Source organism: Amblyomma americanum, chromosome 6 (genome assembly GCF_052857255.1).
Source record: "Amblyomma americanum isolate KBUSLIRL-KWMA chromosome 6, ASM5285725v1, whole genome shotgun sequence".
Taxonomy (NCBI): domain Eukaryota; kingdom Metazoa; phylum Arthropoda; class Arachnida; order Ixodida; family Ixodidae; genus Amblyomma; species Amblyomma americanum.
This window is the reverse complement of record NC_135502.1, coordinates 121,812,748-121,956,926: the sequence shown is the minus strand read 5'-3', so window position 1 is coordinate 121,956,926 and position 144,179 is coordinate 121,812,748. Positions and strand designations below refer to the sequence as shown.

Below are 144,179 nucleotides of genomic sequence, written 5' to 3'. Positions count from 1 at the left end.
AATAAATCAAAACTTTAAGGCCCACACTGTGTCAGATGCAATGCTTCTAAGTAAAGCCACACAGACGTACGAGAAAGAAAAGCATCAGCAACGTGCCCCTAAAGGCGTAGCTGGGCTGACAGTTCTTTACTTGTCCCGCAGGACATCACTCCAGTGATGAGGCATGCTCATATCAGTATAAGTTAATACAAGGGTAAGAAGTGAACAAATATATGTGTTCCAAAGAACATAAAAATGAGTACCCAGGTTGTTTTTAGGCAATTACATCCCCTAATTGCAGCAATAAATGCCTCGTGAAAGGGAATTAAATAATTTGCACAGCTTATTGCGAAAATTGAAGGCACTGGAGGTGGGCAAAGTCAGATGCGTCGGTTCAAGTAAACCAATGGGTCTGGTTAAGGTCATGGCAATAATTGTTGACGTAAGATCAGCTAGTGCAATGCAGCCAGTAATTCAGTGTCGGTATGAATTAAAAACAAAAATGAATAAATTGTGAAGAAGATGATGACCCAGACAAAGCAGATGACTCGTGAAAACGAAGATGGCCGGCGCGTTAGCCGTATTGTTATCACCACGTGTGTCTGCGCCCGACATGGTTGCCCTCAGATTGTTCTCGCCGCTGCTCTCTCCTCCCAGCTCTTTTAAATAAATCCCCGCCTTACATTTGGTGGAGGTGCTGGGTGAAAGCCCTGCAAATTGCGCAACCGTACTCTCCCGCCACCTGCGATGCCTCACGACGTTCAACATCAAGCCGTGCAAGTGGGCCCAGCTGTTACCTGCGCCGGCTCCCTTCGCAAACGGGACCCGGCCATTTTCAGTGGGACCGATGAGCAGGATGTCGAAGATTGGCTCACGTCTTACGAGAGGGTGAGCCTTTTTAGAACAAATGGGACGATGCCACCAAACTAAATAACGTAATTGTTTATCTCACCGGCGTGGCTAACCTGTGGTATCGGAACCACGAGCTGGACATCCGCACCTGGTCTGCTTTCAAGACAACCTTCTCCGAGGTGTTTGGTCGTCCTGCTGTTCGGAAACTGCGCGCCAAAACAACGCTTGCGTGAACGGTCTCAGCAGGTCGGCGAAAGCTTTACCCTTTACATAGAAGACGTCATTTACCTATAAAAGCGTGTCAGCCTCAACATGTCAGAAGCTGACAAGATTAAACACATTTTGAAGGGTGTTGACGACGACGCCTTTCAGATGCTGGTAGCGCGCGACTTGCGCACCGTTGCTGAAGTCGTCACCCTCTGCCAAAAGCTTCGAGGAGCTGCGGAAGCAGAGGCTCCTGACTCGACAGCACCCTCGACAGGTTGAGTCGCTTGCTGGACTGACACCAGCACCTGACACCTCATCGCTGCTGCAACAAATCGGACTTTCTTCGGGAAGAAGTGGCGCGTCAGCTTTCTCTTCTGCCAAACCCTATAGGGCAAGCTCCAGATTTGGCTCCGGCCCTTCGACACGCCATCCAAGAGCAGGTTGCCGAGGCTCTTCCACCCGTCCATCCGCCACCACCTGTCGCCGCTCCACTGACATATGCCGACGTTGTCGCCCAGACGCCGCCCCCTATGGCCGCTCCGCTGACATACGCGGACGTCGTCGCCAGGCCTCGACCGCCTACCTATGCATTGCCTCCAACACCTCCGCGAGCGGTGGTTCCTTCTCTTCGGCCAGCTCCTCGAGTCAGCAATCCCTGGCGCACCATCGACAACCGGCATATCTGCTACAATTGCGGCTTGCCTTGTCATGTGGCCCGGCTTTGCCGCCGCCGTCTCCCAGTCTACGCGCCACCTCCTCCAGCTCCCGCGTACTGGCCTTTCACGAGTCATCTGCTTTCTCTGGGTCATCATCTTCTTCACAATCTTCACATCTTCTTCACAATCATCTTCTTCACAATAGATGATGCTCTGGACTGTTTGCAAGGGGCGGAGCTCTTTTCCTCCCTCGATTTACATTCTGGGTACTAGCAGGTCCCCATGGAAGCGGCCGATGGTCCCAAAACTGCTTTTGTGACCCCCGACGGATTGTATGAATTTACTGTGATGCCATTCGGCCTTTCTAATGCCCCTGCAACCTTCGAACGGATGATGGACACCATTTTTCGTAGACACAAGTGGAAAATGTGTCTATGCTACCTCGACGACAAAGTCGTCTTTTCCCCCAACTTTGAAACCCATCTATCCCACCTGAAGCACGTTTAGACCTGCCTCTATGAGGCTGGCCTGCAGCTCAACTTGAAGAAATGCCGTTTTGCTGCGCGTCAGCTGACAATTTTAGGACACGTTGTCTCTAAGCAAGGCGTTCTTCCCGGTCCATTTATACTTCGCGCTGTAGCAGACTTTCCCAAACCCACTTCTATCAAAGACTTGCGCAGCTTCTTAAGTCTGTGCTCTTACTTTAGGAGGTTTATTCGCAACTTTGCTTCGATTGCTGTGCATTTAACACAACTGTCCGGTAGTTCCGACTTATCGATGTGGTCTCCGGCGTGCGACGATTCGTATAACACCTTGCGCCGCCTCCTAACAGTGCCGCCCATACTGCGCCATTTCGACTCAACCGCTCCTACCGAGGTCCACACGGACGCCAGTGGTGTCGGCCTCGGTGCCGTACTCGCCCAGCGCATCTGTGGTTTTGATGAATACGTCGTTGCCTACGCAAGCCGCACACTTACGAAGGCTGAAACTAATTACTCCGTCAGTGAAAAAGAGTGTTTGGCCATCGTATGGGCCCTTGCCAAATTCCGCCCGTACCTTTATAGTCGCTTGTTTGACGTTGTGACGGACCATCATGAGCTTTGTTGGCTTTCTTCCTTGAAAGACCCATCCGGCCGCCTTGCCAGATGGGCTCTTCGTCTGCAATGATATGACATCCGCGTGGTCTATCGTTCCGGCCGCAAGCGTCGTCGAACCCCTCACGCCATCTCCCGATCTCCGCCGCCGCGGCCGCGAGAGAGTCCACATCCAGCGTCTCAAGCCTTACTACAACCCCTCCACATTGTAGTCGCCGTAAGTCGCCAGGATGGCTCTTCTTCGCCGCGGGGATGATTGTGGAGAAGACGATGACCCAGACAAAGCGGATGACTCGTGAAAACGAAGAAGATGGCCCTACGCGTCAGCCGTATTGCTATCGCCACGTGTGTCGGTGCCCAACCTGGTTGCCCTCGGATTGTTCTCGTCGCTGCTCCCTTCCTCCCAGCTCTTTTAAATAAACCCCCGCCTTACAAAATATTCAATAGATTCCAAATGCATTTCAACTGCACAGTGCACTCGGCTTTGACAAAGGGAGTGTGAAAGAACTATAATCTCAGCAACACTCATGACATATTGAACAAATGCATTTCTTATGTACAGCTTCAATATAAGCTTCAGAGGTTTTTATGTAATGGAAGGATAATTTCATATGGTACGAATTATTTATGCTAGCCACACCTGTGCTTATAAGGTACAGTGTTCCACTTGAACGCTAATATTCGATAATGTATTGGCCATTCTGCTATGTCTGTCATTTATCACAGCCCTGGCACACTTCAAACTTGCCGTGCCTTGTAACAAATAGGTACTGGTGAAGTAAAGCTATGAAATTTAATTGCTGCTTTTCGACCACTGCAGATAGGTTATGAAGCACACATTTTTTGTTATTTCGTCTATAATGTGGTCAAGATTCCCAACCAGAAGCATGAGCATAACAAATTTAAAAAAGAATTACACGCTATAACACAATGCCCTTGGTTAGAGCGGTGCTCTTGACGCCCGCTATACCTTTTTCCTTTCCTGTTGGCGCTCTTTCAAAAAATAAAACAAATGCAAGATATATATATATATATATATATATATATATATATATATATATATATATATTTATATATATATATATATATATCCTGGACCAGAAGATTTTTGTCAGGCTACTAGTAAAGACCAGGAAAAATCAAACGCCTCTGATACCCACACATACCTATTCTTTTACAGGTGACATGTTTGATATCCGGTGTCAATGGCTGATAGACTGCACCAGCATGTCGATGATGCCATTAACCTCAGGTTGGGGTGGCGTTGGCTGAACGACAGATGAAAACAGGTGCAATGCCAGCGTGATTATGCCGGTGTGCTTGCTGCACTGTCCTTCACTGCGGACGTATATGAAAAAAGGCTGAATTAGATGCTTTCGTAAACATAAAGAAGCAACATCGCATTACAGCCTTTAGCGGTTCAGTACAATGTATTCAGGAGTGCTGGCTAATGATCAATTACCTTTGCATCCATTAGTTTGCATAAAAAGGTTCACAAATTCACAAAGCAAGTCATAGTTTCCTTAGAGTTATGATTCGCGAATCACGTTATACTTTTATCGCTTCAGACTGAAAATGGGTGAATGACATTCAGCATATTGCACGTAAATCAAATAAAACTACAACAAACCTTCCAGTGTGGCATTACCTCAGCTGCAGTGCAATATAATCTTTCGGCTGTTTTAAAACCTGGTTTCGTTGACCAAATTTGTTAAGGAACGTATCAATTGATGCAACTTCGACGTAGAACGGGCAATGTTTCATGTCGAGTAAACGCTTAGGCAGCAGAATCAAATGACGCATGTTGCTACAAGCACTTTTCGTTATAATGGTGTACTTTTTACGTGCTGCTCCTGTTCAGTCCGAACAACACATAAAGCGGCACCTCATAGTTATCGGCGTGCAACCAAATTCTATAACATACCTTTTTCGCAACCGCGTTGGTGCAAAGAGCGCAAGAGAGCAATCTAAAAGCCGCATAGCTGGCACGCAAGCGCGTCAGAACACCTCCTCTCTGCAAGCGATTCTGTCGTGCTCGCATTTTGCACCTCACCGCGAACAAGACGTAAAGAGCAAGCCTCAATGCATTCGCAGCCCTTATGCGTCCCCACGACCCAACACAGAAGTAATTTTACAGTTCTGTACTTACATTCGTCAGCAATGGCGGTAAGCCGTTTCTTCTGTCGGGCGTAGGGCGCTGGGGGCTCAGGCGTAGTGTTGAAAGCTGTACGTCAGAGCCGTTTTTGAGAACTCCATGCGTGTAAGAACGTCTTACGCCGCGCAGGGGCCATCTGTGAGCTTTCGAGTTCAGTCACATTACCACAGCACTAACGAGGCCGCACATTCAACAAAAACAAGGTGAAGAAAGCCACCACAGCTACTACCGCCGGGACTCGACACAAAGACTGCGTTTCAGCGTACTAAAAGAGATATTTTAGCTCACCGCCGATAGTAAGCATGGGGCGCTCAACCCCGCAACCGGCGAATGAAAGGGCGGTGCTAAAGTCGAGTAATGCTAAACGCTTTAAAACAAAACTGGTAACGTTATATTTCCCACATACTTGCTGCAATAAACGACAAAGTATTTTGGTTGAATTACGAAAGCAGTTGATCGATAGTGATTTAGGCAAACAAATATGACTACTCGCAATCAGCTGTTCCTGGCGGTACGGCGAACGAAAGCTTTGGAAAGCGGGGCGCGAGGTAGCTCCAGGTGACGGAGCTGGGCTCAAGCGGAGAGCCGCGGTCACTGAACGGCGGCACTATCTATCTGATTCTAAGGCTCCAGCTATTCCGCCGTAACTGCGTCGCAGAATCAGGAATGATGATGTTGGCCAGCTTCACTGGTTTCGGTTGTTGATTTTCGCACATTGTGCGGCTTGCTGTGCTCTGCACAGCTTGAAAATGAAAATTCGCTTTGAGGAAAGCAAATGGCGCAGTGGCAGTGTTACATATCCCGTTGTTCACACAAACCGCGCCGTAAGGAAGGGAAAAAAGAGGGAGCCAAAAAAGAAAGGAAGGAAGAAGTGTAGTAGCGGAGGGCCCGGAATAATTTCGACCATCTGGGGATCTTTAATGTGCACTGCGATCTCACAGCACACGGGCGCATTTTGTGTTTCGCCTCCTTCGAAAGGCGACCGCCACGATCGTGCCTCTTGCCATTTTGTGTACGTGAGTGTACCCTGAGAACGCAAGCGTCCGCGCGACGCCGTAGAGCGACATGCGAAACTTCGTGCAAGCCCGCGCTGCCGCATCACCTGTTTTGTGCGTGTGTCCATCGCGCCATTGAGCACCTTGCACGCTCTTTGCTCGAGCGAGGCCCGCTGGCAGTTTCACTACCGTAGTATTTTATGCGGTACCTTGAATAAATTTTTGCCTCTGCCTTTCGTGGTCCTCGACTCTGCATCACGTCCGCCCCACAATATGCAGTATTTCTTGCTATTCGACAGATTGTAATCTTGAATCAAGGGAAAGGAAGGCATTATTTTTGTAACACTGCTTACCACGTTGGAAGTGCGGGCAAACAAAACGCGCGCGCGCGCGCACGCGCACACACACACACACACACACACACACACACACACACACACACACACACACACACACACACACACACACACACACACACACACACACACACACACACACACACACACACACACACACACACGCACACACACACGCACACACACACACACACGCACGCACGCACGCACACGCACGCACACGCACGCACACACACACACACACACACACACACACACGCACGCACGCACGCACACACACACACACACACACACACACACACACACACACACACACACACACACACACACACACACACACACACACACACACACACACACACACAAAAGCAATGTCAACAAGCATACAGGATTGCAAGAAAAAATGTGAATAGAATAATTTCATGAATGAAACACTGCATATTCTGCTATTCCCGTTGCTTCGCATCCTAGCCTTGAATCCCTTACGCGCGGTAGTTTGTGCTCGACCTTATCTAATTTCTCATAAACATGTTCTTTTTTTCTTTCGTAACTGAATTTTTTCTGAACGATGTCAAGATATAGTTATTTTCCCCAGGGAGAGAAAAAAATGATTGCGCATAAATTTTTGTTCATAATTTAGAACCAATTCGCCAGTGTAACGGTTTTTTTAAGAATGTATTGGCTTCTTTCCTAAGCATTACAGAAACAATGCTTCCCGTTACGACTCGTTCTATGGGAACTGGGGTTTTCCAGGGAAACATATTATTACGTTTAAAAAATCTTCTCACCATTGTTATTTACAAGAGCCCACTGAGGAATTTTTTTATCGTCGTGATTTTTATTTCAGGTGATGTCTCATTTTCTAGGAGGAGGGATAGACATTTTATTGAAATAGCAAAACCGAGGTTCTTGCAGGTGAAGCCCCTATTCCAGGGCGCCACGGGTTCTAGCGGCTCGCTCGGCTTGGTCCAAGGTTTCTTGCTGGCTTCCCAGGTCCTGCCGGGCGAGTCGCGCCTCCCACGACCTTTCAAGTTCGTTGCTTGTGACGAGGGGTGATTTTCCCTCTACTGGATTTGTTCACGACGCCAAGTGATATGTTTGAGGGTTGGTGTGTCGCAGCATCAAGGACAGCAGTCATCGTATTGGGACGGGTGTATCTTGCAGAGTGTGTGTATGTTTGGATACGTGTTGGTTTGTAGGCGCCTCCAGTCCCTGGATTGCCAGCGTGTGAGTTAAGCGCCCGGAACACCGGTCATGTTCGCTCCTACTGCCACTTCACTGCACGTGCCTGACTGAAATAAACATTCAAACGTCCACGCAGTCTGTCCTTTACTCGAACCTCCAGTTGCTCTTGCTCCCTTTGCGAATGCACAGTCGGCGGCAGCGCTTCTCACGAGTTATATGTGATCGTGTGTTCATACGACCTGAGGTGTGTGCGCACGGCATCAAGCATAATTGGTAGTCGGGTGCTGCCAGCCCCCACCGCCTCAAGTTACGAGTCTCTCACCATCGCTGAATCGTGCATTCGGCTGTGCGCAGCCCGATAGCGTCTGCGCAGCTGACATTCTTAGTGGGAAGGCACTACTTAACGAGGTGAAAGCCTACCAATAATCTTGTGTGAAGCCTCGGAGTAACTCGGGTGTGCTCGATCAGGTTAGTTCGTAGGAGCGTCGAGCCAGGTATAGCCAATGGAAAGAGGACGTCGCGCCAGCTGCTGCCGAGCGAAGAGGGTGTGATAATGAAGAGCGATCGATAACCGCGTTTGTGTGTATATGCATATGCCAGTGAGGAGAGGTGAATAATTAGCAGATGCTTTCACACGTCTACTTGGTTTTAAACTTTGCAACTCAACATTTTTTTCTCGAGTTAATCTGATTCATTGCATTACGGGAAAATAAAAATACAGCTAACACTGCATTTTTCCTGGCCACATCTTCGTACCGTGTTTGCGTTAAAGGAGATGCTACTAGAAATGCAGAAGACGCACTGCGCCGGTGCTTTAGCTGTGCTCAAAACGGGTCCTCCTCACATTCTAGATTATGAGACCGGAGCTCTTACAGCTTTTTCGATAATCGAGGCTCCTCAGTCGCTTTGAAACGCAAAAGGCGCCCGTGTGCTGTGTGATTTCAGTGCACGTTAAAGAGCCCCAGGTGGTCGAAATTACTCCGGAGGCCTCCACTACGGCATCTCTTTCTTCTTTCACTCCCTCCCTTATCACTTCCCTTTCAGCGGGTTCGGGTGTCCACCGAGATATATGGGCCAGTTACTGCTTCATACCCTTCTCTCAAAAGCAAATTTTTTTAGTATATTTCTATGTACAGAATTGAGAAAGCAGTAAGAAAATTGCACCAACTTCCTATCGACTAATATTAATAGAATACGCTCGGCTAAGAGATTGTGACTGCTGAAAATTTGTTTCATTTCCAAGGTTGCTTTAGTTGCTTTGACCTGTTAGGCTGCAGTACTTAATTTAGGCATTTCTTCGCATCATAAAAACTTTCTCTCGGTCTCTAGTAAATTTCTACTGACAACAGCACATAGAAAGCAGTAAGAAAATTGTACCAACTTTCTATCAACAAACGCTATAGAATATGCTCGTCTAAAAGATTATGATTGCTAACTTTTATTTTGTGTTTGAGGTTGCTTTAATAGCCTTTTATTGTTCGGCTATAGTACTTGATTATTTTAGGCTTTTATTCACATGACCAAACGTGTTTTTCTGATTTCCAGTATATTTTTACTCATAACAGTGCATAGAAAGCAGTAAGAAAAATCTATTAAAATAGAATGTCCTCTGTTTTGAAAACACGTTTCTATACCCTGATTTCATTCCGAACTAATTTGCTCGAATAACACTGGACGCTTTTCGATATAGGAAAATTGTTAACTAGCTCCAACAGATTTCACTATGCACTCAAGTAAGATGTCACGGTTATGCGAACAATAGTTTTAATGACCTGAAGCCCCATGCCGTTCATTTATTTCTCTCGATGTGTCGAACTGCACTAATATTTTCTAGTAACTTTCTGTTGACAGGAGTATATGCAGAGAAGTAACCTTCAACTACTATTTTTATTAACAAAGGTGCATAGAGTGTAAAAATTATTTTCTATTGCTATTTACTCACAAGGGTACATACAAAGAAGTAAATTTCTACCAACTATCTATCAACAATTGTTCATAGAATGTAAAAATAACTACAAGGTTACACATTCTAAAGAAAGTGGATAGCGAATCTTGTAAGGGTTGTGATCGCAAGTGAGCGAGTTCATGAGTTTGAGTGAGCCTCTATAGGTTGACCGAACTTCAGTGAGTAATCCTGAGTGCAGTACTCAAGATTTTGCTGAGGCGCACCGGTCAGTCCTGCTAGACCGAGAGCGACACCAACACGACCAACGCGTATCATATCAGAGCGACAGCTACGTTTTTCAACCTAACGAAAGCGAAAACCTGACCATCAGTTCCTACGCCAATCCTCGGAAGGTCGCCGCGCTCAGAGAAACCATTCCTATAAGGTGCTGCGTGACTTCGGTAATTATAGGGAGCGAATTCTCAAGTTTTGTTTTGACAGCAGTGATTTGAGGTTGACCATTTATTAGAGATGCGCATACGAGTGGGAAGAGCCGGTGTGACCCATACTGCCGAGCGCTAAATACTTTCTGTGGCCGACAGCAGTCGTCGGTGTCGCTTGTAGATAACAAATTTGGCCGCCTAAATTAATGCGAACGGTCACTGAACATATCTCTATATAAGTTTATTCAAAATCAAGTATTGTTCCTACACGATGCCAAAAACCCGGCAATCAGTTGTTCCCAAGAGGGGGATCGCATCGGCGCTCCCTACTGCGCTCGCACTACGGAAACAAGCTAGAGTACAATCTGTGAATTTAAAATTTATTTCACGTATATAGAGAGCAGATTGTGTTTTATGTCCTGTAAACGTTCTGTTTGTGCACGTTTGTATACAGCACAGAGTGCATCTTCATCGTCGGCATATTCTTAAAGAAATTTCTCGTCCATTAAATACTGAATGGCCTGCTGTTATGGCACCAATTTAGCGAGTATTAGCGAGTATACGAGTTATTTGCTGAAAAGAATCAGAGCAAAGCAAGCAGAAGGTATCGAAATCAACAGAAACATAGCCGTAGCAGATGCGCAGCTCGCTGTGAGTGGGGCAAAGCGATGGCGACGGCTGTAGCTCCGTGCGGACTCTTGCTTAGAAGGCGCAGCGAAGTATCAAATGTCACATCCTACCTGAACGGAATGTCACTGACGCACATTGTGTGGCAGCGCAAGTTCAGCAGCCGAGTCGAATGACATTCGGTTCGACAGCATTTGAAACGCCCGCGTAGGATGGGAATGAAGTGCATAGTTAGCGCCCCAAACATTGTTTTGTTAATTCTGGTGCGATTACGGACAGAACAGATCGAAAAACATAAACAATTTCATTAATATACCAGGTTCCTTTTCTGTAGCAAATGACACACTCTTCGAACTGCGCTGGCCCCTGCAATGCTAATTCAGCTAAAAATGATACGCCAATTTAAATCTATGCTAGCTTTTTGCACCTACGTGCAGATAACTAAATAAAACTAAAAAGATACGATATATACTTGCGACCACTTCCTGGATGAGAAACGAGTTTGAAAATGCCGCGCTTTTTGACGATCCATGGAAACCAATCGCGTGTTTGCACCTAAAATTTTCCCGCCTTTATTCACTAATTTTGTGGTGCGGATACCTGCCACGCAAAGAAAAACCTGCGGGCGTTTCATTTTTCCGCAAACAATATCTTCCGTGGGCCTCACTTGTGTCCTTGCCTTCTGCGCGCTTGTTTGGCAGGCAGGCGAGACGAAGAGGCGCCCGTGTTCTCGCCGAGCACGCGTAGTGACCTTCAGTGAATGTTCCAGTTTTTCTCGGGCAATTTCGCTGTCAGTCGCTGCCTGGCTCTCGCCGTGTACTCTGTGTATTCGCCTGCGGACGCTTCTGAGGAAAATATAATTTCGGTTTTGTAGATGGGAATTCAGTTGTGTTTCCAATCACATCACGCAGACGTGATGTCCGCTACATCTACACAGCATGGAAGAACCGATGCTGAAGCGGCTTTGGTACGCACTCGACATTTCAAAAGAAAAGCATTCGCTCCTAATGCCACGTAGGATTTCTTTGCAAGCGCATTAAGACGCTCCAAACTAATTCGGAGAATCCTAGCCTTGGGGTCTCCAGCCTTTAATGGCAGTAAAAGCAGTCCGTTCACTCGAGATTTTGCAGGGTCCGTGGCGAATAATTTTTGCTGACCTTTTCAATAGCAGTACAAGCCCGCAACAAGACTCCCAAAAGCGTTTCATTCATGCTGGTAAAAAAGTGCATCACTCATGTTGTGTGCCAAAAACCACAGACGAAGCACGCTGGTGTCCCCGCTGATGACCGGATTGCCGCCCTTCCGGACGAATATAGATTTTTATGGCGCAAGGGCATCTATGGCCAAAGAGCGCCAAGGCACAATGTGATTTCGTCTTCTCAAGGTGGGATCAAAGACCCATTTTATAAGCATTTCATCACGGATAAGCCGAGCACCAGGCCAGGAGAAAGCTTGACTCATTGTTTCACCGGTCGGTACCCGGCGGTACTGGGAATCGAATCCCGCACCTCCTGCATGCCAGGCGGATGCTCAACCAGCCGCCCTTGCTGCTTTTGGCGCCATTGCATGAATGCAGGGCCGCAGCAAAAGTACGGACTTCAGAATGTATATTCTTCTCATCTCATGAGCTAATATTGCGCTGAATAACTATTCTGACGCTTGAAATATGCGGCGTGGTTAGCAAATGGATGCAGGCGTTTTGAAAATAACTTTTTTTTTGTAACAGAGAAGTTTATGTGACCAGTTCTGTCATTTGGCGGGTATTGGATCCTAAAATGGCACATTTCTGTTTCTCTCTTGAACGCGTTTCTGTCAAGGTCTCATAACAGACAATTTCTATAGAAGAACAAAAAATGTTCTGCAAAATGCCTGTAATTGCACACACATTTCTTACAGTGTAATTTCAATCTCATTCATGAAGCGCGGGAGCTATAGGGTGCCGTTCATGCCCAGTTATCAGACGGAAAATGTGGCTACAGGTCTCCGTTGTTCGTAACACTACATACGGAGGCTGCCGTGCCTCATCAATTACTAGAGCTCTGGAAGTTGCTTGGGGAACTCCCAAGCGCATACGGAGGCCCCTAGCTAACAGTCTTTGCAGGCGTTATGCCATGTCTATGAGTGTGGCCTCAGACACTCTCAAGCCGCTACTTCCACCTTTTCGTCGGGGGTCCCTTTTCATTGTATACAATGGCAATAAAGTCTTTCATCTTAATATTATTTTATACCTTGAAGAATCGGCAGAGGAGATGCAATTTTAAAGAGATTTAACTCTTACTCATCACGTTTCGAGATTTCGTGGAGTCTGCTACCACTCTGAGGTCACAGAGCCATCTGTGGCAGCAACTACTCATCACGTTTCGAGATTGCGTGCGGTCTGCTATCACCCTCAGATCACAGCGCCATGTGTGGCAGCTACTAGAAAACAGCACATCTCGCATTGATACTTCTAGCTCCATCTACAATAGCATTGTAGAAACCACCACCTGCCGCGTGCTAATGATGACGTCACGGTCAGGTGGGGTGGATACAGGTGAAACTATGTGAGCTTGACGTCAGTGGAGGAAATGGTGACATAGTTTCGGTTCCTTGAATTCAATATGGCGGCCAATGCAATTGATTTTCTAGTATATTTCTATTGACAGCAGTGAGAAAGCAGTAAGAAAATTGCGCCAACTTCCTATCGACTAATAATAATAGAATACGCTTGGCTAAGAGACTGCGACTGCTGAAAATTTGTTTCGTTTCCAAGGTTGCCTTAGTTGCTTTGACGTAGGGGAGAAAATGGCGACACAGTTTCGGTTTCTTGAATTCAATAGGGCGGCCATTAAAATTGATTATCGGCATTATGACAATGGCTATTCATAAAAAGTTTGCCCAATAGAGGACCTAGGAAGTTGCAACAGTAGAGGTTCCACCAACAGCAAAGCCTTCACTTCCCGGAGGTTCTTTGCTTGTGGTATGACTGTGCCCTTAGCGAAAACTAATATGTTTTGAATACACGGAAGGATATTTATATCGTATATTAAACATATTTTGCATTCATAAATGCACTAAAAGTATGCATCGAATTGATTCCTGAAGTTTTATGCTTGGTATTCGAAATATGTTCCTAAAATTTGAAAAAAAAAAATACGTGACTTAAAGTATGCATTGAGCACGTTTCAAATACGTGAAAAAAATATGTACGCAATTTAGCATCTTGCAGTGTATTAAAAGAGTGCTTTCGTAAACATGAAATAAATTTCTCTGAAGTATACTTGAAGTTTAACAAACGGGCAGTCACTCCAAACATATTTGAAGAACACTTTTAACTGTCCTTGAACAATATAGCACTCAAAATCGTGTTTCCGGAAATGGCATTTCCATATTGGCAATGTATTTAAGGTGTACTTTCATAAATATGACATTAATTCGTCCAAAACGTACACTTCAATTCTAACAAATGAGCTGTCCGCGTAAACGTACTTTCAGCACATTTCAAGCTGCCGTTGAACAATCCAGTGCTAGAAATTGCGTTTCGGGATATCGCCTTTGATCGTTGGCAATGTATTTAAAGTGTACTTTCGTAAATGCGAAATTAATTCGTCTAAAGTACACTTCGATTTTAATAAGTGAGCAGATCGCTTAAGTATATTTTCAGCACACTTCAAGCTGCCGTAGAACAACCTAGGGCTTAAAATCGCGTTTCGGGGAACAGTGAAAACGCGCGCTTTTCTGCCGTCCTTTCATTTATGATAACTTCTAGCAGGAAGGCAATCACCACTTATATAAATTACGTGTGGACAGTGTGACAGCATTATACCGGCAAGGGCGGGCCCGTAAAAGCCAGCGAAAAGGGCCCCTTGTGGCAAGTCCGACAGGCTCCCCTAGACGCCCTTGTATTTGTTGGTTGACAGCTCTACTCCTCTTCGATGCGGGACGCAAGTTACGACTAGCAATTCGGTTGAAGATAGGCCCCAGATTCGAACGCAACCTCTTCGATACTTTTGCGACAATTTGGGGCCCACTGCCTTCGCAATAGAAACGCCTCACCGGGCAAGATAATGTGTTGTCTCTCGAGATCAGAGTAGCTGGTTCTGCAGTAAGTATCTAGGCAGGATGAGCTGCACCACTGAGACTGAAGATTTGACTCCAACAACTGGTGCTGGTTTAGGTACCACTTGCGCTGGCCGAGGAGAAGAACGCTGAAGTGAGGCAATTGAAAGATCCGAAATAGGACCTTACATTTGACCGTTAGAACGCTCCCTAGTAAGCTTCTTCAATGTGAAAGCGGGTGGCACAGTTCAAGAAGTGGAACTAGAATGCTGCACTTGAGTGCTTGAATTTTATCCTGCACCCTTCTGCAGCGCAGGCGCATACGACGCAGGTTTTGAAGCTTGGAGTTTGTCATGCTGCATTTGATTCTGGCGCCTTGAATTTAATCCTTCCAGAATTGGTTGAGGTGTTTTTTTTTGCGAAGCGAGCTGTCATGAAATATTTCTTGACGCCAGAGGTTTGAAGCAGCTTTCTTTTGCCGACAACCCGAGAAAGAAGCGGCATTATTACCACTAGAGTTCGCGAACTTTGGTTGCAGGAGCGATTTGCACTAGGTGTTCCCATGGCTCTCCGAACAAATCTTGCATCGGCACGAAGTGTGCCAGTTCTTTGCCATGTGGACAAATCGCTGACCGTTGTAGTAGCAAAGTGCTGGTCTAGAGTGCCTTAGCACAGGACGACTAGTAAAGCCCAAGAACGCCCTCTGGCATTCAGCGGTTTGCTCTGGCCGTGAGAATGACTGAGTATAGGGTACAGGATTCCACCGCTCCATCCTCTTGACGCCGGTGCCCATATGGTCTCTCGGTTTGTTGATCAATCCGGCATCCCTCAAAAATTCTAAAATTGCCTATTGCTGTACTGGAGAGGAATGCGGCGGATCTTACCGACGTTTCTTGTGAAGGACTGGGCAATTGAAAGATTCACACCTACTCGAGCCACTGCAGATAGCAATAACAGACGCTTAGCTGATGCTTGCGGAGGAAACATACTGAGAAGCTGCCATCTCTATTTATCCTAAATAAATTAAGTTCCTCCTTTGAGGCAGAAATAATTTCTGACGAAAATCTGGGCACATTTGCCAAACGTTTCGGCCCTCTTGTGTCGGACGGAACATTACAGGAAACCCTTCCGATCGCTTTTTCATGTAGGAGACAATTATAAACGGGGCTTCATTACATTCAACATAATGCAGCTCGCTTTGCACGGCCTGTATGGTGCCCTCACTTTAATTGGCACTTTCCTAGAGGCGAGGTTTTTTGTTTGCCACTTCCTATTCAAACTCTGCTAGAGGACGCGTTGTCATAGTTCCAGCCTCTCAAGCACCACCAGTAATAGTGGCTTGAGGATTTTGTTCAACACGTTCTGGCCAGCCGCAATTGACTGCATTCAGAAGTGGTATTCATTATGCCTAGGATACCTCTGGAAACATGAGGCCGGAGAGAATGGGAGGTTGGAAGGCTGGGGGTTGGTCCCCAACCACCACGGTGTCTGCGGAGGCGCGAAATCAAAAAGAACGCACTCCGTACCTTGCACTCTACCTACCCGAATCCTGCTGGAACTCTTGCTGGTCATATGAGGACCAGTGGGCTCTCAAAACAGCGATCGCAAACAAAATGCAAAAAAAAACATGATTAAGTGAAACGGGGCAGCGACCCAACAGGAACACCTCTTCTTCTCCGCATGATTATGGTATTATTAAGGTATTTACTACGGTAATCGCAAATAGAACCCGGACAACCGTGAAATTCATTCAAACAAAACATAAGGCAGGCTTTCGTAAACGATACTCAACAATTTAGCACATTCACACTATCAATCTGGTGATAGAAAGTTGTGCAGAACACACCCAACCCCTATATATAGCTTCACTGATTGCGAGAAAGCACTCTACTTATTGAAAATCTCAGCAGTAACACAGGCATTGCGAAATCAAGGCGTAAAAAAGTCTCATGTGAAACTACTTGAAGATATCTACAACGACTGCGCAGCTACAACAGTCCACCATAAAGCAAAACAATTGCTGATGGCCTAGCTTTGTTAGGTCAGGATATACGTAGCGAAAGCGCGGAGACTTCTGCATCGGAAGAGTGCATTCACTAGATGCGCCTTTGTTCATAGTGAAAGCTTGAGCCGTTGTAGCGGAGTGGTAGCGTCTCCACCTGAAACGCGAAAGGCCTGGTTCGGTTCTGAGCCTCGGCACAGGTATTTTTATACTCCGACGTAACGCGCGTTTATACTCTGAAGTAAAGCGCGCGCTGCACAACGACGTCATGTCAGCCAAAGCAAGACCCTCTATACTCCATCAGCGCTTGACCGTCGACGCGTTCGGCGGCTTCAGTGCACTCTGACCGCACTGGTGGGGACTTGGAGCATGTCTCTGTTTCGCGCCGAGAGCGCCAGCCGCCGCCGGCCCGGCCAGACCGGTTCGGCTCCGCGGCGAGGCACGCGGTGTGACGTCATGTGCCTCCTCGGAGCAGAGCCGCGGCTAAATCGCAAGTTCGCGGCAAGTAAAGCTTTAGATTTAAAATTTAGAGGTCACTGCGTCTAACCACATTGTAGGAATGCGAGAGAGTTGAATAATTTCTTCTTTCATATTAATTCAACCTTAATTCATTTTTTTGTGATTTTACTATCATTCACATATTAATTCTTATTTACAGTAAATTATTTACTCAGTACCAATTTCGGGTGTTTCAATTTGGTGCCACGCGTTGGCTCCACCCACAATTCCGATTTTTCAAATTTTGCGCCAAGTGCTGCCCTAGCTACGCCCACTTTTTGGACATTTTTGCTGTAATTCACTAACCACACTATCGGCATAATTTTTGATCATCATTCTCAAATCATCATCTTTCTATTGTAACCACTCGTTTGACGCAAGCTTTTCATAGTACCCACAACGCATTCTGATGCCACTTTTTGGTGACATCACCCCGCCAATCATAGCGTATTAATGGTTTGCATTAATAAAATTACAATAAGGAACAGTGCATGAAGGGAGATGAGATCTCGCCAACGCTATTCATCGCCTGTTTACAGGATATGGCTGTATTCCGAGGCCTATTGGAAACAGTTGGATATATGAGAACACCTAAGTAATTTACATTTGGCTAATGACAATGCTTTGCAAATCACTCGGGAGATGAGCTGCAAAGCTTGATCATTGAGTTAGACAGGTAGAGCAAAGCAGTGGGCGTAAACATTAGCGTGCAGAAAACCCAAGTAATGCTCAACAGTCTAGCAAAGGAACAACAGTTCAGATTAATAGCAAGGTCTGAAATTGGTAATGGAATAAGTGTACTTTGGGCAGGTAGTGACCGCTGATGAGGTTCATAGCGTGAAATAACTAGAACAATAAGATCGGGGTGGACAGCATATGAGTGGTTCTCTCAGATCATGAATATGATCATGGATATATGATCATGAATATCCCTTAATAGAAAAGTGATACATCTCTATCTTGCCGGTACTCACCAAAAGGCCAGAAACATGGAGGAAAACGGAAAGGGCTCAGGTTACGTTAGGGACAACGCAGCGAGCTAGGGACAGAAAAATGGTACAACGTTAACACGACTGAAAGCAGAGAGAGTGGGTGAGGGAACAAAAGTGGTTTAATGACATCCTAGTGAAAATCAAGGGGAATAAACGGTGTCGGCAGGGCGCCTATTCTGAAGGCAAGATAACCGCTCGTCCTTCTTTAGGGTAATGGAATGAATTCCAAGAGAAGGCAAGTATAGTAGGGGGCGGCAGAAAGTTAGATGTGCAGCTGAGATTCGAGAAGTTTGTGGAAATACGGTGGCCGCAACAGGAAAAGGACGGGTTAATGGGAGATACATCGGAGAGGTCTTTGCATTGCAGTGGGTGTATTTAGGCTGATGGTTATGATGGTGATTAGTGGACCAGTGCGATGGCATAAGGCCACAGAAGAGAGCGGAAGTGAGTGCTCTGTAGTGTCACTTCCTTCTCTTTCCATCCGCTCTTTTGTCTTTGTGTCAACACGCTCTTTCGTTACTAGCACCCTTACCGCTTGACAGCGAGGCAGACACGCCATCGCTAGGCCATGCAGTCATGTTTCTACGGCTTGGTTAAACCGGGGCTTCATATGCTTGTCTGTGGTCTTTCACATTGTGATTGTTAATCAGGAAACAATGTTCCTGTCAGCTTGGGCAAGAGCAACCGCTTACGAAGCCCATAAACACTCTCGGGTTAATAAACATTCATCAGTTGATGAGTTGAGCCTGATGTAGCATTCGGTGTTGAAGTATTGTACGCATATGACGCCTGACAATTTTATTCTAGCTTCTCCTCCCCTAGATGATATGCGTTTATCAAGGTTAAACTAGTCGTTCCTGCCGTCTTCGTCTTGTGGAACCGCTGTGTTCTTTCGCCAGACTTACGGATGACAAGCCGAATGACTCTCAGCTCGCACTCCGCTTGCAGCGTCTCGTTTTTCCAATTTTGAGCTAGACTCTTTTAGTCCGTTACTCTTTTCTTCCATATTTTTAGCCCCGTAAACGTAGCTGGGCTATTTTGGTTCTGGTCATATCTGCAAAGTATTTTCTCATGCTGTGTTTGAATGTTCTCTCTCCAATCGTGCATCAGTAGACCATATATTGAATTTTTGTCGATTATCAACAACTGTACATACATGTGCTATTTCCCCTCATTTCTACGTTAGTGGTTTGCAACTTATATAAATATTAGACGGGTAGAACAATGTCTTGCGATAATTCTCTATTTGAGGTGTAATTATTGGTTCTTCGTTTCACTGTGATTCAAGCCGCGGGTTCCTGCACCTGAGGCACTTTCTGTCCATGTGCCCAATCGTTGGATGTATACGTCAAGCGTACGCTATTTCACTCTAGCAGCTTGTGTTGAAGGCGGTCTTGAAACTTTCCTTTGACGTCTTGCTGTGAACATTGCAGTTCGAGCTGTAACTAATAAGTGGAAAACGTTTCATTTCCTCGGCAGAGGAAACAAAAGGAATACTGCAGGCCACGCTCGTTATTGGGCTCAGTCAAGTTAGAAGCTGCGTCTTTTTAGTGCCCTTAGTGTCGTTTTGCTCTTACACCATTTTTGTGCCATTTGTATACGTATTGTGCTAGGTAATGTCGATATATATTTTTTTCTTGAATATGCTCTTTCGATTTATTTGTGTTGCCATGTTGCGGTGTATACCTAAAACTGCTTAACTATGTATCCCTTGCAGTTTTTGAAATTAAAAACAGCCGTTGCCAATGCACTAACTGCCGAATGGCTGCTGAGTGGGAGAAGTTTTATATTTTTATGCTCAAATTGAGCGTTCCGTCCGCGTGTCATTGCAGAGCAAATCTCATCGGCTCTACTCAGAGCGTTTTAAGAGCGCTTTTTCAATACTTACGAGATGTCTTTGGGAGCATATTTGCATTCAACTAGGTACACCGTATTACGTCCTTTCTTTAGCCTTTCATCTATTAGTATGCTTCTGAAGGTCACTTCGCCTGATTCAAAGGAGCTCTAGAGACAAAGTGATGTCACATAAGGCAGAGTAAGCAAACATATTTATGGAGACTGGTAATCTGGCGCAGAAAAACTTCTGATTACAGAACTTTCTCACCCTTTTGAATTGAAACTGTGCTTTTCCATGCACTATAATACGCTGCCTAGTTAGCGACAGGGATATACATTGCGATGGCTTAGCAGTGTGTTCAAAACGTTTGCGATACTCGAAAACAAAAGTTGACAAAATTCCAAACGGCACATGACACAAGCGCATGCTACAATTCTTTATTTATAATCCAAGAGCAGTATATATACACCTAAACACAGATATTCACGAAACCACAAACGCTATCGTCATTCGTACTTGGGACGTTGATATCGACCCCGCATCTGGACCTCTATCATATCAATTTCGTTGTTTTGCCAGCGCAGCTGAGTTTACGCACGTTCTTCTGTGCACTGTTTCACAAAATTTTCCTTTCAGTTTCTTTTATTCTGTTTGCCTGCAGTTTCCTTCCAATGGAAAAATGGCTTGCGACTGTTTTCGCAAAGCCTGCAATACTGCTCTGGATTTCCAGGATGAGTACGTTTTAATATATAGACCATGAACCTGCGCTTCAAATTTCAGATACGATTGACCGACTCGTGGTTATGCATTAGGAAGACCATGGAAGGAAAGCCATTGCAGTCATTCGAAATACTTTCGATGAACTGGGTGCGAATAAAAAAGATATGAAAGAAATGAGGCAGGAAGCAACCAAATCCTGTGCCCGGCTGTTTCTGGATAAGGTTTCGGAAAATTTTAGAAAGAAGCATGCAACTCACATTGTGGCCATATTTTTCCGTTAAGGCGTACAAAGAAGGCGACCCTTTCAGGATTATCGTGGAGAACAAGATTATGTGAACACGTCATGTAGCCAGATACCTGCAAGTGCAACTGCCCATGCTGACTTGTGATGATCCATACATAGCGCAATGATTAGAGGAAGACATCAGCTTATTAAAGAAAAGACCACCGGCGACGTGTTTCTCTGTGGATGTTGAAGACACGCTCTACTTAAATCCTCAAGACTGCGCGATTTCTGCAGTGTAAGAGTGTATTGACAGCTACAGATCTACGAAGTTGGAGAATGAATGTAGGACGACCGTCAGCGGGTTCCTTGAGCTATTTCCGATGTATTTGAGATCCCTCTATGTGCCGTATGAAGGGAAAGTGTACGCGCAGCCAGGAGGCATACGCATTGACTCATGTCTATCTCCTGCCCTTTCGAACCTGTACATGAAAAATAGAGACCACATCATCAATCCAAAGCTCAATAGCAGAAATATCTTGCCATGCTTACGGTATGAATGAAATTTTTTTATTCTGCTTCAGTGCGAAAAAAGCTGGCGTGGTTGACTCTGAAGTGATCGTCACGGTTTTTAAACAAATGGCTAATGGCCACCTTTTTACCTATAAATTGCCAAAAAAAGCGATAATAAGACTCTTTCAACTAGAAATACAAGAAACCCTCGTGCGACCATGCTGTTGGTGTCATATCAAAGGCTATAAAACAATATTCACAAATGATTCCAGCCTGTCCAACCTTCTCAAAAGAAACGTTGCCCACTCGTGGATGTTGGATAGTTTTATGAACCCCTGCGATAACAAAACGAATGAGAGTATGAGGCTACAGATCAGTCAGTTGGTCGATAGTGATATCATGATCGCGTGAGTGCAAGAGAAACTGCTAAAAACGGAGGTGCTGACAGAAACGGCCAAAAGGGAACAGCTAGTTATACCATATTCACAAAAGTTGCTTTGGTGTTGGGGGGTTTAACGTCCCAAAACAGCTATGATGGACGCCTTAGTGAAGGGTTCCGGAACTGTCGACCAAATTGGGTTCTATAATGGGCACTGATATCGCACAGTACACGGGATTCTAATATTTCGTCTCCATCGATATTCGACCGCCGCAGCCAGGATCGAACCCTCGTCATAAGGGGAACAGCCGAGCACAATACTCACTCAGCCATCTTGGCAGCATATTCAAAAATGTCGCGTAGATTGACGAAAATGGCAAAGAAACACTAAGTGAAGGTTTTAATTAGGGTACCAAAAAGCTGAGAAGCCACTGCGCCAAATTAAATTAGAACGCAACAGTGAAAAGCGCAAGGAATGTGAGATCGCCGATAAGGAAGGATTCATACCGTGCCAGAAAGACATTATAAGTGAGATTACAATATCGGAAACAATATTTAGGGCAATCGGCGAGATATGCTAGCACGAGGCTGCTTGAAGATAACAATGATTGCGGAAAAATTGCTCATTCTGAAAATCTAGCCCAGTATTGCAGCCGATTCGAACAGTTGCAAACCATTGCCTTGGTCGCGAATACAAGTTCTAACGCGCATCGCCGGAAAACGTGTGCAGGAAGGACAGCGTATATTTTTTTTTTGAGAAAAGAGGTGATTATTCAAGTATGCCCAAAAGTACCATGACCACTCCCATGTGTTTCAGTTTTGTCGGTTGAAGGCGATGTTCATGGGTTGCGGTCTGTTCTAGAAGATATTGCTGGAGCTAACGCATGTTTTTTACCGAACATAAAATGATCAAGGTTAAGGAAAAAAACAGGCAACAACGTAACAACACGAATTGTGATGCTTACTCGAAAGAGGAGGCGTGCAGTTCAATTATTAAAAAAATCCGTTTTTTACCACAAAAGAATTTCCGAGACTACCAGGGAATACAAACTCACCATATAAGTTGCAAGCGTTGAATACTTCTCTAGGCTAAACGTAACGTGAAAGAAATCCCGAAATTTATTTCGATGCGTTTTTAAAGGGTGCGGATACGAGTCGATAAGTATCAATGAATTAGTTCGTAATGACCAGGTCGACACTGACGACGAAAGTAAAGCAACGTGCCTTCACAGCTACTTTCGTTCTGTTTGTTTAGCTAAATAGTGCTTACACTCTGTACCGCCTGTCAACAATGAGCCGAGGATGCTATCAGTAGAAATTAGCATAGGTGGTATTCAGCGACTTCTCGAAAACGTGGACGAGGGTAAAGCTATTGGACCTGATTGTATTTCGCCACATATTCTTAAAAGATTCTCCCTACCTTTTTTCCTTTATCTTTATTTTTTTCATAGCAAATCTTTAGAAAAATTGTTCTTTACTCGATGATTGTGAGAGTTCTCATGTTCCTCGTCAAAAAGGTCGTCCCAAAAATGATGCCTGAAATTATAGACATATATCATTAACGGCTTTAGCACGCAAAATCTTATCCTACATACGCCAGTAATGAGGCATATAACAGAGAGTAAATTGTTAATTTAAGAACAGCTCGGGTTTCTCAAGGGTCTGTCTTGCACCACCAAGCTGAGTGAAATTGATCACGACTTGACATCTGGTGTCGATGAAGGGGGCTTAGCTATTGAGTTTGCTGATTTTCATAAAGCTTTTGATACAGTCTCACACTCGCTTCTCGTTCACAAGCTTCTATTCATTTGCATCCGCTGTTCTGTACTACAATGAAAACAAAGCTGCATCCTTAATTAGCGGCAGTGCGTAAGTGTTGCAAAGCTCAGTGTTGGGACCTCTTTTGGTATATTTTTTTATTTGTTATTGCTACCTTCGGGGCCATACATATTTTAGAGGGCAGTTATTATAAATCATAGAAAAGGTAAAAACACTAAGACTTTACATACAAGCATTATTTTCCCGGTTATACAATTCAGGAAAAGAAGGAACGATAAGAATTCTGAGCGCTAGATAGGAAAACAAACAAAGGTAAAAAGCGTAGGCAAAGCTAATGGAGAACAATAAGTACATTTGTTGTGAGCATTAGTATACAATGTTAGCTAAGCTGTTATGGAGGCGCAGGTTGTCTCGATTGCTGGCTGTCGATCCGGAAATGTGGTTCTGCTCATGTACGGGGAACGAACGGCAGTGAACAAGCTTTTGTTTCGTGTGAAATTATCCCGGCTTTGTGAGGGTGATCTAGCCGTGGAGAGACGAGAGACGGAGGAGATATGATTTCATCCTGTAGATTCGGACAGCTGTAAAAAATTTTACAAATAAACACAACCGTGAAAAGTGTTGACGGGAGGCTAAAGATTGAAGTTTAAGCGTGTTTTTCATAGAGATGACTTTTTTAGTAGGAATAAAGTTAAAGATGAAATCGGCAGCGTTATTTTGCACGAGATTAAGCGCAATAATTAAATTTGTGTACTTGGGGTTCCAAATTATAGATGCGTATTCTTGTTTGTAGTTTGCTATGGACAAGGGTTTTATATAACATGATTTTTATGGAGATGATGCGTTTCTCAGAAGGAAATGCATCATCTGCGCGGTTGTATTCCCCGCGACTAAGCTGTGTACCAAAAAATTGCCTCTGACCACGAGGTTTTATGTTTTCAAGCAGATTTAATACGAATTCAGACCTGGTACACTATTCGAAAGATGAATTTAAGAGACAAGAAGTGCTTTCTTGTCTGTTTTACCAGAAGTAAAAAAAACATATTGAATCCCTGTACAACGTTACTTACGCTATGTTTCGTAAAGAAGCTACATATAAGTATTTACACGTAACACTGTCATCTTATTGCTCATGAATGTACATATTGACGACTTGGTGCGCAGAACTAGTATGCCACCGAATTTCATGCAAACAAATTTCCATGTCAGCCTAAAAACTTCTGCCTATATGAGCTGCGTAAGATCTATTTTGGAGTAAGCCTTTGTGGTTTGACACTATTCGAAAAAATTCAAAACTATGCAGGTAGGTTTGTCTTGCGACGATTCAGAAGGAAGTAGAGTTTAAAAACCATGAAAGAGCAACTAGAATGGCAAATACTTCTCGCCCGCAGAACAAAAATTAATGCTTAGACTGTGACATACAATAAAGCGGAATTAACAAATACCACTCAAAGGCCCACACTATGTTTACAGGCGCATTGACCACTGTCTTAAAATTCGCGAATATCACGTGAATACTGGCACCTATGAAAATTTCTTCGTTGTTGAAACAATGCATGAGTGGAATCGGTTAACATACACATAAGTGTGTTGTGTGAATGAAGCTGTATTTTCTTCTATCTTGTAACCGTCCTGCTCTAAAGCCTTCGGGCGCTGCAGGGTAAAGTCTGAATTATTCTTGAATTATTATTATTATGAATTATTATTGAAGTCTGAAGTATTAAGAATGATTTCACTGGCCTGAAACTGTACGCAAGCAGAAGGAACAAATTGAAAGGGAAATTGTGGAAGCTTTCGTGATCTAAACAGTGGACACAGGAACGTGTGTAAGTATGCCATCTGTCGCGCTGACGAAAAGGAATTGATGTAATAGAAGTGCAGATGCGGGGTCATCGCCAAGGTCACGTGCAGGAATGCAGGAAGCGTTTGTGGTTACTTGGTTGTCTAGTCTAGGTGTATACAGTCGCCTCTCTTATGATAAATCAACAATTGTAAATTGGCGCTGGTTACCTGTGTCGTTTGTAATTGTGTATGCTTTTGTTTCTATGTAGCGCATGTTTCGAATATGATCAAACAACTGGACCACGTGTGAGCATTGCTTGCAGTGTAAACCTGACATACACAAGATGCCACACGTAGCTTGATAAATTCCAATTGGTTGTTTTTTCGTCTCCATTCTAACAATTAATCAGCATAAAACATATTACACTAATAATTTCTTATTAGTGAACTTCATAAATGAAGGAAATCATTAAGTAGAAACACTGCTCTGTGCGTTCCTCGGTGTTATTCTTACGTTTGCCATAGCAAACCGCTTAATTCCAAACTATTTTCTTCTGGATAGCTTAACGAGCTAAAATAATGCAGGATTGCACTTAAGTATGCTTAAGAGCGGAAATGTGCAGGCCCTTCCCTGTCCTCTCTTTCTTTCTTCATTTTTTTTGTTTCCCACCTTTTTATGCTTGTTTTTGTTTTTTAAAGTATTTTATTTCCTTATTTTTTTATCTTTCTGAATATTTATGTCACTTTTCTTCCTTCTTTTTTATTTCAATACATTTATGTTGCTTAAAAATTGTTGCTTAATGAACTTTGGCCATTTTATGTTATTTACCATGCAACTTATGGTTGATAGTTTCTGCGGACAACTTCCCTCCACAAACTTTCGTCTACAACTTCCGTCCACGCCACTTATGAGCCAAGGTAGGCTTACGCCTTAATAAGTTCAGGCAGTCTTGAAGCGACGGTACCATATGTTTCTCGCGCACCTTCTGCCGTCGCCATTAAGAACCGTTCCACGCGACGCTCTTTAATTCAAAGCGTATTAGTCCACTGCTATTGACCAGGGCGGTATTCGTGAGCACTTTCTAAGTTAGCGTGCGCGTTACACGAATTCAACGAAAGCAGAATAATCAGCCGCTGTTAACGTAGTTTAGTTGGTAGAGCACCGTGCGCGAAATTCGAGGTGATGAATTGGGATCGCATCGGCGACGTGATTGTTTTTGTTTTAATTTTTATTCAATTTTCGCCCGACCTAAAAGAATTGCACTATGTAGTTATCATTAAGACCAGAACTTAAAGAATAGTAAGTAGAGAGATACTCCTTTTGCTTTTTGTTTTCTATTGGTTTTTTACGACTTGTTTACAAACTTACAAAACTTTTACGCTGTGACTTCTTGGTGGACTACGAAACTGATGGCTAGAACGAGCAGTAAAGACAACCAAGGAATCCAATAATCACAATGCTTGTGTTTCTTAGTGTCCCGAAAAACGTTTGATCTCACTCCTGTGCCCTGTCACCCGAAATGATCCGCGGTCCTTCAAACCCAAAATATTTAGTGCTTTATTTATAATTATTCAACGATCTACTCTGAAGAGCGTGGACAATTTTCCATCTTCTTTATTGCTGGTGCTTTAAGATTAGGCAACCAAGAAAATGACTAGCATGATATTATTATTCCACTTGCCACACAATGTAATCTCTTGCATTGATCTTTTTGGTCGGGAGTGCAGAAATTACCTCATTTAGTTCGTTGTCAATGACAGTAGATTGTTGTGTTGTGTTGCGTTTTATGATACCCAGGCAAGTAAGGCGGTCATGTGCCAAGCCCGAAAGTATAGGAGAAATTTGCTGGGTAATTTTAAAGAAATTAGGAAAATTGCCGGTGCTTTAGATTGCCTAAATTGCAAGAATTACCTCCTGATGACGAAGGAAAGATTTTAGAAACTGGTGCTAATAAAATTATTAAACGGGGTCGGGTAACATCAGTGGCCATCCTTGCCCGGCACGTATCTCGAGGCTCCAAACCAATCAAATAAAGACCTCAGACATTTTCTCAGGAATGAGAAATGGCTTAGGCATATCAGGCGAAGCACTGGGTGATTATTTACATTTCTTGAAGCAAACCTCAAGTTAAAGAACTAAAACCAGAAGTCATCTCAGTAATTGCAATATCACCCAAGAGCAGAGCAGGGTCAAAAGGAATGCATTCATTATAAAATGTAGACCGCTTTGACCTTAGCTTTTCCAGTTCAGAGCACGAAATTAAAATGTGTTTTGCTGTATCTTCATCTCCACGTGTGGAAACTGGTTTGTCTTTTTTCGTTAGCAGAAAGTTGTGAGTAATGTGCGTGTGGTCGATATGGAGACCGCAGATAGTTTTTTGAAACGTTTCTGGTGGGAATGGTTATAACTGGCTTTACGAAGTGCAGTTTGTTATTTAATGCATTGTTGTAAGCAGATTTTCATTTTTCATTGCGTTAAGGCATATTAAGAGTAGCAAACAATAAAGGGTAGATTTACTTCCATAATTTGCTTGTCACGATAGATAGCATCACACAAATCTGATTTTTCGTCACCTTTTACGCCGGCATAACTTGTTTCAAAGCAGTTTTATGTTTTATCCTTGAGTTATGGCGGTTATTATGCTGTGTGTGATGCCGCCAAGCAGCGGAGTCATTGCATTTCTAGAGTTAACGGCTGTGAGCGCATTAAGAAAATCTGTGTAAATAACACAAGTTGCGAGGCTCTCATTTACTATTTTTTCTACGGCTACATGGATGGCGTAACAATCGGCCGCGACGACGGATGCGCACATTGGAAGTATCACTATTTTATTCAAATTCCCCTGTTCCACTGCGCTTCCGATGTAAGCATCTGCTTTTGAACCCTCGAAATTAACAGCTGTGAAAGTACTGTATTTTTCCTCGACTATAAGAAACTCCTGTATTACGCCTTGCGAAATTTGTTTATTGTGGAACTGTGTAAGAGACAAATCGCATATTGCAGAAAAATGGTACCTTGGAGGGAGTGGATCTCGCCATCGAGAAATGTTTGGCAATGTGATAGTACGCCGGCGTTTTGGCACAACTTCTTAAACCGCAAGAGCATTGGCCGGGTAGCTTGCAGTTTGTTGTTAAAGTGTGTTCTAGACGGGCACTTTGCAGCGACAGGGTAACAGGTGACTCTGCACTGAACAGATTTTTAGAATGTTCGAGCATGTTAGCGCGGCTCTTCTGTCTGTAAGTGAGGTTTCGTTGGTTTCTACGTACAGAATGTTTATGGGTGACATCCTGTGTGCAGCAGTAGGAAGACGTAACCTTAAATTATGTATTGGATCCAGTTGGTTCAGCTACGATAAATAAGTGATAAATTTGTAAAAGACATGTCCTATCAGAACCCCAGTGTTTTCTTGAGAGTGCTTTAATATATTCAGTGCTCGAGAACCTTTCTTTTCGAGGGAGTTTATGTGTGGCGGGAAAGTGTGCCTTTGTCAAGCGTTATTTCTAAAAAATTTAGGCTCATATTTTACTGGTAGTGTCAATTCATTCAGATATAGAGTATAATCAGTGTGCAGCCCTTTTCAAAGCGAGAACAGAACTGCTACCAACTTTTGTGTGGTAAACATGAAACTATTTTTATCTGTCCTTGTCGTTGTCTTGTTTACTGTAAGCTGTAATTGTCTCTCGCATGTTGTGACGCCTGAGGATGTGCAGGCTATTTGAAGATCATCAGCGTAGACTGAATATATGATGAACTGTGGGATTATTTTCGTTACAGAATTCATTTTTGTAAAACAGGTGTCGAGCCTAATATACATCCCAGAGGTACTTTATTTTCCGGAGTGTGTTCCTCGAGAAGATGGAGCCTTCTCGTTCCTCGAGAGGGTAGAAAAGATGTAATTGAGGCAGTTCAACATCTTACCACGGGTACCTAGGCACCCTAGGTCGAGGAAGATCCCAAACCACCAGGTTGTATCCCATGCTTTCTTCATATTCACGAAGACTGCAACACAGTGCTGTTTGTGTCGTTTCTTGAACATGCCTTTTTAAAACCGCATTGATGGATATCAAGAAGTTCGCAGCATTCAAGGACAAATGTTAGTCTTTAATTCAGGTCACTTTCAAATGATTTGGCGAGACAGCTTGTAAAGGCCATTGGTCTAGAGCTACTAGGCGAAGGCGGTGGTTTTCCAGGTTTTACGTAAGACACTATCACGTCTGTTTTCCATGCCTTACGTATTTTTCTTTCTAGTAATGTTTTGTTAACGAAATTCCACAGTGCTCTAGAGGCACTGTTAAATGATGAGAAAGCATTTCATTGTGTAACTAATCGGCTCATGGAGCAGTTTTTTCCTACCTAAGAATAATATTTATTTCCTAGAGAGCAATTAAATTGTTGTATTGTCCTTCCCACCTCCACTTATGGAAAGTCTTTGACTTCGGCTATATTTTTGTTTTAAAAATGACTGCGTAAACTGCGATACACAGGAAAATGCAGCGAAATGTTCCCCCAAACCGTTTTCCTGTTCCCATATGCTTGCTTGTATGTCAAGTGTTGTCAGAAGAGGAATTGTGAACGATGAGAAGTTTACGTTCAATTTTCGAACGTACCTCCACAATTTTTTAGATGTGGCTTGACCGTTTATAGATAAAAGATCTCTGCCAAGAGGCTTTCTCGTCACTGCGACGGACGCACCGAGCTTTAGCTCTCGCATTTTTAAAATTCACGAAACTCTAGTGTTGATCGCTTGTAATAATTACTCCAAGCTCTCTTTTGTTTCCTTTTTACTTCCGTTCGTTCTGTTGTGGACCACACTTACTGCTTTTGCAGAACCACTCCTGAAGCCTGTGGAATAGCTAAGTGTGCAGCAGTTGCGACACAATTTGTGGACTTTCGTTTATCTGATCAACGCAGAGATTTTATAAATCTATTTTTTGTATCATAGCTCTCGCTGTAAAAAGATGCCAATCTACAAAATGAAGCTTTACACGTCTCGCTTATGTTCGGCTGATTCCCGGTGGAGAGGTTAAAGTTATTAATATACAGGGAGGTGATAACTGCCTTATGGGATGATGGGAACTATTCTCGTAATAATGCTCAAAGTGCTAGAAGCAGTAGTCGCTCTCAAGCATCATCGTGTCAGTCCTAGCAGTCAGCGGTGAGAGCCCCAACGGCGGTGCGGTAAGTCACAACCACGGCGGATTCGGGATAAAGGGGACAAATACGAGTATTCTAATCGGATGCGCGTTTATTGCTCCCGACAAATACAAGCAGCAGCAACTAAAACAGCCGCCGCAACGACGGAGTGTTCCGCTCACATACAGGGGTGAAAACCTTAAAAAGGCGCGAACACACACAAAATAGCGGAGGAGGAAGGTACCGCTCTCCTCGCGTGGCTCCTCGTTCACGGCCCGCGGCGGTTAAGTCACACGCAGTGGTCGGACGATAACGGCAGCGTTCTCCTTGTCCGTGGCGGATCTGCATCCGTGCGTGTGCACAGCTCCCGCCAGCAGACGACCCAGCCCCGGGAAAAACGCCCTTCTCCCGGGCTGCGCAGAGGAGGCGGAGGCCAGCGTCAGTGCCCTCACTCGCAAACCTCCCGAACGGCTCCAGAATATTGCGTGAGAATTACGCGCTGCCATTACTATGGGACAGGGGATTCGCGTGTATCCCCACATCCCCCCGTACTTAATCCTACCATTCGGTCGAGAAGCGACTTCGTTCTACGAGGGGTGTACCGAGTCAGGCGGCCGAAACGGTGTTTAATTTTAAACCATTTAGGTAAAGTTTCAGGTCGAGGCCACCGGTGCCACTGTCGAAAGCCGTAGACGCCAGTACAGGGAGCAAGTGCAGACGACCTTTATGGACGACCATGGAGTCAATCAAGTATTGAATGGGATCGATGACCGCAGGCCCCGCTTCGATGTCCAAATCGGCCAGGGCAGCTTTCAAGGGGCGCGCGGGCGGCAGGCAGGCTCGGGCAATTAAGCACCGTGTTGTCCCTTTGCATAGCGTACAGCAGGCCTCCACTCAGCTGGTTGCTGCGCTCGCTCTTGGCTCGGCCTCTTTTCCTTTTGGCAGGGGTGGCAAAGTCGCGTCGATTCATTTTTCCGCGGCCACCAAGAGCTTGCGAGGCGGGCCCAGCGGGGTACCAAGCTGCTCTCGTGGGCGAAGCCGCTGCCACGGGGACCGGGAGAAGCCAAGGCGGCTCCTCTGCTGCAGTTTTCGCCGGCGCTGGTTTCCCCGAATTCTCGCTCGCTCGTCCCGCTGCCAACCGGAAGCAGATTTTCGGCATGGTTGTTCGGCAATCAAAGCGGACTCTTGGTTATGAAGCGCAGCCGGTTTCCGAAACGGCCTCGTTCTGGATGTCCGAAGCAGCAACGTTCGTCCGAGCGTCCGCAAGCTCTAACACGGGCTCCCTGCGAAGGCTCCCCTGCGGCTCCAAGGCCGTCTTTTCTTTCTAGTCACTTTCCCATTTTACATTTTTTTGTTTACGTTAATCCAACCCCGCTCAGTCATTTCGTAAGAGAAAGCGCGTGCTCGCTCTGGAAGCCACACTGCGAAATATGAAAGTGGTCTTCAGTCCATATTAAGCCTGAGAAATTAGTCCCCGTGCGTTGGCCAGAGTTCTGCCATGGGCGCAAGTCGTAACGAGCCGCTGGGATCTGTTGTCGAGCCTTGCCTCTCGGTGTGGCTGCCTGCTGTCGCCTGAGAGCATTCTCCACAGGCCACTCATTCCCCATGTGAAAGTAAGGTTTGAGGTCACGAACAGGCACTGGTCCGCCGGTCGGTCTTAGCGTCAAGTCCGCCATCCTGTAGACGAATAAGGAAAGTTTCTCCCTAACTGCATACGGACCCGTTTATTTCGGCGCCAGAGAAGCAGCGAATTTCTTACTGGCGTCACTGAGCACGTGATTGCGCCTCAACACCAAGGCACCCAGGTTGTAGTGACTTCCCGGTGAGAGCGACCATACTACGCTTTCTGCTGGGCCCGAGCAGTGCTCAGACTCCGGCGGGCTTTGGGTAAAAGCCCCGTCATCCTCGCGCGCAGCCCGGTCGCGTGGTTGGCGCATGCCGTCGAAGCAATTGGGGTGGTGCTGCGAACCTGGAGAGTAAGTTCTGTTGGGTTCGTCAGCGCCCTGTCAAGGTTGAGAGCAGCAGGTGTACGCAGTCGAGCGGTTCACGGTCGACCAGAGAGCAAACCAAATCTCGGGGAGACAGTTGTACCAGTCGCTTTGCGTCTCCCCAAATGCAATAAGCATTTGCTTAGTGTTGCGTTTCACGCGTTCCATTGGATTCGCCTGTGCGTGGTACGTGGTTGTTTGCCCGTGCTTAATGCCAAGGGCAACAACGAGTCCACGACGAGTTTTGCAGTTTTGTACGATGCATTGTCCGTTATAAACTGCCCGGAGTAGCCCAAAGGTGTGAACACCTCGAACAGCTTAACCATGATTACGCGTGCCGTCAGATTTCGAAGTGTGAATAGTTCCACCCATTTGCTGAACTGGCATGTAAGAACGCGCAGAACTGATTACAACAGGTTGCCAAGGACCCTGGCTATTGATCGGCTGCATGAGGCACGGTAGGCGTCCACCACCCGGCTTGACCCTTTCACACACGTCGCATGCGTCGGCGTAGCGAATCGCATCCCACTTATTGCCAGGACAGGTAGCAACGCGGCACAGCTTGAGGTAAGTCTTAGGGCTTCTTGCATGCCCATCAATGCGTGTGTTATGAAAGCAGCGTAAACGTGCTCCTCTCTACGTGCGTGGAATCACCACCTTGAAGGACTAGTGTGTAACCTTCCCGGAGGGGATATATCCATCGCGCTCACAGCATTACCAGCTGTGTTAGACCGCCCCGCACAGACACCAATACCAGTGGCCGCCAGCTCCAAGATCCGTCAAACAATTTTCGACAAAATGTTTACTACCGATTTGCCTTCAATAGCTCCTTTCTGTTGAAAACGCTCGCCACTGAAATGACGAAGTCCAAGTGGTTCACGCTTTCGCTCTGGGAAGGTGAGTTGTCCCTTCCTTCGGGGCGATGGGTGAGCTTCGCGGCAGTCGCGCTGCTCCGCCTGTCGGGCACGGTGGAGTGGGTACTGGTATTACTTCCCAGGCCGTCAACGGGCGCGCGCTAAAGTGCGTCCGCCACCACGTCGTTCTTACCCCTCCTTGTAGCGCACGGTAAACTCATAACGCTGAAGGAGTAGCGCCGATCGCGCAAGGCGTCCGCTCCGCTCGCCTAGGCGCCTCAGCCATTCGTAAGTGCCATGGGATCAGTCTCAGTCACAAAGGCGACTTCGTCGACGTAATAGTCGAACTCCCGCAGAGCGAAGATAATTACAAGACATTCTTTTTCTGTCAAGGAATCGTTTCTCTCTGCGGGCGTTAATGAGCGGCTGGCGAACGCCACCGACCTCTGGCGACCTTCGTGCTCTTGAAGCAGGACTACTCCCAAGCCCAGGTCACAAGCAACCGTGTAGATCACAAATTCCCTTTTCAGGTCAGGCACCCTCAGCTCTGTGGTTTCCGCGAGCGCGCAAGTGAGATGACGTAGAGCCGCCTCTTGCTTGGGTCCCCGATGCCACTTCACACCTTTCCTCAACAACGTCCTTAAAGGGGCTGCGAAACACTGCTTGAACTCATGCCGGTTACACTTCAGATACAATCTTTATGTCACACAGGAGCTGAATAAAAAATAATTACGAGAATCGATGCATAGGAGCCGGAGGTAATGGATGAAGAAATTTCAAAATAGAAGCAAAGAAAATGCTGCCCTCAACTCGATTATCGCGCAGCTTCCCGTTCCCATTTCCCTCTCCCAATGACGACACTTGGGGGGACCAATCAAAACAGCCCATCTGAGCACGTCGCGGAAGTTTGCACTTCATGGTTGCCTGTTCTCAGTAACTCGTTCATGATAAGGTTGGATGCGTCGTTTCCATGGTTAGAGTGTCGTTTATATGTTTCCAACAATCACCTGAACGCACAGCTGGCCCAGGGCTGCTTCGACGTCACGTCAACCATGCAGAAAGGAACATTGAACAATGGCCTTTCCTGATTTATCCGACATCGTTCGCAAGATATTGCGACAGAGTAACGACCTGCGCGTTGTTCCCTATGGGGATACGCCGAGAAACGAAGACGTGATCCAAGCTAGCCCGCCAATAACCACTCTGCGCGGCGTTGACGCCGCCGTTCATCCAGCTACTCCGCCACCGCACGGTGACCCTCCACAAGCTGACAATGTGCACTGCTAAACGTGGAACGATTGGCTTTTTTTCTATGCGTCCTTCCTGGGTACCAAAACGAACGCTTGTGCAAAGCAGTGGCTTGATCAGATCGATTCTGCGAAGCCGTTCTCAATATGTATGCGTGCCCAGCGAACTTCGGACGATGTACGATGTACGCGGATGGACAGAGATAGCGCTTGGAAAATTATTGCGTCGTGGCCATTGTCACACTCCGAAACGTACCGGCGGAGCCACTGTTATGAGATTACGTTCATTTCTAACCTATAAAGAGAAAATGTGTGGAGAAAAACACAACACTCTGAACATAAACAAAATGCTAATGCATCCAGGTGTACATGCGGCCAGTGTCAAGCTATCCTAATGGCAGCGGAGCGGCTGTACTGCCGAGATCTCGCGCAGTGCGTATCCCGGTTGGACGGCTGCCTCTTCGAGGATGAGTATTTTTTCATCCTCTGTTTGGACACACAGATGCTGAAAGTCGCATACGGCGATCTTATTGAGAGGGGCCATGAGCCCGACATAGATATCAACAAGTAGGTATTTCCCGAGCTGCATTATCTTTGAAAGGCGCCAGCGCTAGTTTGCGGGTCTAATGTATTCCACATTTTTTTCGTAATGAGGCCTCGTAACAGAGAAAGTATGGCACTACCGCATTTGCTTCAAAAGTGAGTGCTGTGCATCAGAAGCAGCCTGAACAGGTTTTCACATTATATGGGGCTTGATCACAGGCCCAGGGACTCTGGAATAGAGGGGGGGGGGTTGCCTTTCCCCTCCAACATTTTTCCACAAAAGGCACGCATCTAGATCTCTGACATAACCTTCAAATGTAAGCAGCTATGAATGTAAAGCAGAGTGCGCTGAGCTTGTTGCCTTCTTAGCAAGCCTTAAAAAGTCTAATTTCAGTAATGTAAATTTCTTTGCCCCAAAAAATTGTTGACTGAGCGCTGTTCATGAGCATGATTACTAGCATTGAAAAAGTATGGAAAAACTTTTAATACAGTGAATCACTACTCATGTGTACCTCTCTGTAAATATAAAGTTATAATTTCAAATTTTATATGGATAAGAAATACTCTTTTGAACAGTGAGGTAGATATATATCAACAAAAAATAAAAATTGAATAAACATTTAAATTAAGCATGGAATTAATAAAAACAACTTAAAAACTTGGAACACTTGCCCCACTCGAAAAAGTTCCAGAGTACCTGCACTACCTTTATAACATTTATAGCATTATTATGCGTCTTCAGTTACCCGCCGCTGACTGCTCAGCGCGAGCAGCAAGCTGAACAGTTCACATGGAAATATTGGCAGCTTCTGCAACTTCCTCAGTCTTCTATTTGTGCATGCCAAAGCAGACAGTATGCTATTGCTTTCACTGATGCAGTTTGTTCATTTAAAATTATTGCATAAGTTCAGGTGCAAAGCATCATCAATAGTGTATATTGAATGTTTAGCCGCATCAGTAACGAATTGCATTCTGGTAGGAATAAAACTGAAAATTTCAGTTTTTTTAGGGAACATCTTTGATAGAGCTGAAGGAAATTTAACCCTCCCTAGGGATTCACTGCATAATTTTTGTCTGGTGCTAAATTTCTACTTCATGACTGTAGTGTGTTTTAAGAATGCCACTTGTACTTTTGACCCAATTTTTAAAAAGATCATGATGTAAAAAATCGTCCATTTTAGGGCTCTTTAAAACGGTCATCCGTGCAAAGAAGTGAATGAATACAAGAACGTTCCGGAGCCGCACCAGAAATTATGCGTAATGTAATGGTGACCATCTTAAAAACTCTCTTCTGCATTCGTATCGCATGCCTGGCTTCAAGTGGTTGTGCTTGACGTATTGCAACAGGTTCTAAGTATAGCCTCTAGCCGTTTTCGGCACATTATAACCCAGCAGCGACTAACGCAGTCGCCAAACAGGTTGCGTACTCTTTTGTGCACACTGTAACTGTAACGTCCAGAAAGAAATTCCACCCATAGGCAGCTATGGAGACAATTTACAGTGATACATTTCGGTCAATACAGTGTATGCTAGACATTATAGTCAAACGAATATGCACTAGATTTGAGTAAGTCCAGATATCACAGTATGACAGAGGTCTTTACTCTTTTCTTTCCAGATGATATCGTTACGTGGCGTACCGCCAGTTCACGCGATGGATATGGGGGCGGCTTGGTATTGGGCATCGCGAAGTCATCCCTTCGTGTTCTGTGTCGATGATAAGAAAAATGTTCCCATCAGGATCGTACACAGACTTCAAACCCCCAAAACTATAAAGGGCCAAAATAAAAATATGTCAATTTCCATAAAATTTGTGCGATCAACGATCAAGCTTCGTTTAGTTATATTGTGAATAACCTGCACCCCAACATTGCTACATGTGGTACTCTAAGCCACGAAGCAAACAGTATTCCAGACACTGACATAACTTAAAAGAAAACATAGATGTGTAACTTTGCTTTCGTTCAAGGCCCATCGTTATAGGGTTTGCACTTTTCAAAATTTTGAGGCCAAATATGAGTCCCCTGCTTTTCAGCGGAGTGAGAAGCCAGTCTCTCTTGCACCAGCAATGTACTTTGGGAAGCCTCTTTTTGTGCCCCTCCCACTTCGGGAACCCATTTCTGTGTGTGCTTCATGGCCCTGCCAAAAATAATATAGTTCTGACAGCAAGGTAAAAGTTCCTTTGGCATTGCACTACTTTTTTCTTTAGCATGAGCAACTGTTCAATGTCAATAGCATACCAAGAAATACAAAAGGTCTGTCTTCCTGATGTGTTTCATGCACAACCCCTAATCCTTGCTGCAGAGCCTACTGAAGCTAAAAATACCCTGTTCAAGGTAGCAAGGCAACGCAACTCTTAGTTGCAATGGCGATGCCTAAGAATGACTCCAGCATGTTAAGGCTACACAGCGCATGCCTGAAGCGCACCCGATTTATACTGCTGTGGGAGCACAGGTAAAGCACACAATAAGGTATTGCTGTGAAGCCACTACTCGACAACCTGCCAGCATCCCAAATCCCAGTGCAACACATGCAGCAACATCAGGCATCTAGCAGAAGTAGTTCACTGAACCAAGGCCACTGAGATAGATGAACATTGCAAGCAAGCAGAATAAGCAAAAACAGACGAAGCAACCTGTAAACAGTGTTAGGAACAGTGTCACTTTGTGGTTACGGCTGTAACAAAGAGCGCGGAAAGGGCTTCTAAAAAGAAACTGTTTACTGGCAGACCTGCGCTGTCGTGGCGCAGGGGTTCACTCGAACACGGGCTCCGTCGGGTAGCGTGTTCGAGCCTTCGAGCTGAGGAAAAATGGAACTTGGAAGTTGGGAAAACAGAAACAAACGGGTTTACTGGCGCATTTAGGAAACTTAGTTACATAATTTAGAAAAAGAGCAAACAGTCACAAATTAAAAGCTCACAGCGTAGAGCGACTAAAGGAGCCTTGTCGTCAAGGCCCAGAGCAATCGTTCCAGCTTAGGGTGCTTGCTAAATACACTAAGGCTCTGCCCCTTTCACCACACGAGGCACAGATCGGAAGAGTCACAGCACATATCACGCGGAGCTCCGTGGGAATGATCGAGGAGGATACCGAGGCTACTTAGCTCAAAGCTAACCAGGCACTTCTCAGTCACGGTTAATTTCGGGAAGGCGCCTTTGCCCGTTTCCTTTCGCCTTCTCCATTGTGGGTCACGTCTCGCGGCGAACCCGACGTAGTGGACGCCATCTCCTTCCCCCCGCCTCTCCTGAAGAGCGTGGGAAAGAATCCGCAGGTAGTTTCGCAGAGACATCTTTCTTTCTTTTTCATGGGGTCAACGAGGGGTCAAACGACGTGTCCCCAGCAAGGTTGTAACAGCTTCATCTCCCTCCAGACGAGGCTCGACGGGTAGCAGTCGCCTCTGCTTTCCGAAGAGAAGACTTAATTGCTAGCAGATGAACCAACACTTCTCCATCGCTCGCAACAATGACTTCTTAGACGTTGAACAGATTCTTTTGAGGCTGCTCTAAAACTTCAACCACATGCCCAAGCAAGCACTCAACTCTGCTCCAAGGAAACTAGTTCAAAAGAAGGGTTACTACAATCTGGTTACTATAGCTGTTGGAGAAAAGCCCACACTAAAAAAACTCTCAGGACCCACATATGCCGAGAAAACAAAACATACTACTACACACATTCAGGCACATAAACGGACGAAAATAAAAGCTTAAGTAGCAATTTTGGATACCTGAAGAGCATGCGGGACCGCTTAGGAAGAACGGCTAAGTGCGTCCGCGTTTCAATTCAATTTGCTCTTCTTGTACTTATGTCGAACTCATACTGCTGCACAATCAAGCTCCACCTCAGAATGCGATTGCTCTTTGATGTCAAGGTTTGCAGAAAGGAAAGGGGACAATGGTCCATTTTTACAATGAATTTTGCGCCTCCGAGATAGCATTGTAGTTTCCAGATAGCCCAAACAATGCAAGCGCACTCTTTTTCGACGCGTAGTATGCCATCTCTCAATAGCTGAGTTTTCGGCTCAGGTAGAGAACGGGATGTTCGTTGCCGTAATCATCCTTCTGGCAGAGAACGGCACCTAGCCGTCACACTGGACCGTGAATTCTCGGTCGCAATACGAAGCTCGCAAACCCGGGCGGATAGTCAGTACCGCCTTCAGGTTTAATAAGGACGCTTGCCTCTTTTCGTCCTAAACTACATTTGTCGGCTCTCTCCTGTGGAGAGCACCGGTCAGGGGCTAGTGATTGTAATATCCCGCAAGCTCTAAGAGTGCCCTAATGTCAGTCTTTCTTCTTGGCCGCGGGAAGTCTGCTACCGCCGATATTTTAACCTCACTGGGTTTCCTGAAACCTTGGCCTACGTTGTGGCCCAAATAGTCGACGGTTGCCCTCGTAAGGCAACACTTCTCGGACTTTACAGTGAGCCCAGCGTGACGCAAACTGCTCAGTACTGCTCTCAAATGCAATAAATGGTCCGCCCATCAATCTGAAAGACAGCATTGTCGTCCAAGTAGGGCACCGCAAATGCTTCAAAGCTCATTAAGGGCTTGTCCATTAGACCGGAAAAACAACCGCAGACCTAAATGTGCCACAGATAGGTATGCATCCCAGTAGCGCTTGTTTTCATAGCAAAATCCCCTAAGTACGCGCTTAAGAACAGAATGCCACGTTTCTACGCTGTTGCTCGGCGGACGATGGACTGAGCTGTGCACTATCTTAATGCCGTACCGCTCTAGAAATGAGATCGTGAGGGCACTCGTGAATACACTACCTTGATCACTTTGGACCTCGCAAGGAAAACCAACTCGGGCAAAGACTGATAACAGGAGATTCACCACACTCTCTGACGTCCCCTCGCGCAGCGCGACCGCCTCTGAAAATTTCGTGGCAGGGCATACCATGGTGAAGATATAACGACACCCTGACACTGTTATGGGCAGTGGCCCAACTACATCTATCACCAACCGGTGAAACGACTGAGTAATGATCGGTACTAAACCCATCGGCACGTTTCACTTATCACGAGCCCCTTCTGACCTGCTGACATGCGCCGCACGGCCTTACAAAACGCTCCATGTCCTTAATACATCCAGGCCAGTAGTAATCTTGTAAAAGCCTCTGCTTTGTTTTCCTGATTCGCATGTGGCATGACCGCGAATTGCCATGGGAAAGACGCAGTAAGTCTTGTCGACACTTCTGGGGAACGACAAATTGGTCTCGCTCCACTCCACGCTTATCCTTGCATTAGAGATAAAGCACACCGCCTCTCAACTGGAAAGCAATATTCTCTTTTTTTCCCTTACTCTTTCTGTGGAGCTTTCTGATCTTCTGTATCGTCGGTTCATTTGCTTGTTCCATACAATAGCTCTTCTAGGTTCTCAGTAGTGTCGTGAAACTGCATGACACTGGCGGCAAAAAAAAAACACTCATTAGGATTCACTCGTTCCGTGGTTGGTCATGCTTATTGGTAGGCTGACCGGTCTCGGGTGCCTCGTTGGTGCGATTTTCTAAACCCTGTTCATCCATTTCTGCCCCAAGTTTAACGGCTATTTCCTCCGCAGTGGAATTCTCCCGAGTGAGCTGTGTTGTAAGTTCTCGCGCCTTCGAACGTGTTAAAGCGTGCACAACTCGGTCTCCAAAATACATCCTTTTCTCCTGTAATTACATATCTGATTTGTTGGCAAAAAAATACGGATAGCATTTAGATAGCTTTCCTGAAAATGCAACTTCGGTTGTAATCGTAACGAAAGGGTCCCCAATTATCACTGCCGCTATAGGCAAGCACACGCTTTGTTCGTCCACCAGCTGTCGGATCCATGCACATCGGCCTGTGTAATCGGGCGGCGACACATACGACGTATGGACAACATCCATCTTTGCGGCTGAGTCGTGCAGCACCCTGCATTGCCTCCCGTTCACTACCAGGTCATGCATGTAAGGTTCAGACAGCTTCATGTTTTTATCGCAGTTACTGAGATACGAGAACGCAAGCTTTTCTTTTTGGCAGTTTACTGCTATGTGACCCGGCTCATTGAATCTGTAGCAAGTGAGCGGCCTCCTAGCCTCAAACACGACTTTTTCTTTCCTCGCTTTGCACCCTTCTCCTTGTCTTCCTTTCGCTGAGGCTTATCGGACGAAACCCTTCTTTCGTCTTTCTCGACTGTAGAGCGCCCAAAGTGCCTCTCGTGATGGTAATTCGCACTCCTTCCGAAATTACGGGGCCCATGAACTCTAGTGTTGTTAAACTGCCGGCATGAAGCATACTCCTCAATGAGTCCGGCAGCTTTTGTCGCAGACGTTACGTTGTCCCGGACCTGTAGCCAATTTCTTTCCTCTTCAGGGAGGCAGTCGTAAAAATGCCCAAACAAAATTCTCTCAACTGCAGCGTCCCGGTAACTGTAGACCTCAGTGCTCTTTAACCATTCGACCAAGCTCACTTGCAACTTTTACAAAAAATCAGGATAGCTCTCGTCCCTCAAACTCATAGCTCCCTGAAATCTTTGCCTGAACGCCTCGGCACTTAGTCTGTGTTTTTTAGAAGGCAAGCCTTGACCATCTCGTAATTTATGGGGGTTATTCTTGTAATAACGCTCAAACGGCTAGAAGCATCGCTCTCTAGCACCGGCGTGCCAGCCCTAGCAGTAAGAGCTGTGACCCCCAACCCGCGGTGCGGTAAGTCGCAACCACGGCGGATTCGTGCCAGAGGGGACAAAGACGTGTATTCTAATCGCATGAGCGTTAATTGCTCCCGAGCATTGCAATTAGCAGCAGCAACAAAGCAACCGCCGCAACGAGGGAGCGTTCCGCTAGCGTACGGGGGTAAAAAGCGCAAAGTAGGGTGGAACGCACACAAAACGGTTGGGGAGGAAGGTTCCTCGCTCACGGCCCGCGACGGTCATTTCACACGCAATGGCCGGGAGATAACGGCAGCGGTCTCCGTGGCAGATCTGCGTCCGTACACAGCTCCCGCCATAAGACAAGAAGATCCCGGGAGAACCGCGCGTTCGCTCCTTCTCCCGGGCTCTGGAGAGGAGGTCTCCGTTCTAAGAGGGGAAAGACGGAAAGTCTAAGCGGCGGCATCGCTGCGGGGCGCGAAAGGAAGCCGGGGCGGCGTGAGTGCCCTCCCTCGCAGCCCTCTCGAACGGCACCTGCATAACATCGCGTGATAATTACGCGCGACAGTTACTATGGGACAGGGGAGTCACCTGTATCCCCACATCCCCCCTCTTTAAATTGCCGTACGGCAGCGAAGCGACCGCATTGACCGAGGGGTGTACAGAGTGGGGCCAGCCAAACGCCGTTTAACTTTAAAATCAATTAAGAAAAGTTTCAGCTCAAAGCCACCGGTGTTGTCGTCGAAGGCCGTGGACGCCAGGACAGGAATGCCGTGCAGACGACCGCCATGGACGACCGTGGAGCCAAGTACTGAAGGGGGTCGATGAACGCAGGTCCCGCTTCAGATGGTCAGTCGGCCAGGACAGCTTTCCGCGGACGCGCCGGTGGCAGGCAGGGTCGGGGCAATTAAGCACCGTGTTGTCCCGTTGCATAGTGTACAGCATGCCTCCGCTCAGCCGGTTGCACCGCTCGCTCTAGGGCCGCCTTCTTTTCCTCTCGGCGCGGCGACAAAGGCGCTTCGACCAATTTTCCTGCGGCCGTACAGGGCTTTGCGAGGCGGGCCCAGCGGGGTACTATGCTGCTCTCGAGGGCGAAGTCTCTGCCGCGGGGGACTCCAAAGCGGTTTCTCTGCGGCAGTTGTTAGCGGTGGTAGATACAAGCGCCGGTTTCCCCGAATTCTCGCTCGCTCGTCCCGCGGCCGACCGGAAGCTGTTTTTCAACATGGCTGCTTGGAGGTGCAGCAGGCTCTTGATTCTGGAATGCGGCCGCCTTCCCAACGGCCTGGCTTTCGAAGTTCGAAGCAGCAACGGTCGTCTCAGCGCCCGCCAGCTCTTCTCCGGGCTCGCCGCGAAGGCTACTTTGCGGCTGCAAGGCTGCCTTTGTCTCCCAGTTACTTTCCCATTTTACACATTTTTTTTAAAACCTAAATTAACCCCGCTCGCTCTGTTCTGAAGAGAAAGCGTGTGCTTGCTCTGGAAGCTACAGTGCAAAACATGGAAGGTGTGTTACGTCCATATTAAGCAAGAGAAATTACTCCTTGCGCAATGGCGAGAGTTCTGCCGTGGGCATAAGTGGTAACAAGGCACAGGGCTCTGTTGTCGAGCCTTGTATATCGGTGCGGCTGCCTGCTGGCGGGGGAGGGTGTTCTCCACCGGCAGCTCGTTCCCTCAGTCAAGTAGGATTTGAGATCAGTGATATTCACCTGCCCGCCGGTCGGTCTTGGCGTCAAGTCCGCCACCCTGTAGATGAATAAGGGAAGTTTCTCCCTACCTACATAAGAACCCGTTTATTTAGACGCCAGAGAAGAAGAAAATTTCTTACTGGCGTCGCTCAGGACAGGCTTGCGCCTCAACACCAGGGCACCCGGTTTGTAGTGAATTTCCCTGTGAGACCGATCTTACTGCGCTTTCTGCTGGGCCCGAGAAGTGCTCAAATTCCGGCGGGCTTTGTGTAAAGCCTCCGTCATCCTCGCGCGCAGCCCGGTCGCGTGGTTCGCGCGTGCCGACGAAGAAATCGGGGTGTTGCAGCGAACCTGGAGAGTAAGTTCTACCGGATTCGTCAGCTCCCTGCCAAGGTTCAGAGCGGCAAGTTTTTACCCGGTCGAAGTGTTCACGGTCGACCTGAGACCAAACCCAATCTCAGGGAGATAGGTCTCCAAGTCGCTGTGAGTATCCGCAAATGGAACGAGTATGTGCTTGGAGTTGTGGTTCAGGCGATCCGTGGGATTTGCCTGGATGTGGTACGTGGTTGTTCTTTTGTGCTTGATGCCAATTGCCACACAGGAGTCCACAAAGAATTGCAGTGGAGTACGATGCATTGTCCGTTATCAAAGGCCCGATGTAGCCGAAACATGTGAGCACCTCGATCAGCTTCCCCATGATTACGCGTGCCGTCAGGTTTCGAAGTGGGAACAGTTCCACCCATTTGCTGAAATGGTCTGTTACAAGGAGCAGAAGATGGTTTCTAGTCGTAGTCCTGGGGTAATGTCCCATGACGTCACAAGCCGCAATTTGCCAAAGAACCTGGCTATTGATCAGCTGCATAAGTCCTGTTGAGCGTCCACCGCGCGGCTTGACGCTTTGGCACACGTCGCACGAGCGGGCGTAGCGAATCGCATCCCGCTGCATGCCAGCGCAGGTGGCGATTGGGCGCAACTTATACGTCATAGGGCCATTTGCATGCCCAACAATGCGTGTGTCATGAAAGTAGCGTAAAAGTGATCCTCTCAACGTGCGTGGAATCGTCACCTTGAAGGACTTGTGTGTATATTTCTCGGAGGGATACATCTCTGCAGGATGCGATCGTAGTCGAGCAGACAGGAATCCATCGGGCTCACATCATTACCAGCTCTGTTCGAGCGCCCCGTACGGGCAACAATACCAGTTGCCTCCATGTGCGCCGCGGCAGCGCTGCCCGTCTCCCTGCGTAGAACACTTTTCGACAAAATGGATCCTCCCGCTGTGCCTCAAATTGCTCCTATCTGCTGATAACGCTCCCCACTGAACTGACGAATTCCAAGTCGCTCACGCTTTCGCCCCTGGAAGGTGGGTAGTCCCTTCCCTCGGGATGTTTGGTGAGCTTCGCCGCAGTCGCTCTTCTCCGGCTATCATGCGCGGCGGATTAAGTAGTGTTGTTACTTCCCACGCCATCAATTGGCGCGCGCATAAGTGCGTCCGCTACCATGTTGCTTTTACCCCTCCTGTAGCGCACGGTAAAGTCGTAACGCTGGAGGAGTAGCGCCCATTGCGCTAGGCGTCCGCTCGGCTCGGCTAGGCGCCCTAGTCACTTGAGTGTTATGTGATCAGTCTCAATCACGAAGGCGACTACGTCGACGTAGTAGTCGAACTTCCGCAGGGCGAAAATAATCGCGAGGCGTTATTTTTTTGTCACGGAATGGTTTCTCTCTGCGGGCGTTAATGAGCGGCTGGCGAACGCCACCGACCTCAGGCTACCTTCATGTTTTTGAAGCAGGTGTAATCAAGCCCAGGTCACAAGCGTCCGTGTGGACCTCAAATTCTCTGTTCAGGTCAGGCAGCCTCAGGCTCAGCCTCAGGCAGGCTCTGTGGTTTCCGCGAGCGCGCAAGTGAAATGGCGTAGTGCCGCCTCTTGCTCGGGTCCTCAATGTCACTTCACACCTTTCCTCAACAATGCCGTTGAGGGGCTTGCAGAGCTGCGCAATCTGGGATAAACTGGCGGTAAAAGTTCACCTGCCCCAGAAAGCGTCTCAGTCCGCCCATGTCTGCTGGCGACTGGAACTGCAAAATTTCCCGCAGCTTGTCCTCGCATGAGGTAAGGCGTCTTTTGTCTAGCGTGAATCCCAACAGTGTAACTCGGGTTGCTGCTATCTGGGTCTTGTTCGGGTTCAAAGCGATTCCCGCTTACCTCAGCCTTTCTAATACGTCCCTGAGGTAGCTTAAGTGCTCATCAAATGTTGACGAACACACCACAATGTCTTCAAGTTAAGGAAGAGCGTGGTGCCATCTTGCATCGCCTAGGACACGGTCCATCAGACGCTTGTACATCGCGGGCGATTCGACCAGGCCGAACGGCAATTGAGTAAACTGGAAAGTCCCCTGTGACAAGTGAAAGCTGTTTTCTTTCGGTCGCTGGGAGTCATATCAACCTGGAAGTATCCTCTCCCAAGCAGCAGAAGTAATTGGCCCAACATTGGAGCCGTATTGGCAAGGGCCAGCCCAACAAAGGACCATGATGGGACCATCCTGCTGCAATATTGGGCCGATGACCTGTGCTGCTTGGGCTGCTGGCATAGAGCGTAGTCAAGTTCTCCGCCCCACCAACATTAGACACGATCGAGAGAATGCTCGGAAGTGGTTATGCGTCCTTCCGTGTCACCTCGTTCAGGCATCGATAGTGCACACAAAGGCGGGCAGTTCCATCCTTTTTGGGCAACAGCACAACCAGAAACCCCCAGGGGCTGTTTGAACGTTCCGCAAAGCCTGTGTCGAGAAGTTCGTCCAGAGCTTTATCGAGCGCTTTCCTCTTACCAAGCTGATTGGCCGAGGATTGCACTTCCACGGAACGGCGTCGCCTGTCTCATTTTTGTGCCTAACCGGGGTAGTGCAGGCAGGCTGCTCCGTGAATACAGCGTCGTATTCGTTCAGGAGCACAGACAAGCGCACATTTTCGTTTCCCGACAAACCGACTGAGTTGTTCAGCAGAAGGTGGGAGCTCTGCGCTGCCGCCACTGCGCAGAGTTCCACCGCAGGGGGACAGGGGGTCGCACGGGAGGGGTGGAGTTCCCTTCCGCGCTTTTCTTCTCGGTGCCGTCGACCGGCTGGTATGGCAGGTCGGCCGAAGGCGTTTCGAGCTGCTTTCTCGGGCCATCGTTGCGTATGTCTGCTCGCGTAGGATCTGAAAGCGAATGTGTTTTGACGCTTTTAGGGGCTTAACCAAACGTTTCTTTTTGCCACATGCTCGCTTTCTATATCCTTCGTTGCAGGTTACAATAGCAATGCACGTCTTGGTGTGTAAGTCTCTACCAAGATTAACTGGAACCGATAGGCCGAGAAGGTGAGCGAAGCACTGGCGCCTCACTCGTTTCTCCTACCGCACACACAAGGCGCGCGGCACCGCTCGCGCGCGGTGTGCCGCTGGCTAATCAGAAAGTGAGGTTGCTCGCACGTGGTCGGAGTCCGTTTCGATAGAGATTCTCGCATACCTAGTCGCCAAACAGGGATGTGCTTGCTCCTGTGTTTAGCAAAGCCATGAACTTACCTTGAGCAGCCGTAAGCTCATTAAGAGAGACTTGCGCGTTGCTGGGGGGCTCCAAACGTGAATACAGCTGGGCTAGGAGTTCGTGTGACTCACTGAGCAACGCTGTTCACGCCACTAGCTGTGCACTGTTGCTCACCGGCGGCTCCGTTCGTTTCCCGAAAGCGCGTGCTCTTCGTCCACGGGGCGTCTGCACTCCAGGGCGTAGTGACCTCGTTGGTAGCACCGGTAACAGAGGATGTTCCGCCGTTGCAGGGCGGGACAGTTTCCGCCTCGCGCCGGTTCACCGTTCCCCCCTGCCGGGCGTATCATCGCAGTTTCCCTTTGCTCAAGCGTCCTCGGATCAGCATGTCATTCCCTATTCTGCGTACCATGGCCAGGTGCAGCGTGTGCTGCCCGAATAGCATACGTGTACGTGTCGAGAACTCAGACAGACAATTCCTAACCGTTTGTCAGTTGCCCTTCAGTGAATGCAACCGTTTCGGCACCCCAGGAACGAATGCGAAATGTGTCCCCGTTCCAGGCGCATCGCTGCTTCAGTGCCTGCGAGGCTGTCGGTAGTGGCCGAAACGCGCGGGAGGCGAGTATGTCCACCTGTATGCGCTTGGCTGCGAAGGCGAGTTCATCCAAATCCCTAAACTGCTTGCCTCGTAGGTAGGCTGCGAAGGTATGCGGTGAGCTTGTCGCGTGACGCGCTCTACCTTCTCGCCGTTCTGAGCTGAGGGGCCCATGATACGATAAAGTTCATCCATCGCCGTCACGTACTCAAGCAAGGATTAGTCCGGATGCTGGGTACGCAGCTCCAACTCGCGCCACAGACGACGCTCGTAATGTGCTCGCAAGAACTCCTCGCGAAACCTAGCTCGTAACTCCTCCATTGTGCGTGACCGATGACAAGTAAGGCGGACCCAGCGGGCAGCCTGATCTGTCAGTGAGACTGGCACGACACGCTGGGAAAGTCCACCCGTAGCCTCGGTCTCGTCTCTGAAAAGGGTGTTTGCAGGCTGTTCTGCACGATACCCGTGAGGCTCTCTATGAGGCGCAAGGCGTTGCGCAACACAACCTCTCGGGGTTTGGCCTGCCCAGGAAGTTCTGGCTGAGGGGCCTCGAAGGGTGAGCGAGGCTGCGCAGGTTGCGCCACGCTGCCGCACCTGGCGGCATAGCGCTTGGCGAGAACTGCCTAGCGTTTCCGCTCATCTGAACCAATGTGTCGAGTGGATCACCCCGGCTCAAACGACATTAGATCGCAAGAGCTAGTGTCAGCCTGTGCGAATACACCGGCAGTAGTTGTTACTGCCGTGTCAACGTTTTGCTCCTGAGATGCCAGATCGGACAGCTACAGCAGGGGCTGGAAGTCAATCCCGCTGGCCGCCATGCCGCCATGTCTAGCCTGTGTGTCGGCAGTCGGTCACATAGACACTTGGTTTGTCACACCTCCAGCCCCACGTTAGGCGCCAAGAATATGGGGATTAATCTTGTAATAACGCTCAAAGGGCTAGAAGCAGTACTCGCTCTCTAGCACCGGCGTGCCAGCCCAAGCAGTCACACCTGTGACCCCCAACCCTTGGCGCGGTAAGTCGCAACCACGGCGGGTTCGGGCCATAGAGGACAAACACGAGTATTCTACTCGGATGAGCGTTTATTGCTCCCGAGTAATATAATTAGCAGCAAGCAACAAAGCAACCACTGCAACGAGGGAGTGTTCCGCTCGGCTACGGGAGTAAAAAGCACAAAGTAGGGTGGAACGCACACAAAATGGTTGGGAAGGAAGGTTCCATTGACCTCGCGTGGTTCCTCGCTCATGGCCCGCGGCGGTCAGTTTACACGCGGTGGCCAGGCGATAACGGCAGCGGTCTCCGTGGCAAATCTGTGTCCGTGCGTGTGCACAGCCCCAGCCAGAAGACGAGCGGGCCCCGGGAGGACCGCGCGTCGGCGCCTTCTCCCGGGCCGGGGAAACGAGGTCTCTCCGTTCTAAGAGCGGAAAGAGGGAGTCTCCTCGGCGCGTCGCTGCGGGGCGCGAAAGGAAACGAGAGCGGCGTGAGCGCCCGCTCTCGCAAACCTCCCGAACGGCACGTGCATAATATCAAGCGATAATTACGCGCGACAGTTACTATGGGACTTGGGTTCGCGTGTATCCCCACAAGTTGTCCGCGTCCTCCTTGCTGAGCCGCGCGACAACCTGCGCTGCCTCGTAGGGTAGAACCGTCAGTAGCCTCTGAGACAATGTGTCTCAACTGCGGGGCAGTTTCTTGCACGTTCGTTCAAAATTTGCTAGATGCAGACCAATATTGCTGATACCACATATGGCTACATATGCCTAGACATCATGAATTTGGCTTCCTTGTTGAAAAGAGGTACCACTCGCAAGGAACAATTGCCCGATCTCTTGCTCAGCTCCACTTCAAACTTAAGGAGTTCTTATTCCCGCTCCTGTTTTTTTTTGTCAGCCTGTCTTTCACGTTCACGCCTCTGTTCCTCTTTTTCCTGCTCTTTCTGCTGTCTGAGCTGCTCTTAGTTTTTTGTTCTTTGAGGCTCCACGCCTCACTGAGCTCCTCATGATTTGCCCCATGGGTTTTCGCGACTTCATGTGTTTTCGCGCCAAACCCTTTGTATCGATCCGCAGTTCTTAAAACAACAGCAACAGGTCCGGCTTGTGCAACTTCTTTAGGTTCATGATAGTTCTGTCTAGGCTGTTTCCAAAACATCTATGCAAAAATACCAAACCTCTACGATTTCAGCACTGGTCTCTACTAGTTCTAAATTTTAACCATCTTTTAGAATCCGGTCCACATCCGAGTAAAACCAAGCACTCACCCAGGCATGTGGCCATGTCACGAGACAGCTGCTCTCCCGCTGGTTGAGCGTTGTTCCCGCTGGTAGGTTCCGATCTCACCGCTGGTCACCAGTTGCCGCGGCGCAGGGGTTCACTCGAACCCGGGCTCCGTCGCGTAGCGTGTTCGAGCCTTCGGGCTGAGAAAAAATGGAATTTGAAGGTAGGAAAACGAACAACAAACGAGTTTACTTGCACGTTGAAGAAACGTGATTGCATAATTTAGAAAAAGAGCAAACAGTCACCAATTAAAAGTTCATAACCTCCAGCGACTGGATGAGCCTTGTCGTCAGGGCCCAGAGCGATCGTACCGGCTCAGGATGCTTGTTAAATACACTAAGGCTCCCTCCCCCCTTTCACATCACGAGGCACAGATCGGAAGAGTCACCGCACATAGCACGCGCAGCCCCGTGGGAATGGGCGAGGAGGATAACGATGTCCGCTGCTACTTCGGCCAATGATGTACGTCACATATAGATGCGGTCACATATATATCAGGTTGCTGCGAAAGGGATTAGGGCGGTAGGCCTTCTGAGAAGGATGAGTAGCCCTCGCTGCGGTATGCGCAGACATGCTTTGCTGCTGATTTATAAAATGTATATCCGGCCAATCTTGGAATTCGGTTGCGTTTTGTTTTCTGGAGCAGCTGCATACAAACTGCGCCCACTTCTGCTCTTAGAGCGAGAAGCTCTGCGCCTGTGTTTGGGTCTCCCTAAATACGTGGCAAACAATGTTTTGTATCTGGAAGCGCGGGTGCCGTCTCTTACTGCAAGGTTTCGCCTTTTGACAGTACAAACGTTTTTAAAGTTTTGCGACTCGGAGCAGCATGCATCCGAGTTGATCTTCCTAGGGCAGCGAGCGGAGTTTCTGTTTCGTTGAATCTTTGCTGGGCCCACTCAACGTGCGAATACCTGAAATTGTTCCGGTGTGGTCCATCCCTGCAAATGTGTCTATCATCTACGATGACATTTATCCACGTAATGCAAAATTACTGCCTTTCTCATGGTTAAATGGTATGTTGCAGGATTATTTGTCGACCTTCAGATCACATGTTGCAATTGCGACTGATGGGTCGGTGTGTGCAGAAAAGGCAGGTGTAGGTATTTACTCCCAGTCCCTTGACTGGTCTTTTTCTCTCCGTCTCCAAGATTTCACTCCTATCTATCTGGCTGAGTTTCTAGCAGTGGTTCTCGCTCTGCGCAAGGTACCAATTTCTTTATCAGCAGTAATAATAATTACGGACTCGTTATCTTTATGCACTTCCCTCTCGGCGTCCACTGAATCGCAGCTCTTTCGGATTCTAAAATTCCTGATCCCTCCACACATCACATCAATTCGATTTCTTTGGGTTCCTGGGCACAGGGGTCTTCTATTAAATGAATCAGCTGATGCTTTAGCGAAGGCAGCCCTGAGTGGACCGATTGTTGACCCGCTTCCAAAAACTGCTTACATCACGGCGGCACGCTTTCGACGGTACACTGTAATGAACGAATTGGGCGCATCAGCGCTTACTTCCTTGGACGACTTCCAGCACCTACTGTTTCCATGGAGAAGCTCAGTCTGGCGATCGCGCAATCTTGAAGTTTCCTTCACGAGGCTTCGTTGCCGAGTGCCGCAACTAAATTTTTACCTATACAGGCCTGGTCTGGCGATCTCTCCATTGTGTCCGTATTGTGCGGAGCCGGAAACAATAGAGCACTTTCTTCTTTTTTGCCGTCGCTACTCATCGATTAGGAGGCGACTATTAGAAATTCCAATACAGAATCTCAGTTTGCGCCTGTCTTCTGAGGTTGTTCTGTCTCTTGGCACTTCTATGCTTGGCCATACCAATTGGAATGTTTTCTCTGCCGTTCAAAATTACTTACTAGAATCAAAACGTCTACCTTCATGAGCTTTCGTCCTGCCCATCCAATTATCAGCTTCTGTATTTCGGTTTTTACAACCTCTTATAGTAATCCCTACCCCTTCTTTGCCTAAATTTTAGTTTGTATGACCCCCTAACCTCCTGCAACCACCTTGGCTACGAAAACTGTGCGATCCAAATTTTGGTAGGTCATCCCATGCTTGCCACATGCAACTGGTCATTTAAATAGTCACCGCCTGGTTATGGCCAATCCCCCTTGTGGGCATGCGCCATTGTGTGAGGATAACAACAACAACAACAATGTACGTCCATCCAAACCAGGCATTTGTCAGTCACGGTTAATTTCGGGCAGGAGCCTTTACCGGCTTCCATGCGTCGTCTTGTCCATCGTGGGTCGCGTCTCGTGGCGAACCCGGCATAGGGGAGGCCATCTGCTCCCTCCCCCTCCTCTTGAAGAGCGTGGGAAATATTCCGCAGGTAGTTTCCCAGAGACATCCTATTTTATTTTTCGTGGTGTCAACGAAGGGTAAAACGAGTTGTTCCCAGCAGGGTTGTAACAGCACCCACAAAGAACTACATGACTAGGCGACGGCATACCAACAAGTGTAATCGACGGTCGTCTAACAGGATACCCGTGCTCTCGGCTGTGATTAGTTTAAAGCTGACAACGAACTTTCGAGATACAGCTTGCAAAGTAATTACAGCAGTCGGAAACAACTTAGAATCGTCTCCATCTGGTACGATCAATATGCTCAAGTCTTGTATAACAAAGAGCACGACAAATTCGCGTGCTGGCAGCTTTGAAGAATGCACAGATAACGAATAGAAAGCGTTGCAGCGTTATCTCCCTCTTAAAAAAGTATCGATCTGATGCTTTACAGAAAGAGAATTGTGGGCAAAAATAAACACCAAGTGCCAAAATAATCACTGAAATTGCTAGCACAGTGTCCATTAGCATCCATAATAAAGCTTTAGCGCACAACGTGTAAAATTTCTAGGCATGCATGGCGTTGCTGAGTCGATGTTGCTCTGTAGGGGCCTATTTCGTAGTCAATCTGTCATACACGATGAACGATCTTCAACAAAAGATTTTAACTCAGTCTGCGACGGCGAATGGACATGCACACCTATACATGGTCACCCCAATTATATTACGCATAGCGTGAACGTAGACTGTCGCGTAGGGTGTCGGTGCACTGTTTGTCTACGCAGGATCGGCAGTCGTCGTGCTTCTTTCACGCGCTGTACGCAGGCGGCGCCGTCGATATTGTCTTTTTTGACAACGTGTGGCAGCATGACATTGAGCGTGGTCGTGGCCTCCATGCCATGGACGAGCTTGAAAGGCGTCCTCTGTAAAAGGCGAGCTTAAAAGGCGTCCGTGTTGTAAGTGAATAAGATGTAAGGCAGGATGACGTGCCAAGTCTTGTGCTCGGCATCTAAATCCAGCCCGAGCATGTCAGTGATGGTTTTGTTCAGACGTTGAGCAAGTCCTTTGGTTTGCGGATAGTACGCAGATGTCCTCTGGTGGCTTGTTTGGCTGTAAAGCAGGATGGATTGCGTTAGCTTCCCATGAATGCTCTTCCTCTGTCCATAATGGGCCCTTCTTGGGCGCTACGTCGCAGAAGAATGCACTGCACGAAAAATTTGGCGACTTCTCATGCTGTTCCGTTCAGTAGGGCTTTTGCCTCGGCGTAGTGGGTCAGGTAGTTTGTCGCTACGTTACTCCACTTTGTTGACTTTCGGAAAATCCAAGCAGGTCCATGCCACTCTGTTGGAAGGGTCTTGACGGAGGAGGTTCAATAAGGTTCTTATTCAATCAGGTTCAATAAGAAGCTTATTTCCACAACACGGCGTTTTCATTTACCTTGAGATTAAAAGAGAATGGAGAGGAAAAATTTGTGAAATGCACTCACTCGATGCACTATGCATGCTCAGTGCCGTGCTGAACCATGAAGGTGCCGTGACGACTACATCACTGAACGTAAGTTGCTTGTGTGATAGGACAGTTGTGCGGACGCACTTTACATAGTTCATCTCTTTTATGAAGACACTGCAAGAACCACGAGATACAGCTGTTAGGTTTTTGTTTTTTCTGCAGCAAATAAGTCAAAAGGTTAGCCGAAAAAATATTTCTGTGATTCGCTTCATATATGCGTTGGGACACTTCGCAGGTGAAGTTTTCATAGGTTCGCCATGGTACGAAGCGCACGCATGCCCACGCCGATGCCTGAAAACTAACTTTCCAGCTAACTCGCGAGCTCAATATAGAGCCAGACCACAGCTGTCGAGAGTCGTAAGGGGCGCCGAAAAACCTTCCGTGGAAAGTAAAACGCGTCGGTGTAGTAGCGCGTCACTGACAACTGACCATACTTGCACAACAACCACTTAACACTGTTTAACACTATAAGACGTTACACCCGATCCTGATGCAGGATGCTCCAACAGCTGACAGAGAGTTCTAGAATAAAAAATGCACGTTCTCACGCAGTAAACGCAAGCATATTCGGGACATTTTGGTTTATGTTAAATCATTCAATGTATGCAGACGGGAAAACTCCGCTGATAGTGGCGCCATCCGGTTTGAATGAAAAGATCAATTTCTACAACAAAGCAGTGCTCGTTATGCCTAGGAGCTGCCGAATCATCCAATGAAATAAAAAACAGTCCAAATTTATTATCCGTGTCATTTGTTATAGGCAAGATAAGACAAAGAGAAAGCCCTGCACTCAGTTATTAGCCAGTTCACGGGCCGAAAAACGCAGTAACACAGATGAGTTCACATCGAAGCGAGAGGCTCCGCTTTATAGTGCCCCGCCACGTTGGCTATCCTTTGTACGCTATGCGTTTTGCCCTGATTCTTCGACCCTTTTAGCTGCGTCCAAACCACCCCATCTGCTTCCGGCATTGTGACGAATCATGTGCGCCCGCTGCAGCAAATTATGACGCTTTTTATTACGACACAAGCTTGGAATACGGATCCTGGTCAACCTCATCAAATTGAACATGACACATACGAGTTGGCCAGCTCAGCTCATCTTACAGAAAAGGATTACCGACGGCTGGCCACAGAGTGAGGCATATGACAACAGCCGAAGCGTGAAACATTCCATCGCCAGCACCTGCATCCCTAATTCTTGTCATAGCATCAGGAAGAAAAATGCCGACACAGCTCCAAGACTACTTAGTAGAACGACGCAGAAAAAAATGAGTGGCCACCAACCTCCTTTAAAAGCAGGAAGGAAATGCAATTTATGACGTCATTGAGAGAGTGCACTACACACCATGTGATTCATGATTTCGCCAGCCACACTACCAGCAACCCAAAGAAAGGGAATTGGAAGCCCGCAGCCAGGTGGCCGGAGAGAGAGAAAGCAAGCGGTTGTGCACCGCGATCAAGTTTGTGCGAATGCGGGTGCGATAGCATAAACGAGTTGAATATAACAGCGTCTTCATTTGGGACTTATCACAAAGACACAAAAAGAATGATGTTGGCAAATATTGCAGGTTAGGGCACACTCCATGGTAGTTAGCTTGCACGTCACGTATGAGGCATGGGATAGTCATCTCAGCCACCAAATCTGGCTGTGATCTGGTCAGTCAGGAACAAGAACATATTTTGCTGAGGCAGGTCGAAAAAACGTCTTGCTCACAGGAGAATATGTGTCTGGCTTAGATCCTTCGTGCAAAATTTGGCCACATTTTTCAGCCATTAGCGCCTAAAACATTGGCGAGTAGTTTCGGTGAACTCTGTAATCGCATCCTCTGTGTACTAAAGGTCAATATTTCCTGAGTGCTTAGTGTTGCAGGGTGAATGTCAGCACAACAGAGTTAGCAAGTTTCACAACTGATTCCATTTCTCGAGACTCTACGTGACGCACTACTCGGCGCACATAGAACACCTTAAGGTTTTAAGTGAGCGAGAAGGTCATTCTCTAAGTACCATGACGAGATGCCCTTGATAATAAAAGTGTTCACACAGCACTGCGCACTGCGTCAACAGGGCTTTCAATAATGTTTCGCCGATTGGACAGGACTGCAAAAGGATGTCGGCCTGGCCTTCTGTGGAAATATCCAGGCGAAAAATCGGTAGTGTTCAGAATCAGCTGCAAATCAGTGCTAATCTCTGAAGTACTAAAGGGCCGTGAAGAGCATTGTCAGAATCCTCACCATTTGTTACTTCTGATGACCATTCATTTTGAAACACTCGCTGTCCACGTCGACCATGTCATGGGGACAGCCACCTCGGGACAGTCGGTACCTCGTCACAATCCACGATCGTTGAGTCATCCTGATTGATGAGACTGCACTGGTTTGGTGTTCATCCCAAGCTCTGGATGCTGCGTGCAAAGTGAGGCCATGGCCATCTTCTCTGCACTGGCGTCCGATTGCTGCCATCTCCTTACAACTGCTGGCGCCGGAACAACCGTCCCCTTTTCGTAGAGACAAGTACTGCGTTGAAGACGTGGCCGTCTTCCCATACTCGAAATAGTACCAGTTAAAATATGACAGCTGAGGTGACAGTGTACCGAACAGTCTTCATCCTCGTCCTCCCTCGTAACAAACCTCCTGTGCCAAGAGTCAAGGACCTCTGGTCAAAGCTTTCAAGGGGCGCCTAGTTCACAAGGCTTGAATTGAAAAACCCCGGTGGGTAGAGCTTGACACCGACGCACAGAGGCTTGTCACAATCAACATGCCCCAAAACGCCTGTGCAAACATTGGTCATTAGTGTGGGTGTTTAACAGTGGCGCCATAGACCAAGGTGTCAGCACGAAAACTGCAGTTTTTAGGTGGCTGATCAGCTGACGTTGCTAGTTGCCTGACGACAAATGCGGCCAAGTCCAGGACTGGGGATGAGTCAGGAGATAGATGGCGCACAAAAAATCTGTAGGGTTTTAACTTAGTTACACCCAGTAGACATGCGAAAACCTGTGTTTAGCAGGGCTGGCTCATGATTTTGCTTTGCTGTGTGGTCGGCACGTCTGGCGACGATAACAGTTTCACAGTAGTATTAGTTGATGACGAAGACGATGTGCAAAGCACAACGTGAAAATTGCGTTGCAGTTCTGGCGTGATCGGCTGCGGTGATAGCATAGTGCTCTTGTGCAGTGGCAAGCGAAGTTGATCTGCACGCACTGTCGCGGGTTCAAGTCTCAGTCGCAGCAATGTTTCTTTAATTCAACATGGCGTAGCCTTGGCGTTGGCATAAACTAAACTGGCAAGATTCTTGGCCGATGTTCGTGAGCGTATGAGTGCTTTCGCACTAAAATGCTCTATCTCCTCAACAACTCCTCAGCAGGCGATGAGTACAGAATTTGATGCAGCCACACCAGCCTTCTATGTGCAGGGCTTACATTTGGGTGAGAGGGATAGCCAACGCTGCCCAGGAACAGCAGCAGTGCCGAAGTTGTGAGGGCCAAAGCTGTCAGTGTGGATTTACAACAGTGCCGCCGTGACAACAAAAGTCACTTCTCAAAAGCTACTTGAGCACGCCCAGCTCGTTGAGAGAGCGGCATCCAGTCAATAAATAGTTGCACTCGCTGCGAAGCGTGACTGGCGTGCGCCAATGAGCTCCTGCTTTGTGTGCCGTGGCGTGCAAAGTTCAGTCATTCAAGGGTTGTGGCTGCTGCTCCTGCTGCTCTCATTCCGTGCCTGTCTGAAAGGAGTGCAGTAAATACAACGGTCGATAACCTCTTGCATGAGTCCTGGAACATACCCTGCAAAAGAAAACAGTGTTATGTAATGTGTATCTAAACTTGATTTTCACAATACAAGTTGTTGCAGTCTTGACTGGGCACACAACTTCTCCTTTTCTGGCCCACAGTTGCTTCCTTTTCGATTGTCGCTCCCCATCCTTGGTGACTGCTTGAGCAAGGCTAGTGCATTCATTGTGATGGACGATGGCTAGCGTAGTTCTAATCATAAAACAAGATATTAAGATGAAATGTACAAAAGAACAGTTAGGCTTATTGTTCAATATATAAAGCAGGACAGCCACCTGTGAAGGGTGTGCCTTGTACACATAATGTCAGTTGAAAATGACGCTGACTTTGGGTCGAACTTGATCAACACGCTGTGGCAAGACTCGAGGTTGTATGTCTGTCCGAATGCCGAAGGTTTCTCAAACTCTTTCAGAAACAGCCTTTCGGATGCAAGTGTAACCAGTCGAGCATAAGCTGGTGTGCGTGAAAATTTTCAGTTTTGAGTGGATACAACTGCAGGCACAGAACATGACTGTACCTGTTGAGAGGCATTTTCCATTCGTTATGCTGTTGTGCAGGCACCTTGGGTATATGTCACCATGCCCAGAATGTATGTTGGCAACATGGTTCAGCATGCCTAGAAAAAACAGTCACGAACACACAGTTATGCAATTTAGTGCTAGCAACATTTTTATCTCGTAATGACACCAATGCACAAGATCAGATAGCAGTTGTCATCAAAAGTGTATTTGAGAAAATGCTAGCTTTCACAGCAAGTCACCTTGGAATAAGGTCACAAGTGGCCTAGGTGTGAAGCGAGGTATTTCCTTGCGACACATGCGACCCAATTTCAAAAAACCTTAGTTGCGCAGACCTCTACATATAAATTCAGATATAGGTCGGGGGACAAGTCAACCTTAATCACAGAAGACACTCTGACTATGGCAGAACACTCCCTTTTGAGCTTCAGGATCATTTTTTTCAGTTTGCACATCTAATTAGCATACCAATCCAGCATGGCTCATGAGGGCTTTACTGCTAATCTCGTTAATTAACAAGTGCAGAAATATTAGTGGTTGTGCTTCACGAATGAAAACTTCAAGGCTCTTAAATTGCCTAATGGTTAAGGAATGATTTTGCAAGCTCTTTTCCATATGGGCACCAGAAGTTTTCCATCCCCTGCACTCACTGGAACGCACCAATATAGGTGGTTGACCACAGGATGGACTCAGTGACGAAGGTTACTGCAACCAGCCTTTTCTTTCTCGATGCAATTGAGATGCTGGTTAGGGCGCAATTTATTTATTTTTTCACGCACAAATATGCGCTTCCAAAATGTGTCGCATACAGACAAAGCATGCAGAAGATGAAATACACAGTAAAAAGGTACAAGGACGCAAAGAAAGCACACAGACACAGCATTCTTTCTGTCTTTGTCTGTGCTACATATTTCAAGTTCCAATTCCACCGACACAAACCAGTATCTACTGGTGAAAAACCGTGTGTTCACCTATAGTATGACCACCTCGTGAGCAGCAAAAAAGTGACAAGTTTAAATACATTGATTGGAGGGAAATGTTTCATCACAGTGCAGTGTATGCCTATATAAATTTTAATAAGATGAGGCACTTTGTGCATAGCCCTGAACTGTTTTCTACCCATCACACGATCATAATGTAGACTCCCAAACCTATTGTCTATACACTAAAAGGCCAACAGAGCGTTGAAACACGGGCGGCTCCGATGGCCGTCGCATGATTAATCTGTCTGCTCAACGAAACGGCAAGAAACTTTACTGATATTTTGACGGCCTTCAAGCAGTGGTTGCGGGCAATCTCAGACACAGGGCTCGCAGCACAACGCTTGGGAATAAAATAAAAGCAACGTCATAGTCAAATTCAAAATATACAAGTTCGGTGGCAGATCAAGAAACATGTCAGATGACAAAGCGCAGCAGCATAGCACCATTGCTGCAAGCAGTACAAAAACAACAAACACCAGTTTCCTCACAGGTGCATCATGAATGCTACTGAAGCAGAGTTGACATCTGAGCTAGTTGGTTTTTCATTTTCAAAAATTATATAAAGCGCACTTAGGACAACCGAAAAGGAAGACCTACAAAGGTCAAGGAAAATGCTCTGAAACTCTTGTCGCGTTTAAACCTAGAGAATTTGCGCTCTAGCGTTAAAAAGGCTGAAGGCCTAAGGCTCGAAGTCTTCTTTTCGGCAAAACACATAAGGACGACATACCCTTCCGTGCTATTGTCACTGAGCGGTCGACTTGGCAACATGCCGTTTCATGCTTCCTGCAAAAGCACCTAAAAGGTCTTTCCTTAGCGGACCCATATCAGACGCCAAATTCTTTGGCTATTCTTTGGCTGTTGTCGACTACCTTAAGAATCATAATCCTAAAGGAGTGTCTGCATTTAGTATTGATGTTAAGGAGCTCTTCTACTTGCTGCCACATGACACACTGATGAAATTTGTTAGTGATTGCATTACCGAGGATAATGATGAACATTGCTTTGTCAATGTCTGTGATATTTCCGTTCCTTCGTTTTTAGAAGTGCTGTCGTTTTATCTGGCTTCTACTTTTCTGACTGGAATGGGCATTTGTTTATTCAAAAGACAGGTGTTTGTATCGGATCCAAAGTAGCGCCCGTCCTCAGTGGTATTTTTCTGTCTCGAATTGACTCTTATATTGAAAAGAATTAGAGTGGCCTTGCAAAAATGATTTTCAGGTATGTCGATGAATATCTGGTGTTTGTTGACCGACATGAATTTACAAGGAGGGCGGTGGACATTAATAATATTTTTAAAGAATATGGGTGCGGATTAGTTCACCTTTGAAACTCCTACAAACGATTTCCCGCAGTTCCTTGACACAAAACTTCATTTCATGCAGGATCATGTGTGCTGGAGGTATTCTCAGGGGTCTGATAAATCACTCTTAAATTATAAATCAAGTCACTCAAAAATTATGAAGTGCGGCATTGCTGTCTCCTGCTTAGGATCGTCTTTGCTCAAGTCGTGCCCTCACGAAATGAAGGAAAGTTTCTGCGAGCAAGTGAACAGAGTAAGATTGGCTCGATTTCCAGAGGACGTGTTGTTTCTAGCTTCTAACAATGTGCTAAAAAAAGTAAAAGAGTTCAATAGGTCACTTCTTAAGGGTTCTGAGGAGAAAAAGAAAAATATTGCAGTCATACCTTATGTTCATCGGTTTTCTCAACTAAAAAACGCGGGTAACGGATATGGCGTTAATTTTCTCTTCTCTGCCCCTCAGAAAGTGAGTAGTGTTTGTGCGAAGGTTGCTGTGCGCTCTAGCCGCGGTTTATGTGATAAAAGAAAGCGGTGCACTGCGAATCACGGGAACCGGTATGTCAGATGTTCAGAAGGAGTGGTGTATCACATTCCTTTTTCTTGTGGCCGGACCTATATCGGTCAAACGGGCCGCTGCCTTAATGCGCGCTTGCAAGAGCATTTTTTGTCATTGAATAAGTCGCCTTCATCTAATCTCGCTAAGCACTGTTCGAAATGAAGCGGCTGCATGCCCTTGCTTGACCAAGCTAAAAATCTTGTTCCGACACCCTAATCAGCTAACGAGTTAGATTTCAGAGGCCTATCACATCCGTAAGAATCAGCACACGTGTGTTGCCGACCCTATGGCGGTTTTGCATGAATGAGAGTTTTCTTATCTTGACGCACCTGCATGAGCACTTTTCCTGTTACGCCTGCGCGATGGCATTTGTTTTGTTTGTGAATGTTTTGCCTTTTGCATGTTTCTCAAATAAACGCCCAGTTGCGAGTAAGCGCTTCTGTTGTTTGGTCTCACTTGTCTGTTGTCCTAAGTGCGCTTTATATATTTTTTTAAAATGTATGCTACTACAGCTTGTCCAAGACAATAGGCTTCATTTCAAAAGTGATATGTAGCTCTACCAAATAAGCGTTTTGTTTTATGCCTTTCACGTTATACTTGTTGGTTTATTGCCAGAATTCCTGCAGAATTGGCAGCAATGGCGGTGGCACAAAACGGTAGTGCGTGATGATGTAACCTCTCGAACTTGAGTTTGCTGTATAACGGCATAACAACTCCTTCTGTTTCAATGCCTATTGAGAGTCTCAAGGTTCTCCACTGAATAGCTTTTAAAAATGCCTACATGACAGGGGTGTTAGCTGCTGTAACAAGTGGTTTTGGCCACAACTAAATGCAAAACAACATAAAAAGAGAGACAGCTGGCATTCTTGTGGTCCCTGTTCATGTTGCCAGAAAAAGTTGTACATTTTTACATGTTTAGATATTAACGATTTCTCACAGGAAGGTTCATTCTCATTCTCGAAATGCAATTCTCATAGGCACAAAAGGCTGCCAATGCATTACACTGATGCATTACAATGCATTACACGCTTACTCTTTGCAACATGCACGCATAAAACTTGTGGTTAACACATGGATCATGCACTTGCATGTGCTTCTTGATGCCCGGGTGACGGCTTGTTGTTAGTGATATAACAGTCACACCCTTGCATCTCAGCTCTTTCAAGTCTTTCACAAGTCCGTACTTCTTCATGGCATTGCTTGTTAATAATTTCCTACTCTGAAAATGTGATGTGATGCATCCCAGAATTATACGAGTACAAAAGTGGCAGCCGGCTCCTACATTCAAAGAGGCCAGACAGAAATATCACGCTCACCTCTCCCATCTGCACTTGGACAAAATGAATCACTTTGCCGGAATCTGTGTCCATGATGCTGTAAGTCAAGTATTTGGCCGAGAAACCTCGCGAGTCACATCGCCCATACCAGCAAAGTGAAGCGGACCATCTAGTGCCTCCAGCACATTTTGCTGTTGAGCTTCGCACATCTGGCAAATCAAATCGTGTAGCATCAGCTTACAAGCAATGCAGAGAGAAATGCTTCACGTGCAGCCTCTTGGATACCATGTCGAACTATGGATTGCATTCTTGTCACTTTCAGTATTTTTCTCAGTCTACTGCAACATGTTCTGTACTGAACGCTGGTGAAAGGGAAAATATATGTCAAGAAAATGTCCCCACTACATACATTATGCACAGAAGTATCACGCATTAGACAGCAACTTTCAGATGCAGTAGCACTTGTTACATACATGTCTGATAGCTGGCTGAAAGATGAATGCTTGATACATAAATGCAATGCAGAGAGAAATGCTTCACATGCAGCCTCTTGGATACCATGTCGAACTATGGATTGCATTGTTGTCACTTTCATTATTTTTCTCAGTCTACTGCAACATGTTCTGTACTGAACGCTGGTGAAAGCGAAAATATAGGCCAAGAAAATTTCCCCACAACATACATTATGCACAGAAGTATCACGCATTAGACAGCAACTTTCAGATGCAGTAGCACTTGTTACATACATGTCTGATAGCTGGCTGCAAGATGAATGCTTGATACATAAATGCAAACAGCTTGACAGCACACCGATGCCCTTTTGTTGAAGTATCCGCCGCCACGACCGGGCTCGAGTAGCGGCGGCGGCGAGCGCTTTGTACGGCCTGCGCACTGGGGGGGGGGGGGTTCTGTCTGCCTCCGCTGCGTGATCGTGGCGCTGCGACCCTACCGCTCCTCAGCCGGCTCACGGGCCTCTCGCCTGTGAAAGCTTTACTACGCCAGCCAGCGAGCCATTTCGGCTCGTCGCGAACTTAGCTGTATGCCATATGCCGTGGCCGACGAACGACCTTGAGTCGCCGTTGCCTAGCGATACCGCAGCCGCGCGCCAACAGATGGCGCCGCCGTCGACGCCGCTGCCGTCGCCGCTCGCTACACCAGATGTTTTCCGCTGGGGTAGAGGGAGTACAGCTGTCGCCTCGCGGGGTATATATATATATATATATATGCGCTTCGCCTCAGTGTATTGTAGTCGTTATGGAGAGCGCGAAAGAGGCGCAACAACGACAGAACGAAGCGAGGAAGAGACAACGCGCTCAAGAGACTCCAGAAGAACGCGCCGCACAAGACGAGAAGCATCGTAACGAAGATGCGGCTAGAAGTCGTGCCATTACCCGCAGTGACTCTTCAACTGCGGAAAAGGTCTGTTTGAGTTTTCGAGAGCATCGGAATGAGACGTTGCGTAGAGAGCGTGCCGAGGAAATGAACTTTTTACAAGTAAACTGGGGTTAACACGAGCTAAACCACCGCCAAATTTTTTGAAGAGCTGCAAACTATTCGGAATCTTTTCAAAAAGTATATACTCAATCCGCATGCCTACACATGCCTTGCGTATTGATGTATTCGAGTTGATTAGTATTTGGGACCAAAGGTGATGAAAATTTGTACCATATAGTAACGTTATGCCGCATATCTCAACTATACTGCCTTTTATGGTCGCAAAAGATCATGGTCACTATTCACAAAGGGCGTACACTACCGTTCGACTGCGAATTGAAGCTAGCTGGCAGAGTGAGATGCAACACTGAAGACGACTCAAACGAGCAGAAAACTATCTCTGGCATACAGGTGTATTGTCTAAGAGACTTCTAGATGAAAGATACTCCATCCCAAGTGTTATAACTTCGCCTGCATTTCAGCAAGCTTAGTTCAAAACTAATCGTTTATTTCTCTCCTAATGAAACTGAACTCCTAGGAATTCACTCATACTTAATTCCAACTTCAATGACTAATTAAACTACTGCCACCTGATTTTGGGAAGGTCAAAAATAACCTCAAAAAATTTTTGTTTTACAGAAAAAGCAATAACGCACGTAATTGGAATCAGTTTCATAGCCTGCATCCGTCCTTTTCTCCTTGAATATATAATTATCTTAACATTATGCACGAATATCTATGTCCACCATTCTCGAACAAAAATTTTGAATACTTGAAAACGTCAAGGTACTAATTTACAGAAATCTTGAAGGTAAGGAAATATTTGAAGGCGCTGTTTAACAAATTTCGAGAAAGTACGAAAATATAGACTGCTGTAGTATAGTCTAATAAGGATTTAGAAAAGAAAACTGTAAACAATCAGAACCGCGTTTAGGTAATCGCCGATTTATCCGAACACACTTAATATGGAAGGAAAAGTGAATATACGAGGAAGAGAAAGAAAACTCAAGTTTGGTTTAATCCTTGGTTGTTTATAGCATACACCTACATACATTTTACATGCCAGACTCACGTGCGCTCCATAAGCAACTTGAATTCATTGCTTCCTACCGCATTCATTGTATTTAGCTTCCGACGCCGCATACACTGAGAGAGATCGTATATGTGATTCAGTTGGAGAAGAACCTCAAATTTAGCCATGATGAGTGTCCATCCACCAATTATCACGTGCTTAAATCCATTACACCATGAACCACCATCTGCAGTACGCTTTCATTGAGAATGCACGACAAGTGATAACTATGCAAATCGTGGGTTTAACAAATTTATCCCTGCAATATCTACACTGTACCTGTTTTCTTTTCTGAAACTTGAATGTGACATCACTGACCTCAGCCTATGGAACTCGCCCGCTTTAAAAAAATTATTTACGGGCCGATCTGCTGCAGTAAATACGTTATGTAGCGAAATTAGTGTTTTGCTTAGGCATCTGTCGGTAATAAAAATTCGAAGGCATCGACGCTACATGCTATCTTAGAAAGGTGATATACGCATATGATTCAATAAGATTCCAAGGTTTCTACCGATTAGAGTGAACAACCACCTATATTCTTGCGTGCCTACTTCTTGAGCTTGTTTACTTTGGCTGGAACCATCACCTGCGGTTAGCCACTAATCTGTAGGCGCGACAAGTGATTACCGCGAGAACAAAATTGATCACAGTATAAAACGTGGATCGATCCCGAAGTACCAGTCCTGTAGTCGCTTTGATTCCTGTAATGGGAGGGTGACTTGTCGGTAATATTTAACAGCCTGCGCTATTTGAACAATTAACCTCTGTAGTTCTATATCCATAACGTACATGTCTGTGTTTGTCCTCTGGTTTTTGTTCTTTTCGCAGCGCCGATGGTCGTTAACCAGCGCTCGGAAGTGCGAAACGGTGCGCGCACCACCAGCCGCCACAGATGCGAGCGGCCCGCGAACGGTGGGGTCACCGCGTTCTTAGCCGCGGCGGAGAGCGCGACTTGCATAGAGGAGCACCAATTTTCCGCGCGCTCAGTGCGGAGGCCGTACAAAAGAACGCGCGCTACCCTCGAGACCGGCCGTGCCGCAGCAACTTTTCTGGACTGGCTCCAGAAAAACAAATGGTAGCAGACAGCAATGCTTTTCCGGATTCCTTTTTGTTAAACATGGGCTGTATCATCCAAGTCAATCTGTGCTGCTCCATGTATACTGCTGTCACATGAAGTGCAGAACCAGTGACTCTAGTTGACACTTTACAAGGTGCCTATTACTGTCTACACAGTGGAAACAATTCCAAAAACTTTCCTCCAAAATGATGATGTTTCTCTGAGAGTGTGCTGGTGCGCATGGAGTCTCAGAAGCTCTGTAAAAAAATAAATCTTGTATGGTATAATAAATTTACAAGAACAGTCACAATTACTATTACAGCAGAAAGTCGGAATACACTTCAGAGATACAACCTTTATGCGTAATGTTTGTAGACTGATTTATTGTCTTCTCTAGTAATAATTCCCCAATAGACGTGTTGGTGCTTATGTGTAGCGCCATCTTTTTGGGCTAACCTGAGCTATTTACAACTTGTATCCTAATTGCTGTGAGAGCTGCTATATAGCACTACATGCAGAAAATTACTTGGTCACTAGTCGTAAGCGCAATCTATGGTGAGTGAATGTGGAGAGATGGACGTCCACTTCCAACAGCGTGTAAACATACAATTTTTTTAGAAGCTTGCCAAGACAGCCACACAGACGTATCAGTTCCTTCGTGACGCTTACGGCAACGAGATATCATCGCGGGAGCATGTTTTCGAGTGACACAAGAGGTTTTTTTCAGGGAGAACGTCGATGAAAGACGACACAAGGCTGGGTTCAACCTCACGGAATGAAAACAACGTGGCTCGGATAAGAAAATTGCACATAAAGACCGTACCAATACCGTCCGCATGCTATCGGATGCTCTCCACTTTGATAACACAACATGCCACCAAATTATGCGTCAGAACTTGGGGAAACGAAAGCTGAATGCCAGACATGGGCCGCACTCCCTCACACAGGACTAGCGGGATGCGCGGGCATCAGTGAGCGCTGATTTGATCTCCGAGGCACATGAAAGTTGCTGCATTCGACGACAGTATCATTGCTAGAGACGAAACATGGTGGTTTCAATACGATCCGCAGACAAAGAGACAGAGTGCCCAATGGTGGTCCATGAGCTCTCCGGCGTCGAGGAAGGTGCGGCGACAAAAGACCAAAACAAAGACGATGCTGATAGTTTTTTTTTTGATGGCAGACGTGTCATACACCCTGAGTTCGTCCCACAACGGCAGACGGTGAATCAGGAGTTTTATAACCACGTACTTCAACACAATACTGATGCACTGCGATGCCGTCGCCCTGACCTATGCGCATCTGGACAATGGAGCCTTCTCCACGATAACGTAAGGCCGCACACTGCTCTCAGCGTGACACAATTTCTCGCCATGCACAGCATTACTGCACTTCCCCATCCGCCATACTGGACTGACCTCTCCCCATGCGATTTGTTTGTTTCCTCGTGTGAAGACATCTCTAAAAAATCGCTGCATGGGGAGCGTCGACGCCATTTAATACGCCACAACAATGTAGCTGGGCGCCCTGCCAAAAAAAGCGTTTTTCAACGTTTCCAAGACCTCAAGAAGCGTTGGAAGCTGCGTATAAACTGCAAGAGAGACTATTTTGAAGAGATTCTGCGCAAATGATTTCAATTTTAAACCCATTTTTAATGAACTCAGTTTCAGAACTTTAGAGACAAATGTAATCACTGCAGGAGTGAAAGGTTCAGGCTAAAGTAAAATTAAAAACACACAAAATTGACTCATCACGTGACGGCTCATAGGTGCCATCACCAGGGAACTTAAAAGGGGGTGGCTCTACTGCTGAGAGTGACAATGCATGCTGATGAGTCAGTGGTGTCGAACACTTTACGACGAAACCTGCAACAAACTCCAATGATGTGTTCAAGGAATCCTCAGATGTGCCATTTGCTTGGCATTTTGTGGTCTCTGCTGGAGGGAGCAACACAGGTTCTGTCTGCGTCCATTCATCTTTCATGGCTTTTATCTGGAAGCTAGCCTGTACACCTGAGAGAAAAGTGAGGCATTTGCAATTACACTAGGCATGATGGCGCTTAAATTAGTAATGCAAATCTAAGCTAGTTGTAAAGGGCTTGAAAAATATACAACAAACAAATAATCTACGCACACGCGCTGCGTCAGTCTATTCATAAATATCCGAGGTCTCAACCAGAATTAAATTCCTATAAAACGCGATGATGTCATTCTTGTAACAAAAAGTTAATTATACACTTCAGTTGTATCATGCGTCTGTGTGAAAGCAGTGACCAGCCTGCAGTAGTCGTGGTGTGTTCTGGCACTTGTTGGCAGCTGCAAGGAAATGTTTGGGTGAAAATGAAACACTCCTGCATCAACATACAACCTGGACACTCAGAAAATGTTTTCACGTACTTTCTCTGCAATGTTCAGAGTAGGGCCTGATAAGCCAAGCTTAACTGGTGAAGGAACACCAATTTCCACATTTGCACCAAATCCAAGGAAAAATGAAGTCTGGCCTGTAGGCATCTAGGTAAAGAGTATATGTTTCAGCATAATTGCTTTTCACACCAGACCGAACACATAACGTTTAAAATCTCGCGCTTAAGCTTGAAGTAGATGATATCTGTGGTGCAGAAACCTCAGTAGAATCAGGTTCGTCACGTTCGGTCAGGTGGCCCTGAAATATGCAGAGATGAACTCCTTCAACTCATATATTACCTGTATATTGTCGCGTAGTGGTGAGAGCAGTCGAAGGAGCGATGAAAATGGACAAAAGGTCTTCTATAAGCAAACTGTTTATTGGACTTGTGCCCAAAATGGACTGAATCACACGGCGGCGGCGAAGCGACAAGCGTCCCCGGCGCTCGTCGAGCAGAATGCGTGCCGCTGTCGGCCGTGCTCAATTTAAAGCTGATAGCGAACTTTCGAGATAAAGCGTGCAAGGTTACTAGAACATTCGGGAACAACGTAGAATCAGCTCTGCCTGGCTGCGATCAATCGAGATAATTCTAGTCGCGTCTTGCGTCGCAAACAAAGCGATAAAGTGGTGTGGCGGTAGATTTGAAGAACGAACAAACACCGCAAATATTCACGGCAATATCATCATTTCACCGGCAGCTTTCATAACCTGTTATCAGGAAAGCAAAGCTTGAGATCAGTGGCAGCCTCTGCAAATAGGCAAAGGTCACACCCTGCCACACTACCTGTTGCAAAAAACCACTGTTAACATATGAAGAAAGATGCCTTAGAGAAATGAATTTCTTTTTTATAGCTCTATATCGACTCAAGTGGACTGCAGACAGGTTTATGCTTTTATATCTATGTTCACACTTTGCAGCCACAACAAGAAACCAAAAGGTTCACATTCTATTCAGTGCTTCGCACATTGATAAAATTTCTTTCGTCTTTTTTGTTTTATTTCTGCCCGTTTCGGTCGCGCGGGTAAGTCGCAGAAAAGAAAAAGGGAGAGCTTGAAAGCGCATTTCATTTGATTTCTCTTGTTAACAGACGGTGCGGGAAGAAAAACGGGAAGGCGCGCGTCACAGTGGTGTACCGTTTACGTGGTTAACTGCCCTACGTTTTTTTTTTTGCTACCAGATAATGTGGCAGGGCACGGAGCAGGCTACTCTCCCACTAAAGAAAACTTTGTGTGCTTGTGCGAACCTTCACCGACCTCCCCGCTTATTTTTATTTTTTTACTTATTTATTTATGCATTTCATACTGGCGGCGAGCTTTTCGGCCGCCAAGGCTTCAAAATTGGTTACAATGCGCTACAAGACATATCGTAGTAAGGCGACGAAAGAACAATCAAATATAGAAACACCAAAAAGACTAATACAGTGGACAATCAAAACTTTCCTGGGTTTTCCTTTCCACCCAGCTCATTTCCTATTATCTTCGACACGCCGCGCGGCCGATGGCAGCGTGATAATATTAAAACGGGGGAAGGCTGTAGGCAGCGCAAGAGTGAAAATAATTGCAAATAATAACGCCAGCTTGAGAATTTGGTTTGTTTTACTCCGCACAGCCCCGCTCGAGCCGTCGACGTGCGCACATAATCCCAACAGGCTGATCCCCGTTGGCCGACAGGCGAGAGCGCTGCGAGCGACTGATGGGCGATTACTCGTGACGATAGCTCCTTGAGAAAGAACAGCGGTAAAAGCATCATAACCTCATTCATGTATTAACTTTGATAGGCTCATGAAACTATAACGTGGTGTCATGGATCTCCCCGGAAAACACTCGTACCGAAAGAATGGACTAGGCGAACGGTGTGCCCACACATACGCACATTTAAAACACCCTACGTTACACTCACACTAGCACACGAAATTAACAAACTAACACAAAACACAAAGAGTATAAATACACACGACCCGGGAACTCTGCTACTAGCGTCCACTACTAACGTTCTACTGTTAGCGGTCGGCATTCGTGCTCAGGGTTGGTTCGGTGCGCATGCGGCGTGGTATGGATCCAGTAGCCGTCGTCGAGGCGGCGTTCGACGGGCTTGGGCTGGCGTCGATGGTGGAGTCGCTGGCTGCGTCGCACAAACTCTCGGTCCAAGCGCCCGTGGAGTTGATGCCGGTGTTGTTGGCGTTGGGGGCACCACCCGGATGGGTGGCAACAGCGCTGAAGACACCCCTGGCCGTAGCAGGTGGTAGCGTTTTCCATTGACTCCCCGGAACGGGCTCAGGAACGGCAGGAAGTCCAAGACGGGAAGCCGTAGAACGCGAGCTCACCGGAGCAGTAGCTGGCGTCGCTCTCCTCCAGCCGAAGCGTCCCTGACCCGCAGGAGCCTCCGCTTTTCTGTTCTTCCCCCCCCCCCCCCGTGCCTCGCCCTCCCGCGCCCTTTTATAGCCTTGGCGTTATTCCACATAAGCCTTAGCGTCGTCCTCTTCTTCTCCTCTCCAGTAAAAATCTTTCCACCGCACCGAATGCTTCTTCTTCATCTTCTTTAGTCTTTGGTTAATCCACGTCTTCCTTACCGCCAACCTCCTCGCCTTCTTCAAGCCTCTTTCGTTCATAATTTTATTTTAGACTCCCTATGATATGTGACCTTGCGCTTATTTATTAACTTTGATAGCTCCGTTTGTTCTAATCTATCGGTAGGGTTAGATGCCCTCATGTTTTGGCGCTTCTTAATCAGATCTTTCCTCACCTGAGATAGCTTCCCGGTATCTTTTCGAACTATCCTACCGCCTACTTCTGCTGCGCACTCCGTAATTATTGATGTCAGATTATCGTGCATTGAATGAACATCAAGATCATCTTCCTCAGTTAAACACGAATATCTGTTTTGCAGCGCTATCCTAAACTCCTGTGCTTTCCCTCTTACGGCTAACTCGTTAATGGTCTTCTTCTTCACTAGCTTTTTCTGTTCCCTCTTCAAGTCTAAGCTAATTCTAGACCTTACCATTCTGTGGTCGCTACAACGCACCTTTCCCAGGACGGCCACATCCTGAATGATGCCAGGTTTAGCGCATAGTATGAAGTCGATTTCATTTTTAATCTCACCAATGGGGCTCTTCCAGATCCACTTCCTGTTTTCTCGTTTGCGGAAGAAGGTATTCATGATCCGTAAATTATTTTTATCCGCGAATTTGACTAATAACTCTCCCCTGCTATTTCTAGAGCCTATCCCATAGTCACCTACCGTGTGGTCGTCAGCCTGCTTCTTGCCCACCTTCGCATTGAAGTCGCCCATCAGTACAGTGAACTGCGATTTTACTTTATTCATTGCCGATTCTACGTCCTCATAGAAACTTTCAACGGTCTGGTCATCATGGCTGGATGTGGGTGCGTAGGCCTGCATCACTTTCAGCTTGTACCTCCAATTCAGCCTAATTGCTATAGCTGCTACCCTCTCGTTAATACTAAAAAATTCGGCGACGTTGCCAGCTATATCCTTATTAATGAGGAATCCCACATCTAGTTCTGGTCTATCCTCTAACCCGCAATAGCACAGTATGTGTCCGTCCTTTAGTACTGTATACGCCTCACCTGTCCTCCTAACTTCGCTAAGCCCTATCACATCCCAATTAATTCCGGCTAGCTCCTCAAACCGCACTGCTTGGCTAGCCTCACTAGCTAAAGTTCTAGCGTTAAACGTTGCCAGGTTCAGATTCCAATGGCTGCCTGTCCGGAGCCAGAGATTCTTAGCACCCTCCGCTGCATCACAAGTCTGACCACCGCCGTGGTCAGTTGCTCTGCAGCCGCTGGGGACTGAGGGACGAGGGTTATTTGGTTTGATCATTGAAGGTTGTGGCCAAGTACTACACCAGAGTGGCCAAATGCTGCTCTGGTGAGAGAGTGCGTTGTCGGTTCTGGTCACCGAGATCAGGCCGCACTCCAGGCCCGGTTATGCAATTCCATCGACACGCGGATTTTTTTTTTTAGCCCGGTGGAGAATTGCGCGGCACCAGGATTTGAGCCCCGGTCCTCTTGCACGCGAGGAGGATGTTCTACCTCTACGCCATCGCTGCTCGATAATAAATAAATAATAAATAAGCTAATAAATAAGTTAATAAATAAGCGCAAAGTAGCCGACATAAGGAAGTTTAATATGGAGAGAATCGAGCATGCGATAAAGAACGGAGGTAGCCTAAAAACAGTGAAGGGGAAACTAGGCATAGGTAAAAACCAGATGTATGCATTAAGAGACAAGCAGGGCAATGTCATTAGCAATATGGATAAGATAGTTAACGTAGCCGAAGATTTCTACACACACCTGTACAGTAGCCAATGTTATCATAGCGTTAATGAGAAATACAGCAGTGCACAGGAATGCGTCATCCTGCCAGTAACGAAAGATGAAGTAAAAAAAGCCTTAGATGCCATGAAAAGGGGAAAAGCAGCTGGGGAGGATCAGGTAACAGCAGATCTGTTGAAGGATGGAGGAGACATCGTGCTAGAAAAACAAGCCACCTTGTATACGCAATCCCTTATGACCTCGACTGTACCAGAAGCTTGGAAGAATGCAAACATTATCTTAATTCATTAGAAGGGAGACGCCAAGGACTTGAAAAATTACAGGCCGATCAGCTTACTATCCGTTGCCTACAAAGTATTTACTAAGGTAATTGCTAATAGAGTCAGGGCAACGTTAGACTTTAATCAACCAAATGATCAGGCAGGCTTTCGTAAAGGATATTCCACAATAGATCATTTTCACACTATCAATCAGGTGATAGAGAAATGCGCAGAATATAAACAACCTCTATATGTAGCTTTCATTGATTACGAGAAAGCATTCGACTCAGTGGAAACCTCAGCAGTCATACAGGCGTTGCGTAATCAGGGGGTAGAAGAGCCTTGTGTCAAAATACTGGAAGATATATATAGCAACTGCACAGCTACTATAGTCCTCCATAAAGTCAGCAATAAAGTTCCAATAAGAAAGGGCGTCAGGCAAGGAGACGCGATATCGCCAATGCTGTTCACCGCATGTTTACAGGAGGTATTTCGAGGCCTGAATTGGGAACAGTCTAGAATAAGAATAAATGAAGAACACCTAAATAATCTGCGATTTGCTGATGACATTGCCTTGCGGAGTCACTCAGGAGGTGAACTGCAAATCATGATCAATGAGTTAGACAGGCAGAGCAGATCGATGGGTCTAAAAATTAACATGCAGAAAACCAAGGTAATGTTCAACACCTAGCAAGGGAACAACAGTTCACAAATGGCAGGAGAGCCTAGAAATTGTGACGGAATACGTCTACTTAGGGCAGGTAGTGACAGCTGATCCGGATCATGAGAGGGAGATAACTAGAAAGATAAGAATGGGATGGAGCGCATAAGGCAAATTCTCGCAGATCATGAGTGGCAGTTTACCAATTTCCCACAAGAGGAAAGTGTACAACAGCATAATCTTACCGGTACTCACCTACGGGGCAGAAACGTGGAGGCTAACGAAAAGAGTTCAGCGTTAAGGACAACGCAGCGAGCCACGGAAAGAAAAATGATAGGTGTAACGTTAAGAGATCGGAAGCGGGCTGAGTAGGTGAGGGAACAAAAAGGGGTAATGACATCCTAGTCGAAATCAAGAGAAAGAAATTGGCTTGGGCAGGGCATGTATTCCGAAGGCACGATAACCGCTGGTCCTTAAGGGTAACGGAGTGGATTCAAAGAGAAAGTAAGCGTAGTAGGGGGCGGCAGAAGGTTAGGTGGGCGGATGAGATTAAGAAGTTTGCAGACAAAGGGTGGATGTAGCTGGCAAAGGATAGGGTTAATTGGAGAGACATGGGAGAAGCCTTTACCCTGCAGTGGGTTTAGTAAGGCTGATGATGATGATGATGATGATGATGATGATGATGATGATGTTGGTGATGATATGTGACACGTGGGTTTCGCAACAAGCTTTCATTGCTCGTCCAATGCGTAGGTAATCAAGGAAGGTACTTATTACTTCTGCCAATGTTTTTCCTTGGGCGCTTGCACCGTCGGCACGGCGTCGCATCCTAGCCTTCACTGCTTGTGACAGCCAGCGGTAGAAGGCGTCTTTTGTCTAGCGTGTACTCCAAATGTGTTAGGCCTCATTCTCACAGCCGGACTCCTCTATGGGCACCGTGCGGGAACCCAGGGAGCAGCACTCGCGGCGAACAGGCAGCGCCGCCGGTGCGCGCCGGAGCAAATGCGTTGGGAAAGTCGCGGCCGCCTGGGACGGGCGCGCGTGCAGGTGGGGCGGCCATGGTAAAGTTTTCGGCACCGTTGAAGCGAAATGGTGGTGATTTGGCTTAATTGGAGTGATATAGAGCTTTTGAAAATCCCTCCTCTGCGCGGCGGCATGTTGGCGTTCTGGCGCCGCCTAACGCCAGAAAGAAGAATGAGCGCCATTTTGAGCTGTGACAACAAATTTACTTCTGCTGGCGTGCCTTGATTCGCTTGTGCAACCAATGATTCTGTGACCGCTCAGTATCTCTGGTTTTTTCCGTTTGTTTTTGTTGCTGTGTTGTCCACTTTCTTTTCTCTGCGCGGGGCACAATTAACAACTAGGTGGTATCTAATAAAGCGATCGTGATGGGCACCGAGAACGAAGTCCGCGGTGCCTGTGCTTCGTCGACTGCGTCGAGTTCATTGCGGCATGTGCTGATCAGTAGTGAGTGTTTTTACTGCTCACTCATTCCTTTATGGGCAACAGTGTTTGTGTGCAGCCATGCTTCATCAAGTTGTGAAGCTGCGCATGTTCCGGAGCAACTTTATCTATTGTGCGCATTCTGTACCGTTCGAAACTATTCCTGAGTCGTCTCCTGCCTGATAGCCCAGGTGCAGGTCCATCATGTATTAATAATTCGCATAATGGCGATACACTGATAGGTGTTGTTTAGTGTAGCCATTCCCCGGTTTGAGGAAGTGAACGTGCTAGCAAATGAATTCTGCGGGCACAACAAGCTAAGTACTTAGCAAATAGTTGCGCTTCTCCATGATGTGTCCCAAAAGTAACCTAGTATTAGTCACCTAGGAAGGAACTCGCTAAAAATCTTTGGGAGACGAAGCGTTTGGGGTGAGACAGATTTTTTAACGGTGTTTAACGTTCCAATGCGGCATCGGCTATAAGGGACGCCATAGTGGAGGGCTTGAGATAATTTCGATCACCTGGGGCTCTTTAAAATGCACTGACATCACACAGTACACGAGCATCTTGCGTTTCGCCCCTATGAAAACGTGGCCGCCGCGTCCGATATAGAAACCTCACCCTCGTGATCAGCAGTCAAGCTTAATAACCAGTGAGCCCCCGCGCACGGCAGCGCCGATTCAAGAAAGTGAGAAGAATTGTTAAAATTGTCTCCTTGAGAGCGCTGATTTGCATTGCTTAATAATAATAATAATAATAATTGGTTTTGGGGGGAAAGGAAATGGCGCAGTGTCTGTCTCATATATCGTTGGACACCTGAACCGCGCCGCAAGGGAAGGGATAAAGGAGGGAATGAAAGAAGGAAGGAAGCAAGAGGTGCCGTAGTGTAAGGCTCCGTAATAATTTCGACCACCTGGGGATCTTTAACATGCACTGACATCGCACAGCACACGGGCATTGCTTAGTGAAAAGCAGTTTTCGGAATTCAACACATAGAAAATATATTATGGAGGAGTAACGCAGCAATAATTATGTGCTCTTTTCATTTGCACAAACCATTACGTACACCCACCCACAGGACATGAAAGACTGGTCACAAGACATGCAAGAAAGACTGGCCACAGATAAGGGGGCCGGACATTGTGTTCAACTTAGTGCAGACAAAAGCATGTGACCTGCTTGAATTAAGAGCATACAGATCATTAGAGTCATATAGTTTCTTGAAGTCTGGGTGGGTGGGGAAAGTACTTAACAAAGGGTGAGTGATGACACTTTGATGCTAAAATCTGAAGTGACGCCCTCATAGGCTGCAAGTAGCAGGCCACATCAAGTGTGGCTCCCGGCAAAGTGCACAGGCGAAGTTTTGCGTGCTAGTTGCTCCTGCATGGCCGGACAGGCAAGAGTGTGCAGCAATATGGGAGCGGTTCTGTGGAAAGTTGACTGAGGCGTTTCGCGTGGCTTCACTGGAAGGGCCTACACAGACGCTGCCGCAAAGTGGAATAGAGGTACAAAACGCAACGTTGAGCCGAGCAGACTTGACCACATAAACTTCAAGTTCAAGCAAAAAACAGTCGACCCTGAAGCTCAAAGACTGTGCCTGTTAAAGCGCCACTGTCAGAAGATGAATTGAAGAAAATGCATAAAGATTCAGGATATCTCGAGATCTCCAATGGTCCAGGTATCATCCATTTTTTTTGTCCTCAGCTGTTTTCAACTTCTGTGTTTACTTGGCTGCGTGCTGAGTAAATGGCAGATGCTAAATATTCCCATTAATGGTTTTGCGCGAAGACAAATGCATGTTTGGTTCGAGATTCCTCTCACGTGTTGGTAGTAAAATTTTCCCTGTTTCTTTAAAATGGTTTTAAGTCTTGGCAGGCTGAAAATCCTAACTTGCTATCGCTAGCACGTCAGCCTTATTGCATATTTAGAGTATATAAAACTTTAACCTCTTGTTGTAGACTATCTCGATAGACGTTACAGAGGCATTTTCATTCCCATGTGCTGTTCTCTTACATTCCATTTCCGGGCTTACAGCTTCATGCAACGTTCAATGCAGTACCACGGCAGCCCAGCAGACTTCGGCAAGAGGCTGCACCACATGGCAGCCATGAAGCCATAAGTGGCATGCTGCCTTCGATGCTGTGCCTTCTATAACGAGTTTTTTAACGTATCGGCAAAGGCTGAAGAAGTTCTGGAGAAAAAAATACGAGGAGCCAAAATTCGTCACTTTGGCTAGCGGCATGGTGCCTTAGATTAACAGCATCTTGAATACGAAAAGTGCCTAAGAAAAGGAGCACACCAGGCCACAAAGCAGCGAGTGCTATATTTTGTCCCACGTTTTCCGACAATGCAGCTACGAAATATGGCCATAAATATGAAACAGTGGCTCGTGCCCAATTAGCAAGAAAAAACAGGGCATAGTGTGACACGATACGGCACAATATTATGTCCACATATGGCCTGGCTCTCTGCGTCTCCCGATGGCCTTCTTGAGAGAGCTCCAGCTGTTCTAGAATAAAGTTTCCGCATGTGATGAACTGTCTGGACCTTGGGCATTCTGGAAGGCACGAAGTTGAGGAGTTTGATGGAAGGTACATGATGTCCGAAAATGGGCTGAACGGTCATAATGCCCAAGTTCAGCTGCAGATGCTGTGCACAGGCCGTGAACTCTGTTATTTTTACACGTGAAGAATAGAAGCGGAAATTGTTGTTGAAGTGCCTTTTGCACCTATGTTCGTGAAATAAAACTTGTCATGACTACAACAGTTTTACTTCCGTGACCTCCTGCCAGAATTGAATAGCCGCCATGTATCTGGACGACTCATTATATTTCTGCAGACTACCAAGGTTCTGTGAACTCAGTGTTGAAAAAGGGAGTTCTCCTGGAATAAATATTCTTCAGCTGCGTATTATCTAGTAGTTCAATGAAAGTGCGAGATACTGTGTATCTGAGGTGTGCTTGCGCAGTAGGCAACCCTGTAACTCATGACTTTATTCCAGGTTCAAGACAGGTATTCAACAAGTTGAGGCCTAATTGTGGCTCTGCGTGATCTATAGAGCATCAGATCTGCTCAGTGCAAAACCATTGTTATAATTCATATCGCCATGACTAATGCACTATTACGTGTATTAATGACTACAGTTGCCACTTGTTTCGTGTGCACATTGCTTACTGGTCACTGTGTTCACTATTTGGGAATAGTTGCAAATAAGTGCATATTGCATTGCTTGCGCAAATGGCACAATGTTATTACAAAGTGAACAAACTCATTTTAATCAGTGTAGCACCATAAGAACGCATTTTAATTTAAAATGCATCCACTTAGTTCCACAGTTATTTTCCATTCATAGACTGGAAAACTGTGTTTGTGAAGCACCTCAGGTGCAAATATCTTGAAGTCCAGTCAGCTTGGAGAAGTGTTAAAATTGGCTGCAAACAGTATCGATCTAGGAAATTCTGATGCGATTAAGGCCACGTGCATGGGTGCAGTGTCCCCACATTATCCTTGCCGGTTCTTTGCTTCATATACACATTGGGGATTAGAATGACCTCTTCTTTAAGATATTAGTGATAAATTTTGAGCACGTGTAAGGACCAATTTTTTAAACGTCAGCGACGTCATTCCTTTGAAATGGGGTCCTTTCGAAGTTTCACCACGGAAAGTTATTGCAACATGGCTCCAGCCATATGGTACGGCTAATTTTTTTGTCCACTTTCCATATTAAGAAGGCTTACCAAGCGTACTCTTGTACTCGGCACAAATTTACTCAGTTGTGGGCTCTCTCCTGGTAGCGACTAAAGGCATTTGACATTGCGAAACCCTGCACAAATAAAAATCATTTTGCGTATCCTCTTCTTGGACTTGATGGGCAGGGCCTGCTGAAATATTCTTATGTTCTAATCCTGTTTATGGCGCCCTCAACGTGAATATGCACTAAAGCTATCCGTCTCGTTCTGGTGACTTCCTCTTCACTGAGTTGAGGTTTCCCTGCAAATTGACATAACCATGAGGCAATCCCGCCTTTCTTTATAGCATATTTACACGATACCCTTACTGTTTGTGAAGGCAGGGGCGTTAAGCTTCACTCCTTGAATTATCGTGCTTGTTGTCAGGGTGAAGAGTCTGTCAACCATGACTTCACCTCCTGGGCCAAGATGGTCCTCCCTCATGTAGTCTTTTGTGATATATTTGTCCGATGCACGTCCTCCATAAGTTAGAGACACATACATTATGCAACCATCTGGTGCTATGACTATAAGAAACTTCACAGTGCTGCTCGCCTTGTAGCTGCTATAGATTTCAACCCTTCGCATCAGTTTTTTTGGCCGCTACAGGTTTATCTCGAAGCAGTCAACAGTACATGTGGTTGTGTCGTATCCGTTTTCAATGAATGACTTGGGAATACTTTTTCGGATCATTGATCGTAGTAGCCAAGTTACGGCTTTTTTCATATAGGTGCACAGCACCGACAGGACATGCCTGAAAATGCTGAGGACACTCCGCACAGATACTTGAAATATTCTAGCGAAGTGCTCACAGAGAAGGCTAAGGCGCAGTCGCATGAGAGTGAGCAGCAGCTGATCTTCAAATGGGAGCACAGCGAAGCCCTTACACTACCCTACTTTCACTGCTGTGACCGAGTTCCGGAAGTCTGTTTTAGCCAGCTTTGTTCAAAAGACGCAGTCGTCTTCTACTAACGTTGCTGCAGATAGCTGCTGCTTATTTGATTATGTGCCAAGTCCAGGATGGCAATAACTATGCTCGTTGTTCTGGTCCTCCTACTTCGTTGAAATAGTTTTCACATCAGCAGATTGTTCCTGCATACAAAGAAAGTTGCAAGAGTTACTAGCGCACCAAATAACAAAACAATGCAACAATACAGTGTTTAGTCTCGTTATTATCCAAAAATACACCTGACATTTGCGAGAAATAGTCCTGAAAGATGTTCCATCTCCATATTACAAGGCCAGCTAGGCATAAGTTCAAGCACAAAAGTCATCAGCATGCCACAACTGCAGGAACCGTTTTACCTTCTTCCTGACTTGTAATATGAAACTCGTTGGCCATAAACAAATTTCTTCTTATTGCAAAGAAAAAGCAGCAGCAAGTTGCCAGGTCTGTATGTCGGTGTGGATGGTAAAACTAAGCATAGCTGCATTACCTGACTGCAGCTTGTGAGCTGCAGATAGTTTTGAAGCGGTGACACACCTTCCAACTTTTGAGTTTTTTCTGAGCCCTAATTAACACCTCAGAGGCTGAACCATAGGAGTAAACATTTTAAATGCATTCCAGTAATAAAATGGCTTCTGCATGTCAAGAAACTAGCGCGTTGAATTCTTCAGCAGCACAGCAGGTAATTGTGGCCGCTTGGACTTTTAGCAGCATGAACATTTGTATGCTTTCGTGGTGGACCTAACCCGCAGCAACCATAAAACCATAAAAATTCGACAATAGAAGACTCCTTAAGTTTCCCTACGCGTTCCAAAAGTTCTGTTCACACAATTGGTGGCAAACAACTTACCTCCCCAGGAGCGCCCAGAAAGGATGGGATGTCCTAGTCCCAGTAAAACATTTATCGACATTTCCAGGCCGTAGAGGTAGGACACAGAAACACAAGCAAAAGGGAAGTGCACCCATTAATGCCCTAGAAATGTTTTTTTCGAGGGTGTTAAGCAGAAACAAAAACTAATCATAGCATTTTGGTCCCATAAAGGTAACAGGGAGCACGTTTTTGGGACCAATGCTTCTAAAAAAAATACAAATTGACTCCGCGCTCCCTTTTCTCTCTCCCTCGCGCCAAAAGCTAGGGGTAGAGAAGGTTTTGCTCTTGCACTCGCCGTTTTGAGAGATCCAACAGTTCTGTTCGAACAGCCGAAGGAAGCCCATTTCACCCCGCATCTATCCCGTGGGCCGTCGGCTCCATGCTGGAGGCAGGCAGGCGCGGCGGTCTGCCTTTTCATCACACCGCCGGGGGTGGAGGTCACCAACATGCCAGTCTTCTATAATGTTTCCATATTCAGCACGGTGCGGAGGTCCCTGCACGCATCTCAAACTACCAGCAGTCCTTCTTGCGCCGATGTCTAGCAGAGGCGCAGTAATGACCTCTCATCGCTCGCCCGGTTTCCTCGCTGGGCGGAAGCTATCTTGCACACACGTATTCGCGCAGCCCCTAGCCACTCGCATGCAAGCCCCAGCGCGCGGCAGCTCTTGCTCTCATCACTGGGCTGTAGTGAACTTCGTAGCTACGAAATCATGGCCGCTTTCCCGCGCACGTCGGCGTGCCCACATAATTCCTTTTGGAATTGATGCAGCGGCGCGCGGCGCATCGCAAGTCTTTTGCGCAACTTCACGGCCCTACACCATAATGGCGCTCATAAAGGCGTCGTTCGTGGCAGCGGATTCCAAGGCAATGGGCGACTCCGAGCGCGCACTCTGCATCCTTCAGCGCCTCCGACGACTGTGGCGTGTTGGTGGCAGCCTGGCGGTCCACTGCGGTCATAGGCGGGAGAGATCTTCGGAAACCCACCAGACTCTTGCTGCGAGTGTCCATGGATTAACCTGCTCTACCTACGTTGCCGTCTTGTCGCAGCGGTATAGTTTGTGTTGTGTTCGCGTCGCTGACTCTGAACCCACCCCCACCGGATTACTTTTGCCTTGATCCCCTTGATCTCGCCCCCCGCGCCGTGTTGTGCCGCACGCGCGGTCTGCTGTACCATGGGTGCGGTCCGCTAAGGCTCCTACCTCAAGACGTCCCCCCTTTCCATCCGGCTCCAAGCGTTCTTATCTCCACACTTAGTCACAACGAAATAAAACAGGGGTGTAAGGCGGATGCAACGCGTATGTTTGAGCGTTTGCTGTGCCGTGAGTAGGCGCAGGACAGAAGGCTGCGTTGAATTCATGTATATAGTTGCAGCATTTTATTCCATCCCCAGGTTTCCGTTGGCAACGTCGTCAAGGTTTGTTGGTTTATGCTCGTTTTTTATTTCCGCCTCGTATATATAATTTTTTACCTGTCTTGATAACACGCTCAAGCTTACTCCGAGGCTTGTGCGAGAGGCAAAGCCAGAGGAAGGTTTCACCCTGCAGGATATCCGTGACCTGAAACCGCGTATCTGTATCGTACGCCCATATCGTCTTTTCTTTTGGCACCCAGGTTCCTCTTTACATGCGTTTGCTTTTGCGCGTGCATATATGTTTTTGTACCCTTTAGAATGTTTGCTTAAGGTCAACAACTTTCAGCCTGTATTATTTTTTATTGCTTTATTTTTTCAGATTTCTCAGAGGTAGAGAAAAATGTGGCTATTATTATATGCTGGTGCCGTTGTGCTCCGTACATTGTGTGTTAAATGGTGCATACATATACGTCTCCTGTTTGTATTCATTTAAATGCAAAGGGCACATCTAATGAACTGAAATTACATCTGCATTGTGCTGCTATTTCCTGTTATATGGGCGAGATCGGGCGATTTTTTGAATTCATATTTCCTTTGTGTGTAAAATTTTGGCACATTTCGTGTTCTTGTGGCGGGATCAGCGCAGCACGAAACAAAGAATATAGAGGCGGGAATCAACGCTGACTAACAACAAGATTTTTATTCCGCGTTTCATCGAATAAATACATCTTGTCGTGCAATAAGGAGAGAACAGAAACTTGACAAACGCATAAGATGTACACATGGTAAAAGATTAGGACAATGCACGCAGATAATCAATTTCGCTGTCACGAAACGCTATCGAAAGTATGCTGACACATATACGTCGTTCTTTTGTCGGATGCTGAAGGCTTTTTCAATATCCCTGGTCCGTTGATCGAAATATGACGTTATGGCCATTGTGTTGCTAAGCTGAAGGTCACATTCAAGCTCTCTGCAATGTTTTGCTAATTCACTGCTGTTGGCGCTCTTTAGGGATCTTTTGTGCTCTCAAAGCCGTTCATTCAAACCGCGCCCTGTTTGACTAATGTAGGTGCGTCCGCATGACAGAGGTATATTAAAAACCCTCTGTTCACACAATTCACATGTTTTTTCCGGTGCTTTTTCTTTCATTGATTTTTCTTTGCTCGCTGTTTAATTTGGCGCACAGGCCTCTTAATTGGTTGGGTGCTGACATCAGCACTTTTACACCAGCTCTTGCGCCTGCCTTTTCGAGACTGTGGGAAATGCCATTAATGTAAGGGATGACCGCGTACGGCTTCCTTTCTTTTGATGTGCTTGTGACATATTTTCTGCATCTAAGTGCTTGCAGAATCCCTTCTGCAGCACCGGGAAGCAGTCTCGTCGGGTAACCTGCTGCTTTCAGCCGACTGTTCTGGGCGTCAAAACTGCCTTGAACTTCATGATGAGAGGATCTCGTCAATGCGGCTCTCATTGCTACTTTTGCTAAGGACTAGAAGAACTAGAACTAGAAATAACAAGTGAACTCCCAGAAAACAACGTTATGCAATTTCATGACTTGACGCTAGCCTCTCTAGGCGCTCACATATGCTAGCGGTACGGACCACGAAGTTAGAGGGGACTGCTCCCATACACATCTGCGCACTCCAAGATCATAAAGGGGGCTAGAAAAAAACAGCAATGAGAGCCGCATTGACGAGATCCCGTCATCATAAAGTTCAAGGCAGTTTTGACACTCCGAACCGTCGGCTGAAAGCAGCAGGTTGCCTGACGAGAGTGCTATTCAGTGTTGCAGAAGGGATTCTGCAAACACTTAGAGGCAGAAAATATGTTGCAGCCACATCAGAATAAAGGAAGCCGTACGCAGTTATTCCTTGCGTTATAGCATTTCCAACAGTCTCAAAAGGGTAGGAGAAAGAGCTGGTGTAAAAGTGCTCATGTCAGCACCCAACAAGTTAAGAAGCCTGTGCGCCAGTCAACAGCGAGCAAAGGAAAATCAATGCAAGAAATAAAACCAGAAAAACATGTGAAATGTGTGAAAAGCGGGGTTTGTGAAATACCTCTGTCATGCGGATGCACCTACATTGGTCAAACAGGGCGCTGTTTGAATAAACGGCTTCGTGAGCACAAAAGATCTGTAAAGGGCGCCATTAGTAGTGAATTAACAAAACATTGCAGAGAGCATGAATTCGCTCCGCAGCTTAACAACACAGTGGTCCTCCCGTCATATTTTGCTCAATGAATGAGACTGAAGAAGCCTTCAACATCCGACCAAAGAGCGACGTATGTGTCTGCATACCTTCAATAGCGCTTCGTGACAGAGAAATTGATTATCTGCGTGCGATGTCTTAATATTTCACCACGTGTGCATCTTGTGCGTTTTTCATGCTTTTTTTCTTTTCCTTTTTATACGACGAGATGTATATATTCGACGAACATGCATTAAAATTCTGGTTGTTATTCAGCGTCGTGTCCCGCCTCTCTCTTTGTCTCGTGCTGCGCTGCTCCCATCACAAAATCATGCACCAACCAGCCCAAATTTTCACCTTGTTAAAGCACATTTCATGTAAATAGGTAAGTCTGAATGGCCCAGCCAGCAAGCATTCACGCAAGTGGACAGGTGTATTACACCACCTGTAGTGCAGGAATGTACCTGAAATTTGGCACATACGTGCTCTTAGATGCCTGAAGTCTGCATAAAAAAGAAGGAATAATTTTATTGAGCCAGAACTGAGAAATCTAGCATTAACCTTTGGGGCTCTCCCTGGGACGCACAACATTTTGGACACGGCTATTTGCGGGGAAGTTTTTTGGATGTCTTCGGAAAAAATGAGCGTATCCTAGGGACATTCCAAATGTGCTGATGTAATATTTCTGGGAGATTTTGAGGTTTTATGTTTGTTGAATTGTGAAAAATGTGCTGACTAAAAAGACTACCATATGATCTCCAGCAATACATTTAGTCATAGGAGTTTCAAATATCATTGCCTTCACATCACGCCAGACTTAGCGCACTAAAAGGTCAACAATTTGTCCAACATCCTAACATACTGGGGTTCTGATAGGATATGCCTCTTACAAATTTATCGGTCTGTTGTTCGCTCTGCCTTAGATTACGGATGTATAGTTTATGGGTCAGCAATACCATCGCATCTTAAAAGAATGGATCCAGTAGATAAATTAGGTTTGCGTCTTTCCACTCGTGCGTATAGGACGTCACCCATAAACAGTCTGTATGTATAAACTAACGAAGCATCACCCACAGACAGAAGAACGATGCTAACATGCTCATACATCCTAAAAATTCATTCACTGCCTAATCATATCTGTCATCAAATAGCAACAAAGTGCCCATCTAGAACACTCTTTAACAACAAACCACACACTAATAGGACACTGTGCTTGTGTTTTGTAGAATGTGCCAAAACCTCGGCCGACTGGACACATTAGCTGACTTTGCTCGAAGACGCGATCCGCTGCATACAGTATCATTTTCCTACAATCTGCGATTTTGCTTTTACATAGTTCTGTAAAAAACAAACCCCACAGAAACATATTCTCCAATAATTTCTTGCAATTGAGAAAAATACAGTACGTTCAGAGGTTTTTACACAGATGGCTTAAAAACAGATGTATACGTTTGGAGTGCAGTGGTACAAGGGAATTGCTATCAGATAGGCTTCCACAGTGCGCATCAATCTTCACTGCCGAATGTTACGCTGTCTATGCAGCCATTAAACAAATTGTAAAGGAGAACCTCAAAACAGTGTTATTTACACCGACTCGCTATGATTACTTACAGCTCTCCACTCAAGAAATGCAGTCTCTCCTATACTCTTTGATATCATACACAACATAGTAATAGCCACAGCTAAAGGACAAAACCTAAAACTCTGCTGGGTACGAAGCCATATCGGAATTAAAGGCAAAGAGAGAGCAGACTTTTGCGCTGCTAAAGCGCGTGACAAGCAAATAATGAAAGTAAATATTCCGTTAAAAGATTGTATTAACTTAATACATCGTAAAATAAGGCAGAAATGGTAGTCCGCGTGAAACTACGAAGTAAAAAACAAACTACACAATGTCAAAACAGTTATAAGTGAATGGAAATCCGGCACCCACCGAGAACGTTTTAAGAAAGTGATTATCTGCCGTCTTCGTATAGGACACACGCACCTCACACACAATTTTCTACTGACAAAACAAAATCAACCTGAATGCGAAGAATGCGGAGACGAAGTTACGATTAACCACATTTTATTTTCTTGCGGGAGACTAGAAAAACTAAAAATAAGTACTTTACTAAATTATATACCGAATACATTCCTTTTCATCCTGCACTGCTTCTAGGAGCTGATGGAATTATTGATATATCATGTGTTTTTAGCTTTCTTGAAGAAACCGGACTACTCAAGAGGCTCTAAAATTTTTTACCCACTGGTCTGTTTGTATTTTAGTACACCTCAACCACTTTCTCATTCCAGAGAAAAGGGCTGAGGTTGCTTTTGTTTTGATTGGTTTGGGGCCTCCAGTCCTTGCCCAGCCAATTACGGCTGATGAGGTTACCCGACCTCCTTTGCAACTTTTAATATGACCCATTTTTAAATCTTGTTTTTGCTCCTAATACAAGGTAGAAGGAAATACCTTTTCAAGCTTTCTACACCTCCATAACTTCTTATTTTTGTGAAAATCTGCAGACAAAAATTCCTTATACCTTCAGCTTGGCGCATTATAGCCTTAGATTCTTATGCGCCATTAAACTCAACACAACAGAACACATCAAGGCTTCCCGACACTGCTGGTCCACTTGTACATGAAGCATTTTCTTCTCTGTTAATGTACTTCACTAAAGCAGCAGCGTGCTTCCATTGTCCACCTGGTCCTGCCTTAAAAGAGCACTTGTCACTCTGCAGTGCAAATTCGGTAACTGACGCCTGCCAACAAAATAATAATGAACTGCAGTTAAAAATGTGTATTACTCTTTTTGTCATCACAAGCTGCCAGTATGCAAGAATCATCAGGTAAAACTGATCAAAAAAATTCCTTGTGCAATCAGCTAAAGTGTGATATTTTAAAATAATTAAGGCCCTGTTATTTCAGATAGCAAGTCTGCCTGAAGCAGTACCTAATTTTGTGGAACACGTGCAATTCCCAACAGCTTGCAGGCAAGCAGATAGTGCATGCTGCAATTAAATGTTCCTTGCATAACCGCAATGACCCAATAATTTTTTTGATGAGCGAATCTAGCATCAACAGAAAATAACCCTTTGTACACACATTAGGTCTAGTGTGGCATTAAGGTCTTTACTATGCATAATATGACGGATTTAGTGAATGCTATAATTGCAGAAAAAAATGTTCATTAACGACCACCCTCAATCCGCGTATCTTCATCGGAAAAAGGTAAAAGAGGCAAGGAGAGCTTCGACTTGGGTGCTAGACTCGACTTGGAGCAGAAATGAAAATTTTCGTAAAGGCGCGGAGACCAGTAAACTGAGCACGTTGTGCTTTTCTGCATATCTCGATGCAGAAAGAATGAGCAGTCGCGGTAATGCATGCACGGCAGCGCAGCCGACATAACTGCACCAGCGTATGCACAGCGCCTTCCGTTCTTGCCTCCCAAAGGAATGGCGGGAGTTATAATAATTGTGATAGCCCGATAAGCTGCTTCTGCGCCTCATGTATTCCGGTCGCCAACGCAAATCAGTGCGTCAGTGAAGCGATGGTTTGAGGACCATATACAATGCTCGATGATGGTGCGCTCGGTCGATTTGAGACGCGCGTATGTATGTGCTCATGAGACTCGTGCAGTGCGGGAACTGTGTTTTAAAAAATGGGGCCTTGTTGATGCGATTACTTTATGTACAAGGAGGCTACTCATCACAAGCTCCAGTTCGTAGATGGCCTTCGTTACGCTTGTCTGCGCCACGCACTTGGCGCGTATGGAGACTGGATTGTCCCAAACGGCTACGACGTCGTGGGTATGCCCGCTCTCATACAAAGCCCGGCCCTTTATCTTGCTGTCTCCACAAAAAATATTGGTCGGTGTCCCGAACAACAGAAAAATCACATCTGCGAACTTCAGCCATTCTCGCCGTAGCGACGGCAGGTGCCCAACCGGACTCCCAGAAGATGGGCCGAAAATGGCCATTTGGCGGCTTTCAGTGGCGCCTCTATGGGCGGTGCACGGGGCGTATAGGTGGGGTCCAGTCTGTCAAGGCCGATGCGGCGCCGATCGACAGTCGCCGGATTGTTTGGTATACAGATGCCGTGCGATGGACTGTCATGCTGCACTGACGCCGATACCAGCACGACCAATGACCGCATATCGTTGTAGTGTAAAGTATGAGCTTAGCGGGAACCGGAAGAGAGCGGATCCTAGTTGGCGTGACATTCCTTGAACTTAGAAATATGAAACCTTATTGAACCCCATTCTAGCCACGGTGACTCAAACGACGTCTGTACGCCAGAAGATGTGCTTTCAATCGGTGTCTGTACACAAAACCCAGCGGCGAGGGAAGTGACATAGCCGAGCGAAAGTTTCATTCCCGGTGAGGCAACGGTCTGAAAAACTTCGCTTGTGTCTACCTTATGGGCATTGAAAAAGCAAAACGAGCGGCTGCGTTTCATATCCTCACCCTTTGGTTGTAATCAGCAGTGAACGTTTGCCAGATTCTTAAATTTCTGTCGGCGGCGGTCAGCCGGCCCCTTTTATTACAAGGTCTAGCGAGTCCGCAGGATCCGTGTTTGCAATTTCAGTGATTGCGGAGAGCGAGCTGACAAGTTTTAGTACACGCAAAAAGCCATCGAGTGTAGCTTTGTCCACATCTGTTTTTATTTATGCATTCTGTAAAAATGTTTGCTCTAATAAACCTTCATTTTCAAACAAGCCACAACTGCTTACATCTCAGGACGTGCGTACAATAAGGGAGAAGTGCCGATGTGAACTGGTCTGCAGAGCATATGCTGAGGACAGTCGACCTCAACTGTGGACCATAAATTTGTCTGTTTTAATTAATGTGAATTGCCTCTAAATTTATTTTTAGATAAATGTATTAAAAAACAAATATTGGTGACATTGAAGGAAGCAGATACAATTAGCAGGAAGCGCCGGTCCTACACGAACCATATCACAAGCAGGTGATAGCATCCTTATCTCTTATTGCAATGTTATCGTAGTGTGTAAACAAGTAAAACTACAATTCATGGGCAAGAGCAGATATAGCCCACCTTGTGTGTTATGCCAAGCAAACGAGCAGTACTGTTTGTGCGCAGAAATGTAAAGAACCTGAGCGTAGGACTGCATCTGTCGCAATCGTCGCATTCCTAAGAGAGTTTGCATGCACGCAGTCAATGCTAAATGATGTACTATTTACCTTGAAGCACTCATTTAGACGGTGGCGACTCGGTGCAGGCAGCGGAACATTCGAGACGCTTTGGTTTTCCAGCAGGTTGGTTCTGCAAAAAGGGTTCTACGTGTCGAAGGAAATATATGCTTGACTGACACATGCGTGCAGCTTAGAAGCTGTCGCATTCGGCAGTTTTGTGTGGTCCTTTCATGCTGCAAGCTTACTTTAGTACTGCCTTGTTGTAATTTGAGTATAATTACCAAGCCAACAAATAGTGGTCAAGAACTTGGTAGCCAGCGATAGAATTGCACCACCACGCCCTTCCGCCGTAAATTAGCGAAGGCATGCACGGCACGTGCCGCTTACCACATAGGGAGCACTTGAATGCTCAAAAGAGACCACACTCTTAACTTACGAATGACAGGCTTCTGAGGGCAAAAAATAAAGCAGGGCCCATATTTCTGTTTTTTTAACAATCAGAAAACTTTCGCCACGAGCAAGTCCGCTTTCTCAAAGACCACTAAGCTCGCATACTAAGCCTTCATGAAAGAAAACACGGGAAATGCAGTTTAAGTCGTTAAGGTAAAAAAAATCAACTTTTCGAGCGACTCCCATACACAGTGTGCATGCAAGCATGCTGCCAACAACACACAGCAGACGACACAGGACAGGTATGCTCTCGTGGTCAGCAACCAATGGTTGCTAGATCATTAATCATTTTGCTATAGAGTTAAAGCTCGATATAAAGAAAACGCGATTTATGAACTTCAACTTTTACGAACAGAGAAAATTTTATTCCCGGCAAGTACTCAGAGGGTTTAATTGTCTCGTGAATCCGAAGTAAGAAAACAATCAGTCAGCCCAATTTAACAATATTTTTCCAGAAGAAATGACTAAAAGAAGGAGTGTTTTCGTCTTTTTTTCGCCCACAATGTTTCACAGCTTGTTAGCAGCGCGCCAGCAGTAACGTCCAGGTGTCCAAGTAATGTCCATGGTTATGTTTTGACAGGGCAGTAAGCTGCCTCCTGCTTGTAGCAATGAATTCTGTAATCGGCGGCACTTTTCGCCTTGGATTCGATTCCATTTTACGAGATGTCACTTGCATGCACAAGCCATTCTGCCGCCATGCAGACTCCATATGCGCAGGGGTGGATTATCCGGAAAAGTGATGCCACGGTAGCTTTCGGGTACCGCTGCGTTACTATTTTAGATTTCTATGAGCGCAAAGGTGCTTTCCTCTATTTTGCACATTTCTCAATTTAATGAAAAAATGCGTTTTAAAATATCGAGCACACAAAATCAACTGATATTTTTGTGAAGTGTAATATAACGTGTTGAGAATTAAATACAATCAGCAGGGTGCACAGGAAAATATGCTGTCATGGCTCCTTTAGGGAATGAACTTTAAGATAAGAAAAAAAAAACACTTTGTACAGCAGACGTAGTGGAACGAATAAATAAAATTTGAACAAAACAGCTGAGACATAGTGCCTTAAATTATGGTCTTCGTGCCTTAAATGTAAGCCACCTATACTATTATAAAGACTCTCTTAATATTTTCATTTTGCTGCTAATGTCGTAGTTGCTTTGTTTGCATTTAATTTCTTGATAATAGCACACAATACCGCAATGAGCCAAAAATATGTGTTCAACTGGAAAGCAACAACATAATTGCAGAATATCTGGAATCTAGATCTAAGCGTCGGCACCACATGACAGAGGTTTCAATCACTTAGCTAACCCTCTCAGCTTTATTTTGTTGCCAAAATCAGGGTTTACTCTACATTGTGGTAAATATGCCACCCTGCCTAATACCACTAGTCAAATATAATGACTCTTGAATTAAAAGCTCCATGAAGGTTCCGCTATGTGCAAGTCATTCATTTGTCGTTGTTTAGTATGCTGAGTTCTAATTGCAAAGTGTGGAATAGACTCCCTAGCATGTGCGCATTTTATTTGAAGATGGGGATGGAGTAGTGATGAAATACTATACTGCGATATAAGGAGGCCACAGCAGGTAGTAACTACTAGGAAAAGAGTAGTGTACTATTAAACTGCATGTATATGCATGTGTGTACCAGCTGTTTATGTGGTTAAGCTTACCACATTTTTCCGCGTATCAAAGATTGTATTGAAGAGCGGAGCAGTGCGCAGGTCACCTGCCAGTCCCGTTCGTGAAAGCCGCAGGCAGTGCAAGTTTTTGACGACGCGACTCTGGACGAGGATGGTCATCGCAGCGCATCAGAAAAGACGCCGCGAGAATCTATGCCTTTCAAGCAGCCAGTTTCAAGTGCACTTGCCAAGGAAGCAGACCTATAGTTTTGGTATTTTTTTAATAACAGCCACTTTCTGCTCTGCCAAACAGTGTATAGAATGCATGATGATAACTCGACCACCTGCTTGAATATCTCTTTTTCAGTCTTAGGTATTTTTTATTCAGTATAAGCGATGCTTGTAGCTATCCAAGCATCTGGGAGGCATATTGTGCACCTGTATATCTGTTGACACTAACCGATGTCTCCCGACACAAGGAAGGTATAGTAGATATTTTTGAAGGTCATTGTGAAATAAATGTAATGATTGAGAATCTATTAGAAAGTAAACAAACATAATATAATTCAGTCAGATGGGTGCGAGCTTATGAGCCTCGAATTTCAAGTTCGGTGTTCTACCAACTGAGCTATGGTGCCAGCAGTTTAATTTTCTTTCGAAGGTAATTGTTGCGTAAAACCTATTCTTGAGATGTTTACCAGCACCACCCTTGTACATAGCGCTGGATGTACTATGTCCGGTGTAACAGCGAATGAAATGTGATCCAACGGAAGAGTCAGGTTTGTGTTATCACCCTCTTAAGCTACCTGTGGGATTAATGCTGCCGGAAATTTAGGGGACACTAAAGCACTGCCTGTAAGGGTAAGACAGACAGCGCTAACGGCTCCCAGCTGCGGCTCTCCTGGATACTTGTGAACAAATACGGAGTTTGCTACTCGTTTAATTACTAATTAGTCTTTTAGTTTTTGCCATTATTATCTCACACATGCTCATTCACTACAGTAGTAGGCTGCCCTGTTATGTGGAAGACCACCTGATATTGCACCTATAAAGCCTCGTTTTATCCGAGAGACACTAACATGCCAGTATGGACTTGGAGTACCTTGTTTTATTCAGGATGAAAAGGTTCCAGTGGGTTCGATTTCCATCGCACTCTCCCATTTAGAAGTTTGCCTTGAACATTCCGAGTTGGCAGCTCCTGCCATGTATTGTGGCCTCTTGAGGACGCGCAAGCTGCCGCCCAGTCAACCCTGGACATACCAAATTTAAATGACAACCTGCTGGAGCCATGGCTGTCAGTTTTCTTAGGCAAACATCATGGAATCACAGCGCTAAGAGACAAGGACACAGGGAGGACACAAAAACACACTTGCGCTGAACTCTCATCTTTATTTTGAACTTGTCTGATCCGTGCCTTATATGTAAAAGAAGGGCATTAACACGCAAGCGCATCTACTGCACAGATACGACGGGGGTAGTCTCAGTCACGTTTTGATAGTGCATACAGGGAGAGTTCGATCCCAAGAAGAAAAAACTGGCATGAAAGAACGCAAGGCAGTCAAGGCTAGGTCAAGAATTTTCAAACGCGAACGCACCAAAAAAGGTAGCAAGGAAAAAGCCAGGCGTAAGCATAAGTGGAAAAAAGGGAGTCATTAAATACAGGCAAAATATTGGTATAAAATCAAGTAAAAAAATGGCATTGATGGGGGAACAATTAGCACTTCAAAAATCCATGAAAAAAAACGTATAACAAGGGTGAAGGCTAAAAAAAATAAGCACAGCCAAAAATAAATGATGCTACAAATAAAACAGTTCAAAAAACGAAACACACACACACGCACACACACACGCACACACACACGCACGCGCGCGCACACACACACACACACACACACACACACATACACACACACACACCGTATTTTCTTGAGAATGGAACCTCTAACACTTTCGCGTTAATAAAGCAACTTGTTCTAATAAAGGACGTAGATTCTAACAGCGTTGCTGCCATGGGTAGTTGAAGAGGGTTATCGCACAAGTTCGACTCCTGTCTGATCATGTTCCATGTGACACTTGCTACAGAACATACTATGTCGGTCGCTATAGACAAGGATGGCGTTCGTGAACATATGAAGGATAGTTTACATGCAGCAAATACCTACGAAAGAAGCTTGAACAGCTGTCGTCTTAGGAGATTTGGTAGAGCACCGAACATGATATTTTGCGCTCGCAGGTTTGCATCACTCCTTCTTTCTAATCAATTTTCTCAGTGATTACATTATTATTTTACATTTATTAGGATAAAATATTTCCCTATGATTTCATTCATGTGAATGGCTGTAGGCTCATTTCATAAGTGCAATGTACTGCCGTCTGAGAATGTCCGGTGTTTCACTACCAGTTTAAATGAACCAGAAATTCATAATTTCTAACCAGGGTGGCTCGAATAGAGACAAATCATGTTTTAAATAAGTTTAATTTTGGCCTAAGATTTTTTATACCTAACAATCGTGGTAAAATACGGAAGCAAATCCCTGCAAACAAGTCTGCAAATAAACCGGAGCAAAAAGCGCTGTAAGGTGGACAACTATAAGGCGGAATAAGGCACAATTGTTGAATTCAAGGCTTGGTATAAGCATGCGAAGTGTCGCTCCTTGCTATGCGCTCGAGAGCAGAAATGAACACTAGGATGGGGATGCTGGTTCCGCACTGATGTATTTTACGAAACAATACAGTATTTTCTTGGTGGCACTGAGCAGTATTTGAGAGGAAAATATTCTCCACAAAATCAATAAAATCTAGAGCTTTCTCCTCATCAGGCCACAGGTACTTTCGGTAGGTAAGTCTTCATTTTCCTGGCTGCGTCGCCGGCTTCTGCAATTTTTAAAGCTCACTCTTCGCTTTCCAGTTCGCTTCCATATTCCGTACTTGCATCGTCTGCAAGAATCGGCTCATCAGCGATTTCTTCGTCGATCAGTTCGGATGCCAGTGCCGAGGTATCATGAGCAGAGACTAAGTCCTCAAACGTAACATTCAGAATTGCCAGTTGACTTGAAGACGTGGCGATCATTCTTCATGTCTTCTTTGGAACGGATGTCCATGGATGTCTTTATTCTTCTGCCTTGCGTTCACAATATTCGGCTGAGTGCTACATGCAGCACTCAAGTCCGCGGTAATGTCCCAGTTTGCGCTCACTGTAGACTACCAAAAAGTCTTCACTCAAATGCAACTACTTTGTGCTTGTGCACTGCCATTTTCGCGCAACGGAGTTGATGAAGTCTTGGAGTGCAGCTTACTTGCGCGCAGGTCTGCACATGTGGCAGGGGCGTGCAACATGATGAGCCGGTGCTTCGATGACATGCCAGTCATGCGTCTGTCAGCTTGATGCTAGTTCGTACTACCCCTAAATGATGTGGCATGTGAATACACGATCGATTCATACACACTACTTCTTTGGACTATTCAAATCATCAAAATATTGCATTTCTTGAAGTTTTCACGTCTCCTTGTGCATTTTGAGCCATGATAATAGAAAAACTGCTCCATTATAACGAATCGAGTGTCAAATTTTAAACTCTTCATTTCATTATACCAGTAGAACTCATGCTGAAATAAAGCATGAACCAACCAAACTTTTTCTTACTTTTTTATTACTGTTAATTCGCTCTATACGTGTTCGCTATAACGACGTTCAACTATAGTGAAAATGCGAATGAAAAAGCAAAGGCTGTCTGAAATTTAGTCAGAATTTTGAATGTTCCCATCCCGGCCTTGCTTATCGCCGGAGACCCAGCACCAGTTAATACCTCTAATTGTCGACCTTTAAGTCTTGCTTGCTTGCCAAAAATGACAGTAGCAGGAAAGTTGTATGCTGATTATATGAAGGAATTTCGTAATATATCGTTCAACTGATTTTGCAGGTCGACAAGATATGAACACCCTACGCTCGCCACAACGTGAGTGGGCCGCATTCAATTTTCTATAGTGCTGTTTCATTTTCAGACAACTCTCAAGATTTTGATGACAGCTGTAAGTGGCAGCATGATATGGCGTGTTGTTTGCAATGACATCGCCCCTAGTCGTGGCACTACAGTTCCAGAGAAGTTCCATAAACTGTGGATATAGGGGCGATTTGTCAGTCCCGCAAATTTAAAAATTCTGGGTTTTAAAAATAACTGATTGGCACATTCACTCCTAGGACCGGGAGTGTGATGCTGCAACATATAACGCTACCATCGAGGGAAGTGACCATACTAACTGCTGTCCAGGCCCCACAATATTTCTGAATTTTAATGCGAAAGTGTTAATGATCCCTTGTCACAAAAAACTCGGCAGTGGCGTTAGCCGTGGGAAGAAAGCCCTGATAGAACAGAGAAATAAAAAATTCAGAAAAAACTCAGGAATGATCTGATACACCAAATTTCTCTGACAGGTTCCTGTAAACAAAGGAAAGTGACTGAGCTGAAGTGAAAATTGGGTGAATTCTCATGGTAGTGTGAATTTAACCTTGGACCGTCAGACTGTGAGGTAGGCACGCTACCCATAGGCCACGATGCTGTCTTTTTTCTCTAGTGCCTGTTTTGACAGTTTACTGCAGGTCACAAACAGATTATGTTGTGCAGTGCACTTTCAAAATCAGAATCGGGCATGCGTTTCCATCATATCAGGAACTTCTAACCTTTTCAGGATACACAGCTGCTCCATCAAGCATAGAAGCTTGTTGGGTTCAAGCTGGATGAGGGTAAACCTAGTGAATGTGTGATGCGTGCGAATGGGACACAGTAATGCAGTCGTGTTCTACTCCATTTTTCCCAAAACTTTCGACAGCTTGTACTCTGTACTGCTGCAACTAGTGCATTCATCTTGGAGATACTGACCATTTTAAAATGGCACTGAAATAAAACAATTACTGCTGTGCTGTGCAATAAATGTGGTGTAAACCAAATGCTGATTCATTTAGCCATGCCAAAGCACTGAGAGGGATATGTGACGTCTTTTTGTAATCAGGGATTTCGAACATTGCTCCAACAGTCGGATAGTGCAGCTCCTGATGAAGATCAGAACTGACATCAAAAAGCTCAAAGGAATTCACGCAGTTTCTCTGCAACGTTGTCTCGGAGAAGAGGTGGTCCCATTGAGTTGCATGGAAGATGTTGAGGAACTTGAAGAAAGCCTTTAAGACCCAGACAGAAGTGCTCTCCTGGTGAGCTAGGCTTTGGAGTGGTTGTTTTATAAGGTTTGTGGTTTATGGAGGTTTGTCGTCCCAAAACGACTCAGGCTATGATAGACGCCGTAGTGAAGGGCTCCGGAAATTTCGACCACCTTGGGTTCTTTAACGTGCACTGAAGGTTTTCCCATTGCACGTTTCTCTCATGAGATTCGTCAACACGGAAATTCTGCGATTAGCGTTGTATCTGTCAGCACCGTTTTCGCTGGTTATTTAAATGTGTGTGGTTACTTGGCTCTCGAGTTCTCGTGGTGAAAAGACAAGCTCAGAATCACCTTGCGTTCAGCTTTAAGCCAAAGCTTGGTGGTAGAGCATGGGTACAGCACTCTAAAAGGCTGCGGTGCAAAATATGTAGCTTTTCCTCAGAGGCTCGTGAATTGGATGTCATGGCACGGGGCTAGCGTAGACAGGAAAAGCCTTGCCGTGAAAGAACCCCCACACAGAAGGACGCAACATTCCCCCTCCACTCCCTGAGTACCACGCATAAAATTTCTGATTTTTGATATCGCCAGGTTGGCGGTTATATAATATGTTCGTGCTGAAGTTTATGGCTGCTTCAGGTAACGAAAATTGAAATTACCTGCCTAGAAAATTGAACTTTTCTGGCAACCTGCATGCATAAAAATATAGAGTGCAAGATAACTGCTTTTTTTTCTCTCACTCATTGGCATTTTTGGAAGTTATAGCATAGTCTGAATCCTTTAGCTGTATTACTTTTAACTTTGTAACTCTTTATCAAAGCCTTGCAGTGGCATGTGGAGTTTGTTTGCATGAAATTTGGTGAAATCATTTTTGGGTTTCTGAAACAGTTCAAAAATATTGGGGGGGGGGGGGTGATAGGGCATGCTTTGGCGCATCACACTGTGCGCGATCACCGGCGAACGCCCGGCGACGTGCGTTGAGGAGCAAAAGCGCGAATTTTTGAAAATATCTTGCAAATTACGAGCTTGCTCTCGAGGACTTGCACGTGGCATGCACGCTCAGTGGCATTTCTACTGCACAATGAACATATATGATGGCCACTTTCTGAATCCCCTTTTTTGCAACTCTTTAGCCCAAATTTGTGCTCTTTATTGTTCCATCGTTGCTCACATCTGGGCCACCTGCGATTCCAAAGGGATACTTTAAAGTTAGAGGCCAGAAAAGTAAACTGGCAAAAATGCAAATCAAAGTGCAGTTGAGAGGGTCGCACGGAAGCAATCTGACAGTGACATTTGTTAGCTAATATTGTCTAGCATTTGCCCAGCCTCCTTTCTGTATTTAGCTCCACCTTGGAATCCTGAAAATGTACGAATGCCCTGCTAAATACATTTGCATCACAGAAAATGTTCTGCACTCACTGATTTCATGTGCACTCCAAAAATAAGGCATTGGTTGTGTAGAAATTGCTAATAGCAAAATACTTATAAATTTAACATTTTCGGGTTCCGAGATGTCGTATGGGTGACAAGTCTTCTGGATGCATGATCAGCAGCCGCTGAAGAATAGCACATTCACATAGCCTCATCTTTTATTAGTAATCAATGTATTATATAAGCCTGCATTAATTTGGCGTGCAAAAGTGGACGCATTAAAGGCATTATTGTTCTTTTTTGTCATCAGTAAAAATTTTGTGGGACTCCTTGGTATGTTGAAGCCTGTCAGATGAAAAAATACATTCAATGTAGCAAATATTGAATTGAAATTGAAACTTTTTCCACCACTTGACCCAAATTTGAGAATATTACAGTAAAAAGATGCCATGATCAGTACACTGAAGTCGCATTGTGACATAGCATGTGGAATATGCGCTAAAGAATTTTTTGGTGGTGCTTCCAGCTTTGTAATTAGTTAGAAGCAATAGTACTTGTAGTTTTATTTCTGCCCGTTTTTAGCATACAACGGCTGTTTTCAGTGGGATTGAATTTTTTGTTTTAGCATGCATTATTTATTCCAACAGGCTTACAGTAGTTTCCTCTAGGTAAAGTAGTGTCATTACAGGAAACTGGGATTACATTCTTTCACCGGCTATGCAGAGCAGATACATATGCTATCGGTACTATGCGACTCTAGTTGAGTACACTTGTTCGAAATAAAATGTCTGTTACAGGTTTTAATATAAAAGTGCATATTTGCGAGCAGAAACATTTATTTACTGATTTCAGCTCATTGTTTATCAGCATTTGCTGAAATTTATTGTAACGTTTACAGAGATGTGCCAATAATTCGAAAACTGCAAATTGCGGGTAAAATGTGTTTTACTCGGTTTACTTCACGAAAATTGTAGTGCACATTCGATTGGAATAACGTTTTCAAGTTTTCGGGGTAGAAATAATTTGCCGTAGTTTTGAATAGAGCTTGCTGCAGTCTTTTTTTCTTTTCTTTTGCTCTCTCAGAAAACAGTCCTTTTTGTGAGTCACTAGCGACACTGTGCTTACTCCATTTGGTTTGCACAACTCGCACGCCTTCACAGATTTTCGCAAATTTCGTGCCTCCTTTTATTATTATTGCTAATACACTAAATGTGTTTTCCTGCTGTCTTTATGTTATTGCAATGTTTGACCACATAGCAGAAAATTCATGTTTTTCGAATTCGTAATTACGAACTGTTTGATTACAGCTGCTGTGCAGCGGAGGGTGCCTGATGCGGATGTCGCCCGTGTCAACTACCGGATTGCAAACTTCTTGTGTGGCGCCAGGGGAACGGGACGGTGGTCGAAGGCCAGAATGAACTTGACGCGTGCACACCATCCTGACCACTGAGCTCTCCCTTTTGTGAAATAATGCAATAAAACGTGCAGTAAAACGAGTTGTGAATTTGATATACCATACTTAAGGTTTGCACTGCCATGCTAAGGCAGAGAAGCTGAAGATATTGGTGCGCCTCCATAAGATGTCGCTGTGAGTACATCGAATTATCTATAAATTCACCTGGTTCTGCATGAGTAATGTCTGTGCATCAGTGCTTTGTAGAGCTTAAGAAATGGGTTGCCCACTTGGCCCAAGCTGCGCTTCATCATGGCAGCCCAGTATGGTTGCTCTTATAAAGTCCGGTCGGGGCCAAATTCGGCTGCCCACTTGGGCACACACGGCTTCATCTAGGCAACCAACGGGGGCTGCCACTTTGGGCTTAACTGGGCTATATAATTGCATAAAAATGGGATGTTCATTTGGGCCCAACAAGGACCCCATTACGGCGTTGAAAATGAGCGGCCTACGTTGAGCCAGGTCGGGTTATTTTGGGGCAACCGCAATGGGCTGCCCATGAGCGCGGGGCTTGAGCCCCTCTGGGCAGGCCTAAGCAGTCTGCCCTTATTTGCCCTGATGTGGGCTGCCCAAGCTGGTTCCCATCTGGCTCCATTGGGGGAGCCTATGTGGGCTGCCCATCGGGGCCCCTCGTGGGCACGAGTTGCATATTCCACTTGGGGCCCATATGGACTGCTCACATGGGACCGACAAGAGGCCCCAATTTGGAGCCCACTTTGTGCTACTTTGGACAATAAAAGGAAAACCTGAGGGCTGTCGGGAAGAGTTCCCACTCAGTACTTTGAGGTCGAAGCGAGGTCTCCGTTAGCACAATAATGTCAGCGTTTATAGTATGAACTGCAGAGGCTAGCACAATGCGCTTGTTAAGGATGCTAAGTATGTTACAAAACAACATCTCTATGTTTAAAAGACGTGTTCCACTTCCCCTCCCGTTTTCTTAGCTGGAATCATGTGATGACGCTCCACCGTAGCAAGCATCTATATTTTGGGACGCCGCAGACTGAACTATGCAATCAATTACGGCTATGTTATGAGACGGCGCACCGCCGTGGAAAGCATCTGCTCATAGTTGGCATGGCAATCTCAACTATGCTGTCAGTGGAGGCACAGTACGCATATAATTTCACATTGTCTGTGATTTTATTGCAGCGCTATTGAAATCTAAGGGCGTCGGGACGACCTTTCGCGAACTCAACAAGCTTAGTTCTGGCAGTACACGTGGCGGGGAAAAATGTTCGGACACTGCAACACGCTCATCTTTGTGTTTATAGCGTGTCGAAAGTACCGTTCTTTTAGTCTAAAGGTGTTGAACTTGACTATGACAGGGCGGCATTTTGAGGAAGAATACTGGCCGGCGCAATATGTGGGTTCTATAGATAAGTCTGGTATGTTGTCTATGATGCCTGTTAGGGTTTCTTTCTGTGGTGTCATGCGAAGCGCGTGTGACGTCACATTGATAGCGCCTCTCTCGGCGCTACATAAATGCTGCGTTCCGCGGGAATAGTGCATTGTCGGCCCGGCATGGGCGTGCCAATAAAGCGTCTACGTCGCTCGTTACCCTGGCTCTGCCTCATCGCTCTCAGCTACAACATACTGGCGACGAGCATGGGATCACAATTCCGTCGGGTTGCAAGAGACCACTCGAGGCGGTCCCGGAGCGTGTTGCGAGGAGACTGGCAGCATGGCGATGAGTGGAACGTTCGATCAGTTCATCGAGCACGGCGAAGATTTCGAGTCCTACGTGGAGAGATTCGAAAACTTCTTGAATGCCTCTAAGGTGAGCGACGACTTGAAGATCTCAGTGTTCATAACGGCAATAGGGAAGAAAGCATACAAGGCGATAAAAATTTTACTGGAACCGGAGAAGCCGGAAACAAGACATACGCACAGCTGGTGCAAACCATGCGAGCGCAGTATCTACCAAAACCCTCTGTAATTCCAGAGGGGTTCAAATTTACCCGCGTTTTCAGCAAGAAGGCGAAACACTGGCAGCGTTCGCGGTAGAGTTGAAACGGTTGGCGGCGTCTTGCGACTTCGGAACATTTCTGCACAATGCTGTTCGCAGCCGTTTTGTGGCCGGGCTCTGTGACAAAAAAACGCAAGCGGATTTCCTGAAGGATGTTTAAAACTCCCGGCTATATCGCGAGGAATATCGAGTTGGCCCTGCAAGGAAAGCCAGCATTTTCAGCCCAACGTGGGGAAAGGGATCGTCAGCGTTCTTAACCGAAAGCGAGGCGCCAGAAAACGCTCACCGCGTAGTAGGGAAGAAACTGCTACGGGGCCCGGTGGGGCAAGGGTGACGAAATCGCTGGACTGTTTCCGATGCGGCTCATAGTTTGAAGCGTCTACCTGCAAATTTCTGAAGTATGGTTGTCGGTTGTGTAACCTTGTTGGACGCTTAGCGAGACTCTACGAACGCCACAGCTGACCACAGCGACACGGGTGAACTGGCGCTGCACAATATATATTCATTGGAAGGGCGCACCGAACCTTACGAAATTTTTCTGAAGATTGAGCAGAAAAATGTTTTCATGCAGATTGGTACGGAGGCGCCTGTAGGAGTTGTACCAGAAGCACTGTACAAGAAATACTGCTCACCCTACCCAAAGACCCATGCTGTCTAAAGCTGAAAACTTACTGAGGCACACCGCTGCCGGTAACGGGGAAGCTAACCGTTTCGGTAGAGCACAACGGCCAGCACAAGCAGCTTCCGTTAATTGTCGTGAAGACAAAAGAGAATACCAACACTGTGCTTTTTGGGACGTGACTGGCTGGTGGCGCTTAAGTTAGACTGGTCTAGTGTGCATGGGATTCGCCTGGACAAAGTGTTAGCGTTGCTTGAAAAGTAGGCCGAGATTTTTGAGCCTACGCTAGGCCTGATCAAGAACAGCGCCATTAAATTGGTGCTTAAAGAGGATAGTACACCAGCTTTTTGTAAATCGCGACTGGTGCCATTTGCGGTTAGGGAAGCAGTGTCTTCAGAATTGCAGAATCTCGTGAAGGCAGAAGTGTTAGTACCTGTTAAGCAGAGTGAGTGGGCGACCCCACTAGTGGTCGTGCCTAAACCGAACAAACACATCAGGATGCGTGAGGATTTCGAAGTGACGCTAAATCCATTCCTAAGAATGGATCACTATCCCCTTCCCGTTATGGAGGATCTCTTTATAAAAATGGCTGGCTGTAAATATGTTAAGCTGCTTGATCTGTTTACTGCATATCAGCAGCTGGAGTTGCGTCCGCAGTCGCTACTCGTGGTCAACACGAACCTAGGATTGTTCAAGTACACACGTTTACCCTATGGCATTACGAACGCACCTTCAATCTTTCAGGCAGTCACGGATGAGGTGTTGAAGGCACTTGATCGTGTAGCGTCTATCTGGACGACGTGCTGATAGTAGGGGCTGCATTTGATGACTGTTTTGATAAAGTAGAAAGTGTGCTGTGACGGTTTCAGGACAGAGGCATACAAGTGAAAAAAGAAAAGTGTAAACTATTTCAAACGTCGGTCTTGTACTTGGGGCACATTCTTAACGAAAAGGGCATACGCCTCTGAGATGAAAAGTGAAGGCGACAACGGAGGCGCCGGAACCAAAGACTGAGGCACAATTGGGAGCTTCCCTGGGTTTGATTACCTTTTATATAAAGTTTTTTTCACAAAATGGGCGCAATGCTGAGGTCATTGCACGACGTTGTAAACCAAGGAAAAGGCTTTAGTAGACACCTGAGGCAAAGGAAGCGGTTCAGGAAAGTAAAGCGTGGCTACCGACAGAGGAGGTTTTTACATACTACGACTCCAACAAATCGATAGAGCTTGTGTGTGACGCATCCACTTATGGCGTTGGCGCCATTCTGTTTCATAAGATTGCGAATTGCATATGCGTCTAGGGCTTTGAGCAAAGCAGAGCAATGTTATGCTCACATTGAAAAAGAGGCTGTCGCCATGGTATATGGGTTGAAGAAATTTCACAAGTATCTGTTTGAGCGTAGTTTTATCATTTCTTCAGATTACCAGCCATTAGCTAGCCTTCTGGCGCACGGCAAGCTCGTTTCAGTAACGTCAAAGGCACGCACGTAACGCTGGGCTTTGATCTTAGTGGCGTACGAATACAAATGGGTGTATCGTAAGGGCCGCGACGTTGGAAACGCTGACGCGCTTTCGCGCTTGCCGTTGGCGGATGATCAAGATGTCTCATATTAAGTACATTTTTTCTCAGTTCAGTTCTGAATGAACTTTCTCTGTGGACGCGATTAAAAAGGAAACGAGCACGGATAGAGTGCTATGTAAAGTGTTGACGAACACGATGAGTGGCTGGCCTACACACGTAGCTGACAGTGAATTGTCCCCATACGTTTTTCGTCGGCATAAACTGTCCGTAGACCAGCAGTGCGTACATGGGAAAATCGTGGGATTGTTCCCCACTGCTTGCGCAAACAAGTGTTGGAACTTTTGCACGATGGTCACTCAGGAGTTACACGTATGAAAATGCTCGCACGTAGCTATGTCTGGTGGCCTCAGTTAACCCAAGACATTGAGTGTGTTGTTAAAGGTTGCTGTACTTGTCAGTTGGTGCGGAATGCTTTTCGGAATGCCCCACTACAAACTTGGGGTTGGCCTTGCCACAGCTGGCAAAGAATCTACCTGAATTTCGCATTTACAAACAACCAGTGGCTTTTAGTGTTGGTGGATTCACACTCGAAATGGGTAGAAGTGTTCGTGATGAATTCAGCAACGACAGAGCGTACTATTGAAAAGCTGCACAGTGTGTTCGCCTCGCATGGTCTTCCGGGCGAGGTAGTTACGGACAACGGGCCACCAGTTCACTGCGAAGCACTTCATAGAGATTCCGCTCAAACAGAGTCCGTCATATTCAGGACACCTCCGTACTACCCGGTGTCAAATGGAAGCGCGGAGAGGTGTATCCAGACAGTTAAACGGGATCATCTGCGAGAGCTTCTGGACGGAAGGTCATCGGGAATCAGCAAGACCCTACAACACAGCATTCACATGTTCCTGTTCAGGTACCGGAACACCTCTACCACAACAGCGGGCAAACGCCAGCTGAACTTTTTCTTTCGTGGAGATCCCGCACTCGCCTAACTCTGCTACAGCCAGACCCGGAGAGACGTATAGAAGAACATTTTTCCAAAGCTAAGCGTCAAGCCGACGAAAAAAGAGGGCCATGGAGGTCATTCGAACAGGGCGAAAGTGTTCTGGTCCAAGGCCTTCGTCCAGGTGAGGCAAGCTCGTTGCCTGGGGTCATTGAAAAAAGGTCCAGTGCCGTTACGTACATTGTGCGGTAGGACCCGTGAAGATTTGTGCATGTTGACAATATAAGTCCGTGTTGTTTTGACAGTGACGAACAAGTGCACCGTGAGCCTCCCTGTGTGGTGCCAAGTTTAATTTCAGGCCCTGTGCTGGAGGCGTCTGCTACAACGCCACCTGTTCCCGTGCTGGAGTCTACGAGCTCTGCGGCAGCCCCGCCAAAGCCGCTCGAAGACGGCTCCCGGGGGTCAGCGGAATGCCAGTCCACGCCAAGATTTTCTACCACCATCTCCACTTCGAGAACCAGCATCTCCTTAAGGGGCAGGGACTGATCGACGCAGGGCTCGTGCGAAGAAACCTCCCGATTGCTCCAGGCCATCAGCAGTATGAGAAGGAGTGTGGTGTTATGCGAAGTGCGTGTGACGTCACAATGATAGCGCGTCTCTCCGCGCTATATAAGCGCTGCGTTGCACGTGAATAGTCGTGCCAATAAAGCATCTACGTTGCTCGTTACCCTGGCTCTGGCTCATCGCGCTCGCCTAACAACACTTTCAAAGAGTCTTCAGTTTCATTTAAAGATTCATGCGAGTCTGGAATCCCTCGAAAAAACGTGGTTAGTGAGCAGCGATCGGTCCTCTATTTCATCTAAACTAGATTGCAAAGAATCATGCTGTGTTGTCAGGGCATGTAGGAAATTTTGGATATTGGTTGCGTTTTCAGCAAACTCGTCTAGTGTGTCTGTTTTTTTCTTCCAGTGTCCAACGTTTCTTCACTGCAGACAATTTTATTCTCTAAGCTTTTTTGGCTAGTTTTTATAGCTTTTATGTGCACGGCAAGCTGGGCCTGATACTTTCCAGATTGAACAGAACGCGCGTGCACCTCTTTAAGGAGGTTGCAAACAGCAGCAATTTGTTCGGAAGGCTCGTTCGGAAAAGGCAGATGTTGGATCGTGGATTCAAAGCATGTGTTGTGTCCTGGGCTTGTTTCTTACGTCCTCAGCACACAGTAAGAGGAAGAGCATTGAGAGGCAGTCACGAACAACCTCAAGAAACACTTGTGGGCACGGGAGCAACCGCAAGCATCGATTGCTGCTTTTCTTACCATAGAGAGCTAAAGGCCTAAATACCTGCGGAATGCACAAGCGCGGTGCGTGAGGCATGCTGTCAGCGTTTCTCTCGTGCCGACTGAAGATGTCGTGTTTCCGGCGGTTGCAGGACAGACAGCACATAGGACATGCTTCCGCAGGAGCGCCTGCAAAGAGCAGATGTTGGTGAGTTGCGATACCACGGGTTCCTGACCATACGTAGGGACATCACCGTAGGATGTTGATGGTGACAGTACGTCACCACGAACCCGAGCACCCGCACTCAGCCGACGCAACACACCACTTCGACGTTAGCTTCCCGTAGAGGGCACCTCCAGCCTGATCCGAAAGGGGAAATCGAAAGTCATTTTGTCTATCCTCCCACCATATTTCACTTTACAATCTCTTTCTCACAACTCTCCTGTCTACTCCTTTCATCGCAGTTTTCCACATTTCATAGGCGGCAAGGCTTAATACTTCTAGGCGTACCACATTGAGTTACGCCATATTTGGTGATAGTTACGGTGTACAGCTGGAATGGGCAGGACTTGCTAGCAGGTTCCTGTCCCGTCCCCTCGTTGGGCTTCGTTGTGAGTGCCTGCCACCTTGGCCAAAGACAGCTTTCATTACGGCTATTTGGTATTTTAACCCAAAGCTAGGGCGCAGCGATGTAACAGCTCAGTTCGTAAAGAACACAAACAATTTCCCTAGGTTCTATGTTACTCACAGTGAAAGCTCAGAAAAAGCCCCCGACATATGTCTCCATTCGTCGTTTCAAGAATCATAAGCCAATAGTTATAGATCTGGCAAATGGGGACATTCTTGTGGAAGTGTTCTACCACCATCAATATAGGAAATTTGCAGGAGTCACTGCCTTGGAGACATTGGTATAGCAATTAGCCCCACCAATCACTAAATACTGTCCGCGGTTTCACTTCGATGGTGGCATTATGTACATGAGCGTAAAACTGCCGAAGGAACTAAGGAGCAGCATGTGACAAATGTGTATCGAATCAAGATCACACGAGACGATAAAAAATGAAGAAAAGACCTTGTACTGATTTTCGCATTAAAGACTCCCTGACTGTAGAAGCAGGGTACTCAAAAATCACACTTGGACTATATATCTCTTACCCACGACGCGGTTTCAGGTACCAAAGGTACGGCTACCAGAGGTGCCGGGCCAAAGTCAAATGCGCTAAATGTGCCTCTCAGATCACCCCACAAAATGCATATTTGAATGCATCTTTGTGTAAATTGTGGGGGCGCTCGTACTGCCTACTCACGCGCTTGTCCAACATGGAAACAAGAGAAAAAATGATCACACGCATAGATAAAGAAAACATTACTTTCTGAGAAGCGCGAAAGCGTTTCTAAAGGTTTTTTTGAAGGCCATTGCGGTGCAAGAAGGCATGGCAGCGCAGCGGCTTTCAGCTCCTGCTCAGATCACATAGAGTGAGACTGGAGCAGGGCCAACCGTGCCCAAGGGGCTGAGCTTTGACGGCCGCGGCCGGCATCAAACGCGCGTTTTCTGGGCCAGCAGCCGAGCGCCATAATTACTCAGCTACCGTGAAGGCCAATGTCGGCAACTAAAATTCGTCGTCCACAACTTGTATCATTGCCACTGCTCACTTAGTTTTTCCTCACTCTTCGAGAGTGGTGAGAAAGAATGAAAATATCTGGTATACCCGAGAATGTAGAGAAGGAAAAAGACGAAAAAGAAAACAGGAGGAATATCTCCACGAATACCCTATGCAGGAAAAATTTAGAACTTGTAAAAAGACTAGGGCCAACCTCTATATATCCGTCGTGATGCTGAGAAAACTTCAAGGCAAGTGGATGAATCTTCCATAAACAATGCCACTACATCAAAAATAGGTCAACTTCTCTTCTTTTACAGTTCCTTTCCTGACACCACCTGAAGCACAAACAAATAATCACGAACAGGCCAGCATACTTGGGAGCAACTCTTCCTTGTTTCTAGTTCAGTACACTACGCTGACTTTCTTAAAGTACAAAAACACAGCAGAAATGAAACGACTTCGAACGAGTGGTTACACTAACGATTAGATTCCATGAGCTTCATCGCGTATTAACTAATGGCTAACTGCACCAGACCCTGACACGATACATTATCAAATGCAACTCCATTTGTCTGAGCATACGGTAGAAGCACTGTTGAAACTTTTTAACAAAATCTGGATACCGGGGGAAATACCCGAGGCTAAGGACAGGCCGCCATTGGAATCTGAACCTGGCAAAGTTTAACGCTAGAACATTAGCTAGTGAGGCTAGCCTAGCAGTGCTGTTTGAGGAACTAGCGGGAATTTAATGGGATGCGATAGGGCTTAGCGAAGTTAGGAGGACAGGTGAGGTGTATACAGTACTAAAGACGGACACAATACTGTGCTATCGCGGGTTAGAGGATAGACGAGAACTAGGTGTGGGATTCCTCATTAATAAGTATATAGCTGGCAACGTAGAGGAGTTCTACAGTATTAACGAGAGGGTAACAGCTATAGCAATTAGGCTGAATAGGAGGTACAAGCTGAAAGTGGTGCAGGTCTACGCACCCACATCCAGCTATGATGACTAGATAGTTGAAAGTTTCTATGAAGACGTAGAATCGGCAATGAATAAAGTAAAATCGCAGTACACTGTACTGATGGGCGACTTCAATGCGAAGGTGGGCAAGAAGCAGGCTGACGACCACGCGGTAGGTGACTATGGGATAGGTTCTAGAAATATCAGGGGATAGTTATTGGTCGAATTCGCGGATAGAAATAATTTACGGATCATGAATACCTTCTTCCGCAAATGAGGAAACAGGAAGTTGACCTGGAAGAGCCGCAATGGTGAGATTAAAAATGAAATCGACCTCATACTATGCGCTAAACCTGGCATCATTCAGGATGTGGCCGTCCTCGGAAAGGTGCGTTGTAGCGACCACAGAATGTTAAGGTATAGAATTAGCTTAGACTTGAAGAGGGAACGGAAGAAGCTAGTGAAGAAGAAGACCATTAACGAGTTAGCCGTAAGAGGGAAAGCACAGGAGTTTAGGATAGCGCTGCAAAACAGATATTCGGCTTTAACTGAGGAAGATCATCTTGATGTTCATTCAATGCATGATAATCTGACATCAATAATCACGGAGTGCGCAGTAGAAGTAGACGGTAGGACAGTTAGAAAGGATACCGGGAAGCTATCTCAGGTGACGAAAGATCTGATTAAGAAGCGCCAAAACATGAGTGCATCTAACCCTACCGATAGAATAGAACTAACGGAGCTATCAAAGTCAATAAATAAGCGCAAGGTAGCCGACATAAGGAACTTTAATATGGAGAAAATCGATCATGCTATAAAGAACGGAGGTAGTATAAAAACAGTGAAGAGGAAACTAGGCATAGGTAAAAACCAGATGTATGCATTAAGGGACAAGCAGGGCAAAGTCATTAGCAATATGGATAAGATAGTTAACGTAGATGAAGAGTTCTACACAGACCTGTACAGTAGCCACTGTGATCAGAGCGTTAAGGAGAAAGACAGCAGTGCACAGAAATGCGTCATCCCGCCAGTAACGAAATATGAAGTAAAGAAAGCCTTAGAAGCAATGAAAAGGGAAAAGCAGCTGGGGAGGATCAGGTAACAGCAGATCTGTTGAAGGATGGAGGGGGCATCTTGCTCAAAAAACTAGCCACCCTGTATACGCAATGCCTTATGACCTCTACTGTACCAGAAACTTGTAAGAATGCAAAGATTATCTTAATTCAAAAGAAGGGAGACGCCAAGACTTGAAAAATTACAGGCCGATCAGCTTACTATCCGTTGCCTACAAAGTATTTACTAAGGTAACCGCTAATAGAGTCAGGGCAACGTTAGACTTTAATCAATCAAATGATCAGGCAGGCTTTCGTAAAGGATATTCCACAATAGATCATATTCACACTATCAATCAGGTGATAGAGAAATGCGCAGAATATAACCAACCTCTTTATATAACTTTCATTGGAAACCTCAGCAGTTATAGAGGCATTGCGTAATCAGGGGGTAGAAGAGCCTTGTGTCAAAATACTAGATGATATGTATAGCAACTGCACAGCTAATATAGTCCTCCATAAAGTCAGCAATAAAATTCCAATAATCAAGGGCGTCAGGCAAGGAGACACGACCTCGCCAATGCTGTTCACCGCATGTTCACAGCAGGTATTTTGAGGCCTGAATTGTGAACAGTTGGGAATAAGAATAAATGAAGAATACCTAAATAATCGGCGCTTTGCTGCTGACATTGCCTTGCTGAGTCACTCAGGAGGTGAACTACAAATCATGATCAATGAGTTAGACAGGCAGAGCAGATCGATGGGTCTAAATATTAACATGCAGAAAACCAAGGTAATGTTCAACAGCCTAGCAAGGGAACAACAGTTCACAATTGGCAGCGAGAGCCTAAAAATTGTGATGGAATACGTCTACTTAGGGCAGGTAGTGACAGCTTATCCGGATCATGAGAGGGAGATAACAAGAAGGATAAGAATGGGGTGGAGCGCATATGGCAAATTGTCGCAGATCATGAGTGGAAGTTTACCAATTTTCCTCAAAAGGAAAGTGTACAACAGCATAATCTTACCGGTACTCACCTACGGGGCAGAAACGTGGAGGATAACGAAAAGTGTTCAGCTTAAGTTAAGGACAACGCAGCGAGCCATGGAAAGAAAAATGATAGGTGTAACGTTAAGAGATCGGAAGCGGACAGAGTGGGTGAGAGAACAAACACTGGTTAATGACATCCTAGTGGAAATAGAGAGAAATAAATGGGCTTGTGCAGGGCATGTAATGCGAAGGCAAGATAACCGCTGGTCCTTAAGGGTAACGGAGTGGATTCCAAGAGAAAGTAAGCGGAGCAGGGGGCGGTAGAAGGTTAGGTGGGCGGATGAGATTAAGAAGTTTGCAGGCAAAGGGTGGATGCATCTGGCAAAAGATAGGGCTAATTGGAGAGACATGGGAGAGGCCTTTGCCCTGCAGTTGGTGTAGTAAGGCTGTTGATGATGATGATGAAGGAAAAGGTAGTTATTGTCCCATTGCTGAAATCTTGAAAACTCCCAACCTCTTCTACTAGTTACAGGCCAGTAGCACCTACCACCTAGCTTGCCAAAATCTTCGAAGGTGTAGTAAATATTCCGTTAATGTTTATTCTTCAGTCTCGCCAATTGCTTCACCTCCACCAGTGCGGCTTCAGAAAGGCTTGCTCAACAGAGGATTATTCTTGTCCAGCTAGAAAACACTGTCCAAAAAGCATGAATACAGCGGTAACCATCTGCGACAGTTTTTTTTAATATGTAAAGAATTTATGATACCACCTGGAGGTTTGGGATTCTCCGCCACCTGACAGATTTGGGTATCCGCAGGAGAATGTTAAGAAAAATTTTTTGTCGAACCGCACATTTGAAATCCGCCTGGGTTAAACCCGCCCGAATAACTCTACTGAAGAAACGGTATTCCTCAGGTATGCATTTTTAGCACTACACTTTTCATTGTAAAAATTAATTCCTTAGCCAAAGTAATCCTAAAGTCTATTATGTACTCACTTAATTTCAGTGACCTCCAAATTGCAAGCGCATCATCCAGCTTATAAACATGTGAAAGACAAGTACAACTCACATTAAACAAGCTTGGTAATTGGGCATGCAAAAATATCAAAAAAACCGGTGGCTTCCGTCTCTCTCAGGAGAGTCCTGCAGCCGGATCACAAGATTACCTTAAATAAAACCGTTTACCCAATAAAACAGTAATGTAAATAGTTAGGTGTAACATTCGACAAAAAACTTGCTTCCTCCCACAGAAATATCTTAAACCCACTGCCTCTTGAGCTCTACTCATACTTAAATTACTGTAACAAAGACACTGGCACCCTTATAGGATGTCTTCTCTATATCTATCGTACACTACTGACCCCCTGTCAAGATTACGGGTGTTCGGTGTATTGTTTCCCAAAACCAATATACATTAAACGACTGGATCTAGTACATAACCTTGTTTTGCGTCTTTCGACTGGATCATACAGGTCGTCACCAGTGACAGGACAATAAATAGAAACCAAAGAATCTTCACTAGCTGACAGATGAAATATGCTTACATGTTCATGCATTCCGAAAATTTTGTTTTGTTGCAGAAACACATGTTACCCAATATTTACCAAATGGCCCTCTAGAACACTATTTAACTACAAATCCCACGCCATGAGACCGCTCGTACTCCGTTTCTAAGAGCAGCGCCAGGAGTTCAACATACTGGATGCACAATCTGATATTGCCCCCTTGATACAACTTCCTTGCTTTAAGCGACCTCACATTACATTCTTTCGTAAAACACAAACACCTCATGAACTCATTACACAAGAGTTATTGGCAATGAACGAGAACTATAGTGATGATGCAGAATTTTACACAGATGGTTCCAAAACAACACTTTATGCTGGTTGTGCCATACCAGAAGACAAGTGAGAAAAAAATAGTAAGGTTGCCTCAGTGTGCATCTGTTTTACTGACCAAAGTTGCGTCCTATCGCTAGCTGTAGACATGTACCGCGAAACAGCACTTAGAATGCGCGATTTACACATACTCTCTCAGCGTAATTACATCACTACATCCCAACAATGCAAAGAGCATTTAATAGGAGACAGCACACAACCTAGACGCGGCTAAAACACAAGAACTTATAAACTAAATTCTGTGGTGTGCCAAGACAGGTAAGAATCTGTGGTAACGAAAGAGCTGATTTATGTATTGCAGCCATCTGAAATACTAAATTGCAGAAAGCGAAAATGCCACATAATGACGCAATAAAATTTGCCCATAGAAAGCTAATAGAAATTGGCAGGAAGCAAGCGATGTTGAAATAAATAACAAGTTGACCTAGTAAAGCCAGACGCAGCGGAATGAAAAGCATATAGTAACTAAGAGCGTTTCTTTGAATTATTTTATGTCGCCTTCGTTTTGGACACACGCAGAGTGGGTGAGGGAACAAATGGGGGTTAATGACATCCTAGTCGTAATCAAAGAGGAAAAAATGGGCTTTGGCAGGGAATGTGCTGCGAAGGCGACATAAACGCTGCTTCTTAAGGGTAACGGAGTATATTTTAAGAGAAGGCAAGCGTAGCAGGGGGACGGCAGAAGATAAGCTCGGTAGGTGAGGTTAGGAAGTTTGCAGGCAAAGGGTGGGCGCAGCTGCAAAGGACAGCGTGAATTCGAGACATGGGAGAGACATTTGCCCTGCAGTGGGCATAGTTGTTGATGATGATGATAATTTAACATATGACTTCATTCTTACAACTACAAACCAATATGCGCCCACTGCGGAGAGATGGTGACCACAAACCAGATATACATTGCGGGGACCTGCCCTGCAGACCCTGAGTTTGCTTTCCCGCGAGGCACCGTGCTGTGGCGGTCTCACCCCGAGGATGAACGCATTCCCTTGTCAGTTACATTCTCTGGCAAGAGAGGGCGCCAACATCGCTGCGGGTGAGACTGCCAAAAACTGCGCACGTCCTCTATTCATTAGCATACCTTGTTGCTAGCTGGCGTTATTGTTTCTGCAGCAATAAATGCCTGTTTGTGTCAGCCAATTTGTCGTTCCTTTGTTCCCTCAGAGCAAGGCCCGAGGTGGTCGGCGAGCGCTCGGTAGCGTACGCAATCATGGGGTGGGGTCCGGGCGGCTTTGAACCGTGTCAGCCGCGATTGAGAGGGGAGAACGTACTTATCTCCCCATCCAACCCCACATCTGGCGCCCAACGTGGGGCCTGCTCTTGGAACATTGGACGACTGTCGGTTTGGTTCGAGGAACGCTCTGTGTCCGGACTTGACAAGTGCTAGGCCTAGAGTGAATTTTGATCGCTAGGACCTGCGGCATGGTTTCTTGAGTGCGAGGTGTATTGCGCTGCAGCATGTTTGAGCTTTTCGACATGCTCAGCACATTTTTTCCCCTGGAGATTCTTCGCGAGAATCACTTGGTCCGCATCGAGGGAGCGCGAGGCCTAGCGCCCGCGGAGTCGCCGAGCCCGAAGCGAGTGAGTACGGAAGGCGCGTGGGTGGTCCGAGTTTCTGTATATATTTTCTCTACAGTCTCTTTTTCGACTCTGGGAGTCACGGCTCCGGGAGCCGGGTGGCCTGGGGCCACGGGTGCCGCTACGAGCTCGCTGCTATTGCAGATCGGCACCGGGCGCTCCGACACCGTCCGAAACGGTGGGCGCCGACGGCTCAGAAGCTGCTTTGTGCAGTGAGCGGGGTGTGACATTCCGTGTGTGCTACGAGGATCCACGTTCGACGGCGCGGCGTAGACGGAGACCCGTGACAGCGGCATCATCAATTACCCAGCCATGCTCTTTGAGTGACGACCAGAAAAACCGGACCCGCCGCCGCCCCGGGGAAACAGGCTTTATCCTCCCCAATTTCCGGTTACATTCCAGGACAAGGGAGCTGTCAGCGGGCCAGAGCGCGCCGTACCACAGCCGACGCTATGCGCTACCACGAAGACGACATTCTTTCCCTCCCCCCCCCCCTTTGTCGTGGGCTATCGCCGGGAAGGCACCCACAGCTTCCCAGAAGGGCCGCGACGGACACCTGTCATGGCGGACAGGCAGTACTCGCCAAGAATGTGGAAAGACAGGCGCTAGTGAATTAGCTCCGAAGAGAGAGCCTGTGTATACTCTCACTTGAGAGAGAGTGGTGGCGTTTTTGTTGTTTATTTAGTTTGTATTGTTAACAGACTCTGGGTTCGAGGCTAAGCCCAACCCAAAGGGGTGGTCCCCATCTCGCATGTTATTTTGGATTGGAGAATTGATGCTTTGGGCGGGCCACTGGAAATGACCGCCCTTAGTCCTTTGTTAATCAAGTGCTTAAAAGCACATGTAAACAGATGCAGTCCAGTCTGAGCTGGGGCTCCATGCTTAGCATGTAATGTGATGCTACTTAGGCACTAACCTGCCCGGTCGATGAGTAAAGTAGTGCAAAGTTTGTTCTTTTGTAAATTCAGTTCTGCTTTTTCCAGTTTAACTCTCTGTATATGTATGTTGTAAAATTATGCTCTGCTGTCATCATCTACAAGCTCGCCTCCTGTTCATCTTCCAAGCCGAACGACACTAGAGGAAGGGTTTGTGAACCATCCTCGAAGAAACGGACGACTATTGAAATTCTACTGCATACACGCTGAGGACGACATCGTTCGCCAAGAGAGCCTTCAGTGCCGAAGCCCGACGGCGTGCAGCTTCTGCCAGCAACCGCTCGAGCCCAACTCCGGAGCCACTCCATCGCCCCCATGAAGTCGTCGGCACGTAAGCTCGGACGCCCCAGCCTCTGATGTATAACCTTAACCATGTGTAATTATTGAATATACCTGTTTGTTTAAACTGAGCCATACGGTGTCTCTTTGCCTCTCCGTCCCGTGTGGACCTGCGCATTATGGGGGTCATCACACTGGTGTCAGAAGTGGGGTCTCAAAAGCAAATGTCCTCTGAATGCTGTGACATTCATGACTTCAAAATTGTAATCAAAAGGGAATCACGGGACTGATTGTGGGACTTTTACCCCCATTTGAGAGGCTTGAGGCACTGGAGGGCTTGAAAAAAAAAATGACTGTATCTGAGGGAGCTCCCACTCCACAGCCGTCGCTCGGAGCAAGCATGCTGGCATTAGGAAGCGTCATTCCGACGTTTACGGGAGATAAGACAGGGGTTCCAATCTGCGATTTCTTTTCCATGCTAGAAGAGATTGGGAAAATGGGGGGATGGTCCGATGCTCAAATGCTGGGAATGGCGAGGTGTAAGATGGCAGGAGCTGCTCATGATTTTGCCTGGCGAGACGAAAAAGTAAAATCCACAAAATCATTTGCGGAATTTAAGAAGCTCGCGTTTGAGCATTTCGACACTGAACCACGTCACGTGCGGGTACAGAGGTTCCGTGACGCCGGACAGATGGTAGGGGAGGACGTGCGAACATTTGCGTCGCGGCTTCAGCGCCAGCACGCGATACGTTAAGCAGGGAGGAGGAAGGAGACCAGCTAAGGAAGAAATACGCGGAGGATATACTTAAAGAGGAAATGACCGCTTTGTTCGTGGCTGGTCTGCAAGACCCCGTGCGCCGGTTCGTGCTCTCGCGCAAGCCGAGCAATTTCGACCAAGCCGTGGAGGCCGCATTGGATGAGGAACGAAATGAGGCGTTAACGACAGCCGCAGCGAGAGTACGCGTCATAGAGAGAGCGGTGCTCAACCCTGAGGTTGCTCTCTTGACAGAGCGGTTAGATCGCTTAGAACAGTTGCTGTCTCAGCAGGTAGAATGCCAGGTTGAAGCGCGCGCTCAACAGCGCCCATTCGCTGGAAACCGGAGACCGCCACAAAGCTACAGGCGCGGTATGCGAGATTTTGAAGAAATCGTATGCTTCGCTTGCCAGGGTCGCGGACACATCGCCAGGTTCTGCCAAAACGTGCGCCGTGGGGAGCCACAAGGAGAAGCAGGCGAGACACGCCCTAAGCAAGCCTACAGCGGGGCTCCAGGTACCGAGTCAAAAAACTAGTTAGACCTCCCCAGCCTGAGGAGCGTGGGGAGGGAGCAGTAGATGATGAGGTGGTGGTAGTTTGTGTGGCCGACGAGGCATGCCCTGTTGTGCGTTGCAAGTTAAATGGTTGTTGTATGGAATTGTTGATAGATACGGGGTCAAAGGTGACATTGCTTAAGGAGAGCAGTTTTAACACGCTTCGAAGGAAGGGGGACCGCGAGGTGTTGGAAGCGTCTGGTGGTATGGCAACCAAATTTGTAGGCATAACGGGGGATCCTCTTGGCATAAGTGGACTCTACCGGTTACACTTCTCTCTCGGCGGAATTGCATTGGAGCACCCCTGCTACGTATGCCCGGACACGGTGTCTCTGCCAAACGGAGTGTCAGGTATATTAGGGCAGGATTTTTTGAGAAAAGGGAAGGTAGTAGTCTCATTCTCTGAGGAAGAGGTTAATGCGGGCGGCTCAAAAGTTCCGTTTTTGAACAGGAGAGGGGCTGAGATTCGCATTACCGATATTGACACCCGTCAAACAGTGGGATCATTGGAGAAGGTATATTCGCGGGTTGCCGTCCGGCTGGTCGAGGAGGCGGTCGTCCTTCCTTGGTCGGAGCACATTTTGTACGCGTTTGTGCCTTCAGATGTAGAGAGCGGCGCCGTGGGAGTGCTTGAGCCGGTCGACTCTCTCAGCAATGGCCTGAAGGCAGCCGCGTGCCTCGTGACAGTTAATGACGCCCACAGAGTGCCCCTACGGGTGGTTAACTGTAGCCAGCAGCCACTGAGCCTTCCCAAGAACAAAACATTGGCTTTCCTCACCTCTGCGATAGAGCAACGTGAGCCCACCGATACGGTACTCGCAACTGTAGAGCATGCTAGTCCTTCGGCTGCTCCAAAGGTGTCGTTCGATCTTTCTCACGTAAAATCCAGGGAGAGGGAGGCTCTGGCTGGTTTGCTGAACGACTACTCAGAGGTATTCGCCGCGTCCAACCTGGATTTGGGCTGCTGTGGCGTTATAAAGCACAGGATAGAAACCGGCACTTCATCGCCCGTTTACCAGCGTGCGTACAGGATTCCTTACTCCCAACGTGAGGAGATGGAGCGGCAGGTGCAGGACCTGATTGATCGCGGCATTGTCGAACACTCAAAGTCACCCTGGGGAGCACCAGCACTATTGGTGGAAAAGCCAGATGGCTCGTATCGATTGGTAGTGGACTACCGCAAACTAAATGCCGTAACTCGCATCGATCCATACCCCATCCCCAATATACAGGAGACGCTTTCTCAGCTGGGCTCTGCCAGGTACTTCACGGTAGTGGACATGGCGGCGAGATTCTGGCAGATAGCAATGGATCCGGCAGATGCCGAGAAAACGGCATTCAACACGCCCTCAGGGCACTATGAATGGAAAAGAATGCCGATGGGTCTGGCCAACAGCCCTGCTGTCTGGCAGAGAACCGCTGATGTTATCCTGGCAGGTCTTCTGGGGAGGCTGTGCTTCGTGTATATGGATGACATTATCATATACAGTGACAGTTTTGATAACCATTTGCGCGATATTGAGCAGGTTTTGGTGCGACTAAGAGCAGCGGGTCTCAAGCTGAAGCCCTCTAAGTGCCAATTCCTCAAAAACGAGGTGAAATACCTCGAGCACGTTGTTTCAGCTGACGGCGTGCGACCGGACCCTGAGAAACTAAGGTGTGTCTCGGATTTTCCATCCCCGACTAGCGTCCGCCAGGTCCGGCAGTTTCTCGGCCTGATCGGTTACTACCGAAGGCACATAGAGGAGTTCGCCAAGCTCGCTAAGCCGCTCACCGCCTTAACAGCCAAAAATGTCGCCTTTCGCTGGGACGAAAACGCGGAGAATGCTTTTGGGGCCCTGAAAAGGAAGCTAATGAGTGCACCGCTGTTGCGCCACCCGGATTTTAGTTTGCCCTTCGTTATGGCCACAGATGCGTCAAAGTTCGCAGTTGGTGCCGTGCTATCTCAGGTTATCGAGGGCAAAGAACATCCCGTTGCTTTTGCTAGCCGACAGCTGAGCCCCACAGAGCAAAAGTACGGAGCTACGGAAAGGGAGTGCCTCGCCGTTGTCTGGGCAGTAAAGCACTTCAGATGCTACCTTTACGGCCGCAAATTCAAGCTAGTCACAGACTGCCATCCTCTGAAATGGGTGATGAGTGTCAGGGACCCTAGCTCGCGACTCGCTAGATGGAATCTACACCTGCAGGAATACTGCTTTGAAGCTGAGCACAAGTCAGGAAAGACACATCTGAATGCTGATGCACTCAGCCGCACAGCTGCCGTGGCAGCTATAGATGAGTTTGTCCCCGTAGTCGACCCCGCCGAATTACGCACAGAGCAGTGCAAAGATCCTGACCTGAAGCGAATAATCGAAAGCTTAGAGGGCGCACCGTCTCACGCCGAACAGCTAGGTTATTTCATTGGCAAAGACGGCACCCTGTGTCGGCGCACGAGGCCAACCAGGAAAGGGAGACCAGAGAAAACCGCTTGGGAGAGAGTCGTCATACCTCGGTCGTGGACAGAAAGGGTTCTTCGCGCGTTTCACGATGCGCCATGCGCCGGTCATTTTGGCGTAGCGAAGACACGCAGGCGTGTGGAGCGTTTGTACTTTTGGAGTGGCATGCGACAGGATGTTAGAGACTACTGTGCGAAGTGTCATTCCTGTCTCGAAAGAAAAACACCCAAGGGACGAAGACCAGCTCCAATTCAGCCGTTCCCTGAAGTTTCGGCTCCCTTCGAGCGGACAGGTATGGACATAATGGGCCCATTGCCCACGACCACTTCCGGAAACAAGTACATTTTAGTATTTGTCGATCACCTTTCAAAATACGCGGAAGCGGTAGCACTCCCAGATCAGAAGGCAGACACGGTTGCAAGAGCATTTGTCGAACAGATCGTGCTCCGACATGGACCCCCGAGGCAACTCTTGACAGATCGGGGAACGAACTTCGTGTCGCAGCTAATGAGGAGAGTTTGCAAGCTGCTTAAGATCGCTAAGAAGCAGACAACACCGTACCATCCGGCTTGCAACGGCGCGGTCGAGCGACTGAACCAAACCGTGGCCGGGTTCCTGTCGCATTTTGTTTCGCGCGACCAGCGGGACTGGGACTTGTGGCTCCCGTATGCAATGTTTGCCTACAATTCCGCAGCACACGAGAGCACGGGCGAATCGCCATTCTTTCTTCTCTACTGCCGAGACCCGGACCAGCCTAGTGAAGTGCCAGAGGGCCCCCGTCGTGTCCCATACGCTTCACTGGACGACTATAAGGTTGAGCTAGAATCGCGCTTGCAAGTGGCGAGGGACATCGCAAAGGAGTCCTTAAAGAAAGCGGCGAAGCGCAGGAAGGAGGTGCACGATCGCAGTGCTAGAGACGCGCCGTTTGATGTTGGGGACAGCGTGTACATTGAAAACTGCCAAAGGCAGATTGGGCTAGCTCGTAAGTTCCAGACGAAGTGGAGAGGACCGTGCGAGGTTGTCGAGAAGCTTTCTCCGGTAAACTTCAGAGTCCGAGACGTGAACCGGCGTTTGATAAGGATACACGCAAATCGCCTCAAGTCGGCACCGGTTCAGTATTCACGAAATGAGGAAAGGGAAAGCGCGAATTTTGATGGGGACAGAAGTGAAGCGGAGCGCGCAGATAGTTCGCAAGAAACGCCCTCTCCTGCATTTGTTCGGCAGGCGCCCGAGGTGACGGCCGGAATGCCACCGGATTTACTTCATGCATTGCTAGAAGAAGAAGCGCGCGAGGTTGCCGCGCAGATAACGCCAGGAGAGGCTCCTGCCACGAGCCCTCGCGAGTCCCAAAGCAGACAAAGGGGCACAGACTTACATTAAGGCCGATATCCGCTGCGAAATCGGAAAGCTAAGTCGGACTAATGGCGTAAACAGAGCGGAGTTGTGAACTGGTTAGAATTGTGTAATGCCGCAGCTCATAACATTGCTATGTGCTTATGTGTTAAGTTATCGGAGTTGGTAGTTAAACCTTTCTGTCTTTAAGTAACACCTGCACAGGAGAGCATGCGGAGCGCATGCAGAACCTGCCCTACTTCCTTTCGTTATCTATATTTTTGTCTGTGCCGTGATCGTGCTAGAAGTGGGAGCTCCTTTGTAACTGTGGTAAATTTATTTCGTCCAGTTTGGACTAGAAAGGAGAGGCTTGGGTGCTGAGTTTCATGTTTATCTGTAAAAGAAGATCAGTGCTGCCCCTGGAGACGCCAGTATTGACAGCGGAGGCATATGGTGTTGTGCAGTGGTGTTGAGTGCAGCGAAAAGTGTTTTGTCGGACGCACTGTGCGAGGCGATTCAGAAAGACAAGGGGAGCTGCGTGGACTCAAATGTTCGGAGAACATTCTTCTGGAGGGTGAGCGAGTGTGACATTCCGTGTGTGCTACGAGGATCCACGTTCGACGGCGCGGCGTAGACGGAGACCCGTGACAGCGGCATCATCAATTACCCAGCCATGCTCTTTGAGTGACGACCAGAAAAACCGGACCCGCCGCCGCCCCGGGGAAACAGGCTTTATCCTCCCCAATTTCCGGTTACATTCCAGGACAAGGGAGCTGTCAGCGGGCCAGAGCGCGCCGCACCACAGCCGACGCTATGCGCTACCACGAAGACGACATTCCTTCCCTCCCCCCCCCCCTTTGTCATGGGCTATCGCCGGGAAGGCACCCACAGCTTCCCAGAAGGGCCGCGACGGACACCTGTCATGGCGGACAGGCAGTACTCGCCAAGAATGTGGAAAGACAGGCGCTAGTGAATTAGCTCCGAAGAGAGAGCCTGTGTATACTCTCACTTGAGAGAGAGTGGTGGCGTTTTTGTTGTTTATTTAGTTTGTATTGTTAACAGACTCTGGGTTCGAGGCTAAGCCCAACCCAAAGGGGTGGTCCCCATCTCGCATGTTATTTTGGATTGGAGAATTGACGCTTTGGGCGGGCCACTGGAAATGACCGCCCTTAGTCCTTTGTTAATCAAGTGCTTCAAAGCACATGTAAACGGATGCAGTCCAGTCTGAGCTGGGGCTCCATGCTTAGCATGTAATGTGATGCTACTTAGGCACTAACCTGCCCGGTCGATGAGTAAAGTAGTGCAAAGTTTGTTCTTTTGTAAATTCAGTTCTGCTTTTTCCAGTTTAACTCTCTGTATATGTATGTTGTAAAATTATGCTCTGCTGTCATCATCTACAAGCTCGCCTCCTGTTCATCTTCCAAGCCGAACGACACTAGAGGAAGGGTTTGTGAACCATCCTCGAAGAAACGGACGACTATTGAAATTCTACTGCATACACGCTGAGGACGACATCGTTCGCCAAGAGAGCCTTCAGTGCCGAAGCCCGACGGCGTGCAGCTTCTGCCAGCAACCGCTCGAGCCCAACTCCGGAGCCACTCCATCGCCCCCATGAAGTCGTCGGCACGTAAGCTCGGACGCCCCAGCCTCTGATGTATAACCTTAACCATGTGTAATTATTGAATATACCTGTTTGTTTAAACTGAGCCATACGGTGTCTCTTTGCCTCTCCGTCCCGTGTGGACCTGCGCATTATGGGGGTCATCACAGGGGTAGGACCACCCCACAAAGCTGACATCTCCTCCCGACTGCGAGCACATAACCCGTTTCGGGTCTTTGTTGTGGTCACGGTCGTTGTCGGAGTGGTAGCTAGGCCTGAGGCTTTTCGGAGCTGCCTGCACCACGTTAAAAGACACGACCACCGGACCGTGTCATTGAGAGGGGGCGCACTTTGCTGCCCGGCCGTTTTTTTTTTGTTTGTAACCTCGCACGAACTGAGCAGTCTCGTTCAACTCAAGAAAGGGCTTTGTTCACTCGAACTTTGCGTTTGCACAGCCGCCGACACGTTTTGCTAGCGAGTTAGGCATTGTGCCACGAGGCCCTTGCGGATGCCGTTTCCCCTCCCGTGACCTACGTTAAAGGCACGCCGAGAGCGTTTCGGCAATTTTGCAGATTCGGTAGAGCCACACAGGCTTTCTGTCCGGTGCACATCGTCTCGCTGCCACCTGCTGCGACTGAGCGGCCTGTATCCTGTTCGCCGCATCCATCCGGAAAGCTGTGGCGAGACCAGTCAGCAGTCACCTTCGGCTGCTTCTGCCCTGGCGACTACTGCAGGACCCTGGCCTGCAGTTTTCCCACCGGCCTTCGATTCGCGGGCCTGCGGACACGGTAGTCCGCGGGCCATGCGAGTCGTCCCAACGGAGACCTTTGCGCCGCCTTCGGAATACCGCGGAAGTCTGCGTGGACGCTGTCGGCGTGACCTCCGCTGCAAGACGTGCCTCAAGGACATGAAGACCAGGAGACTCCTCCATAGCATGTACTTTCAGGCGCGTGGGTCTATTTAAGGTTGGGGAATGGGGGGACCTGCCCTGTAGCCCCCTGAGTTTGCTTTCCCGCGAGGCACCGTGCAGTGGCGGTCTCATTCCGAGGATGAACGCATTCCCTTGTCAGTTACATTAACTGGCAAGAGAGGGCGCCAACATCACTGCGGGGGAGACTGCCAAAGCCCGCGCGCGGGAGAGGGGGGCTTTGGCTGGGATCGTCGGCCTGAGCGGACGCGTTGCTCGCGGCTCCGCTCTTCGCCGGCGGGCGAGGAAGCGACGGGGAGACAGGCTCCCGTACTCGTCCCGTCCGGCCTTCGGAGTAGATATCCCTTGCCCTAGCGCGGGCGAACATTCGCTCGGAACCTTGCTGGTGAGTCGGACGTCCTCAATTAATTAGCGTACCTTGTTGCTAGCTGGCGTTATTGTTTCTGTAGCAATAAATGCTTGTTTGTGTCAGCCAATGTGTCGTTCCTTCAGAGCAAGGCCCCGCCGTGGTCGGCGAGCGCTCGGTAGCGTACGCGATCACGGGGTGGGGTTTGGGCGGCTTTGAACCGTGTCAGCCGCGATTGAGTGGGGAGAACGTACTTATCTCCCCATCCAACCCCACAACATATCCTCCACAAAACTTGATGAACTTCGAAAAAAGCATTTCCGACAATTTCCCGACAAGCATGTCTCATTACACCTTTGCTTACTCCTAAGAGAAAAATCCCTAGTCAAGACCTCTTGTTTCGTTCCTAAAGGATGCAAACATCCCAAACCTGCTGTACTCTTACAAAATCATCATTAAACTTCCTCACATTAAACAGACTTATTTAAACTTGCATTTTGAGCATGATGGCATTAGCTGCCTGTGTTCCATAGAAACGAACACAACACACACCACATACGACATACAAAAACATGACAGCACAGGAGGCAAACTGTACCATATAAATTTGCTATTGTAATCATGTTGTGGTTTTTAACAGGGTACAGTCCAAATGTTGTGTTCGAGCCTGTGTAGAGGAGTTCCCTAGCATATTTTGCACTCCTAACCGTTGGAGGACTGGGTGCAGGAGTTTCTTCCTCCTTCGCGACTCTGGGGTTGCTGATGATAAAAAGTGACCTATGCTGCAGGGCTCAGATGCAAACCGCTTGGGCTGTGTAGTTTCGAGAATGGCTTCAAGGCTGCAGCGTGACCGTATTGAAGATCCGCACGAAAATTCCAGCGGATGTAGTACCATAAGTATAGGGCAATCGCAGGGCTCGCGATTTTTCAGTCCAGTGCGAAAGCCGAGGTGAACTTTAATACGTAAATTTTATGCTGTCTCGAAGGAAGGTCCCGGATGGCGGGTGGTCATGCAGCGGGGTCGAGTGGGCAGATGCTTGCAATCTCGTTCAGTCGACAGGAGCGGGATAAGTTATCAGCGTCCTGATGTTTGCAGCTGGATGGTTAACAGACGTCGAAGTCATACATCTGGCCACGCACAGCCCATCGAGCCAGGCGGCTGTATTGGCGTTTTAAGAAATAAAGCGAAAAAAGGGTTTGGTGGTCCGTGACGACTTAAAATGGACAGCCGCAACGATTGAGGAGAAACTTGCGGAGGCCTTTGCGATGGTCAAGTAGTGTTTTTCCGTCAAGGAGTAGTCGTACCAACTTCATTATGGACGTGGTGGCATATGCAACAACATATTAGTCGAATACAGATTTGCATTCGGTGAGCACAGCGCTGGTGCCTGCACTCCGGCATCTGGGTGTGCTTCTTTGGGTGCTGTTTGGTCGAAACGGCGAAAACGGCTCACCAGAAAGTGAGTATTTACACTGAGTGAGGCCAGTTCATGATAACTTGGAAAGGCAGTGAGAGGACGTGCGCATGACGACGGCAAAACCGCGTTGCTCGAAAACGCGACCCTCAAGAGTAACAGAACTTTTGATTGTCAAGTGTATCCAAACGTTTTCGCACTAGTGAAAGCGTTGAAATCAAAGTTTCCGGCGCATGATCGGTGCCTCCATGTCACGGATCTCTCCAGAGAACACTCGGACCGAAAGAATGGACTAGGCGACGGGTGGACCCACACAAACGCACATTTAATACATCCTACGTGGCACACACACTAGAACACATAACAAAAAAAACTAACACAAAGCACAAAGACAATAAATACACACGACCCGGGCACACTGCCACTAGCGTCTACTACTAGTGTTCTAATATTTGCGGTCGGCGTTCGTGCTCACGGTTTGTTCGGTGTGGCTGCGGCGTTGTATGGATCCAGTAGGCGGCGTTCGCCGTGCTTCGGATGGCGTCGCTGGCGGCGTTCGACGCGCTTGTGCTGGCGTCGCTGGCTGCGTCGTACAAGCTCCACGTCCAAGCGCCCGTGGAGATGAAGCCGGTGTTGTTGGCGTGGGGGCACCAACCGGATGGGTGGCAAAAGCGCTGGAGACACACCTAGCCGTAGCAGGTGGTAGCGTCCTGTGTTGACTCCTCGGAACGGGCTCAGGCACGGCAGGAAGTCCACGATGAGGAGTCGTAGAAGGCGAGCTCACCGGAACAGTAGCCGGCGTCGCTCTCTTCCAGCCGATGTGTCCCTGACTCGCCGGAGCGTCCACTTCTCTGCTGTTCCCCCCAAGTCCCTCGCTCTCATTCGCCCTTGTATAGCCTCGGTGTTGGTCCACGTAAGCCTTGTCGTCGTCTTCTTCTCTTTTCCACCAATCATCTCTCTCCACCTCACGGAATGCTTCTCCACCAATCATCTCTCTCCACCTCACCGAATGCTTCTTCTTCATCTTCTTTATTCTTCGGTTAATTCGCGTCGTCTTCTTCACACCTTTTTCCTTTAAAATTTAATTTAGGCTCCTTAATATATGTGACAAGGCCCCCTCTCAAGAGTTTTTCCATGAAAAACTGCTCACGTCATACTCCTCTTCAAGCCATCCATGCCAACCGACTATCTTCTGTGGCTATTCTATACCCAGCACACATCACACCGCAGAGGTCCACCACACACCAAACGCACACCACTAACACAGCACAGCAAATTGCGTTTCCAGAAGACGCCACTGCCGCTGTCCGCACAGAGTCCTTAATAATCATGTTCACGTCCACAACACACTCCCTTGTATGATCACATAACACCAACAATAGCAACAACAACAACAACAAGGTAAATCACAAAGGCACATTAACACAGCAACAACATGATATATCCCAGAGACACCCAGGGCTGACCAGTTAGCTCTATCTCTATAAAAGTCTAATTTGTGACATATGACCTCAATTTGGTTTGGTCCATCCCAAAACGTCTCCCTCTTGATTTGGAGTACGGCTCTAATCTTCTGTCTGCATTCAAATTGGGCTTCCTCAGTACCTCATCCCCTCCTGGGTTTTTCTTCCCACTGAACGTGGACACCTCGGCAGCATCACATGTCTCCTCGGCCACTACCGAACAAGTTGCCCTGGGGGCGTACCGCCGTACGGGACCTCGTTCTTCATATTTCTTAAACATATTAACATGGAAAACCCTCTTAGTGCCATCTATCACTACCTCATAATTCATGTCCTTTTTCTTCCGCGTCACAAGGTACGGGCCCTTCCACTGCATCAGTAACTTATTATGATTCATGGGTAGCAACACAAGAACCCTGTCGCCCGGATTCAGATTTCTGTGAATGCCTTTCTTTTCATGACATCTCTTGTGGCGTTCACGCGCCTTTGCCAGGCTTTCATGTGCAAGCCTGTATGTTTCCTTCAACCTATCCCGCAACTCAAACGCGTATGTGTATGCTGTCTTAAGATCTTATGAAGTCTCTTTATTAGCCCACAGCTCCTAGAGAATTGTAAGTTGACCTCTAGCGGTTTAGCAAAACGTTCATTTGGGCGAGTTGGTAGATATTCATGATTTGAACAGCGCGAACTACAAGGGACAAGAAAAGAAGGGAAACAGGACAAGCGCTGACTCGCAACTAAAAGGTTTATTCAATGAAACCTTCTTATATGAAGAAACAATCAAAGGGAAAAAACAACACAAAAAACTAAAAACCATGAAACGCAACATTCGTCAGGTGCTCCCGAGATAATTCATCTCCCTATCGCAAAGGAACACAGGTTTGCTGACGAACTGCAGTTGATCCCCTGCGATGTGAAAAGCCTCGACAACTTCTCGTGTCGTCTGATCACTGTGGGTGTATAGCACACGGGTTTGATTGAATAATGCAGTGCATTTTTTCTTTTTCTTTTTCATGACTTTACATTCTAGACAATGTTTGACCAAATGCGAAAGGTCATCACCATTGTTTAAGTTGTTCCTGTGCTCTTGTAGGCGCTTGTTAAGGCAACGCCCTGTCCGACCAATGTAACGCGCTCCACAGGAAAGGGGTACACTGTATACGACACATGTTTTACAGGCCACAAACTTATCCCTGTGCGCAACGCCACATCCTTCTTTTTTCTCTTTGGCCTCTTTCTTTCAATGGCAGGGCATATCTGTTTGAGCTTGACGGGGGCTGTAAGGAACACGCCAACTTTGTACCTACTTGCTACGTTCTTTAGTCCGTGGGAGACGCGGTGAACATATGGCAAAACGGCAAATTTCTTCTTTTCAGGCTGGACGTCTGTCGTAAGCGGAGTGGCCAGACGCTTTAATGGCTGAATTAAACAAGAACACGCCCCTGCTATCATCTGGTCTTGATATCCAGCAAACTTAACCCTAGACAACTGGGTCTGGAAGCTATCTTGAATGGTGTGATGACAGGACTTGGTCAAAGCACTTCGCAAGCAGGAACTGATAATGCTATTTTTTACCAATTTGGAATGACCGGAGTGAGAATTAAGAAGTGTCTTTGACGACCTCGGGTTATACTTCCAGCAAACATGGTTCTGCTCGAAATGCAGCCGCACGTCTAAAAACTGCAGTTCGTCGTTAACTGGTGCCTCAAACGTGAACTGCAACCCCGACCCACACTCCCTGAACACTTTTAGAATGTCAACCATTCGAGCCGGAAAACGCCCACGTTCTACAAAAATAAGATAGTCATCGACATATCTGACAGTCTTGAGATGTAGGCCAGACAGGTTCTTTTCCAGATCCCTGTCAACGTACAACAGAAAAATGTCACTTAAGACAGGGGCGACGCTGGACCCGATGCACACTCCTGATTTCTGCGCAAATAGCTTGCCTTGCCATCCTATGAAAGTGGAATGCAAATAAAACCGTACCAATTCAAGGAAGTTTTCCACAGACATCCCGCATCGTGTTACGAACGCCATTTCATCATTATCTTCTGTAATATACCTTTTCACACGCTTTAACAGGCAGTCATGTGGAAGGCTATAATACAGGTCTGTGACATCGATACTGAAGGCTGCACAGGCACTCGGGTGCATCAGCAGCGTACCGAGAGCATCAGCAGCGTACTCAAGCTAGGCCCGAAGCATGCCTTTGAACCCACACTAGACAAGGCGGAAAAGCTCACCCTATCAAGGTCAATAGCCAAAAAGGTGGAAGAAAATGATAGGCCCCGTTGCATTACAGAGTGCGTCGAAGTCCTAGAGCGCACCATGACAAAAGCAGCCAAACGCAATCCAGTCGGCACCATAGCGAAGTGGATGTGTTCAAAGGACCAAAGGGTCCTGTTGTCTGACAAGGAAGGCTGTTTTACCATCTTTTCTGAAAGCCAATTCCAAGAAAAAGCCCTGGCCGCGATCACGAAGAACTTCGAGTTGTCTCCGCTGAAAGAGGCCAAGGTCAAGGAGCAAGGCGTCTCCCTTCTGAACACTCTCGGCCTCGAACGCTTGGCCAAGCAGGTTGGGCAGTGCAAGAAATTGCACCTGGACATATTTTTCACCGCGAAGACGCATAAAGTTGATGTACCCTTCAGAGCGATTGTATCGGAAAGGAGCACACCGCAACACCACGTGTCAAAATTTTTGCAACGGCATCTTTCGTCCTTGGATGCATTCGACCCTCTCAAGATCCCCAACTCCGACGCCCTCGTTTCCTTCTTGAAGGAGAACAACCCGAGTGCCTGTGCAGCCTTCAGTATCGATGTCACAGACCTGTATTATAGCCTTCCACATGACTGCCTGTTAAAGCGTGTGAAAAGGTATATTACAGATGATAATGACGAAATGGCGTTCGTAACACGATGCGGGATGTCTGTGGAAAACTTCCTTGAATTGGTACGGTTTTATTTGTATTCCACTTTCATAGGATGGCAAGGCAAGCTATTTGCGCAGAAATCAGGAGTGTGCATCGGGTCCAGCGTCGCCCCTGTCTTAAGTGACATTTTTCTGTTGTACGTTGACAGGGATCTGGAAAAGAACCTGTCTGGCCTACATCTCAAGACTGTCAGATATGTCGATGACTATCTTATTTTTGTAGAACGTGGGCGTTTTCCGGCTCGAATGGTTGACATTCTAAAAGTGTTCAGGGAGTGTGGGTCGGGGTTGCAGTTCACGTTTGAGGCACCAGTTAACGACGAACTGCAGTTTTTAGACGTGCGGCTGCATTTCGAGCAGAACCATGTTTGCTGGAAGTATAACCCGAGGTCGTCAAAGACACTTCTTAATTCTCACTCCGGTCATTCCAAATTGGTAAAAAATAGCATTATCAGTTCCTGCTTGCGAAGTGCTTTGACCAAGTCCTGTCATCACACCATTCAAGATAGCTTCCAGACCCAGTTGTCTAGGGTTAAGTTTGCTGGATATCAAGACCAGATGATAGCAGGGGCGTGTTCTCGTTTAATTCAGTCATTAAAGCGTCTGGCCACTCCGCTTACGACAGACGTCCAGCCTGAAAAGAAGAAATTTGCCGTTTTGCCATATGTTCACCGCGTCTCCCACGGACTAAAGAACGTAGCAAGTAGGTACAAAGTTGGCGTGTTCCTTACAGCCCCCGTCAAGCTCAAACAGATATGCCCTGCCATTGAAAGAAAGAAAGAAAGAGGCCAAAGAGAAAAAAGAAGGATGTGGCGTTGCGCACAGGGATAAGTTTGTGGCCTGTAAAACATGTGTCGTATACAGTGTACCCCTTTCCTGTGGAGCGCGTTACATTGGTCAGACAGGGCGTTGCCTTAACAAGCGCCTACAAGAGCACAGGAACAACTTAAACAATGGTGATGACCTTTCGCATTTGGTCAAGCATTGTCTAGAATGTAAAGTCATGAAAAAGAAAAAGAAAAAATGCACTGCATTATTCAATCAAACCCGTGTGCTATACACCCACAGTCATCAGACGACACGAGAAGTTGTCGAGGCTTTTCACATCGCAGGGGATCAACTGAAGTGCGTCAGCAAACCTTCTGTGTTCCTTTGCGATAGGGAGATGAATTATCTCGGGAGCACCTGACGAATGTTGCGTTTCATGGTTTTTAGTTTTTTGTGTTGTTTTTTCCCTTTGATTGTTTCTTCATATAAGAAGGTTTCATTGAATAAACCTTTTAGTTGCGAGTCAGCGCTTGTCCTGTTTCCCTTCTTTTCTTGTCCCTTGTAGTTCGCGCTGTTCAAATCATGAACCTCTAACGGTTCTCTCATACAACATCTCAAAGGCTGAGAAACCAAGACTCTTCTGTGGTACTTCGTGGTAAGCGAACAAGAGAGCTGGGAGATATCTATCCCAATCAGTAGGTCTCTTCTGGCACATTTTTTTGATCATATTTTTGAGGATGCCGTTGAACCGCTCTGCAAGCCCATTACACATGGGATGGTAAGGCGTCGTCAGTAACTGTCTTACTGACAAAAGTGGTTAACCTCCTTCATTAGTCCCGAAGTGAAGTTCGAGCCACGGTCACTCAACATTTCCTTCGGGAACCCATAATGCGATAACATTTCCACAAGACCCTCCGCCACTTGGATACTGTCAATAGTTCTCAGTGGAATAGCGTCAGGATAACGAGTGGCCACGTCAACCAGAGTAAGCACATATCTATTGCCTTTGGCGGATACTGGAGAGATTGGCACCACAATGTCAACCGCCACTCGCTGAAACGGTAGGTCGATGGCTGGAATCTTGCCCAGAGGTACGGAACCAACTCTTTGTTTCGGAACTGTGCGCTGGCACACGTCACATGAGCGAACAAAGCGCTTAACGTCACTCTGAACACCCGGCCAAAAGAGCTCCTCGGTGATCCTAGACACCGTTTTTTGAACACCCTGGTGTCCGGCCATAATGGCGCCATGTCCTAAGCGTAATACGGTCTCTCGCATATCGCTTGGTAACACCAGCTGTTGGACCCGCCTTCCTGAACTAAATATGCATTCCCTGTGCTGAAGACCATTTACCAATTGATATTCGAATGACGTCCTACTCTTCTTTCTTTTCACTCTTTCCCCGACTCTTTCGAAGCAAGCCTTCAAACTCGGGTCTTCCTTTTTCCTAATTGTAATTTTGCCCGGTGTTACGCTCAGGCACATTGTAACAGGAGCAGAGAGCGGACGCTGCGTTGCTCAGGCTGTCGCTTGAGCTCTTGTCTCCACTGCCGACGAAAAACTGACTGCACCCGTCAGAGCTGTCGCAGGCATTTCCTCCTTTGGATGTTCTTCACCGTCGAGCAACCTCCACTCGGGATCGGGGTCTTCGACACCTCTTGCACCCGTAATGTTTCCCAAGATGAGATTGTAAATGGGTTGGTCTACGCATTTGGCTACAACCTGTCCAGTATAATATGGCGTGGACACTAGAATCCTTGCTTCAGGAAGGTACCTCACTGTGCTATCTACAAGAGTGACGGCCGACGCTTCCCCTGTAAGATCCTAGTCCTTCACCAGGCTTCTACGAACCAAGACTGTGTTGGCTCCGCTGTCTCTAAGCACCAATATAGGACGGTCCCCTATTTGCCCAACGACAACTGGCATTGCTGGTTTCGACTTGGGTGTTCCACTCACTGCCTCATTTTCCAGCGGCGTTTGCTCTCCTTTAAGCTGTGGAACTTCGGATGGCATGACAAGTTGTACCCTTGAGTCGACAACGCATGCAGCTCGGTCCTGCGTTCTGTATCGGCACTCATCTAGAGTATGACTGCTCCTCTTACAGCCTTGACACACAACCTGTGTTTTCTGGGCAGCGCTACTAGTCCGACAGTAAGCTGCACGGCGTCCCACCTTGCCGCAGAGAAAACACCTTACTGGCGCCTTAGATGAACCGCCATATACTCTTGGATTTGCCGCATCTGTCTCTAGGACCTTTTGGGTTTCCTCCTTTGCCTTACTCAAATTTCTTAACCCTTGAGCCTCGACCAATTGGTGAGCAGTGTCGGCGAACTCTTCCAACGAACACAACTTTCTTTCCTTCAGGAATAGCGCCAGCTTTGAGCTGCAATACGCTAAAAATTGCTCTGTGACCAGCTTGTCACATACCCCTTCAAACCTCTTTTCTCTGTTTGACATATCAAGTCACCTGTCAAAATAGTTGGTCAGCCTCCAGGAAAACTGCATCGCGGTTTCCGAATCCTCAGGTTTCGCGGTGCGAAATCTCTCACGAAAACCCTCTGCCGTAAGCCTGCATCTTTGGAGGAGTGCCTTTTTTACTTTCTCGTTGTCCTTGAAATCAGCAGCAGGCATCCTTCCAAAAGCATTCAGCGCCACTCCGACTAAACACATGCTGAATACCGTGGCCCGTTCACAGTGCTCCCTGCCTTGCCCCAAACCTATCCACTCGAATCGTTGCAGATATGCATTCAAATCATCTCTCTTGTCATCAAAAGGAGCCATCAGCTTCCTTGGGCAAACTCTGGCTGGTCTAGAAGATTCTGTACCCGCTAAGGAACGCTGATCATTGTCCGTGATCTCCTCATATCCTCCCGCAACATGCGCCTGTTTCCACAAAATAAACTCCTTCTCCCGTTCTATCCTTCTTTTCTCCTGTTCTGCCTCGCGAGCTCTTCTATCTGCCTCGCGAGCTTTTTTCTCTTCTAGCTCTTCCGCCTCGCGAGCTCTTTTCGCCTCGCGTTCTTCTGCATCACGAGCGTCTGCGCGTGCTTGCGCCCTTTCCTCTCTCTGCCTATCTGCCTCCTCTTTCTGCCTCTTTCCCTCCTCGTCACATAGACGCAAAGCCTCTTCTTTGCTTAACTCCAGCTTGAGCGGCAGCTCTAACGTTTTTGCCATATCCATACATTCTGCCGTCGAGAGATCGGTAAGATCCGAGACAAAGCAAAAAACGAAATGTATCCTGGCACAGGCTCACCACTTATCTTTGTCACGGATCTTTCCGGAGAACACTCGGACCGAAAGAATGGACAAGGCGACGGGTATACCCACATAAACGCACATTTATTACGCCCTACGTGGCACACACACTAGAACACAAAACTAACAAAACTAACACAAAGCACACAGCCTATAAATACACACGACCCGGGCACACTGCCACTAGCGTCTACTACTAGTGTTCTACTATTAGCGGTCGGCGTTCGTGCTCACGGTTGGTTCGGTGCGGCTGCGGCGTTGTATGAATCCAGTAGGCGGCGTCCGCCGCGCTTGGCATGGCGTCGTTGGCGGCGTTCAACGCGCTTGGGCTGGCGTCGCTGGCTGCGTCGTACAAGCTCCAGGTCCAAGCGCCCGTGGAGATGAAGCCTGTGTCGTTGGCGTGGGGGCACCACCCGGATGGGTGGCAACAGAGCTGGAGACACCCCTGGCCGTAGCAGGTGGTAGTGTCTTGTGTTGACTCCCCGGAACGGGCTCAGGCACGGCAGGAGGTGCACGATGCGGAGTCGTAGAACGCGAGCTCACCTGAACTGTAGCCGGCGTCGCTCTCTTCAAGCCGATGTGTCCCTGACGCGCTGGAGCCTCCACTTCTCTGCTGTTCCCCTTAAGTCCCTCGCTCTCACTCGCCCTTTTATAGCCTCGGTGTTAGTCGACGTAAGCCTTGTCGTCATCTTCTCTTCTCCACCAATCACCTCTTTCCACCTCACCGAATGCTTCTCCACCAATCACCTCTCTCCACCTCAACGAATGCTTCTTCTTCATCTTACTTATTCTTCGAATAATTCGCGTCGTCTTCTTCACACCTCTTTTCTTTAAAATTTAATTTAGGCTCCTTAATATATGTGACACTGCAGTCGAAACACAACTTGACGGCCTATATCTGGCAAAGTCGACGCTATGGGTTAGCGAAAGGTGTGGGATGATGAACGGTTGAAACAGCCTCGGCGACCTGTTCATTAAGTTGGCGCAGAAAAAGAGCCAGACATGGGGGTGGCTATTGGGGATGTTACGAAAGTGAGAGCTCTCGATCAGATTCTTGAATGAATTCTTTAATGTGCTGAATCTGCACGGACTGGCTAGCTGAAGCCGTCGGCACTGCCAGTGACTCGAAGTGTGTTCGGCGTAGTGTGTTCGCAAGTCAGAGCATTGTATTTGCATACGTAGTTCTTGGGTACGTTGACATAATCTGCCGACATCGTCAACAGAGCTACGTTTTGCACTGACCAGATCTGAAAGGTATCAGAGTGGAGACTCTTGAGGGCATGAGTGACCTCATCGGCGTCCGAAATCTGTGCATTCGGTAATTTGCACAGGTCGATGGCATCCGCGAAGTAACTGTTAATGGACTTGTCCACCTCTTGTCACACGCGTGCGAGCGTTCTGCAGCGCGAACTTTCCAAAAACCAGAGGGCCGAATACCTCTGAGCAGTTAGTCAGGGAGGCAGACCGATTTGTGACGTTCATTGCCCGGTCGAGATTAGAAACCACGTTGATGGGTTTTCTACCTGCATTGCATTTGAAGTGACCCTTTAAATTAATGTATGAAGGAACGTTATCTCTTGTGCCAACTGTAAATGTTAAAAAAATCTCGAACTGGACAGCATACCAAATGCTTTTTTTGCGTAGGCATGTGGCATGAGTCGACATTATGTGATCATTATAATAAAAACCTCACTTGAGCAGAAACGGGTAACTAATAACTGGCTTACTGCTAAGGTGACCCCAATACCTCAGTGCACAATACTGCAAACAAGCTGCAAGTAATAGGCCAATCTAATAGGCCAATCTATTTAAATTGCGCTTTTTGCAAATGCACTGTATACAAATATTGTTAATGAACAAAAGCTTTTTTTTCAAATAATCATTGTTTTCTCAAAAACCTCCACTGTATCACGACAAGTAGAGGCAGCCAATCACTCTGTGAAGACTCTGAATGATAATAAACAAGTCGAAGTGCTACTATGGACCTTTTCGTGGATTTAGACAGAGTAGAAAAGATATAAATATTTAACAGGCTAAGAATAGTGAGAAATAAACATCAATTTCTGCACTAGAAAACACAAGCCGAATCGGCAGATCTAGGTTTGTGGAAATCAATGGTATACATCTAATTTATTAAGTTTGAACTCCGGTGTGCTTCAGGAAACCATATTGCGTCCGTTCTCTTTAAATGATAAAGTGACGAAGTAGACGAAGCTGGCAGTGGCGCGGAACGGAGTCGCGTCAAAAAAGCAGTTTCAGTTGTGGTCGAGCGCATGATCAGCAGTTTCACGCAGGTGTTGTCTGATATTATTGCAATTCAGGCTATTTCTCAACCTCAGCTTGTAGTTCCACGAGCACCATCTTCACAACAAGCCTGTGCTCAAAGTATCGTTGCCACGTCATCACCCAAGGTACCATTTCACGTGCCGCCTCTGGACAGCGTCCCTGTAAGTATTTCTCGTCACACTCTTTGCACTAATGATGTAGAAATGGCTTGTCCTGCGCACAAGCGTCGTGCTTCAACCTCTCCTTCCAAGTCCTCCGTTCCCCAGCTGAAGACCAAAAAAGGGCGCCCTAGACTGTCTTCCAAGTCAGATATGCTACAAGAGGATGTTTCAGCCTCTATTCTCGAGTAGGCATCATGGCGGGTGTAAAGGTTCTACACTGTAATTGCCGCTCTATTGCATCTTCTCTTCCTTATTTAAACATTCTTCTATCTTCTCATAACCTAGAAATTGTAGTCTTGCAAGAGACTTGGCACTCCCTTGGTAAGTCATTTTCTTGAAACAAGTTTAGTTTTCCGTATGGACCGCATAAATGGTAGGGGCGGTGGGCTGCTGACCCTGATTTCGCCAAAATTGTTTCACCGTGTATTAATAACTAAAAAAAGTAATGAATTCTGATTACGAGCTTCTTGCTATAGATCTCACTTTGCCACACGGTTCTACTGTCACTGTCGCAAACGTCTATTTTCTAAATGGAGTATGCAGAGCAGACCACCTAGACAGCTTACTTGCAAACTCTAGCAGGGTAATCATTGCTGGGGACTTCAACTCACATCAAGTCGTCAGGGGTTCCTATACTGATTATAGATTTGTCCTTGGCAGCAAGAGGAGTAGGTATAGATGCATGGTCCACAATTATCTGTGAAACACCTAGTGACCACCTGTCAATTACTTTCAACGTAATGGTGAGCCCACTTTGAGATAATGGTTATGCCTGAAAATTAATCTTGCGGCCTACAAACATCTTTGCACGCCTCCCTTACATCTGATCCTTGTTCATGTAGGACCGACAGGACTCAGCGAGTGTTTTCTTCAGTTTCAAAGGCTACGGAGAGCTCCCAGTTCACTGTGCGTTCTGCTATTTGCAATAAATCGCCATCCCCATGGCGGAATGACGCGTGTGACACAACTTCCCTTCGTAGGAAAGCAGCGTGGAGGACCTTTTCGCATAATCAGAGCCCTGCAAAATGGTTCAACTACGAATATTTCTCGGCCTCGTTTAAATGAAGCATAACAAAGGCAAAGGATGACTACAATCAAATTTTGAACACATAGTTGTCGAACCCAAAAGATAGGAAGGCTTTGTATCGTTTTATGGAACAGAATGTGAACTCATCAGCATTGCACTTAACCAGCTCGGTGGTGCTCTCTCCACACGAGGCGAAAGATGAGTTAGAGAGAATTTCTCAAGGGTTTGCTTCACGTTTTCAGGAGCAGAGTAGAGTGACTTTGTTCGCCCCCTACCCCTGCTCAGACTATGTTTTGGTTGAAAAATCAGAGCTAACAACTGCAGTTTGATTAATGTAATCCTCAGCTTTGGGTTGGGATAGTGTTACGGTCGGTATGTTGAAAATCTTAGCGCAAGACTTCACTTCGGACGTCCTCGATCTGGTCAATATATCACTGGAAACTGCACGGTTGCCGCACTCCTTGAAGGTGGAGAAAATAATATTGCTATTAAAAGGTTCAAAGAAATGCTTCCATATTGATAACATTTGGCCGATAGCTCAAACAATCAATTTGGTAAAGGTCATAGAAATAATTGTGCACAGCCACCTATCCCCGCATGATTCAGAAGTGGACGCATTAAGTTCTTCCGAGATTGGCTTTCTCCACGTATGATTCATTTGGTCTGCCCATGTCGATTTAGAGAGCAGAGTCTGCCTTTGTATGCGCAGGAAAGAAGAATCGGCATTAGTGACGCTTGACATTGCTAGAGCGTACGAAACTGTTAAATATACGATCCTTCTCACTAAATTGGCATTATTACACCCGCCGAGCTACATTTATTCCCGAACTTAACTCCCGCTTTCACCTTTTAACTGTCAGGACTTTTTTTCGGGCATTTGGGTCGGCTCCTGGTGTGGCTATACCTGTTTTCGTCTCGCACTTAGCCCTCTTTCTCACTCCTCATTAACCAAGGTTCCACCTCCTTCAAGTTGTATTTACTCAGAACCTTTTATCCAACATTGGTGTGGATCTCAATTTTTTATGCAGAGTTGACTGGGCAGCGTCCCCTGTGGATACTGCTTTTAAATTTATTTTCCCACCTAATCCGAAGCATCTGCCTGCAAGGACATTAACTGGACTCGTCTTTGCTCACCTTGCTCATTACCCGCGACATGCTGTGATAGCTACAGATGCGTCTGGGGCCCACCGGAAGGCAGGGGTTCGTGTTTTTTTAGAGTTTCATGGAGCTTTTCGGTTAGAGTCCCGGATTACACAACCATATTTCTAGCAGAGTTTATGGCTCTTGGGCTGGCCGCTTTGGAAATTTCGACAACTGTATCTCAGGGGTTATTCCTCTCAGATTGTCTCTCTGTTTTGTTTGCGCTGGAGTCCACACGAAACGCCTTTTTAGGACGCTTACAAAGGTTTTTTATTCCGTGATGGGTGAAAAAGGTGCGCTTCGTTTGGATAACAGGTCACTGCGGTATTTTACAGAATGAAGCAGCAGAATGGCAAAGTCGGCTCTAAATGCACCAGTTGCATGTAGCGTCCCTAATCTTGTTCTTTTCGGTACGACTCGATTTCAGCGTTGGGATACATCAGTAACGAAACAGAGGATAGGGAAGCGAGCATCCCTGATTACATTCGCCAAACCATCAGGGTTTGCCTCCTACCAAGGAGCATAGACCCAAACTTGCACACGGCAAGGCGAGCTGCAAGGGCAGAATATGTAGAAAAGCACCTCGCGAATTACAAAAACGTAGTATATACGGATGTGGCCCTACACCCGTGGAACAGAAACTCTAAAGAACACAGAGTTGCGTCAGTGGTGGTGAACCAAAAAGGTGACATGATCACCTATGCAACACTGGGAAGTGGCAGGGTATCCGAGGGAGAAAAAGCTGCCGTAGTTCTAGCGGTAGCGGAAGGGTACCGTAGGAACGAGTCGCTCAGAATTCTCAAGGACTCAAAAACGGCATGCGGACACTACACCGCCGGTAGAGTGAGCAAAGGGGCGCTGGCATAATCCTCCAAGCCCCCCGAACACACAAATACAACATAAGATTTTCTGGGTATCGGGACACGCCGGAGTGAAGGAGAACCAGAGGGCCGATGATCTAGCTCGCGAGCTTACTAACCGAGCGGACACATCAACGGGATCGGAACCCACCACGACAGTGGAGCCAAAGTTCGTGGAGATACTGAATTATCACAGAAGCAGGAGAATAACGTATCCCCCACCGCACCCACTCTTAACACAATACAAAGCAGTCGGCTGGCGAAGACTGCAGACAGGCCCTTCTACAACTTACACACACTCCACAAAATGAATCCGAAATGAAGAAGACTAGTGCAGCAAGCATGCGAGGTGGCACGGCTCAGTGGGGCCCTGGAACAAGGGAACTAACCACCGGATCAACCGGGATTTCTGCCCAAGGGAAGAAGACATCCGGAAGCGGCTAAAACCTCTGCTTAATAGAGCAATAAAAGTTTTTTCATCCTCCTCCTCCTCATCGTTTTCAGTTTATGGCTGCAAAGTGCAACGATCCCTTACTCTATACTCTTGAATACCAACATCTCATGTACCCATGGAAAGCTCGTGCGTGTAAAACCCTGCAGTGTGAAGTAGCGATGACACTCATGCGGTGCAGGATTCCCCGTTTAAATCTTATTTAGATCGGGTTCAGTCCCACAAAACCTTTGTGCGGCTGGTGGTGAAGTAGACAAAATGGAGCATTTCCTACTCTCTTGCCGGAGGTTTGCGCATCACTGGAGAGCACACCTAGTAATTTTCATTACGAAGTTGGGTCTCAAGTTTATTGGTTCCCCACCTCCTCTCTTTCGTCGCGTGCGCCAGGGGTTTTCCATTTCATCAAGTTTGCGAATACCTCCACAATTATATTACAGCTAACGGCAGATTCCCTTGCTAATTGTTTACAAAATTTCCGCTTTCAGAAGAGCGTTTTGGTATTTACATATATTTATTTATTTAATTCTCAGATATTCTCTCCTGATATTTTGTTTCTTCCTTTTCTCTTAAATTACTCTGAAATTTCCCCCAAATCACAATGATTAGCCTGACACCAGTTTACCCTATTCTATGGGGTCTCCGAAATGAACCCTGGCCAATCCCTGTAGCGGGTATGTGCATGTCCCCAAGGCAACAACAAAAACAACGGAGCGTTTGCCCTAAGCGAGCTGCCACCAAAAACCTCTCTTTTACCGTTCATCTCACCTCATTCTTCGGCTGGTCGCCACTTAACATTTGATGAAGCTGCTGGGTAATTATCATCGGTATCCTGCTCCTGGGGCATCGGCGTCCTGCGTGACCCGTTGTCGTCGGCCGCGAGTTTTTGGCCAGCGTCGCCCGGCAGTGCTCCAGCCTTTCTGACCCGAAGCGACCTGGTCATTGTTGCCTCTGCCCCGGCCCTACCCAGACCACTCGACACAATGAACTAAACCCGACTCAAGGACCCGACCTAGCCCCCAGCGACCCGAGATGCCGCTTACATGTCAAGATAACACCCCCCTGTCCATGCCGTTCGGCGCGTCCTGGGGCATCGGCCGTCGGCTCCTGGCTACCTGCGGCCCGAAAGATTCGCGAACCAGGAATCATTCAGCCTTGCCCTTCATTGTGGCGGTCAGCAGCTCAACATTTCCTCCTCACTGTCCAACCATTCTCTCAAGCCCATCACTATTTCGCACCCATTTCCAAGCCCATCGCCAGTATCTCTCTGAGATCGTTCATCGCGCCTCATTCTTCGGCTGGCCACCATGTAGCAGAATTAACGGCATTGCTTCCGACATTAATAAAGTGGTTACAGTGAGACGTTTTGCCGAAGAATGCCTGCTCCCTTGTATGATAAATAATATAGTTAACAATATAGTACCTAATGAATCACGCGCAGCCGTTGAAAAATGGCGCCAAAGATAAAAATGAAGATAAATGAAAAAAGCAGTTTTGCGTGTCACGAACAAGACCAAAGTAACAGCGCTGCTCGACCGTACTTGTAAAACCCTGAACAATCTGGCAGTCCTTATTTCTGTAGAATTAGGGTGGAGAAACTACATACCCCTGACATCGGCCAAATTAACAGCCTGTCGAATTTATGTGCGACCAACATTATAATATGACAGCATTATATGTGACCCCGTAGAAAGTTGATTAATAAAAAGAATTGAAAGCGTGCACACGAGAGCAAGTCGATTTATAATGTTTCGACAGAAACGTATTGTTCACTGTTACAGAGAAACCGCGTCAACTTATGCCACCTCTAGCCGAACGGCGCCAATTGTCGAGGTTAAAAGTTTTATTTCGGCAGTCCAGAAATTCCCACAATATCAGTAGTTTACCTTACCTTGTCTCCAGAAAATTCAAACCTCAGAAAGGGAGTAATTTTTACAAAACCCGAGCCAACGCAATAATGTAATTCCTCATTCTTAATTTTCAATCACGAGAGCAGAATTCATTGATCTACCAGCAATTTTCTGGCAGTCTAGTGCGTTATGACATTTTGGAAAGCTTTCTCCACCTCACACTGAAGTTTTTCGTCAATGCAGTACCTGCTCCTTTTTGATTTGGTAATTGTACATAGAATAATGTAGAAACCGCAGATTTACCTTCCTATTCTGTTGTCTTTCTTTGGGTTTAGCAAATTTGAAAGGTATTATTCGTCAAAACTGCATCTCTCAGAGAAGACAACACATTGTAAGTAATATGACTGCGCAGATGAATGTGAACCTTTGCATTTTTTTATTGCAAGTGAATTTTTTATTGCTCAAGTGTTACGACACACCCAGTAACGGACCATCGGTCAAAAGTACTTGCATGTTATAGAAACTATAATACTTTGGATGAGGTATTATTTTAATAACACCTCCTCCAAAGTATTATAGTTTCCGGCGGAAACATTCCTCGATTTTCAAGTGCAATAATCTCTTCATGCATGCATATGTAAAAAGCAAATCAAGACACTAACCTTTATGACAAAGGGAACTACACAGCCATGAGCGCAGAACTGTACGACTTTTGGGCGCGGCTGGTTCTTGACTTCTCAAGCCGGTCTATTGAAACTAACTGGTCTCTCTTCAAACACAAAATGCATCAACTGATTGATAAGCACATCCCTACTGTCACTATCACAAAAAATCATCGTCCCCGTGGCCTAATAACGAACTGAAGCGCCTCAACAACAAAAATAAAAGACTTTTTCGAACATCCAAACGCCTGAATAGCGCTTGCGCGTGGAAAAGGTATCACTCTGCGGAAAAAATATTCCAATCTTTAGCAAGCCAAACCAAACGTTCCTTTTTTCATCAGTGTTACCGTCTATGCTGCGCACTAATCCTAAAACAAGTTTTGGAAAACTATTAACCCTACACGCCACAAACCCCTAACATTACACAAAGATAGTAGCATTCTCATACCGGAACAAGAAGTCTGTAGCACTCTTAAGTCCGTTCTTGCTCAGTTTTTACTAAAGAACCAAAAGGCGAATTACCATACTTCCCTGTCTTCGATCACCCTGTTATGCCAGAAATTCTTTTCGATACCAGTGGAATTATGAAACTAATCGAATCATTGAAAGTGTCCTCTTCATCTGGTATTGATGGATTAATCTCTAAAGTTTTAAAAAATACTAAGAACATTGTCGGTGTCATCTTATGCCACCTTTTTCAGCAGTCTCTAACATCAGGTGTGCTGCCACAAGACTGAAAAATAGGTAAGATCGTCCCAGTCCCCCCAAAATGTTTATCTATTTCTTGTAAAAACTACCGCCCTATTTCACTCATAAGCATTTGTTCAAAACTGATGGAACATGTTATTTATTCTCACATCATTAAATTCCTAGTCGCAGTCAACTTTTTTTCAACATAACCAACATGGTTTCTTAAAAGGACTTTCCTGTGATTCCCCACAAGCCCTTTTCATCAATGACCTTAGTTCGCATCTTGACTTAAATATTCCTCTTGACGCGCTGTTTCTTGATTTTGAAAATGCCTTTGATAAAGTACCGCACAAAAGATTAGTACTAAAACTCTCGCGTCTAAACCTTAATCATTTAGTGACGAACAAGCTTCAGAACTTTTTGACTAACAGAGAACAATTCGTCTACGCTAACAAATCGTCGTCCCCTCGTTCTCCGGTCACTTCAGGTGTTCCTCAAGGCACAGTGCTCGGACCCTTGCTTTTTCTCATTTGCATTAATGATCTTCCGTCCAACGTTGCCTCTTACATCCGGCTATTTGCAGATGATTGCTTAATTTACCGCCCGATTTCTACAAGCACTGACTCCAACACCCTTCAAGAAGATTTAACCCGAATTGAAACCTGGTGCAAGCATTGGTTAATGTCCCTTAACATTGCTAAAACATGTATGATTTCTCTCCATCGCAGGCAATCCCACATTTCCTCTAGATATGTTCTTTTTGGTCCTGAAGTGCGTTCCGTTCTTACCTGTAAGTATTTAGGCATTACTTTAACTCATACCCTAACATGGTCTTCACATATAACGAACATCGCTAATGACGTTAACCACACCCTTGGCTTCCTACGTCGAAATCTTTGTTTTGCTACCTCTTCCAATAAATTGTTAGCTTACCAAACTTTCGTCCGACATAAATTAGAATTCGCTTCAGCAGTATGGGACCCTCATCAGTCGAACCTCTCGCTAAAACTTAAAAAATTACAAAATCGCACTATCCGCTTTATTTACTGTGATTATTAATATTATACTAGTATGTCTTCTCTATAATCTAGAGCCTCTTTGTCTAGTCTTGAAACAAGAAGAAAAATATCTCGATTATGCTTGTTCCATAAGTTTTATAATTCACATTTAGGAGCATCGATCATATATAGACGAAAGCGCCTAACGGCTAATGAACTTGGGTTTTCTGAATCTGTTCCCATTTACGTCAATGAGCACCTGTGTCCTGAACGGAAGCGCCTCCTTGCGCAGGCCATTGCCAAAAAGCGTGAAACAAACTGGAAGTTTGTTTGGGTGCGTGATGGGCACATTTATGCCCGCAAGTCTGAAAACACTGCCAGACTAAGGATCACTAGCTCGAATGACTTGAATAAAATAAGCTAAAAACATAGATGCCCCCATGAGATGCCTCGAACTTCCTTCTATCGCAGATCTAGATAGCGTTTACTGTAAAAATAGCTTTGCTGTTTTTCATATGAACTGTCGTTCTGTGTGCAACAAGACTGATGAAATACATAGCATGTTTAGTTCCCTTAATTTTTCGTTCCATGCAATAATGTTTACTGAAACCTGGTACCAAGATGCTTCGACATACTTTGTGCTAGACAATTATACTCACTTTGCTAATAACAGGGAAACTCGAAGAGGTGGTGGTGTATCTCTGCAAATTGTGAATTCGCTTCCTGCAACAATACTTGAGAAATTCACGTACTGCACTCCGGACTGTGAAGTGTTAACCGTTCAGAGTGACAAAAATATATTTAGTGTTGTCTACCACCCCCCAGACGGAAAAATTGAAAATTTCTTTTCGTCGTTAGAAGCACTTTTTGATTATGTGTCTATAAATGAGCACGTGCTATACCTTTCCGGTAATATGAATATTGATATGCGTACTGCGTCACCAGAGCAGGCAGAATTTGCTTCTTTATTTGATTCTTACGCTCTTGTGAATGTAATTACTGTACCAACGCGCGTAACTTGTTCCACTTCAACTACTTTAGATTTTTTTATTACTAACAACGATAAAAACACTATAACTTCCGGAGTTCTGATAACTGACATCAGTGATCATTTTCCAGTATTTGACTTTATTGCTAATACCAACCCTAAACATGCTTCTAAATCACCGGTGTCTTATTATCGCTGCATTGATTCAAAATCCCTGGACACCTTTCGTAATGAAATATGTACTGCCAACTTCTCCCATATATTGTCGCTACCTGACGCAGATGTTGCGTACGATGCACTAATCATTGTGTTAAACCAAATATATCAAAACTGCTTTCCTTTAAAATGCTGTCGCAAACGAAAATCGAAGAAACCATGGATTACAAATGCCTTATTGAAAAAAATAGAAAGAAGAACGAAACTATATGCGCAATTCATTAAATCCAAGGATCCCGTGAAATTGTCTCAATAAAAAAATATCGCAATAACTTGAACAAAGAACTACGTCAAGCCAAGTACGAATACTTCAGCTATTCATTCTCAGATAATTCTAGCACAAACCATCAGCATCGATTGCATCAACTAGGTAAACTGCTTGGACGTCGCTACAACAGTGGTCCAAACTGCATTATGCGCGATGGTGCTGTGCTGACAGGCAAGGATCTCTCAAATGCTTTTAATGATTTCTTTGTTAATGTCACAAATACAGCAAGCTCTCCTATTATTTCAACAAACACGTCAATTCACCAAGCACCAGGAGTCTCGATGTCGATGTTTATGTCCCCTACAACCGAAAATGAAGTAATTTCTGTATTCAGAAAACTTAAAAACAGTAGGGCTTTAGATATTAACGATTTTCAAATAAAACCTCTAAAGTATGTAATTTATTTGTTAGCCCCAATATTAACATACATATTCAACCTTTG

At 46.5% G+C, this 144,179-nt stretch overlaps 1 pseudogene; it reads left to right on the top strand.

Annotated features, from left to right (window-relative positions):
• The first annotated feature begins 100,423 nt into the window (after window positions 1-100,423).
• LOC144095490 (uncharacterized) lies at window positions 100,424-101,077 on the top strand (annotated as a pseudogene).
• The last annotated feature ends 43,102 nt before the right edge of the window (window positions 101,078-144,179 follow it).